This window comes from Psittacula echo, assembly GCF_963264785.1.
Source record: "Psittacula echo genome assembly, chromosome: 3".
NCBI lineage: Eukaryota > Metazoa > Chordata > Aves > Psittaciformes > Psittacidae > Psittacula > Psittacula echo.
Window position 1 is genome coordinate 93,087,972 of NC_137736.1, and position 144,179 is coordinate 93,232,150.

General features: G+C 36.6%; 1 protein-coding gene across 1 annotated transcript; it reads right to left on the bottom strand.

Moving 5' to 3' along the window:
- Window positions 1–12,459: 12,459 nt before the first annotated feature.
- On the bottom strand, window positions 12,460–103,499 carry PCDH17 (protocadherin 17; the record flags this gene model as incomplete). Its single annotated transcript, XM_080613738.1, has 4 exons — window positions 12,460–14,089; window positions 76,273–76,445; window positions 76,627–76,685; window positions 100,881–103,499. The coding sequence occupies 4 exons, from the start codon at window positions 103,497–103,499 to the stop codon at window positions 13,407–13,409; spliced, it is 3,534 nt and encodes a 1,177-aa protein (XP_080469864.1). The 3' UTR covers window positions 12,460–13,406.
- Window positions 103,500–144,179: the final 40,680 nt, after the last annotated feature.

Consider the following 144,179-nt stretch of genomic DNA (forward strand, 5'->3'; position numbering starts at 1 on the left):
AAACTCGATTAGAAAGTTTGGTTTGATTATCTGTTCCTTATTTGCATCACACTGCTGTTTCACTCAGAGCTACCTGACTGGAATGTTTTCACTGCAATCTGAGCACGGAAACTGAAGCTATCGGCAGAATACCAGGCTGCAGGAAGCACGTTTTATGCTGGAACATTCTAGTACATTAATTGCTGCTTTGAAAACCATACTCCAAACATTTTCTTGCTTCATTTCATCTCTTGGTTTTGATGGAAGATGTCCAGAAACAATGTGGTTGAGCTTGAAGATGAGAAATGAGAGATCAAGGAGCTGAAAGGTACCTTATGAGTGGATTAATGCAGTGTCTTAAAGCTCTAGCCTTGAACTACACAAACTTGATGGTGAATTCAACCAGATGAAGGAGAGTGAGAAACAGTAAATTTCTAATGGCTGTAAAAGTCACAGTAAAAGGGAGGATAGTTGTATATTTATTGTCTAAGAACTACACTGAAGACTCTCTTGTGCAATAATAATTAAAAATGTTCAACTAGAGAAGTTAGCTTGAAAAACAAGGAACAAAACCACCTGACCCTTCTGTTCTTAAAAGAAAGCCCATTAGCTGAATGATTGATCTTTTGCTTAACTTTATTTTTTGCTTTTTTCCTTATCATGTAATTTTCCTCTTGGTTTCACTCTCTACATTACATGAAACACCCCAAAGTATTTTTATCCTTTGTATATTTAACCCAAATTAGGGAGTGGTAAGTGGGAGGCTAATTAAAAAGTCCAGTCAGAACGAATTTCACTTTTAGTAAGCTTTTAGCCTTTAATATTCTAGGAGGACAGTCACCAGAAAATAAACTGCTTTGGCAATTTTTTAAATAAAAGAAATATCTGTACAGATTATGCATTAATTTTTAAACCCATATCCATATTTCACTGATTTATAACAACCAAAAAAGTCATAAAAAATTGCAAGAAAAATGGCACCCTTTGCTTCTGAAGTGTTGCAACAAATAATTTTTTTACTGTCACTAACCCTGTCTGTGCATAAGCCCCTTTCTTGAACACTGGAGTCATATATAACATAGATGAGATTGGTAGGTCTAGAAATCTTAATTTATTTATTTTATAAGTGTAATGCTAGCAACCTCCTGTTTTCATTACAGCAATCTAATGCCAGCCATTTCCTGTTTTCATTAGACCATTGTAATACTAGACTCCTACTGTTCTCATTAGTGCAGGACTGTGTAATGGCAACCACCTCATGTTTTCATTATAACAGAACTGTATGGTGCCAGCTGCCACTTATTTTACTTTACAGAATAGCATTTGAGTGTCGTCCATACTCTTTCCAAGAGAATATATACAGAGATGTTAAGGACCTTAGAAGTCTAAGGCCTCTAAGAAGATATTGGGGAACACCTTTCCTATTTCGTTGCTAAAAGAATGATATGGAAATTACACAGAATACACAGAGAAGAGGTTAAAGCCTGGGGTTAAACTGTTGTGGAACACAGTTAAATTCTAGCAACTGCTTTTCTGATCTATAACCTACTTGGGCTTCCAGAAGAATATAAAAAGGTGGTTGTAGTAGTTCAAGATCTGGATTAGACTTGTAGGGAAATCCAAGTTAAATTCCTGGCTCTGGCACATTTTGCCTGCGCAGACTGTAACTTATAAGTTCTTAGTCTTATTACTGCAGCTGTGACTGGTCTGGAGTTAATAAGATTTTCTCAGTCCAAAGCACTAGATTGTTTTGTTTCATTTTGCTTCTGTAATACCTTTGCAATACAAAATATTTCACTACTTATAAGTACTGCTTAAAAGGAAGATGTGACTCCTTCTCTAGGGTCTTCAAATTCTATTGTAATGATATTCAATGGTAGTAAGAACTGTCTGATGACACAAAAATCTTCCATTAAGAGATCTTAAAAATGTAGCTTCTTTGAAAGCTGTAAGGGTTCTGCTGCTAAGATGCAGTTAAATTGTGGTTACACTGCAAAGGATTATGGATATTTTAGTTATTGTAATAGATACTAGAATAACAAAAAAAAACAACAAAGAAACAAAAACCTACAACCCAAACAAACAAACAAAAAACCCCGAAAAAACCCAAACACCTAATTCTAAAAGAAATTAAAGTGTAAGATGTGAAAATATTTTTAGTACAAAGTTTTCTAGTTTTTGCTAAAAGGTTTTCATTCACTTAGGTTTCTACTGATATTGAACTGATATAGATCTCAAAAAAACCCAGTCAATGTCATTGCTTTGTAAAGAGCGTGTAACCTGTATGTGGATGTCCTGCAATATCATTGCAAAAAAATACCTGTTTTACATAAAGGGGCTGTATCTTCAATCTATAATGAATAAATGAGCTGTGTTTTAGTCACGAGGCAGAGCCACCACATCAACTGGCACACATGCATCTGCTGTCTTTATTCTGAAGCCTTGGGAGCTTGAAATGCTCACTATCATGACCAGAAGAAGCACCACAGTGAAGGCCCTTATTCTCTACCTGACCAAAATTATCAGTTCTGCACAGTGACTTTGGTTTTAATTATTTGTGTGATTCCAGCTTGTCATGTTTTATGTGTTGTATGTTTTAATGGTTTGTAGCTTTACTGTAGCTCAGGAGGAAATGAAAGAAGTTCTGTGGACAGATACCATGAAAAATGTTACAGTTACTGGTTGTGGTGGGTTAACTATGACTGGACACCAGGCACCCTTCAAGATGTTTTACCACTCCCCTCCTCAGCAAGACAGGAGGGGAGAAAATAAGACAGAATCACCTCCTCACGGGTCAATATAAAGGCAGTTTAATAAAGCAAAAGCAAAGGACGCACATGGAAACAAAGGAAAACAAAAGATTTATACCCTGCTTCCCATTAGCTGATGTTGTCCAGCCATTTCCAGGGGAGAAAACCTTCAGTGCACATAGAGGTTGCTCAGGAAGACAAACAGAATAACAAATGACCCCACAATCATCCTTGTCCTTTCTCTTAACTTTTATTGCTGAGCAGATGTTATATGAACATCCCTTTGGTCAGTTTGGGTCAGCTCTCCTGTTTATGTATCCTCCCAAGATCTTGGCCAACCCCAGGGTATTGTTAGTAGTGGGGGAATGCTGCAGGGACAGTGTTGATGCTGTGCAAGTGCTGCTCAGCAGTAGTCAAAACATTGGTGTGCTATCAACACCTTTCCTGGGTACCAATACAAGCCACAGCACTATGAGGGCTGCTATGGGGAAAATTAACTCCATCTCAGCCAGATCAAATACACTGGTACTTATATTCATTTCTTTGGAAGAAAACCACTCTTCAGAAGTATTTTTGTTCCATATTTCCTGTCTTGATGGAAAAGTTGTGGTATCAAGAAAAATAAAGTGGTCTTTGTCATTCTCAGATTGCTGTATTATTAACATCACTGAATACAGCAATTGACAGATGTGTATAAGTTTTGTTAAAATGATTAAAAGCTCTGCAAATCATAACCTGTCAGTGTTCCCTGGGAAACAAAGACCTTTCCATCTGTTAGGGGACTCTCTGAATGCAATGTAATGTAATGAGTCACCTTTAAAATGACAGCTGTCACCCGTAGAATTTGAGCCTTGAAGAGTGCAAAAATATAATGAAATGCATATAAACCTCAATCAAAAATATCCTCAATTTGTTATTATTTTGATCACCTCACTGTAGGCAGGGTGTATAATACTGTAATTTGTAATCTTGTAATCTGGATTAGATTCAAATCAGCAGGAAGATAGTTATGTTTTGCAATGTTACAGTTTGATGAGCCACTATATGCCTGCATATATCCTTGCACATTCTCTGTCGCAGTCTTCACAATGAATAAAATTTTATGAGTATAGTGGCATGTGATAGCAGCACATTTGAAAATTGCTTCTTGGAGCTGTAGAAACCCAATAAAAAGGAAACTGAGGGGTGTAACTGAGAAATGTGGGGGGATTGGTGCACTTCTGGTTCACCTGCAAAGATGGTATACCTGTACTACCTTCCCCTTCAATATTTAAGTTGTTTTAGTAACAGTAACTGATTTGTCACTCCTTTGTTTGTACCACTGTTTTGCCTTGCTGATGCGTTATCTGAACTAAGGCAGGTGGAGTAATAACATTTTCTGTGAAATAAAATGCAAATTCTACTATGCAAATGGACCATTAAGAACTGAATTAGATTAAGCAGTGGCGGTAAATCAGCAATTATGCTGCTTTGCTTTTTTCTTTTCTCTTTAAATAGCAAGATTCCAGCACAAATAAAATCCAACAAGTCTGCAACACATGTTGTATATAGTCATGCTATTCGCCTCTAGAAGAGAAACCTAAGGTTTTCTAAGATGTGCTTTACTGAATCTAGTACACATTTTACCACTGCTTTGATGCAGTCTTTAGAGCTAAGGATGCTGAGCAAAGTGCTTTAAGTCAGCTGGCAACACAGTGTATTAATTACAGCTCATAATAGCTTCCATTTTTACGTAATTGTTGCATAGTTGTGCATATTATGCCAATTCCTTAGTCTGGACAGGTGATTGTGATTAATATTTATGCTGCTGGTAAAAATGAACATGCTTTTAACTTCTTTGATGTTGAAGACTTTCTGGGTTATTTCAAAAATGAAACAAAAATAGTAATTAAAGAAATACCCAAACTGAGAAACAGATAGTTTTTCAAATACAATTCTGATTCTTCTCTGACTTCTAAAACGGATTCTGTGCTAACCAACACACGCTCTGAACAAGGATTGGTCTTTCTAAAGACTATTCTTCAAGGCTTGGAAATATGGAATAGTAAATGCTAGTATGCCTTACAAATATTCAGGATGAAGGAAATAAAGAAAGTGAATGAGGAGAGCTGGCATTCACTTAAAGGAACCTATAGGAGTCAAGATCTGGCAGCAGCACCTGGTGGCTCCTTACACTTGAGTGTTGTCATTGCCCATAGAAGCTTGAATTTCTTCCAGGCAAGAGGTGATGTGAACAGCACCTTAGACTACAGGAATTACCAGTTATCAGCAGAGCTGTCTCAGGTTTACATTCTTGATCTCACAGTAAGCTTGGCAAATCTCCATGAAAGCTTTTTCAACAAGAGCGCTTGATTCAGACATCCTTCAATTGTTCCTACTTCTTCTACCGCCACAGTAATATGGTGGTTCCCTGACATTTCTCCTATTTTAAAGGAACAAGAAGTAATAAGAACTGAAAGTCTGCCTAAAGTGTCATATTTCTTTTGCTCCTCTATCTTTACTCCTGCCTCCAGCCACAATAACTTTTGCAGCTGCAGTAGTTTTAAGATTTACAGTCCAGAAAAAAATATTAATAAGTGTTACAGAATGGATCTTTTAAAAAAGGTTATTTCTATGAAACTCAAAACACTGAATGCACTTATCAACATAATGCAGGCTTTGCCTGGGTTTCTAGATCACCCATTCCTCTCTCCTATTTTAGTCCACTGGAGCATGTGTGTTTAGAAAAGAATGGTGTTGGATTTCTAGTCATCAACTATAAATTATAATCAACTATAAATGTGTTATTCAAATGAGTTGTGGAAGAAAAGGTGTCCACGAACAAGGTTATATTTGTAATTTGTCCTGTGTTTTTTTTTTGTTGAGGTTTTTTTGTGGTTCAGTTTTGGTTTTATTTTTTTTCCCCTTTGGGATTCTGGAGGCTACTTCTTAAAGACTGCTACTTTCTCAAAAGGTAAGTGTTCTTTTCCTTTTAAAGGATTATTGTGTCTTACTTTGACATGTACAAAAAGATTAAGTCAAGTAAACAAATTCACTTTTTTATCCATATTGAATCCGTAAACAAGTCAACTAAACAGACTCCTCCAAGGTCGAATTGGAGCACTGAGTGGCAGATACCAGGGAGCTTGTTTTACTTACTCACACTGGTGCATGGAGGTGCAAAAGTTATTATGGAAACATAATTACTAACCTCTGGAGTCTCTTCCAGAAGAATATATCACATAAGAAGTCTGGATTCTGGACAATGCCCATATTCTGAAGCTTTTCACTACTATAGACTTTGAATGGAGGCAAAGCCTCAATGCTTTTAAGAAGCTTATCTTATAGTCAAATATAAAGGCTTATTAATGGTTGCTAATCTCTATTCTAAATCTCTTATAACACAATGGAACCATAACATTATTAAAATAGTTTCACATTTATTCTTTTCTGCTGTATTTACTATATTCACTTGGTATTATATAAATCCTCATTTTTACAGCAGTGGCTTATATTCTTTTTTTTTCTCAGTTTAGAATGAGACACAAGGGAATAAAAAATCATTCCTATAGCAAATACAGCACAAAGGGTATTCCCAGTAAATACAATTTCATTTCTACTCCAAGACAGACCCTTAACATGTACTTATAATGAAATAAATTGTTATGAATCCTATTATAGTTAGAAGATATTTAACACATTAACTAGTTATCTAGAATATACTTATCAGATTGTATCTCATAATGTGTTTACAAAAAAAAAAAAGAATTTTCACAAAAAAGAAAACAGCCTGATTTATAGCTAGTTTACCAAGTGTGATACACCTTTCAACAGGATCTCTCACTGAACTCACAAGAATGAATAAATAATTTGTTCATAAGAAGATAAGTGTTTTAATTGGAAAATAGTACTTTAATATGATCAAATTTTAAAACAAGTAATTTTAAGAAACAAATGTAAGGCTTATCTACGAATATTTTTTTAAAATTACATTGCATTAAGATTGAAACATCTTTGAAGACAGATGAAGAGTCTGCTCTAAATCCTCTACATAGATAAATTTTCAATGTGAAGTATTTCAAAATGGACATACAAAAAGGAAGGAGTGGTGACTAATAAAAGGGGCACTTGCAGAAATCATTATAACCTCCAGCATCATAAAAGATGCATACTGTAAAAGGTTTAAAAAAATAGATGCATGGAACATTTTCCTAAAGACAGTAATAACAGAAATAAATGTCATTTTTCTGATGGCCAGGCAGCTATGATGTTCCTATTTTAATGCTGATGCCAGCACAGTGATCCATTTTTCATCACTCTTAAAACATGCTACTGAGAAGAGTTTTGTATGTGACTGTCTTCAGAATGACAGAAAATTTGCAGCTATTACAAAATGCAAATTTGTTAAGGAATATTTCTTCTTGCAAACATATCACAAGTATATTTTCTCTACTGCACTAGCAATCAACTGATTTTCAGATGCCATTTCAGTGTTGGTTTTAACTATGAAAATGTTGACGATAATCTAGCTCTCTGGTAGTAGTTTAGTAAGTTCACTTTAATAATATTTCCAGAGAGTATTCAACCCTCTGGAATAACTGGAAGAATTGTTTCTGAAAAAATATATTTTCAGAAATGGAATATTAATTATTTTTAATTATTTTAATTATTCCATTTTCTCAGTACATAAAAATCTAAATCTGTTGTTCAACATCCTATGTTTCAAGCCATGTCTATACACTTGTTTCTTTGCAAGTTAAGTTGCAGAATGTTTATGAACGTTTTAGAGTTCTGTCCCAATAAAAGTTATTACCTGCAGCCCAAAGAACCTAAAGGAAGGTAGCACATCAGAACATTATTTTCATTTATAAATATATATGTATACATATTTAAAAATAATTGGTCTCCCAATCAAAGAAAAAATGTTCTCCCAAAACTTGGACTAAATGTTTTTGTGAGCTAGGCACTATCAAGAGCTATCAGCAATAAATAAACCAAGATACTGTGCTCTCTTCCCTGAGTCATAACATATGCATTAAGGAATATATATATCAGAAAATTCTTAGATGGCTCATTAATTCCCTGATCTATTTCTGCATGCACTACTGATACTAAGGTGACCTTTCACAAATCAAGCTAAACATACAGCAGAGAGGTGTCCCTTCTTTCTACTGAGAAAATTTCATTTTTAGGGAAAACATTACTAACTGAAGAAACAATCTTTCAGCTGCTTTCAAGTCTTAGACTCAATAAAGGATAAGGATAGATTATTTATCCCATGAGTGAAGGCCCTGAAGCAGTTATATGTGGTTGGCTTAAAGGAGATCTAAGAATCTCTGTTTGACACACTGGTCACTTTCCAAATGAGAAATCAATGACTGTATTCTGAGTAAAGAAATGTCAGGTTGGTTTATGACTTATTCTACATATACTGTGGATCCAGCCAAGCTCTGAATTACACACAGTTGAAAACAGTAAGAGCAACATCCTGTGTTCAGAGAGGCCTGCAGCAGCTTCACATTCTGGCAAGACTCTTTGCAGACAGTGGCTTGCTAGATTTTGGAATTCAGCCTGTAGGAAAACAAATATATGTAGTAAGGGAAGAAAACCATGAGGGGGTTCAGTGCTGAGGATAGCCAGCTAATTAGATGCAGGCTGATTCTGTTTCTGGCAAAGAAACTTGCCAAAACATGCAATGGGTAAAAGGTAATTTTGCCTGCATAACTAACACATATCTTTATTATTTATATTGTATTCTGAACAAACTAAAATTCTATTTAACCACGAAAACCAATGCCTATTTACTTAAATATTGGTAAAGAATGCCACAAATAAAAAAAATCCCAAACCTCCAAAAAAAAACCCCAAATAATCTGGTGTGGAGACTTTACACAATTTTGTATGTTATTAATACAATCATATGGGAACAGACAGAAGGAGCCACATATTCTGACAGCTTGATCATGATGTTCAAAAAAACAAAAAAAAAAAAAAAAGAGGTTAACAAGAATGTTAAATTAAATATTCTATGATTCTATGAAAAAAAAAAAGAAGTTAACAAAAATGTTAAATTATAAAAGCAAAAGAGACAAAACCACCAGACATAGAAAATAGTCATATTTTTCCTAGCATTTAGTCACATTGTTTACAGCAATAAAAGAAAATATTTACCTTTATTGCTCAGGCTCTTAAGAAAGACGCGTTTAAGCAAACACACATATGCACAAACAAAAAAAACCCTAACCCTTTACATTCTTCACATTTTTATCTCCACCTCTATATTCAAGCAGTGTTCTGATCTTTCATGTTGGGCTGATAGTCTTTGAGAACATACACTCTCATTTGTAACTTTTTTGGTGAACTCACACCAGTGTACTAAACCAGACTATTCTTTATTTAGCTCCATGTTTCTATGAACAAATAACAACCTGTAGGGATTCAGCACATCAGCTGCTTAAAAGATAAACCTACCCAGCTTGATGAAAACTCTTTGCCACCTTCCTGTTGAGAGAAAATGGTTACACATTTCTAATAAATGAAGCAGGAACTGTCATTTTTTGGCAAACTGATAACTAGCTGTAACAGCCACTTTGCCACAAGTTGCTTTTCCAAAGTAATTACCATCAGGCTCCCTGTGGTATGCAGTTTTTAACACATTTCTTCTGTGTTAATGAATGCAAAAGCAGGCAACGCCACTATTAGTAATTGCTTTTTATTCGTAGTCCTCATTTTCCAGATAGGTCACATTAAACACAGCCATTAAACAATAGTGGTTGATATAATCCATACAATGTATGCTGCTTTTGTTTGGGGTTTTTTGTGTCATTCACCGGTCATTGGTGCAACTTTGAGCCATATGGGGAGACAGCGGCTGATAAATGAGAATGCCAACTTGTATCACAATTGGGCCAGAGAAGGCAAAACCTGAATCAGGTTTCATTCAATTACACTTCAAATCAACAAATCTTGATAGCCAAAACTCCCATTTAAATTGATACAATAATAATAAATGCCTGACGTCAAAAGAAAATAATTAGACAATAATAAGTGGTCATATACTATCCTCAGCTTCAGACTCCTCCTTGATCTCAGGAATTTTCCTTCCATTGGACAGCAAGCGGATTGAAAGCTTGTTTGAATGATGTATCTTGCTCCGCTATAAACAGTGTTTGACTTCTAGGTGTAATTTGAACTGGGAAGCCTATATTTTCAAGCGGCAAATCACATTTCAGGAGAATCTCTTTCTTGATAAACATGCTAAAGAAAAAAACCCCAACAACAAAAAAACAGAACAAAACAACAAAACAAGCAAACAAACAAAACCCATACAGAAAAAAAAGCCTGATTTGGAGTCCTGATTTGATTGGCCAGTTGTTACAGGAGCTCCCAGTTTCCCAGTTGCTGACTTTCATTAATAATAGAAAAACAGAATACCTTATTTGCTATTCACAGTGTACAGCACAATTTTATTAGTTACTTGCCTCCTATAACTCTGCCATTATCTTTATAATCATGTGGCAGATATTTTCTTTTATTCTTATAAAACATGTATGTAAGGAATGAGAGCAACAGCTCATAAACTTTGTCTTTCATTGCTGCCTCTTTCTCCAGTGATGATAGTAGAGACACCAGGAAGAAAACATACTTTCTTAATTCTTTTGTGTGTATTCCTTCCTGCACACACACAATCATGTTAATTTAGACTGAACCAGCAAAACTCACACTGCATAAGCTCTGCTGTTTATTGGCTTGTTACATATCCATTCTAAATCATGAAAAAGATTTCTTAATCTGGGATATCCTTATTGGAAGAAGGATGCCAGAGATCTACAGCACAAGGCAGTTGTCAGCCAAATTAAATAAAAGCAAGATTTCCTAAACTCTTCTATAAAGCTGTGAGTCATGAACTCTGAATTACCTTAGAGTGGTGAATAAATAATCACTACTAAATACAGATAATGTGTTAAACAGCTAAAGCTAGTAAATCACTAGTGACAGAGAGCCTTAAGGTAAATTCCTCTTACATTGGCACAGCCCTTTCTCAGAATATTGTGGGTTTATGTCTTCAGAAACATACAATGAATTGTACAATTGGTTACTCAGTGTTAAAATCATTTATAAAATACACAAATTTCCATCACTTGACTTCATTTACATACTGGCTTAGATTTTGCTGACTAACGGATTTCACTGGCAGAGCTAAAGACTTGGTGCACAGACACAGAAGTGATGGGCACCATGGAAATACGTATAAGAGACTAATAAACAATAAGAAATCTTCTCCACTATGGAATTTCAAGCTATCAAGCTATCAAGCAAAACCAATCTCTTGTCTCCAGGCCAAAAAAAGAAAAGAATATATAACACAGACAACACTACATTTTAGATACATAAATTGTCCAAAACATGGAGAGTAGCTTGATAAAACATGTACAATATCTTTTTTTTTTTCATACGTAATTGTAGCCTTTTTTTTTTTTAACAGGAGGAGCTAATAGCAAAGTGTCAGAATGGTTATCTCCCAAAGACAATTCATTGTAGGACTGACTAGCTAAAATCACCATTTAACAGCAATCCCATCATCAAAACAGGCTGTTGGGTCAGCTTTTTTCTTGAACTGATAAAAGCTATGGCTTTGTGGGATTTGAGATTGCCAACATCTTATATATGTTTGTAAAGTAATATTACATTTAATAAACCAAATACACCATTTTAAAACCATGCACCAGAGTGGTATTTCCAACAGAGTATCTGAAGTATATAAGGGACAAATCCTGAGATAAACATTATATTCTTTTGTTGCTTCTTGTTCTGTGCAAGTTCATTTTAAATGTGGGTTATTTTAAAACTTTCATCTGAAAGCAATTCTTAATTTTTCAAATGCACTAAAAACATCCTTAAAAAACAATAATAAAAAGTAGAAACTATATCCCAAGTTATTCTGCAAATACTTTTCAGGATGAATGAAAATCAGTCAATGAAAATGAAAAAACCCCACCCCTTCCTCCCTTTCCCCCCAAAAAATAAGCAGTGTATATCTAGAACTGCAGTAAGAAGTTGCACATTACAAAGAAACAGATAAAATCCTGCTCATGGCACATTGGTATTAATGTTTTTCATCTCTCTGACCTTAATACCAAAACTTTGAAAATGGTGGCATCTCTTAGAAGTCAATCAAATATGCTTCATTAAAGACGCTGACTGCGTGTTTGTTTGGAAAAAAACAAAACAAAACAAAACAAGGAAGTTCCAGATGTTGGTTCAAGTGTAATTTTTGTTATTAAACATGGGTTTGCAATAGAAGCTTCTACAAGGACTTGCACATAACAATGACTGATGGATGTATTTGTAGGCCATTCAGTTAGCTCCATCAGCTCACTCAAACACATTTTGAACAGATTATGCACTGCAGTACTTCGTAGACCATACATTAAACAAGAGACTTTGCTCTGAGGCTCTGCTTCCCACAATCCATGGGGAAAAGGAAGCAGGAAAAAACAAAACTCATAGAGTTCGACAGCTACTGAGGCAACACTTGCCATTTACAATATAAGCCCAAATATTTTTGCAACACAACTATATATTAATTTAATAAAATACACAATATAGCTCTTATACACTCAACAATTTGGCTCATATGCACTGAATCTGCAATAAATCAATAAAAATATGTCATTTGATGTAAACACACTGAATCTTCTTACATTTGCACATTTAAATGATCATGTGATTTTTGTGGTTGTCTAAGACATTTTCACTTTCCTGAGCTATTTTAGTGTCCACAAATGAATAAAAAAAATGTTAATAATGTTAATTTATTTTGTGTATTACCCTTAAACACAAGTTGGGTTTTTTTCAAACTTTATTTTACTTTAGTTTTTTTAAAACTTACTGCTAGCTATTTATAGTTTTGTTGGACACTAAAATGCTGAATAGATATTAAAATCTTTTTTTTTCTTTTTTATCAAGTGAATTAGCCTATGTGTGTGCAGGACAAGATGGACTATATCATTTTACAATTTCTCTTAATATGATATGAGGTGTTTTACTAATGATCAGGATATGTTTTGTTGGATAATGATCTGGAATGGGTTTTTTTGTTTTCTTGTTCTTTTTTTTTAATTTTTTTTTTTTTTTTTTATATATATATTTTTGTGGCAGGTAACTTTGTACATAAATGTTTACCACAAATGAATGTTAATGTTTGGTGTCACTTGGACTACTACAAGAACTCATTTTAGGACTTTCAGTAGAAGTCTGTGGTGACTGCTGGAAATCCACCACAGATCTGAATTATTCAACCCTGTTTTTCTTGGGGTTTATACGTAAACAGTAAAATCAGCATCAGCTATTGAGGACAGTCTTATAATATTAGACGTATTTCCATTCCATCTTTCTCATACCTTCCTATTAGATTGTCAAAATGGCACCGTCTTTCCTTCTTTCATTTTGTTCTTAGTGTACTTGACTTTGTCCTAATGAAAGTTTGGACAAAACGAAACCAGCGTTATCTATCAAAAAGAAAGAGCAGTGAAAAGAACATACTTGTGGGCACTTCAGATGTTCAATAAAAGCCTTAAAGCAGCATTGGTCTTCCTTCATTCCTGTAAATCTGTTACAACCAGGGGATTTACTTAATGATTTACTTTTAATCAGCAGAAGTGGAATACAACTGCCAGCCTGTTCTTATTTTTCCCCTCACTTTCTGACGGCCACAGGGTCGCTTCCCCGACAATCCTGCAAAAGCTTGTCTATTTCTCTCACAACTTCCTCGGCATCCACCGACTCTCTGCCTAGATCCCGGGCTGAACGATCTAACTGCTCCAGAACAGAGTCCATCTCACTCGAATCTCGGCTCACTCGGGAATGCATATCTGCAAAGGCCCTAGCCATCTGATCTGATGCAATGAAGGGAGTGTCTTTTGACTGTTTACTAGGTGAAAGATACTGACTGTCAGTTGACAAGTACTGGCTGCTTGGTTCAGCCAAGGCTCCTGATTTCACTTCACTACCATCCAGTGGTCCTTTTGTTGAGGTGCAAGGCTCAATGCATGTCTTGTTTGGGCTGCTCGATGCTGAGGGAACCTCCTGAAGCAGAGGACTCAGGGCACGTTTGGCTTTTAAGTAAGGTTTAACATTGGCAATGAGAATAGTGTGCTCTCTCTTGTCTTTCCCAAAGGTACAAAAAGTCTTCTTCCCGGTGGGATTCACAGTTTCGTATGTCTCAGTCTCAACATTAGCTTCAACTGTGGGTACAAAGAGATTTGTGCGATAATCTGCATTCTCAGCCTGACTAGCTGCAGGGAACTGTGGCATCCAACACCTGTCAGAATGACCAAGCACTCTGCATTCATCTGTGCAGTTAACACATTCTTCTTGCTCTGTAAAACAAAGAAGAAAGGGAAAAAAGTCTAATTATAAGTGATTTTTTAAAAAATAATGTATAGTCTATGATCAACATATTATGGGCTTACTTGACATCTGGTTTCTTAATTATGGTGAAAAAAGAAGAAGCTATAATTAAAATATTTCAGAAAGATTGTATAAGCCTGCTAGTTAAGACAATATATTTATTTAACTCTGTTCTGTATGTATTAAAGCATTCACACAGCACAATGGAAGTATAAAAGGGTCATTAGAGAATCATTCTCAGTGGAACTGAGCTTCATCTGTAAACTAATCTGCTGTAGAAATCTGTTAGACTTTGTTCTGTGAAACTCATCATAGAAATGAGTGAACAGTACATAAGGAACTCAAAAGGCATCATCAGGATTAATTTTTCAAATCAAATAACTGAGCAATGACTGCTTTTCTGGAAATACAAACACTTCATAAAATCGGCAAGCTGGCTTTTCATTTTTGTCACCTCCATTTAGTTTATAATTGTTACATTGTGTGACAGTCACAAAATAAAAAGGTTTTCTTGAAAAGCGTACTTTTCCTGCTGAGAGCAGAGAACTAGAGTTTTCCATCAGTATGCATTAAGTATAAGCTTGTCAAAAAGTGCATATTGCAATTTTATTAGACAAGCAAATGGATCATGTAATCAGTTTTCCCCTTTTTTGTTTTGTTGCAGGTAAGTGAAAATGGATTTGTTCAATACATACAATTTGGAAGAATGACAAACTATGACATATTATTTGAACTGATAATATTTTCAAGTAGGATTTCTATATTCTTATTTCTTTCAAAGAATATAGATAAGTAACATTTTTTTATTCGCTATATTTTTAGATCATAAATTTTGATACTTCCTGTTTTACAATTCAAAGAAAACTTTTGTTTCAAAAACTTTATCTTGCCTGTCATTTTATATTAATAAAATATATTTGGGCCACCATTTACCATTTTACAATTGTATACATGACTCCAACCCAATGTCAGGGATAAAAAAAAATTACAGAAATACCCCTTCAATCAGTTTTTTTTTTTTTTTTAGAAAAACACAACTCTGATCCAAATTGCTTTCTTTTTCTTCTTCTCAGTATCACACACAGTATCACACAGTATGTTAGAGATTGGAAGGGACCTCAAAAGATCATCTAGTCCAATTCCCCTGCCGGAGCAGGAATACCTAGATAAGCTTACACAGGAATGTGTCCAGGCGGGTTTTGAATGTCTCCAGAGAAGGAGACTCCACAACCCCCCTGGGCAGCCTGTTCCAGTGTTCCGTCGCCCTCACTGAGAAGAAGTTTCTTCTCAAGTGCTCTCTATTCAATACTGATAGAATAAATGCTTTTATCATCTCTATGTCTCAATTTGTTATACACTGGCCTTTAGTTGTTAAGTATTTTTTTCCACAAAATGTGGGTTCAAATATTCATTTTATTTGAGGAATTTAGAATTTACAGAATGGCTGGAATTCCAGTTGGACAAAAAACCTGAATATACCTTTAAATGTAAACATGAAACACACACAGAGACATGCCCCACAGGTCTTCAGAAAGGCAGAACAAACTTGTTGACCCAAAGATACAAAAAGTTTAAATGATCATCATCTTTCTAAATTAGAAAATAAATTTCTAGTAACCTGATCATATCATCACCAGATACTTAAGAGTTGCTCTGCAGAATTCTGAAACAGAAGAAACACCAAAGGTGATCTATGAGAACCCGATAGTGCGAACAGTTTTAACTGTTCTAAAAAGACATGAATAAATGTGACTTAAATTTAAATAAAAGTGTGTTATGTCATGATAAACAGTTAAGTAGACAGGCTGAGAAAGTTGGTGCTGTTCAGCCTGGAAAAGAGAAGGCCTCGTGGGGACTTCATAGCAGCCTTCCAGTATCTGAAGGAGGCTGTCGTGGTTTAAGCCCAGGCCGTAAATCAGAACCACGCAGTCCATTTCACCCCCCCACCTTTCTTCCCTCCACTTCTGGAGGGACGGGGAGGAGAATCAAAAGAATGCAACTCCCATGGGTTGAGATAAGAACAGTTTAATAACTAAGGTATAACACAAATCACTACTGCTACCACCAATAATAATAATGATAAAGGAAATAACAAGGAAGAGAATACAACTGCTCACCAACTGGTACCTCACCCCCACCCCGCAGCATTCTAGCCCTTCTGGGAACTCTCAGTTCTACATCCTGGGCATGACGTGCTGTGGTATGGAATACCTCTTTGGCTAGTTTGGGTCAGGTGTCCTGTCTCCGCTTCATCCTGGCTTCTCCTCCTCCCTGGCAGAGCATGAGACTCACAAAGTCCTTGGTCAGGGTGAACATTCTGACCAGCAACTGAAAACATCGGTTTTATCAGTATTATTCCCAGGCCGAAAGTCAAAACCACAGCGCTGCACCAGCTACTAAGAAGAAGAAAAACTTACTGCTGCTGCTGAACCCAGGACAGAGGCCTATATGGATGCTGGGGAGGGACTCTTCATCAGGGACTGTAGTGTTAGGACAGGGGTAACAGGTTCAAACTTAAACAGGGGAAGTTAAGGTTAGATATAAGGAAGAAGTTCTTTACTGTGAGAGTGGTGAGGCACTGGAACAGGTTTCCTAAAGAAGTGGTAAATGCTCCATCCCTGGCGGTTTTTAAGGGCAGGTTGGACAGAGCCTTGGGTGGCATGGTTTAGTGGGAGGTGTCCCTGCCCATGGCAGGATGTCTGGAACTAGATGATCTTAAGGTCCTTTCCAACCCTAACTATTCTATGATACTATGAATCTATGATTCTAAGTCAGGGTGAGATAATTTAATTAGCGATAGTTCAGTGAAAAAGTATCATTCAGTATACGCGCTCCTTACTTTGAGTTTAAAATCTAAGATTGGTATAAACCCTAAAAAATTATTAAAAGCAAGACAGAATGAAGTACAGTGTGAGGAGAATACAGAGTGATTTTTGGGGAAAAGAATGTAGCAGAAAGGCTTTAAATAGAAAATTCATACAGGTGAGTCAGCCTCACCTCTGAGCCTGATCATGGAACAAATCTTCCTGGAGATATATCAAAACATATGGAAGACAAGGAGGTAATTAGAGACAGCCAACACAGCTTCACCAAGGGCAGATTGTGTCTGACTAATCTAGTGACCTTTTATGATACAATGACTACATCAGTGGAAAAGTGAAGAGCTACGGATGTCATCTACCTGGAGTTTTGTAAGGCTTTTGATGAGGTCCTGTAAAATATTGTTGCTGCTAAATTGGAAAGATACAGGTTTCATGAATGGACTATTAGATAGATAAGGAACTTGCTGGATGGCCACTCGCTAAGAGTTGTAGCCTATGGATCAATGTCAAGTGGAAACCAGTAATGAATTGTGTCACTCAAGGATCCACACTGGGACAGCATTGTTTAATACCTTCATCAATGACACGACTATGAGATTGACTGCACCATCAGCAAGTTTGCTGATGGCACCAATCTGTGTGGTGCATTTGACATGCTGGAGACAAGGGATGCCATTGAAGGGACCTTGACAGACTTGAGAGGTGGGCTAGTGCAAACCTCATGGAGTTCAACAAGACCAAGTGCAAGGTCCTGCATGTGAGTTGGGGAAATCACCAGTATCAATACAGACTGGGGGATGAATGGATTGAGAGCAGCTTGCGAAGAAGGACGTGATGGTACTGGTGAATGAGTAATTTGACATGATCTGGCAATGTGCACTCATAGCCCAGAAAGTCAATTGTATCCTGGACTGCATAAACTGTAAGAGGGTAACCTTAGATTGTACATGAGGAAGAAACTCTTTAATATGAGGGTGGTGAGACACTGGAACAGGTTTCCTAGGAAAGTTATGGATGTCCAATAGTTAGAAGATTTCAAAGCCAGGTTGGATGAGGCTTCAAACAACCTGGTCTAGTGAAAGTTACTCCTGCACATAGCGGAGGTGTTGGACTAGATGGTCTTTCAAGGTCCCTTCCAACCCAAGCCATTTTATGATTCTACAACCTCCAAGGAAAAGTAAGCTGCATGTTGTTTTTAGCGTACAATAAAAAATAAGAATTATTGTAATGAAAAGCAGGAGTAAAAAACTAACCTCATCCCAGGGACTGTACGGGGAAGAGTTTAAGGAAGAGATTTAAGTTTGTGGTGTTTGATTTTACTTCATTTGAATAAGATAGCATTGGTATGCATAGCCATAGTGACAACATATGTGGTGACAATTGCTTAATGAAAGGGGAGACATACAAATAAAGGACATTGCTATACACCTCATTCCACCCATTAGTTCACCTTCACTAAAGTTCTCTGTGTCTAGTTTTCCACAGCTTCTACATCATTAAACAGCTGCTGCTTAAAAAAAGCCAAGTGAAACTGCTACTTTCCCTCTCTCTCTGTCTCTCTCGAAAAAGGAAAACATAAAACTCAAAAAACCCAAAACAAATCAACATATTTTTAAAGCCAAATGGGGCAAACACATTGGAAAGAAAGGTCCCAAGATTTAGCACTGGCTGGGCAATAGTTATACTAGCAAGGTTTGATTACATTTTTATCAGAGAAATCCAACAGAAATAAACAAAAAAATGCCCCAAGCCCAACCCTTTCAATGTTAGAATCTTAGAATCATAGAATAGTTAGGGTTGGAAAGGACCTTGAGATCATCTAGTTCCAAACCTCCTGCCATGGGCAGAGACACCTCCCACTAAACCATGTCATCCAAGGCCTCATCCAGCCTGGCCTTGAACACCACCAAGGATGGAGCATTCACAACCTCCCTGGGCAACCCATTCCAGTGCCTCAACACCCTCTCAGTAAAGAACTTCTTCCTTATATCCAATCTAAACTTTCCCTGTTTACGTTTGAACCCGTTACCCCTTGTCCTGTCACTACAGTCCCTGATGAAGAGTCACTCCCCAGCATCCTTGTCGGCCCCCTTCAGATACTGGAAGGCTGCTATGAGGTCTCCATGCAGACTTCTCTTCTCCAGGATAAACAGCCCCAACTTTCTCAGCCTGTCTTCATACGGGAGGTGCTCCAGTCCCCTGATCATCTTCGTGGCCCTCCTCTGGACTTGTTCCAACAGTTCCATGTCCTTTTTATGTTGAGGACACCAGAACTGCACACAGTACTCCAAGTGAGGTCTCATGAGAGCAGAGTAGAGTGGCAGGATCACCTCCTTCGACCTGCTGGTCATGCTCCTTTTAATGCAGCCCAGGATATGGTTGGCTTTCTGGGCTGCGAGCGCACACTGAAACCGGCTCATGTTCATTTTCTCATCGACCAACACCCCCAAGTCCTTCTCTGCAGGGCTGCTCTGAATCTCTTCTCTGCCCAACCTATAGCTGTGCCTGGGATTGCTGGGACCCAGGTTAGGACCTTGCACTTGGCATGGTTAAACTTCATAAGGTTGGCATCAGCCCACCTCACAAGCATGTCGAGGTCCCTCTGGATGGCATCCCTTCCCTCCGGTGTATCAACCAAACCACACAGCTTGGTGTCATCGGCAAACTTGCTGAGGGCACACTCAATCCCACTGTCCATGTCACTGACAAAGATGTTGAACAAGACCGCTCCCAACACCGATCCCTGAGGGACACCACTCGTTACTGGTCTCCAGACGGACATCGAGCCATTGAACACAACTCTTTGTGTGCAGCCATCCAGCCAGTTCTTTATCCACTGAGTGGTTCACCCATCAAATTGATGTCTCTCCAATTTAGAGACAAGGATGTCATGTGGGACAGTGTTGAAGGCTTTGCACAAGTCCAGGTAGGTGATGTCAACTGCTCTGCCCCTGTCCATCAGTTTCGTAGCCCCATCCTAGAAGGCCACCAAATTGGTCAGGCAGGATTTCCCCTTAGTGAAGCCACGCTGGCTGTCACCAGGCACCTTGTTGTTTTTCATGTGCCTTAGCATGCCTTCCAGGAGAATCTGCTCCAAGAGTTTGCCAGGCACGGAGGTGAGACTGACTGGTCTGTAATTCCCCGGATCATCCATTTTCCTCTTCTTGAAAATGGGGGTTATATTTCCCTTTTTCCAGTCATCGGGAACTTCACCTGACTGCCATGATTTTTCAAATATGATGGCCAGTGGCTTAGCAACTTCATTCGCCAGCTCCTTCAGGACCCACAGATGGATTTCGTCAGGTCCCATGGACTTGTGTACGTTTAGGTTTTTAAGATGGTCTCGAACCAGATCCTCTCCTACAGTGGGCCTAGGGTCTTCATTCTCACAGTCCCTGCGTTCGCCTTCCAAGACTTGGGTGGTGTGGTCAGAGCCTTTGCCAGTGAAGACTGAGGCAAGGAAGTCATTAAGAACCTCAGCCTTCTCCAAATCCAGGGTAGCCAGTTCTCCCAATATCTTCCGAAGGGGGCCTACGTTGTCCCTAGTCTGTCTTATACTCACTGCGTACCTATAGAATCCCTTCCTGTTATCCTTAACATCCCTAGGCAAGTTCAATTCTAATTGGGCCTTAGCCTTCCTCACCTGGTCCCTAGCTTCCCAGACAACATCCCTGTATTCTTCCCAGGCCACCTGTCCTTGCTTCCACCTTCTATAAGCCTCTTTTTTCCTTTGAATTTTACTGAGCAGCTCCTTATCCATCCAAGGAGGTCTCCTGGCCCTCCTGCTGCACTTCCTTCTAGTTGGGATGCAACATTCCTGAGCTTGGAGCAGGTGATCCTTGAATAACAACCAAGAGTCTTGGGCCTCCCTGCCCTCTAGGGCTGTTTCCCATGGAACCTTACTAAGCAGATTCCTGAAGAGGCCAAAGTCTGCTCTCTTGAAATTCAGGGCAGTGAGCTTGCTGCACGCTCTTCTCACTGTCCCAAGGATCTCTAGCGGTTATGTTTGGGATTTTTCTCTAATCATATCTAAAATAATTTCTCTCTTATATAGAATTTATGACAATGCTAAGTAAAAGTTTTCTGTTTCTTTTAAAGATTTCTCTAAACAATTACAAGTATTCCAGTTAACATTTGTTTTGTAAACTTAACTATCCTTTCTATAAATTCTATAAATAACTTTGGTGCCCTTTTAACAAAAGATGGAAATAAAAACCTGCTGCATGTTAGCTACCATAAAATGCTCAGAATTGCACTATCAATGGACCAGCACTTCTCTCTGCTTCTCTCTCTCTTTTCAATCATTCTATCAAATCCTTTCTTTCTCAGACCAAAAAAAAAATTACTTCTTTTAAACCTTTCTAACCATATTCAATGTTTCAAGAAATCATAGTGTTTTGAAAGACCAACAATGGACAAACTGAGAAGATTTCAATACAGTACAGTGTATTTCATTAAGCTATAAAAAAACTATCTGTAGAAGGGAAACCCTTCATCCCTCTCAGGCAGTAGTTCTGCTTAATTTAAAATACATTAAATAAATATTCGTATATGTGCATAATATTTATCTGCTATTTACATTGATAACATATATATATGCATATGAAATATGCAACTGGGAAATTCTATTTCAACACTGTTTCTTATTTTAAAATGTGACTGAATTTTATTTTAAAAAAACCTGAACTGATATTGAAATTAACAAACTTAAGATTAAAAGTAAAGATCAAAGAAGTTCTTAGCCACTGCAAATAACTTAACTACACTAGGTATTCAGTGCTGTGCCAAAACCTATCATTTGAGACTTTCAAGACTGATTAGGTTAATTTCTTTTTAACCAAGTTATGTTCTAAGATTTTAAATTGTTAGCTCTCATGCATGCTACATACACAAACATTGGGCATGAGGATAACTCTTACACAGATTTTATATTATTAATTACTGCCAATAAAAATACAAAGTTTGCAGGCAATCTCTAAGTAAAAGAGATATACATCATACAGCACAAATATGTTATATATCTTGCAAGCCGTACCTTCCTTCCCTTTCTTATTTCCTGTATCTGCTGAAGTAGTTTTTATACTTGCATTCATACTCACACTATCGACTAACTTTCCATTTCTGCTCCCTGGGCATCCTAGCAGTGACTGAATTAAATATGAAGTGAAAAAAAGAAGAAGAAACAAATACTGAATGACCTTGAAAAAAAAAAACCACCTGCATTGCATGAGCTTTGGTGCTCTAGTCTTGAAAATCTGTATTTCTTCACTCTCTTATGTCACATCATAGGAAACAGATTTTGAGTATTGATTATCATACATTATAAGCTGCCCACCTCACCATTAGCCTGTAATTTTGACTGCTGCAGATAGCAGACAGTGAAGAAAATCGAACAGGCACTTCTGTACTAGCAGCAGAAACTATAAACATGAAGTGAACTATCACCACCAAGGGTCAAATTAGTATACATGAGAAAATAGAATCAATTTAAAGGGAAATATATAAATGTATATATATATATGTGAAATAGGTCATACACTGTGTTGTACAGCAAGATGTGCTGGTAGAGTGATATGCACCATTGGTCTTTATCTCTACACTTGTCTCCCTCCTGTTGAAAATAAACCTTCAACAGCGCAAGTGTGTACAATAAACAGAGCAGCCTAGAGGTTTTCCTGACTCTCTGGAGCTTTAAGGCTAAACAGTCCAAAGTGCTTTATGCACTTAGGGGAGAACATACACTAAAATAGAATTGTTAAATTATCAGCTGTAGAAAGAAAAGGAAACAAGCTATCTGGAAAAAACTGTCACCTAGATAAGAAAGGTATACTGGATAGAAATTTAAGGTGGTGTAGGATGACAGTTATGCTGGCAACATAAAATGAAGCGTAAGGTATGTATTTTGGTGCATCAAAAGATGCTTCTTATGTATTTATTCTATATTACCAGAGCAGCTATATTTAACTTCTGCTTTCTGTAGCAAGCTTAAAGCAAAATATACTTTTTTTGTCCTATTAATTCATAAATATTGTGAACAGAATTAATTATGGGTAATAATTTCACTCTAAATATATTGTACTAGGAAGTTAATTAATTAATGCTTTAGATAGCTGGCTCCTTTCAGTGGCTAAAACTGAAATATCTTAGTTCGATGCACTAATTATATGAAATTTGCATAATGATAACAAAGAAGAAACTCAAGATTTTTTTTTTCTTAATAGTGATTCAAAAGAGCCAAACAGAATTAATAAATACTTTTTTTTTTTTTTTTTAATTTAGCTGGACTCTAATTATCTAAATCACACATACACACACAAAGGAGATAAGCAAATGAGAAGTAAAAATTCCATGTACAGAAAACATCAGTATACAAACATTTTCATTAAATACTTCATTTAGTGTGTTTATAAGGTTAAGAACCTTATACTCTGTATCAAAGTATTCTATATAATGTAATAGTAAATGTCCAGTTTTGTGTATAGGGGAAATCAGACATTAAATATATGTAAGTGTTCATATTTGGTTTTTTCTATATGTATATATGTATATATGTATGCACATATATTTAAAATCTGATTTCCCTTATATGCAAGACTGAACACATACCTTGATATAGACCTGGACCTAGACATTTACAATTATATTCCTCCCCAAACCTGTAAATGATGTTATCAAGTTGTATTTGAAGTTAAACAAGACAAACAGAGTTCAGATCATTATAGTTTATAAGATCTGACCTGGTAAATGGTAGTTCAAGTGCATTCTTTTCCACAAATTTTGTACTCACAAAATATTAAAAACATGTAGCTTTGTATTGCCATATGTCCACCAATGAAGGCTAAATAAGAATATGGCTAGGTAAGTATATTACCAACTTTCACTTTTAACCTGTCAGTAGCTTTTGTTATTTTTTTGTTTTTCTAGGAAATGCTAGCCTGTGTTTCAGGTATCTTGCTTATTTAACTCTTTTTTTTTTTTTTTTTTTTCCCTCTTTCAATGCCTAGGTTCTACTGTCATATAAATACTGACATATAAATACTGTCATATAAATACCTCCTGCCCTTTTCCCTCCTTCTTTCTATAAATATGGAAACTAAAAAATAAACATAAATTGTCAGGAGCGGCTGGTTGGCTGACACATTTGACTGGAATGGCTATCAACTAACAGCTACAAATTAAAAACACACTGGAGGACCCATTCCAAAATGTATGCCTTCATTTTTTTAAAAAATGCAATTTCACATTGCTGATATGATCTACAGTAACTCTTGAAATGCTCTGCTATTCATTGCATTAGAGGGTGAACAGTAATGCATGTGTTTGCTGATCCTATTTTCACATTACAAAGAAAACGATTTGTCTTTAAATAAATGCATGGAGTTCACACTGCTTCCCTAGGAGATTTATTCATTTCAACCTTGATGTTGTGCATTTGTCTTCATTATTGAAAATATTTCCATTTAGGATATACTCAGTAATAAAACAACATGTAAAATCCTCTGTAGCTTATATTTCTCTAGTCCAACCACAAACACTATTTAAAAACTAAATAAATTAATCAGTACTTGCTTTAGACTAGTAAAATAAAGCATGCTTTGCATATTTTTATTCCTTGAATAGACACAAAAGAGCTGTATTTTCTGTACATATGTATAAACAGATGTACAATAAATGGCATCTAATGTCTAATAGAGAATATAAATCTGGTTTTCAGAACTTCAGTAACTCCTGTGATAGACCAGAAAACCACCCAGAATTGATATGAAATGGTGTCTTACTTTTTTCACTTGAGACAGGCAATCACCTTTGTTAAAGAAATGAAAAGACTATGAGAAGGTATTTATTACAGGAGAAAAATAATGGGCTGACTTGCAATGTCCTAAACACTGGGGCTATATGACACTTCTGATGAGAACAATCAGCTAAAGTACTACTGCTGTGGTTGGATTCCTGTTTAATTACAATTGATTTTGACATAAATGAGCAGAGCTAAACAAATACTTCTATACACATGCTTGCTGTTATTAAACAGAGCTGTCTCCAATCTGAGTATTTATATTGGCTTGTCTGTTTAAAGGCTCTTTTCAGTTAGGCAATACAATTATGTAGCTCAGATTAGCAAAATGACTGGCAGTAAAATGAGAATGCCACTTTTTTAAACCTCTTGGATCTTGTGGTCTTTTCCTGATATTGTAACTACAAGATTCTGAGGTCTATAATCCTTACATAGTTTCCCCATTGTTGGTGGTTTTTCGCTTGTTTACTTGTTTTCTGGACACAGGATAAAAAGAATATATTTTTATATTGATAAGACAAAAAACACTTTAAAAGCAATAAAAAAATTATGGTGGGCCTGTGGATTTAATACGTTCACACTTGTCCCAAGCCATAAATATTGGACAAATATTTCAGAATTACATGGAGCATTACAAAACATTTAATATTTTTCTTACACAAGTATGTTTTAAATTCATGCTTGAAATTTAATGGCAATCACACTTTTTTTTTAATTTAAACACAGCATAAGAGCAAGAAAACATTTATTTTACCTGAAAATTTTCCATCCTCACAGCGGGCTGGTCCACAGATCCCAACAATGGGTCTTTGGCCTCTGCCTTGCTGTTCTGGAGGCAAATCAGACCTGTGAGTCACAGACAGGAATAGGCTGTGCTTCCAAATTTCGCAACAATTTCAGAACTTCCACAGCAGAAAAACAATTTCTATCTATCTGTGGCCCAGGCACAGCTCACAGTCCTTAAAAATTTTCACTGTGCTTCTCCAAGGTACAAACATAGAATTTTATAGTTGGCAGTGAACTGAAGATGTCTGACTAGTAAAAAGGGTGTCTCATTTCTTCCTATCAGAGGAGAAAGAGGAGAAGCACATCTGGTTTTGGTTTCCAACATTTGCTTGTAAGTCAGACTGTCACCTACTCTAATTTGCAGTAAAAAGACCATATGACAGTCATGAAAAGATATTTTGGGCTCTCCTGCATCCCACCATGAAAAATTCTTTGTAGCCTGAGGCTGCAGAGAGGAAACGTACAAGTGCCACTCCTGCACTTAGCTGGGAAGCTACAGGGAAACTTTAGTAACACGACAAATTCAGAGTTTTAATCAGTAAATCTTTGTTGTAGAGCCCAAAAGCTGTTTCCTGGAAAAGAAGAGAAATAAAACTACAGTAATTAACAGAAGAGAACAAGCTTGTGGTATGTTAGAAAGAACATTTTTAATATAACATATTTTCCTACTCTTGATCAAGGCAGCTCCACAGATTTAACAGCGGGATCTTTTTTTCAGCACTGCTGCCTAAAGTTGCAGTGATTCTTAAATCTGAAACCTAACTTAATTTGTGTAATCATTTGCAACATCTGCATGATGTTCACATTATTTTTGCTAACTTTATTGGGAGATATTCATAATTATAATATCAAAACTACAAAATTATTAATTTCCATACCTAAATTGAAATATTTGGTAAATACTAATACCGTGCATTGTATTGTGCCAATGTTTAGGAATCTAGCTATTAACTACATCCACCATGAGACATCCTATGCAAATAACAATAGATTGTACAGTTAGAGACAAGAGGTAACAGTGATTATGACTAGCAAAAGCAATGAATGAGAAGGAAAGACAGCATTAATGAATCTATAATCATGCTGTTGACATTTCCTGAAGATACCAGTATAAAAGCTCCATAATTTAAAGGAGCTATCCCCATCTGTCACACCGTCAAGCCACCAATGATTAGCTGCATATTACACCACCGAGCCTTCCTCACCATTTGCCAATTATCTCAGTAGACAAATCTTCAATTAGAAGGCACAAAGCTTTTTGCTTTGTAAGCTTGTCTCATATTTGAATATGACAACTTGTTTACAGACACTGACTGATGAGGGTGCCACTGAGGAGAGAGACATGACAGGCTTCTGAAGAAATCTGTTTCCACAGACTTTTGATGGCTCTGTTTACATCATGACTATAGGTAGACTCTCTCCAGTGGAAGTCTGTCAGGTTCTGCATAGAAGCATGATTTTGTCCAAAACAGAACTAATGCAGTGAAGCTTTTTAAATTATATCTGTTTTCCTTTACAAAGTCTCACAAAAAAATGACTAAAGGCTGTATGGATGCTGGACCATTCAAAATCTGACCACTTCAGCGAAAGAGTTTTCTCCACATTCTTGCCAGTATGCCTGAATTTACATTCAAAATCTCCTTTACCAAACATAATGAGACAATGTCTGTCTTATACTGATAGGTGGAAAAGTCCCCTGGGTACCATTCTCTGCTTCAAAAAGTTGATGTCATATATGGGTTATATACTTCAGACTTCATAGGAGGTACAATGCATACAATGCAAAGAAGAACACTTTTGTGGTGCTGCTCTCAGAAAAAAAACCCTGAAGTTCTCCAGGAAAATACACCAGATTCTTGGTATTTTTCCACTGAGCTATTTTCTTGCAAAAGTAAACCAATTTTACTTATCCCTTAATATTGTACTACTGTGTTTATACCAAGCTACTGCTTTTTTACAGAATTAAAATTTGTGTCAAAGTGCTTCATTTTGAATGCCTGAAGGAACACACTGCTTCCTAAGGAATTCTCACTTGGACATACAGATACAGAAAAGAAGCAAGTTATTTATCCTAGGAAAAAAAGTTATCTCAGAGCTTCAAAGATTCTCCCCTATGCTAAGTAACATATTCATCATTGTTTGATTAGATTGTGCCCTAGACTATTATTTAGCAGATTGCTGATGTTGTGTTTTATTACCACCTTCAAAAGAGATCTGCAGAATGGGATTACCATTATGCCAATTTATGAAGCAGCCACATTCCCTTAGGAATTTGATCTTCATAATGCTATTCTACTTAGCTTTCTGCCTAGATAGCACTCCAATCAGATCAATCAGAAAAAATAACTAAAGATGCTTTCTTCAAATCTCTCTAAATATTACTAATTTTGCAGAAGGAATTGTACATGTAAACAGATTTAGTACCATATTTTGAGGTTTTCATGAACTGTAAGTGAATTTCTGAGAGACATTGAAGATGACTTGGGGTATTCACATCTTCCTTTCCCCAGATTCTTCATCAAGAGCCTTAAGCTTCAGATCACTTTCTTACATTTCAAGGATCAAGGAGATTATAAATAGTAACAAGATTAATACAGAAAATCTCTTCCAATAGTTACTTTTATTTGTAGCAGCTGAGCTGCTTCAACTGAGAGTCACCTTTTTACTTGTCATCTTTGCATTTGTTATAGTTTCAACTTATGTGTTGATGTCAAGAGTACTATGATGTGACAAAACATATGCAGAAGAATTTGTGAACTATTTCCAAAGATGTTGTCGTTGTGTTTTCATTAGTTTCACTAATATCTTCACTTTCTAAGCCTGCTATCTTAGAGGCCGTGTTCTTGTCTTGAGCAACCCCTCATCTAGGCCATGTTCTTACAAAAAGCCTATTTCAGTCCTGGAGGTAGACTTGAAGACTAGTTACAAATTTCATCACCAAGTAAGATGCAAACAGGGTAATTTCTGTTAGCTGTGCCTTTAGTTTACTTATCCAAACATTAGATAAACTAAGCACTGTTCAGGTAAAACAAGTAAAAATGCAACTGCTACCTTTAAAACTGCTGAAGGATTCAGAAATATGTCAGTCAGCGTCAATCTATTAACTTCCTTTAAGAAAATCTTTAAAGTACTACAACCCTAGAAATGGGGCAGTCATGCTATAAAATGCAGTAAAACTTATTCTAGACATGGATCATGCTCAGGTTTTTTTGTGATATTTAGAGACCTTTTAATTACTGGAACTTATAACTATATTTACTTGATTTAGAATTTCATTACTTGATTTTAATATGTCCCCCTCCTCCCAGCCCTTTAGTCCAATCGGAAAAAAAGTTATTACTGGCCTGAATTCTTAGTATCACAGATAATGAGAAGCAGAGAAAACTGACCCTTCCTCCCCAAAATGTCTACTACATGTTTTTTGTAAAACAGCTTCTAGGTTTCCTAATAAAAATGTAGCTTTGACTTGTTTTTCTTTAGGAAAGAGTTGAGTAATTCCAAAGGAGACAAAAGTCATGTGTGAAACACCATATCCAAAAGCAAAGCTCAGTGTGGCCTTGAACAAATTCTGTAAGGAGTCGAAGGTAAGAAAAAATCATCTCATGGGGAAAAAAAGAATCAACCCCTTTTTTTTTTTTTTAAGTTCATTTGTTACAGCACACATATGGTATGTATCCCACTTCCCAGGTATCTAAGAAACAGTCTATCAGAGCTCTAAACTTATTTGTAAACTCTCAAGTGACTCTCTGCATTTCCAGCTAAAGATGGATACAAGGCAGCTAATTTGCTACCACCAAGGGAAAATGTTATAACATAAAAACATTCCCTCCCCGTTAGCTTCAAAACTGTTGAGTGCCTAGGGAGCCTGACTATTTGCAGAGTTGATACTATGCATATGCTTCCTCTCTAACTGCTACATGCATCTGTGTCTCTGTGTTAAACAGACTTAATTGTCCCTAGTATTACTATGTAAAAACCCCTCTAACCTAGATTGTTAATGCAATAGAAATAAATGAAAGGATATATGTAATTTTTGTAGATCTATTTTTGCATTATTGGCAAGATATGCAAGGAGCTCTGTACTACAGCTATCAGCAAAATATTTTAACTCTGCCTTCTGAATAACTTTAAATAGAGATTACGTTTTTTTCCTAGCATGATATTTGGCACCTTGTGAAGCCTTTTAATCAAAGTGGTCGTTTTAGCTAGAATTTTTTTTCCATTTATTCTCCTTTTTTCACTTTCTTGATCATCGATCCTCCTTCTTTATCCACATCAGACTTCAGAGCATTTAATCATTTGCCAGACATAGCTGGAATGATTCTGAAGATATATATATTTATTTTTTTTTTAGGTGATATTAAGGGGATTTTACATGTTAGTACATTATTCAGCTCAGTGTTGCCAGGAAAGTCAAGACACAGGCAAAGCACTTGATTTCAGATTTCACTATGTTTTTAAAAGATCAAAGAGCATGGCAAATCTTGTTCTTTGGTTGGGCAGACAATGCAGAACAGCAATACTCTAAAAGACTGAGGTAGCTGCATAGAACTAATATTAAAATGAAGGCTTTTTGAAGTTGTTTTAACCTTTATGTCAATGTTCATCTCAAAACCCCCAGCAAAGTAAAAAAAAAAAAAAAAAAAAAGAAAGCTTCTTATTGGGAAAACACACAGAAATGTATTCTTCCTGTAAAGTAAGGTAAAAAAAGAGCTGGTGATTTGATATCTGACATCATTCATGATAGCAAAAAATGAAATATGCTCAAGGTGCTTCTTTTACTAAGATTTACTTTGAGCAAAAATATGAAGCACAGTCTTTCGTAAAGCAACTGTACCTTCCTAAGTCTGTTTAAGATTCAGGGAAAAGGTATTGTTACAGCTGAAGTCTTCTGAAAAGACTGATTTCCTCCTACCACATGCACTAAGTCCTAGACAGCAGGAAGACAGGCCACAGTTTTTTCACCTCTCCTGTTTAAGCTATATTATCAAGCAACAGGTAAGCAAACCAGAGAGAGCTTCCATCTAATCTGCAATTTAAGGGAGAGTTCTGGTCATTCAATGGACTGAAAAAAAACAAACCACAGGAAGTAGACTCAGTTGCAGAATATTAGTTTCCTCAGATGCCTAGAAGCAGCTATAAGAAAGAGTAATTTCATTCAAGAAACAGAGGTACCCACATAATCTAATTTTGACAATTAAAATTAAGCTAGAATTCTTATGCTGTCTCTAGAGACAATGGATAAGGATGGATTCAAAGAATCATTCAGAATGTCAGTGACAGGCCTGCAGATCTAAAACCCTCCACAGATAGGCCGACTTATTCTCACTAAATATGCATTGAGTTGATGTCCTGAAGTTATCTACTTCTGTGTTAGAGATATATACCCTTTTGGGGGTATATATCTTTCTGGCTGTTCCTTTTTAGCTAATTTCCCTATTATTTCCTATAAAGCTATTAGTTTAAGTTTTTAAGCACTCAGAAAATAGTCAAGTGTGATTCTAAGGGCCCAGTATTCCCTAATTTAATGTAGATGGACCTTAAGTGTGTAACTCAGCATCATGAGACCTCTTTACCAAGAAGTGCTCATAATGCACATTGTGCTCCCATTGGTCAGAAAATTGTCCCTTTACAGACTAATAACTTACTTCTTACATGCACATATAGCTTCTGGGATTTCCACAGAATATTCATTCAGCATTTAGTCAGATCAATATTCCTGGTATTTTCCCACTGAGCTATTTTCTTGCAAAAGTAAATCAATTTTACTTACCTCTTAATATTGTACTACTGTGTTTATACCAAGCTACTGCTTTTCTACAGAATTAAGTTCTGTGTCAAAAAGTGCTCCATTTTGAATGCCTGAAGGAACACATTTGTATCTGCTACTCTTCGTTGAGTCAAACTGTACCTGATTCACTCCCTTCTTACAGCTGTAGCTCTGGCTCCAAATGAATGTTTGTCATAACTATAGCAAGGAGTTGTTTGCTGATGTATATATAAATGCTGCCACCTTAACAGAAGCAGTATGTTTGACTTGGTGTAAAGTGCTTTTATTTTATTTTATTTTATTTATTTTATTTTATTTGTTTTATTTTTATTTTATTATTTCCAGAAATTTAGCAAAAGAGATTCAGATCAGCTAATCAACTATACTTTGTCTACAGAGCAAGTTGGCACCTTAGGTATGACCAGAATGTCATCCTAGCTTCTGCTGGAATTTAGAGGCAGAGGCAAATGAGAGCCAACATCTTTCTTGCCAACTATTCTGTCTGGCCATACCTTGCTTTTGCAGCCCAGGCTGTGCTGGCTCGCAGATCTGAATCCTAAGTACAGCAGAGTAATGGATACTTTGCAAAGAAGCTACATTCCAATTTTCACTTTTAGCTGCAGTTCAAACCTACATACCTTCTGCAAATATTACCAAAGCATACCTTTAGCTTTCGCTTAGCTAGGGAAATAAAAAAAGGGGAGTGTCATGAATCATACCTCATATTTCTGTACCAGATTTTTCAGACCTACCTGTCTGTCCTGAAAGTACATAACTGCTAACCTTGGATTCTGGAGTCAGCCTCTAGGTTTTCTGAGATGCCCAAAACTGAATCATAATATGTCCTTTTCCAAGGACAAAATAAAATTTATTGGCAGAGAACAGCACAGCACACCTGGAATTTCCACTAGTCACTGATTCTATTCTCAGAAAAAATTCTGATCTGAAAAATTTTATTTGAAAGCTTTGAGTAAGACTGAGCTCTTCCATTCATTAAGTCTGTGGCTTTCAACATCAACACAAATGCTCCTTCTTTAAATAAACACAGTTTAAATTTGGCATGCACTTTTTGATTTGTTGGATCAGTATTTCTCAGAGAGTCAGAATGTGATGATAAACAACTGTCAACTTTATCGATAAAAATCAATCACAGTCCTCTGGAAAGCTGACACATTTATTTGACAGTTAATTTTTCCTTAAAAATAATCAAGTGGAAAACCAATGATGGTAATCCTATAGAATATATCTGGATTATCAAGGGTTCCTGTGATATATTACCACAGCTAAATTTAGCCACTACAGCCTACTGGTCTACATGATATACAAATAAATTCAACTGCAGCTTGATGTTACAAACTGCCTTCAACATTTTTATCTGCAGTTCATTGAACCTACATAATTTCAAGAAGTATTTCAGAGGCATTACTACACAGGCTAATATTCACAACAACAACGCTGGGATAAAACGTAAGGTAGATATTTTCAGGTTTAGCTCATTCTTTTTTCAGTAGAAAAACAACTAAGGGCTATTGAAAATAATCATTAAAATTATATGAAAATATATAAAAATAGCATGGGAAAATAAAGGGCAATTCTTTCATAGGTTAACCACTGACTAAAAAGGAGTTACTATGTAAGTCTGATTTTCAAGTCAAAGAACGAAAAGAAATCGTATGTTAAATCTAGATGTTTATGTAGAATGCCTTCCCTAAAATTTCCTTAGACTAATTAATTATAAATTAAACTGTTTGCAAATCTTCTCTGAAAAAATCATATCTGAAGTAATACATCTATTTTGCTCACTGTGAAGATCTGTTTTATGAAACAATCAGCAAATACTATTCTTGAATATAATTGCCTACTTAATTTCAAACAAGAAATCAAAGTGGAGTAAAGATACAGAATAAAGCATTTCACACAGACAGGCATATGTATATTTCTGACACTTTTCAATTTCTACCTTTGGAAAGGAAAACACAGATGCTCCTATAAGCTTTCAGTGTCCCAGTCAGCCTGCTCTAACTATGATGACAACAAGTCTCTGATGACATGGATGAATATATCTAAACCTCAAGTCTTCCTTCTAGCAAAACTGCAGCTCAGTACAGAAGGTCAATGACAATCTGCTTATTAAAGCCAAGTGTTTGTAAGTAGCAAGCAGCAGTTTCTTGTTAGGATTTGTCTGTCTGGTTTCCTATCTGATTTATGCAGGGCCATGAATCTATTTACCATTCTAAATCCTGTTGTTCATCTTTTGCATGTGGCACATTCTTTATTCCTTTCCTAGAGGCAGACAAACGGAACTGGCATTATATTTAGCACTCTTGAAAGATACTGTCAGTGCAGATCCCCTCCTGCTTATTATCCAGCAGTGTCTGCCAGTAGGATTTGGGAATCCCAAACAACAGTGTTGAAAGGGAAGGGTTAAATTCAGCTTGTTTAATGGCACTCTCTCTTCCTTGGATCATTCAGCGTATTCATGGAATCTGTTCCATGGAGGGACCTAAGGCTGTCAATTAAAATAAATTAGGTGGACAGCCATCAGAGTGAATGAGGTCATTGTCATGGTCTGAAGTAACTTTATTAATGGTGAGAAGATATGTTGATACAGACAGTTCTTTTAATCTGCTCCAAAGGCCCACATGTTGCTTGCAAAAAGTTGTGTTTGAGAGGTATAATCTCTAGAGCTAAGCTTCCTGAGAAGAGATCATATTAAGAGAAACCTGCTGGGGTACTCGATTTAACATTAAAGTGAATTTATCAGCTACTCCCAACTTTTTGAGAGACCAATTGAATAATCAAAGGCTGCAATGGAGAATGTAAAGCCTTCTGAGAATGAATCTGTAATATACAGAAAATCCTTAATTTGTGCCATGTGATTATCTTAAAACCTAGTAATAGCCTGGATGCTAAAATATACCTGAATTTAAGATTTCTTTTGCATGTCTAAAGCCAATCCCTACCCATCAAATTTATGGGAAATGTCAAGTGTTTGGGACAGGAAAATGACAAATTTATGTAAGACATCTTATTTATTCTGTGTCCTTTTTTCAGCATCTTCAGGTGTTCTGAGTACTCAGTAGGGTAAGTTGTATCAAACTTGTTATTCAGCTGTTTACAGTATTTATTTTAATCTTTCACTTTTTTTTTTTTTCGGTTTTCAGAAAGAACATACAATTTCCTTCATTTTTGGTGGGAACACACATGATTAAAATAAAACATGAATGCATCATCTTCTTGAATTAGGTCATTTAATAGTGACAGAAAAGCTGCTATTAATGCAGAAATTAATTTCATTTATGAAAATCCAGCCTTGCCCAAAATTTTACAAGATAAGTATCTGACAATTTATTTTTATTTTTTTATTGTGTGTCTTTGACTTACATATAGATTTGCAATTGTAGAACAGATCCTGGCAAAAAAGATCAGTGAATTGGGAGCATGTGAGTCTGGCAAAGTTACAGGACAAAGGCAATTTATTATATCCCCCTGATATGGAGTTAGAGATCACCTTCATATACATACATTGTGAACATAAATGTTCACAATGATACTGGTGAATCTGTATTATAGAGACAAAATTGCGCCTAAAATGCATACACTTTAAATTGAAAGTATGAGAGTAAAGCTTGCAAGACTTGCATGACAGAACAAAATATACAAGACCAGCTTTGACCCTGTAAGCCTCCTATGCTGAAGTCGAGTGCAGTGACAAGCTGGAGGTGTTCACTGCATGAAGAGGTGAAAAGAGGTGATTGTAAGAAATGTGAAGTCAATTCTGTACCATAATGTATTCATCCTAGAGCGCAAGGACATGTGTTACAATGTCTTCTCTTAACAAGCAGTTTTAGAGATACCGAGGTAAAAGCATGTAAAGAATCACAAATAAAGTATAATTCAACAAGATGCTATAAAGCATTAGAAAGAACATGTATTGTAATCTTACTCTGTCATAGAAGTGTATTCTGTCCCTAGAACACAAATGGTGATAATTGCAAGTAATTAATAATTATACCAAGAGCCATCTGCTTCTCTCTCATGCACAGAGCAAAATCAATAGTATTCCCAAAACATGCTAGTGGTGTTTACATTTCCCCATTCTCTTATGTAGACCTCTCAGAGGCATGCAGAAACCATTGCTCAGTGAAGTGGACCTGGAAGCAGATCAGGAGAAGCTGAGGAGCTATTAGTTTTCTCTAATTTATTCTTCAAAATAGAAATCGGCTGTTTAAAGAATAAGAGAAGGGAAACAAAATGTCAACTCCCCCCCCCCCCCCCCCGCATTAAATGCATGTATAGTCTTCTAGTATTTGCAAATCAAATGTCTTTCCAGTCCCTCAACAGCCTCAGAAATCAGATTGCCTGTCTCTGATTTTTGAGTGTTGTTTCACTGATAAATCCATCTTCTTACTTTCCATCTGCCACCAAAGGAAATGTAAACTTTTTGAAAACTCTGAACAGTTTTGCATATTCACTGGCATTCCATCATCTTTTTTCCACTAATATTTTTAGGTTGTGGTAGATTTGTCCTCCTTCAGCTTCTCCGCAGCGCTGTTAGTCTCCCTGGGCAGAAACTAGACCTGTTTCTGTTGCACTGTCTACAAAGTTGCTAACATGTTAACAATAACACATAGTTCCATGAGCAGTGGAACTAATTAAAGCTTATTTTCTGTAATTTTTTTGTATTATTATTGACTAACATGTCTTGGAAGACACAGTCTGCTTGAAGCTTTCTCAGTAACTAAGGCACTGTGAATGACTTTCTTCAGTGAAGAGTCTTCAGTGTCTAATAATCTATGACATTAGTTTTTCACTTATATTGGGCACTTATATACTCCATTATAGCTGTCTATATCCACAAAATTTGTGGAAATTTTGTTTTGAGGCCTGTGGCTTTGGATAGATACTGTTTCAGAAGTTACAGGTAATAGGTGAAACAGACAGACACAGACTGCAATTTCATGCAGTTATTTCTAAAAAATCCCAGAAAATTTATCTTTTTCATAACTATTGTTAAAAATTATCTCCCTACATAGAATTTGCTTTTCTCTTTCTCAAATATATGGAAGACAGGTAGGAGATCATGTATGCTGCCAGAAGATACTTATGGACTCGTTTTTTCAAATATCACTTGCTCGCAAAATATATGCAAAATATATTTAAATGACTTCTTGTTGAGAAGCAGATTACCCTGATTAAAGACATTCACTAGTGTTTCCACATTGATTCTGACACTGGACTAACTCAGACACTTCCACTCAGCATGCAATACTGCTTTGTGCTGTCCACACAGACAGGTACATGTATTTACTCCTAAGGAATACGTTGGAACATAGCCCGAAATTCTGACACTTGCATGCCTCCAAGGAGGTGTCCATATGCCAAATAGGTGTCTAACTTCCCATTATAGTACACTGAGACCTACTTAAAGGACTCAATACCATGCACACACTACTGTAGATATTTGCAGTTGATCTGAATCCAATTGCTAATTGGGTGTATGAACGTGGACTAAAATTGCACTCCAAATGTCTAAATATAGATGTAGGTTACCATCTTACGCAGAAGTACTGGAACATACTTGGTTCCCTACCCTAAATACAGTCTTCTATAATAAGACACTTTGCACAGAATTTTGGCAGTGATTACAAGCAGGGCTGCAGAACTGATATCTAATTGGATTATTTTTGTTACTGTGTTAAGAAAGTCCTATTCTGATTAATCAGTCTTGATAGAAAAATGTGCTATTTATTTCACAGCAGTTTTTGAGAAAGTGTTCTGAAATTTCTTGGAAGATATGCTCCAGCTTGTTGTGCCCAGCTGTGTTACATCACACACCACCACACTTACACATGATTAATGAAAACCTTATCATCTGATACTAGCCAAGAAAGAACTAATTTAACTTGCTTATATTCCCACCCCTTCCATAAGGAAAAAGATTTCATAGTGCTACTTTAAAAAAGTTGAGCAGATTAGCTTCTGTACTGTCACACTTGGAGCAAAGGACAAGAAAGTAGAAGTTGCAGGAAGTCATAGGACAAAATTAACCACAAGAGGACAACATATTTCTATCAGATAAAAATGTGAAGACTGGGGAGAAGGGAGGGAAAAGCCAAAGCAGTGGAAATAATTTTGCTGAGAACTGTTTCACAAAATCAGAATTGCAAGTTTAGGCTTACCACTCTCCAGCATGAACGAAGTTATAAACCTTCAACCAACAACAATTATCACTTATTTGGATACAGTTTAAAGCAGTTTTTGAGAAAGTGTTCTGAAATTTTTTGGAAGGTATTTAAGTAGCATCCAAGATCAGCTCAAACAAGGAAAGAAAATTTATTAATATAAACTTTCACGTCAACAAACTTTAACCTACCAAGCTTAAGCATGCCTGGAAGTGTTCAAGGCCAGGTTGGATAAGGTTTTGAGAAACCTGGTTTAGTGGAAGGTGTCCCTGCCAGTGGCAGGGGGTTTGGAACTAGGTGATCTTTAAGGTTCTTTCCAAACCAAACCATTCTACGTTTCTATGATTCTGTGATTTTCTACCTGAGTAGAAAAAAAAATCTTTTAAATAGAACATTTATCAATAGGTTATTCTGAAGAATTCAAAGCACACAAAATTTTGTAAGTATGTACATAATACGTGTTGGCAAATATGCAGAAAGAATGTCTGTTATATATCTGCTTTCCTAAAATGCAAAATCATATTAAAACCAAAAATATCAGTGATTATAAAAAAATCCCAGTCTACCTTCTAAAACAGTTTCATTTCCTCACTAATTCAGAAATCTCTTCAAGCTTAACTTAATTTATAATTTAGTTGTGGTTGTGCTCAGCTGTACTAGGTGTGACTATGTTTGCTTGCCTTTTTTCCCATTAAACTGGTACTAAGCAAAACTGGAAGAAAAATAAAGTTATGTAACACAAAAGAAATAGGCTCTAAACCAGAATGCATTTTTACATGGAGATTGTTTTACCAGTATCAGTTCCTTCATAAATATATAGCAAAATTACACCACTTACTTCCATAACCTAAAACCAAGAATTAGTTTTGCTTTGGGGGGGGGTGGGGTGGAGGGGGGTGGTGGAATTTGATGAATTTTAACAGATGTCCAAAATGGACTCTAGCTAACTCTAACCTAACTGAAGCTGTTCCACACCTCCGGGGTTTTATTCAAAAGGAGGTGAGCTGAAATAGAAACAGTGGGAATTTTTAATCCTACACATATCTAGAGTATCTCCTTTTAGAAATACGTGCGTGTATCTGTAGTGATGGGCAGGAGAAACACCTTCTGAAAGTATGTTTGCTTTCATGAAATATAAACCATTACAAAATTTATGAAAACCAACATATTACTTAATAATTGATTTAATTTTCTTTTTTTATTCTTCAGTCTTTTGTTTCTCATCTTGTTTTTCTTTCTGTTTGTGTTTCTCTTCCTCTGTTCCTCCTTCAAAACATGTAACGGTGCTCTTTTGCTAGCTGACTTACAGTTTTGTGAAGTGTTTTTTTTCCACTTTTTCATTGAATAAAAATATCCAGAACTAAAAATAAGCCATAAAATTAATCTCTAAAGCTAAACAAAACCTGTATTGTTACTAGCTTTGGTTATTTTAACTTGCGTATTGCAATTAGTTCTGGGTTTTTTCCTCATGAAGTACAGATTTAATAAACTTATTATTGAATACTGGCTGCAGTTACATGACACCAAGCGAGACATGGAGTAAGTCACATGCACTTACACAGGCAAAAAACAGAAATAATGTTTCAAGATTTATATTTTTGGTCAGGTATAGAATTTCTCACAATATGGACAGGCAGATTATAAATGAAAATTTTTTTCATTCTCAGCTGAAATCTGCGTCTTGTGGTGAGGCAGGTAATAATGAGACAAAGTATTTCATGCTTTAACAAAAACTACCTTTTCAATAAATTTACACTAGATAGTAATGAGGTATATTGTGCAATGTTTAATCTGCTCTAAAAAAAAAAAAGTGAGAAGTAATTCTTCTGTCTGGCTCTCGGGTATTAAGTCCATACATCTTTTATTTTGACAGTTCAGCTTCAGGCTATAAAATAAAAGAACCTGTTCTACATCTACTATTTAAAACAAGGGCAGAAAAACTAAACCTCCATCAATCTGCTGTCTTTGTTTTATGGCTTATCTATGGCAAAAAAATGAATCATAAGAAAGATTTGTTCTGATTCCAAAGACAGATCCATCAACCTGCTGGTATCTGTGAACCGTGCTTTTCTATAGTGATTGGTGGTAATGATGCAGTTGCAGTATTAAACATACTATAATGCTGAGGTACTGCTATTCACTTGCAATTACAGTAAGGATCTATAATAGGAATGTATCTAGAAAATGTGCATGCATACACCATGCACTGAAGTAATATGGGCTCATATTGCTTCAAAAAACACATCAAGTTTTTTCCACATCTATACCTCATCAAAATGGCACACTTTCTTTTAGAAGCTCTATCAGGACTAAAACAAATAGAATAATACAGTGATATAATTTTGAATATTTTTTTTGGAGGAAATTTCAGTCCAAATCCTCTGAATACAAGATGCATACAAATATGCAATTTCTTCATCAAGTTACTTTTAGGCTCTTCAAGAAATAACAGAGTCTGTTGAGTTGTGAGCTGTGACTTTTCAAGCTGTGACTTTTCAAAAAGCGTATCTTACACAGCTTTATAATCTCACATGTAAATTTTGGATCACAAGCGAAGACAAATAGCAGATGAAGTATTTGTTCACCTGTAAGAAGCAGTTCAACAGACTGAAGTCTACTTGTGATGGTATGTAGGGTGAGGATAACAGGAAAGCAAAGTCAGGAATGTTTGAAAAATAGAATATTTTGAGGTAACAAGAAGAAAACTAAAACTTTGGGGAAAGGGTTTATTTCACTGATGAATCCTTCCCCAAAATGGTCCCTGATTTTATCTTAACCTGGGGAATAACCATCTCTGAAAAAGCAGGGTTGCAGTTGCATTAAAGCATGTTTTTTTTAGTCAAGGGTGACCATATTCAGGAATAACTCCCATTGAGATAAATAATCTACTCAGGGTAAAAGGGAGTACACAGTGTAGTGATGATGCAAATTATTTATTCTAGCACCTCTGTAAGTAGCTTCAGCTACTGACAGCAATTTCATAATGCATTCAAACCCAGTGACAGAAAATATCACTTAAGTGGAAAAAAAGATTGAGACACTTAAAAAATGATAGTTCATTTTAAAGCATGACACAACTGTGAGAAAAAGGAACAGAAAACCACACAAGTATAGTTTAGTTGCATACATTCCATAAAGATTGTGAAAAATGTATCTTGCATGGGTTATATGGATATTTGCAAAGCATGAAATAAACAGCTAATTACATAAGCTATCAAAAACTTCACATAGAAAGAGCTTATAGGGTTTATGACCTGATATGGTATTCATTTAATCTAATTTATGAAAGTGCTTGAGGAAACATTCAGCTGCTTTTTGAAAGACTGATTTGGGGATTATTGGAGCTGTATAATTGTTCAACTGATCAGATTTAAAATAAAAACATTTAGTTTTACATTAATCTTCCAGAAATGGGCGATGATTTTGAGAAATAGATTACTGTCTAAAAGTCTTGCCAAAAAAATATTTAGCTGAGAACAACCACAGCTATCTTTTTTTTAATTCTAATTTTCTTATTTTCAGTCTTTATTCAACATCTGTTCTTTCTCCCCTCTTTTGTAACATAACTATGCAGAAATCCAGCAGAAAACAGGTTGAGCATTTAATAACAGGCAGCTTAAATATTTTTTCACACTGGTGCCCTGCAGAAGTTTCTTCTTTTTCTTTTTTTTTTTTTTTTTTTACTTTGGCTTTTAATTTAATTGGTGTGTGTTTCTTTCCTGATCTTAAAGTATGCTATCAGAACATATGGAAGCACCTGAAAATAAGTCTTGGAAATGCACATGTTAATAAGATCCTTATTATGATAGATAGCACATTTAAGAGGAGAGAGGGAAATTAAAAATTTGTCCAGTTAAAGCAGAAGGAATTTGATTGAGATATATAGTCTCCCAACACACTCACTCCAGGAAGACTTCTGGATATTTTAAAGATATTCTGTATAAAGGCTGACAATCTTTCAGTACACATCTATATATATGTTTTCTCTAAAATAAGTTCACTTTTCTATATTTGACATAAACTCATTGCACATCTCAAAAGTAATCGTGGCTCCATGATAAATACTCCTCATTTTGCAGTACTTAATTTTAGTAATTATCACTTGACATTTAGCCTAAGGGATGTGGAAAAATGTTATACTGACAGATGTTCAAAAGGTCTACTTAAATACGAGTTCCTCCATGTAGAAACTGGTACAACATGCTGTTTTCCCTGGAATTTCTAGAATTTGCTGATTAAGATAAATTAAGGTCTTAATTCATCTCGAAAAAAAAAAAAATGTAAAGAATTCAGTCTTAACTGAGATAAAAGTACTAAAGGTTGCTAAAAAAAGAAAGTAAAAAAAAGAAAGATGAAAATTACAGAAGACAATACTATGAAGAAATAAAATGGATTTCATTTTATGTGATACATGTAAACAGACAAAACACAGTAACTGTAATTGAATGTACAACCTATTGTAATTAGAGGATTCTATTTTCAGGTTCAAATAAACACCTTAACTAGAATTATTCCTCCAATGTTAAATTGTTTTATAAAAGATGAATCCAAACCAGCCTTATAAGAGTGCACATTTTCCCTTTATATACATTTAGCAATGTATAACTCCTCATGTTTGCATTCTGAGGACTAAAAAATTTGGTTACGGTTTTGGATTTTCTTTTCGTATTCTCACTGGTTTATTTTTATACTGTTGCTATTTGAGGCCACTACTGTGTATTTTCCATATTTACTGGAGCACCTCCCGTATGGAGACAGGCTGAGAAAGTTGGGGCTGTTCAGCCTGGAGAAGAGAAGGCTGCGTGGAGACCTCATAGCAGCCTTCCAGTATCTGAAGGGGGCCTACAAGGATGCTGGGGAGGGACTCTTCATCAGGAACTGTAGTGACAGGACAAGGGGTAATGGGTTCAGACTTAAACAGGGGAAGTTTAGATTGGATCTAAGGAAGAAATTCTTTACTGAGAGGGTGGTGAGGCACTGGAATGGGTTGCCCAGGGAGGCTGTGTATGCTCCACCCTTGGCGGTGTTCAAGGCCAGGTTGGATGAGGCCTTGGGTGACATGGTTTAGTGTGGGGTGTCCCTGCCCATGGCAGGGGTGTTGGAACTAGATGATCTCAAGGTCCTTTCCAACCCTAACTATTCAATGATTCTATGATTCTATATTTTCTGTCAGAGTTGTGTAAAAAAATTTTGATTTTAATAATTTTTCAGCCTGCTAGCTGCATGACATTTTTACATTTATGTGGAGTTTCACTCATATATTTCTTATATTATAGATGGACAAGATAGTACCTTTATTAGACACCACATAATCTGATAGCTCCTGCTGACCAAAAAATACTATCTGCTTTCATTTTTCTCACAAGAGATGATGAATAGTTAAAAATTAACAAAGAAGACATTTAAATTACTAGTTTAGCCATAAAACATTTGTTCTTTAAAATGGCCACAAGACTGCAGCTTCTAACCTGCAGATTTTAAAGTAAAAGAGAAATTAAGCCATTGCAGTACTGAAGTTTGACACAGATTAATAAAATAATTTTTCTCAACTAAATATGAATTTCAAGAAAAAGTCTGAAAGATTAATATCTTTTCTTTGGGCAAAATTATATGTAGGATAGTTATATATTATAAGATTATTTCATTTTCCTTCATTCTTCCGAAAGATGTCATTTCCCTTGCAGGCAAAAAGTTAAAAGTGATTTTCAAATTAAAAAAAAAAAAAAAAACAACAACAAGCCAACAACAGAAAAAAAACCAAAACCTAACCAGACCCAAACTCCAATTTAAAATCCCCCTTTGTGATAAAGTAAGGAAAGCATTTGTTTTATTTTTAAAGAGTATCTAATGCTAGAAACTTCTTTAATAATGAAATATTACACAGATAGCTTTTGTAATGTGCCCAGTCAAGTTACCCATAAATATGTGCATACATAACAAAAAATTTCTTTTGTAATGCAAAATTGTATGTTTTGAAAGATATTTCCATGGAGTAGTTCTTCAGCATATGCTTGAAAGGGTTCAATTTTTAAATTATCGAAGTTGCAGAAAACTCTTTTTGTTTCACACTGCCCTCACCTCCTTCCAGCAAAGGAATCAAAGCAGAAGAGGCAGTTTGGAGCAGGCTGGAAATGCTAAAGAGTGTGAGAAGAAACTGAAAAATACCCTGCATCTGCCTGCCATGTAGTGTGTTGCTACTTACTGTGCACACATGTGTGCCTAGAAAATTGGTATTCTTGGAATTGATCCAGCCAGATTGCAGTTTAGAGTGACACTTATTAGATTATGAAGGGGAATGGAGGGAGAGAAAGGAGGAGGGGGGAGAGAGAGATGGAAAGAGAGAAGAAAAGGGGAGGTAAGGGGAAAAGTGAAAAAGAAAAAGAAAAAGAAAAAGAAAAAGAAAAAGAAAAAGAAAAAGAAAAAGAAAAAGAAAAAGAAAAAAAAGAAAAAGAAAAAGAAAAAGAAAAAAAGAAAAAGAAAAAGAAAAAAAGAAAAAAAAAAGAGAAAAGTACCACAGTATCTTCAGTATAAAGACAAAAAGATCTTTCATATGAGATTGATAGAACTGTGTTATGGCTTACAGTAGAATTTTTCTGCACATCATATACATTATAAGAACAATAAGGTAATGTAATACTGCATTGTTGCACTCAAATTAGATCCTTCTTGGTTAACATAACCTATTCCAAGCATAATACAACCTTCTTCAGTTTCAGCATTTACTGACAGCAGGTCTCCTAAATAGATTACTTCAGTAAGTTACTACAATGATTTAATTTGAAGTTTTATGATATTGGGCCGACTCTTCACTAATATCCACAGAATCATGACTTCAAGACACCACAACAATATGAATTCATGACATTAGGAAGAGCAATACCTGATACTACTACTGGCAGTGGATGTCCACTTGTTAAACTCTTTGCACATGTGTTAGGGTAATTCTGGTGAACGAATTTTATGTAAAACCAATTTTTCTTAGATTTAAAGTACAAGAGCAGAGAACAATTATTTCTTGTTAGAAGAAGAAAATTCAAGACTGTTTTTCCTACTTCTCACCAAAACAAGAGATTTAGTAATTGCTGTTTAGTAATGTTTCATGTACAGCAGTAAAGATATGATTACTATATATACAAAACACCACTTCAACTTCCTACCAGTACATAATAGCTGTCAGAAGAAAGTAATGTCTTCATATCTTTGGAGAGGGAAATTTTCCTGGCTTTAAAATATGCTATTTATAAAGTTGACAAGCCTCAATTAAACACAAATATTTTTTAGTTTCTTCTTCCATTTGCCAGTCTGCTCTATACTGATCTTGCAGTAGCCTCTCACTAGAGGCCTCTAAAAAAAAGATTTCCATCTTCTTTTCTTGGATACCAACATGATGTGCACTGACAGATTGCTCCTGAATTATCTTCAAAGCCTTTTTTTCCTTTATTTTCTGATTTCATTTCAATTCTTTTCTATGTTCAATATTTGTGTTGTTCTACATATTGTGATAATTTTCTTCTTCCTCATGAGATCTGATTTGTATTCTTATATCTGGATTTCATCACCTCAGTATTTTCTGACATTGTTCTCAGGAAAAGTTTTTATCTAGTATCTGCTGCTTGAATCTATAGCCTTGTAAATACACAATTCCATGAAAGTCTGCATCTATGATGTGAATATTTTAAAATATGTATTTATTAAGAACAAATTATTCAGTTATGACCCTCTAAAATAGTACTGCCTGTTTACAGATCTTTTTTTAAAGAAACGAAAAAGGAGTTGACTAATATGTTGTTTATAATGGAATGGAAAAATCCTGGGGTTTGTACATTTTGAAATAAATATAGTCAGAGTCTAGGATTATCCTTGCCTTCTTGCTTGAGCCATTTCATTGCAGGATGTCTTGCCCTGACCTTTGGTCTTCTTTGTCGAGAGAGAGAATATTAACCTACAAATGACCATACCAAGAACTTCTGTTAAAAACATAGTTAATATTCAGAAGGCTTACTAGACTGTTGTATATACTTCAGCAATAAGTGCAAGCTGTGTGTCTACCAAAAGTCCTAAAATTCAGTACAGCTATCCACCATAAAAGAAGATCATACCTTAAGAAAACGGTGATCAAAAAAATCTAAATTACGCCCTTTGCATATTAGGAAGACAAACAATGACAAATGGAAGGTGGCTCGTACTGATCCTAACTAGTCAAATAAGTAACCTTGCCTTTCTTTGCAAAACCAGTGTTGTAATAAATGATATGAGATTCACCAACTGTAACAAACCAACAATCGCAATACAGTCATCTACATCCTAAGCAAGCTCAGGTAGGTGTTAATTAACAAAAAACTCTAAGCAAGTTTAACATTCTTAAAAATTCAGTCTGGACTTGGGTCACAGCATAGACCTGACAGTACACTGACGGTTGATCTAAAAAGAAAAATAAGACCTCACGATTCTTATACTCACATATCTTTGCATTATTTAATACTGTCAACCCAGAGTTCTGTCTAGCTTGTAGGGAGAATATGCTATACTTTTTGTTAGAAATGAGCTGAAGACCTATTTTCTATAAATCAGACCAGCAATTGTGGTGAATATTCACTAGTTCAGCAGTGCAAATGATCCTAAATAACTCATAGAAGTATTGTGAAGTTCTCACAACTGTACTATAGTCTCCTGGGCTTGAAATTGTACCACTATAAAGAATAAAATAAATGGTGTTCTGGGAAGGCTACATTGCTAAGATATGTAAACTAAGAACTTATACTTCTTATGATCCCTACCTACTCAAATGGAAAAAGAGAGGCTCTTTCAGAGGGAAATTCAGTTTGCATTCTTAATATACAGACTAAAATATTTTTGGACTACACTCCCTCTTTTTTGGCTACCAAAAATGAGAAAGAGTTGTTAACTTCATGAAGTTCAACAAGAGCAAGTGCAAGGTCCTGTACCTGGGCTGAGAAATTCCCTGTTTCAGTACAGGCTGGAAGATGAATATATTGAGAGTAGCCCTGCAGAGAAGGATTTGGGGATACTGGTGGATGAAAAATTGGTTGTGAGCTCTCAATGTGCGCTGGCACCCCGGAAAACCAACCTTACCTTTGGCTGTCTAGAAAGAAACGTGACCAGCAGGTCAAAATGAAGTGATTCTGCCCCTCTATTCTACTCTTGTGAAACCCCACCTGGAGTACTGTGCTCAGCTCTGGGGCCCTCAGCAGAAGACATGAGCCTGTTAGAGAGGGTCTAGAGAAGGGAGAAAAAAAAATGGTCAGAGGGCTGGGACACCTCTCCCATGAAGACAGAATGAGAGAGTTGGGATTGTTCAGCCTGGAGAAGAGAAGGCTCCAGGGAGACCTTACTGCAGCTTATCAATATATAGAGAGAGGGCTAGAAGAAAGATGGAGACACGTTTTTACCTGGGCTGTAGTGAAGAAAAAGAGCCAATGCTTTTAAAGTGAATGAAGGTAGGTTTAGATTAGATATAAGGGAGAAATATTTTAGGATGAGGGTAGTAAGTCCCTGCCTTTGGTAGGGGGGTTGGGCTAGATGATCTTTAAAGGTCCTTTCCAGTGAAAAGCACTCCATGATTCTATGATTATGTAAATCATGTATCTTTTGTGTTGTTTGTTTGTGGGAGACAGCTTATGAATAATATTTTCCCTTTTTTCCTATTTGGCTACAAAACTGGCTCAGCCAAGCAGAAAGTGATCTGCCCTTGCTCAGGTCTTCACTTCTCATATGAAATGTCATATATCTCAGCATTTCATAGTTCAACCAGAATTATAAATTTCAACTAGGATTGGAGTCCTCTGGGACAGAAGCTACCAAAAATGCAGTAATTAAAAGTTGAGGCATTCAGCTGTTTTTTCCTTCTGGAAAGAAAATGAGAAACCTTAAGTCAAGAGCTTAATACACCACTGGGAGGTACTCAGATACTGCTGTGATGAGTATCAACAGAACGAATAGGAACATCTAATACAAAATAAAAGCAATATGGGAAAGTGTTTATTTTCAGAGAACTACCTTCTCTTTTCATGATAACTTGGCAGCATATGTGCAAGAAGTGCACACATATTTATAATCCTATATTTTTCACTGATGACTGTGATCTCCTTTTTGTGCTATGCTCATTTGATGAGCCTGATTTTTTTCAGAGATACGTGCTTGTCATATCCAAATTGAAAATATAGCTGAGAGGCCTGGATGCTTTTAAGTTACTACATTTTGCTGGAACAACACAAGAATACTAATCATAAGCATGAAATAACTAACATGAACAAAACTAGCAACAACCCATCCTGCTTGTTGGTAGCAGACTGGAATGAGTGCAGCGTAAAGATTAATGTATATAATATAAACAATGAGGTAGATCAGAGAGTGCAGCTGTTAACACTTTTTTTCCTGCTGGACTCTTGTTTTCAAGAGCAAATTAAAAATAATCTGAAAAAAAAAAAATTAAAATGTTAGGACAGGAAGGATTTGGGGCCATTAACCTTGACAGAGCTCTCTTTGCCCTAAGCAATCTTTGTGCTTTCATAATATGAGCCACCAATGTTCATTTAGAGTCTGAGAGGAAAATACAATTGTATTTTGCTCAGGGACTAGTACTCATGTTTTGTTAAATGTACCCATTTAGTCACTGACATTGACTTGCTTTCCTGATGCAGCTTTAAGAGAAAGTGCAATTATTCAAACACAAAACTCCATGTATTTTTCTTTTTTGTTCATGTGTTGCAGTAATTTAGGCTGTGTCCAGGATGATCATGTAATCACCTTCAAATGTATTGCCCTAATCTTACAGAGAACAGAGAACAACCGAGAAGTTGCCAACTTAGATTTCTAAAAAAATAAAATCACATAGCCGTAAACAAGGACAAAACAGTATTAAAAATCTTACTAAAAATAAAAAATAAGATTAGAAGCAATGTTTATGCTCAGGCAGAATGTCATGGTTTAACCCCAGCCAGCAACTAAGCACCACATAGCCTTTGCTCACTCCTCCTCTCCCAGCAGGAGGAGGGAGAGAACAGGAAGAGCGAAAGAATAGTAATAGCTATAATAGGAGTATTGGAACATATAAAACAGGTGATGCACAGCGTGGTTGCTGAGCAATTGCCAGTTCTCAAGCAGTAGCCTGAAGCCGCTTTTCCCCCCCAGTTCCAGTTTACATACTGAGCATCGTATGATACGGAATATCTCTTTGGACAGTCCTGACTGTGTTCCTTCGCAGCTTTTTGTGCCACTCTAGCATTCTCGCTGGCAGGGCATGAGAAGCAGGGCATGAGTATAAACACTACTTAACAACAAGTGGAACACTGATGTGTTATCAACATTATTCTCATACTAAATCCAGAATGCAGCACTGTACCAGCTACTGGGAAGAAAATCCACTGTAACCCAGACGAAACTGACAGGGAGTCAAAATAGTAGAATGAGATTAGCCAGAAGAAAAGAACAAGGAAAACAGTGTGGGAGAAAGTGGTGAAAAGATTAAAAAGACAAGCCTTATGCAAAATAGGAAAAAAGCTAATTATAAGATCAGAGATAGAAGCAATATAGCATAACTAAGAGATTATAAAAGGAAAAAATCAAATACCAAGGTGAAAAACAGTGTGTGACTAACAAGAATGATATAAATTACTAAATAAGAAAGATAAAAAAGGTGATAGTCCAGGAAAAAATATGCAAGAATACCAAAACACATGAAACAGATGGAATGTTAAAAGTAATATGCTGGGGGAGAAATGCAACGTAATGATTGGATCAGAGGTGTGTGGTAGAAGTCATAAGAGTGTTAGGAAGAATTATTAAGAGTAGTAATAATGATGATGAAGACGATTGAACTGATTTGTTTTAAAAAGAAATGTCAGGAAATAAGTACTGTTACAATGGAAATGAAATTAAATTCACAAAAAAACCAATCTGAGCCACTTGAAAATACCACTAATATCTGTGCAATCTGGCTAAATGTATACTTCCTAATGCATATTTTAGTGCCCATCATCAGTACATAAAGTATTACACAGAAATGTATGCATAATAATAAAAGCCTAAGCCATTCAGCTGTATCACAAATAATAATTATCTGGGACACTAAAAGATCATGGCAAAAGCTAATCTAATAAGTCTTCCATTACCCTTTAATACTTTAAAACTGTGATGTGAGCTAAACAGTTGTCAAAATTGAGTTCTGTTTACACTGAGCTGAGTATCAGTGAAATAAACAAAGATATCTGCTGAGCTCTAATTACAAAAACAAATTGTTTTCTCTGAAAACATTCGTTCACTTTGCTCCTGCCCCACCATCAGACTTTATGCTTATCGGAGGCACAAAGGCAGATGAAAGATCATATGCCATTTGTTGAGCAGATAAGAATTGTAAGAGAGTGGACATAATAGAAAGACCCCAACAGATAACTCTGATTAGCTGCTGCCTTGCAGGGATGAGGTCACAGACAGCACAGTGACTACTTTATACCAGATATTGTATTTCATTTTAACTCAGCTAATGGCATACTCTCTTCTCTCTAAAGTGCAGTGGCTAAAGTGTGGTCTACCAGATAAGTGCAATCCATGGATATTCTCCTTCTGAGAGGAGGCACAGACAGCAGAGGTCATGCAGAGAGTTGCAAGGGGATCTGTGGTCTGCTCAAGATCATATGGACAGCAATTCTCATAGGAAGTATACATATCCCATATGTAAAATCTGCAGTTGTATACACTCCACCTTATGCAAATATGATCTAGCATAAAATAAATATTTGTGGAAAGTTGACTTCATACAGATTCAGGTACTAGATTATTAATAAACTTGCATCAAGTTTATTAATCTGAACTGAGTTCAGATATTATGTTCTGAAGTACCGCTCCTATGAACGTCCAACATGAAAAGAAGTAGGATAGCTCACTGCTTATCATGTCTTCTAAGATATTATTCATTCCTAGTGGGGAAAGATTGATGTTATTTTTTTTGCAGTGATAAAGTCTTACATTGATAGGAACTTTTATGTCCACCTCCCCACTTCCCAATCCTCTTGCCAATATATTTCTTCTATCACAATCAAAGATTAGTTAGTGTCTGGCACCAATATAGATGTTCATTGCTGAATATAAAATGCCGACTGCATATTACAGCCATGGTTGCCTGTACCATCACTTCTCTGTAGATTTGTAATTTGTTTCTTGAAAGAAGTGTGATTACAATGCAACTGAATATAACATAGTTTCTCAGCAGGTATCACTGAGGTGAGAATAGCCCATCACAGTCAGACTGTAAAAATTTGTTTTACACAAGCCAGTCTCTGCTTGTTCACTGTCAGAGACAATACATTTTGCATCATCACTTACGTTGTTTTCCTTATCTGGCATGATAGTTACAATCTGGATTTCTCAGCTCTGTGCCCCAGGGACTAAAACTATCAAAGTACAAGCAAAGCAAATAGGCTAATAAAAATGCAGTACCAACTCATCTCATGAACATAACCAGACTCACCTTTGATTTCCAACATGCTCACAGCCCTATCTAGGACAGCTGCTAAATTACTACTTTAAAACACTGAAAGCCAGCATGGGAAAGCTCTCATTTTATGAATAACTGGTACCTTACACACACAGCCTAACTTGGGTAAGAACACTGATTCATTATAACTAGTACACAGTTTTGCACTTAGAATTCTAATTAAAAAAAAAAAAAAAAAAAAAAAAACAACTTACTGAGAAACTTTATTATGATGTCAAAGCATACTGTTCTTTTGACTAATGAGTTACAAAAGCAAAAATTAAAAAAAAGGCAATTAAATTTACTTGATTTCAACTTCATACAAAACTACACCAGATCTAAAAATTTAAAGCGCATTTAAAGCAAATGGAATGGGTCATTAACAGCTTATTGAAGATGCCAGTCAACTGGAGATCTAAGAATTTTAACATGTAAGTATGGGCAGTCCTCATGCCTGATTTTTTTTTCTCTTTCTACTTAGGAGAAAATTTCAGTCTGGTACCCCTATTGAAACTAAAAATTCCTCCCAGTGTATATTTCCATTTAACATTCCTTCATAACATATATTCTCTAATACTAGAGAAGCTAACAAACCTTGTGCTCTGGAAGTGGAATGTCTACTTTCTTTATCTAGACTAATTAAATAAAAATACTATTAGAACCTTGGGATTTTAACACATTTGACTAGGTACATTGTATCTGCACTTATATTTTGTTTGCAAAATCTGATTGCTATAGATGTTGGAACCTTTAAGATTCTTTTAAATTTGTCTGCAGTATTAGTCTGAACTTTCTGTTGAGAAATGAATTATTTTATAGTAGGCATTCATGGTTTGCAAGAAAAAAACATTATTGTTTGATCTCCTTATATTTATCCAATCTAAGATGGGACAGCATAAAGTCATTACTTTAAACAGAAGTAAAAACTGAACAGAAATCTGCACCATTTGCTCAGTGAAGAATGATGAAAGTAGACATTTGCTCGGGTAGTTACCAGCAAATTGGGACTTGAAATCTGATTAGGCCTGTAGTACAAACATAAAACAGTAAATACTGAATAATAGTGTATTTTTTAAGTTGCTATTTGTAAATAATGTTTATAATTAAAATGTCTCATTTAAAATATAATGTAGTGTTAATTTGTTCAGTTTAAGAGTCTGATGTCTCATATCTTGCACAATGATAGTTTCCATTTGCTGTAATTCTGCTTTGGCAATTTTAAAATCTGAACTACTGCTTAAACTTTAAGATCTACATTTTTTGCATTCTCAGAAAGGACATTCAAATACACACAAAAAATAGTTTGACATGATATGTGTAACTCCAATAACCTATGTAAATTGCAACAGGTTAAAGTGACTGTCCACTTCTTCATTAGATCAAAAATAAGACTTTTACCCAGAGGTGTAAAAAATCCCACAAAACCTCCATCTTTTTTGTTTTGCTTTAAGCGACTTGCAGTGTTCCTGACATTTCAGGCTAGCAAACATCATTAGAAAATACCTAGTTCTGACAGAAGCAAGCTTCCCCTTTTTTCAAGCTGTGGTTGCACCATATGTAAAGCTAAGACAGACTAGTATTGCCTTGCATCCACTCTGACTGCATTTGTATCCTGTTTTAATATTACTGTGAGTAGGTTCAAGTGGCTGAAAGACCAGAAAAGAAAAAATAGTTTTCTGTCCGTTCACCTTCCTGAACTAGATTGCTGCAGGATGACATGAGCCCTGTCTTCAAAATCCCCAGCTGGAGAAAGGGAAACATACCATGTGGATGGAGCCATAACTGTCTAACTGATAGAAGTCAGTTAAAATTGTGAAAATAACCTTTTAACAATGGAGGCACTATGATGGACCGTGTGCTCATCAGGAGCTAACACCTACCATGGACAGTCATTCACATTTTTACCTCTCAGTTTAATGTTAAAAGTTTCCTCCTTGTTTTAAAAAACTAATGCCTTCCTAGGATTTGTCCTTCTTACACAATACTGGCTTCCCTTGCAAAAGAAAGCTGGTCACAGAAGAGATTTCTACAATATGAATTCTTCACAACAGGAACATGAGTTTCATTGCACAGCTTCTTTACAAAGGTGTCACAAATTCTAAAGGGTAAAAAATATATGAGTCAAAGTCCTCCAGCTGAAGAAGGATGTGATGAAGGAAGAAAAAGAACATTCTTAATGTCTGCATGTTAGGAATGTCTTATGTTTTCTCAAATTGTATACTGTACAAAGTCTCAAGATCTCATTGAACTCACAGAGAAAGGAACTGCAATCCATCGTTTTCACCTCAATAAATACTGTCTTATTTTAGAAAAGCTGGATTAGATGACAACCATCAGTGTGGTAATCTCTTCCTGCTCATTCTATTATAGTTACCATTATGTAGAAATCAGAGTCAGAAATGGAAGCATAATATGTCCATAGCAGGAAACTTAGTTGTTTACAAGGACAAGCTACCACAACCTATCATACCAACAATTAGTATTTTCCACTGGTTCTCAATTTACTTTCAATACCAGTTCAAGAACCTGGCCGTAATATTTAAGGCTTGGCTGAGCAAGATGCATCCAAGACTAATTCTCTGTTCACTGCACAATGAGACAGCTGTGTCCCTCTAGGCCGCACTTGCAAGTTTGAAGCTCTCAAGACTAAAAATAAAATGTTCTCAGTTGATGGCTGCCATTTGCTGGAAATAACACATCACAGGAAATAAACAGGGGTTCCAGTCAAATTCTCATACACTGAGGAAGTAATCAAAGCCAAGAATAATAACTAAAGTAAACAAAACCAGAAGCTAAACAGCAGCAACTAAAACCTGCCACATCTTTAAGCTAAGGGTTGGAAAGCTGAGCTTGTCAGTAACACCTCCACACGGGTACATCAAACTTGCATGGTGTGGACCTAGTAGGGTGCATATATTGGTTCCCCATCCACATACCTGATTCTTATTCTTCTAATGGCAATCAGAATGCAATAAGATAAAAATTAATTTAACAGAAGTTAAAGTCAGGATCCTGGATTGGATTTAGTCCCAGTAAGCCATTGAGCACAAGTAACTCTCACAGTTTGGTCTTGTCAACGTCTAAATGGTTGAGGTTGTTGGTTCTCTCAGGCTGTTATAAGAGCCACATGGAAATGTGATTAAGGAGTATGTAAGGTCTGAATACTATGGGCATTAGCATATTGTACTTGACAAAATGAATGTGCTATATCTTTGTGTTTTTGTTACAGATAGGACTAACATTTTTTACATCCTCACACATTTTACAAGGAAACAGGCATAACTTTCTTTACCATCATATAACTCTACTGTCAATTTTTATTTATTATTTGCCCAAACTTACTCTCCTTATACACTCTTCTTACAAAATAGCTGGAAGAGCTACTTTGGAATCAAAAACATTTTTGCTGGATAGAACAAATGGCAGGATATGCTTGAAGGTTACGCGGCTAGCATTCACCACCAAGAATAAAGCATATAATGCTAATTCTCAGCATGCATCAAGGTGGAATTCAAGCTCAGCTAAACAGAGTTGCAGGTACCCTTGTCTAGCTTTGAGCTCTTCAGCCTGACAGTGCAGTGTACCATAGCTTTACATTCAGTCTTGTTTTGCACTTTTCAGTATGGAAATCCTGAATACAACATGAATGGCATTGCTCGTTTGAATCAGCAAGCAAACTATTAGCCTGACATGACTGGGTCAAATATTCCACAAGTTTCAGGTTTTATTGTAATCTCTTTGTAAAACATAAATGGAAAGATGTTTGCTTTTCCTAAGGTTCCAGAAGAACTAATTTAAAATAAATATAAGAAAAAAGTTGAGAAAACTCAGATAAACTGAGAGACTCCTACCCTTGTCTAAGACGACATGAGCTACATTCTGCGAGGCTCAAAATGTTGGTTCTTTCTCTATTGGATTCTTCGTCATTAGTAAATGTAAAAATGCCACGTCAGAAAACTAGATATCATGTAACTGCCCTACCTATAATGTCCATGCAGCTAAAATTACAGTGGGGGCACCTTTGGACTGGACCACCTATCATTCTGCTAGGCTGTTTCAGACATGTTTCAGATGTCAGCATTGTTAAGAATCACAGTGAATTGTCAGGAATAAGAGGGGATGTGATCCCTCTTATTAGGATAATGTTCTTCATGATTTTTACTTTAGACCTTCACAAAACTGTTGTGTGAAAAAGAGCCTTGGTAAAAAGAGACTATAAGAATGTCTATGGCCAGACCATGGAGCTCAGTTCTGGGATCAGAGAACATTTGCGGTCAGAGTGCCTATGGTTTTTTTCCACAAAGTAAGTTTTTGAGGGTGTTACCTGGCAGAATCTGAGCAATGGTGAATAAAGATGGATTACCAATATGCTTCCTTCATGTCTTCTGACTCTCCCTTTACTGGACCTAGCCATGAAGCTGCAGCAAATTCCATGAAGCAATGGCAGCCTAATGAGGGGCTATAACAATGCAAAAAGATCCCACCACAGTCCATAAAGCAGAAGTGGTATTGCTTTGAAGGAAAACCTCCACAGTGTGCTGGTGAACACCATAGCAAAGAAGGTCCCATATACTTCTGTCTAAGGCTACAGGAAAACACTCTGGATAAATTAATCCTTATCAATTAAAGAAGTGTATTTAAAGAAATTTGTTCAATCTCATTAAACCACCATGTGGGTATTCTTATATTCTTACTGCTACACTCTTATTTTTTTACCTTATTATTATTCTAATTCCTATTCAAAACTAAGATACTCCTGATTCACTTTACCCTCATTCACTTTGGGACTGATTTAAGCTCAGTCAAAGTAACTGTATTTTAAGCCCAAGAAAAGATATCTTTACAGTGATTTAAAGTGATTTGACTAATCCACCTGTAATGTTAACTTGGACAAATTTCCATAGCTGCTCCAGTGTAGAAAAAAAAATAAAAACATTAAGATGTGTGCTAAAATGAGACAAATAGTAATAACAATGGATGTTTGCGTTCCTGAATGGAATTCTGCAACAGTAACTTGTGAAAGATCTCTACAAGAAAGATCTTTACAAGAGTGAAGAAAATCAAAATGGTGACAGGCCTAAAACAGACATTTGGCAAATTTTGTAACAGAGGAATAATAAAAATATTATTAAAGTTTTAAAAATAGTTTAAAAATATTGTAAAAATATTTTTAAAATATTATTCAATATTATTCAATAATAAATATGAATCTTTCAAATTCATTATTACTAACATAACAAACAAAAATGGACATTGCCACTACATGAACTTAAAAAAAAATTATTCCTATTCGTCGTAACTACCAAGAAGTGTGAGAATAAAAATCAGAAGGAGCTGATTTGTTCAACATCTTTGTCGGTGACAGTGGGATTGAGTGCACCCTCAGCAAGTTTGCCGATGACATCAAGCTGTGTGGTTCAGTTGATGCACTGGAGGGAAGGGATGTCATCCAGAGGGACCTTGACACACTTGTGTGGTGGGCTGATGCCAACCTTATGAAGTTTAACCATGCCAAATGCAAGGTCCTACACCTGGGTCCCAGCAATCCCAGGCACAGCTATAGGTTGAGCAGAGAAGAGATTCAGAGTAGCCCTGCAGAGAAGGACTTGGGGGTGTTGGTCGATGAAAAAATGAACATAAGCTGGCTTCAGTGTGCGCTCGCAGCCCAGAAAGCCAACCGTATCCTGGGCTGCATCAAAAGGAGCGTGACCAGCAGGTCGAAGGAAGAGATCCTGCCTCTCTACTCTCGTGAGACCTCACTTGGAGTATTGTGTGCAGTTCTGGTGTCCTCAACATAAAAAAGACATGGAAGTGTTGGAACAAGTCCAGAGGAGGGCCACGAGGATGATGAGGGGACTGGAGCACCTCCCGTATGGAGACAGGCTGAGAAAGTTGGGGCTGTTCAGCCTGGAGAAGAGAAGGCTGCGTGGAGACTTCATAGCAGCCTTCCAGTATCTGAAAGGGGCCTACAGGGATGCTGGGGAGGGACTATTCATCAGGGACTGTAGTGACAGGACAAGGGGTAACGGGTTCAAACTTAAACAGGGGAAGTTTGGATTGGATATAAGGAAGAAATTCTTTACTGAGAGGGTGGTGAGGCAGTGGAATGGGTTGCCCAGGGAGGTTGTGAATGCTCCATCCTTGGCGGTGTTCAAGGCCAGGTTGGATGAGGCCTTGGGTGGCATGGTTTAGTGTGGGGTGTCCCTGCTCATGGCAGGGGTGTTGGAACTAGATGATCTTAAGGTCTTTTCTATCTAACCCTAACTATTCTATGATTCTATGATAACAGGAAATTGGTGGCAGTCATTGGAAACTACCAATATAATTTTGTGTTCGTTTCTTTTTTTCCTGAAAAAGTAATCAAAACACTGCATTTTTTTTTTTTGAACATTAGTAACAGGTATAACTCTAAAATCTCTCTTTCATAAAAATTTATTTTGTGGAAGATAAAATTCAAGATGAAAATCAGACAGTTATGGCTCTCTTCATAATTGGTTTAGAACGAATACGTCTTTGATTGGATTTTTTCTCTTTCCATTACAGCCTAAGAAAGACTTGAAATGACATAACATTCCTGCAACATTTCCATATTTCTGAAGAGATTGTTTCTATTTTTTTATTTTAGATGCTAAAACTCTTTTACTTTTGGGGGTTGAAAATTGACTTAGATAAGAGGAAGGTATATTTTAGTTAGTAATCAAATAGATGTTTGTAATTAATGGCACACATCCAAGAAGGCTAGGCATCATGAAAGCCAGCACAGAAAAAAAGTTGGTGAAATTTGAATTGGTTATAATAATGTTTTTAAATTAAAAAGGAGTGACAGGTATAGAAACACACATAGTCTCAGATAACTTGTCAACTAGACTGAAGTCACAAACTGTACACTCACAAAGGGAAAAAAAATAGAGTAAAATTTAACCATATTTGGAGAGGGAATAGCAAAGAAAAACTTCAGCAAATAAAATGCCAATTGAGCACGGCATATAAAAGTTGGTATGCAGACCAAACCCAAATATTTACTTGATTCTATACATTTCTTAAGTCTAATAAATAAGAACTGCAGCATCTGGTTCTAAGTGAAGAATGTGATGTAACAAATACCTCACAGAAGCGGTAGAAAGAAAACAACCAGTGGAAACCAATGTAATTATAATGCAAAGGTACAAGTTATACAGGAATGAAGTACATTACACTTAAAACACTAGTCGAAGAGTTCACAAGAGGATAAATGTTCCTTACTTGATTTACTTTTTAGCATTCAACAGGCCACAATGAAAATTTAATTATCTACATGCTACACTCTGATGCCGGTCATAAAGCACTCAAATTCAGTGTCTCTTTGTAGAAAAGAAGAAGGAAAAACAAGTTACTACAGTAATATTTAACTTAAAAAAATGGGAACTACCTGAACATGGCAAAGCTTTTTACAAGGAAATTGAAAAGGACAACTAAAAGACTTGCAGATAACACGACAGACTGCTTAAAGATACTGTATTAGGATTTCAGAGTAACTGTATACCACCCTTCAAAAATACTTTTAAAGGATGGAAAAATAGCCAGCATGGTGAAACAGCAGAGTCAAGGAGGTCATTAGAAGTAAAAGGATACTCTTAAAAGAGTGAGAATTGTGTGCAAATAGAAATAGAAAAAATGCATAAAGTTACAATATCATACAGAAGGATGGAAAAGGTTTTGAAGACAATTTGCTTATGACATAGCAAGTAATGAGGAGAATTTTACAAAAAATTAGAAAAACATAAAGCCTTCCAGAGGATCAGTGGGTCCGTGGGGCTGACAGAAAATCAGCATATAATCCAACACTGAAACAAGATAAGGTCACAAGTACCTACGCCTCACAACAAAAAACAATAAAAAGGAAAAAAAGCTTTGAAAAGCAGGAGCCTAGGAAGATCCTTGCAATGTATTTTGAGGCTATAAATGAGTCATAAAAACTGCCTGCAACTAAAAAATTAATAGACTAAATTTTAGAGAAAATGGCTAAAATGACTTCTAACAAATCAGCAGAAGATATGGAACCCAAATATCAAACTGGAGTGTTTTAACATTGTCACTTAAATAGCTTTGGTACCCAACAAATATGAGTAGTAAAAACTGAGAGTGATTGTGAAGAGCTTAAGCTAGATGTTGCACTGTTGAATGACTACAATAAAATGGCACCTGAGATTCCATGTCAACAAATGCAGATAACGTACATGATGAAAACCAACCCTCAATACGCAAACTGTGGACTCTAAATCAGATCTTTTTTATTATTCTGGACAGTTAAATGAAAATGTGAACTCACAGTTCACCAAGAGATCAGTTAGAATAAGAAGAAATCTTGGAAAAGGGATTGAGATTAGAACCCAAAATATTACTCTGTTTAAATCCGCAGCTGCTGTCTCTAGACTGCTGAATTCAGTTCTGCTCATGACATATTCAAAAGAGTAGAAAAGAACTGAAAAGATAAAAAAGGGCAGCAAAGATGATCAAAGTTATGAAAAGAGAAGAGATTAAATAGACTAAGATTTTTTAGCTTAGAGAAAACACATCAAAGGGAAAATATGAAAATATTTTTGAATTGTGATTGTCACTGAGCAGACTAATAGGAAACACTTATTTACTGTTTCTCTTAGAGCAAGAACTAGGCACCACAATGAAATTATCAGGTGGCTGGTTTAATTAACAGTATGTTTATACACATACACATACATACGGGGGTGTTGGTTGATGACAAACTAAACACGAGCCTGCAGTGTGTGCTCGTAGCCCAGAAAGCCAACCGTATCTTGGGCTGCATCAAGAGGAGCGTGACCAGCAGGTTGAAGGAGGTGATCCTGCCCCTCTACTCTGCTCTCGTGAGACCTCACTTGCAGTATTGTGTACAGTTCTGGTATTCTCTACAGAAAAAGGACATGGAACTGTTGGAACAAGTCCAGAGGAGGGCCACAAGGATGATGAGGGGACTGGAGCACCTCCCGTATGAAGACAGGCTGAGAAAGTTGGGGCTGTTGAGCCTGGAGAAGAGAAGGCTGAGTGGAGACCTCACAGCAGCCTTCCAGTATCTGAAAGCGGCCTACAAGGATGCTGGGGATGGACTATTCATCAGGGACTGTAGTGACAGGACAAGGGGTAACGGGTTCAAACTTAAACAGGGGAAGTTTAGATTGGATATAAGGAAGAAGTCCTTTACTGTGAGGGTGGTGAGGCAGTGGAATGGGTTGCCCAGGGAAGTTGTGAATGCTCCATCGCTGACGGTGTTCAAGGCCAGGTTGGATGAGGCCTTGGGTGACATGGTTCAGTGTGGGGTGTCTCTGCCCATGGCAGGAGGGTTGGAACTAGATGATCTTTGGGTTGGTCCTTTCCAACCCTAAATATTTTATGATTCTATGTTTCTATATGTTTGTTCAAACAATATGTTTGTATACCTGCCTAAATAAGTTGTAAAGATCATCATGCAGATGCCAAGGGTCCGTACCACAATTAGATAAATTCATGGAACAAACATCCACCCAGGTTTGATAGAAAAATGTCTTTTTTTATTTTCTTGCATTCTTTTTTTAGACCCTTAATTGCACAGGGGTGTAATTGTCCTAAAGTCTTTGTGTTGGAGTGACAGGAAATTCCACAAGGTGACTCAGAAATTGCGTCTAGGTGGATGATTGAATTACCTTCAACTTGTATAAGTGAAGGGCACACATACAGTACAGGTGCCCTGGAGTGCATGATGCATTTTAGTTTGTTACCTTACAGTAACTTCCACTTCTCAACCACTACTAGACAGGGTTGTTTTCATATTATTTTAAATTCCTACAGATTAATATCTTACATACTTAAGAAAAAGTTTGAATCAGTGTGGTAGCTGCTGAATCAGTGCTTGCACTGCACGTTCCCAGCAATTTTTATTACTCTTGCTTTTATATCCATTATTCTGAATGTCAGGGAGGTATTTTTAAGTACTAGCTTAGTTCAGTTTAATAAAAGATATTAAAATATCTGCACCAGAATAATTAAAAGAATTCCTTATTAAGAATTTAGTTTCATAAAATCAAATGCACAGGTAGCTAACTTGCATGACTGCTCCACACAAGATACATTTTACAGGAGCAACATTTTATAGTCTATGCTAGAATAGTAATATAGAAAAAGACAGATGGGGCCAGGATTATGAAAAATCACAGAAAGAACACCATTAAAAAATTCAAATGTCTAGTAGAAAATTTGGCTACCCTTTCAATATTTTTTTAGTATGAACACTAATACTACTAAACTATTGTTTTATGATGAACTTCCTTCCTTTTCAAAATCTGATCTTTGTTAGCAACAGAATAACCATAATAGTTAATTCTTATATTTATTAGAACAAAATTTTCTGATGATTTTCTATGAAAGGAAATAAAAAACTTAGTTAACTTTCAAAAAGCTGAGAGCTCTAAAGCTCAAATCAGAAACAATGTTAAGAAACTAAATTGGTCATCATTTCCTCTATTGATTCATAATGGTTCAAGACAACTTTTATGTTGTGAGATATGAAAAGCTGCATAAAGCTAGAAATTAAAGAAATTTTGATACTCCTTCCAGTAAGGCACACTTTCACCTTCTCATTCTGTAAACTAGGGAAACTTAGAATACTTTTGTGAACTGTAAATTTAACTGTGAATAGGAAAGCACAAATTAGTACAATAGAATCTTAATTCAAATTACATTTCTAATAATTTCTGAGATAGAAATTTACAGGCATTAAAAACTGTCTACTTAAGGGTTTCACAAAAATCTTGTTATTTTCAATTATGAAACAAGTGGGGTTTGGATGGGGTCAGTTTGTGGTTTTGGGGTTTTTTTTAATAAATATATTCTCCATTTTCTCTGAAAAAGTACTTGTTTTGTTTTTTAAAAGTAATGTTGTGGATAATTAAAAATGAAAATAAACCATCAGAAGAAAGTGTGGATGATTTTCTGGCAAAGAACAGCCACATACCCAGATCAGCAAGTGCCTACATGGAGTTCGACATGAACCAAGGAACAACAAAAGGTGAAGGAGGATGGGAGCGAGGCACTGGGAGTAAGAATCCCAGCAAGATAAGAAGGAGCTGGAATTTACTGAGTTGCTAAATTGAGGACTGTTGGAAAACTTTGAAGGTCAGGTTCTCACACCTGTGTTTAACCAATTATATGTTAGTTGTTAAGGGCCTCACAGATATGTATCCAATCACAATGTGCCAAGTTAGTGAAAACAACTTTAAGAAATAGTATATAAAGAGTTAGTTTTCTAGAATAAATGGCTTTTTCTGATCACATTGATCTCCGACTGAGTCCATTCCACGACAAGAAAGTAATCAAATTTCCCAAAATAAACTGACAATCTTGGGGGGGAGAGGGGGGAAAATCCAGATGAAATGTTTGCTCCCCTACTTATCTATCAGTTAACAACGTAGAAAAAGCAAACACAAAAGCAAAAGACAGTCAAAAATATGTGACTGCTGTACAACATGTAAGATTTACTCTTTGAGAGAATTCCAAGGGGTATTTTCAGAGTTAAATGGTTGTTATTAGAGTTACTCTGAACATGAGAAGGTAACTAATGCATTCTTAATCCCATTCAATTTGCCAGAAATGCAGTTCAATCTTTATCTGTGTGATCCTTGTAAGAAAGCAGACTATGTTCAGTACTAATAACACTGATGCTGAATAGCATCAAGACCAGGTCTATATCATGAAGTATGGCTGTCAAAGCTATGTTATGTAGAAGTGTGGGAAAAAAAAAATTACAGACATAGTTCACACAGCTATTTGGCAGAAAACTCTGACATTCACATAGTTACATGAATATATATTTTGTTTAGTTTATCTCATTTAGGGACACAGTGCAGAAAGGTTAGAAGGAGATCTCTTTGTGCCGGCATGTACTTCTCCAGCAGCTGGCTCTGGCAATGGAGTTAAAATGAGAGTGGCAGGTATATTCCTGCAGATAAACATCATCTTACCACTAATAATGGCACATACCACAGTGAGTCTGATACAACAGGATAGACTTGAACTATCTTAAATAAATATTTACTTAGTTTAATAGGATTTTTAATGTATGTTTATGAAATGCCAGTTGATTCTTCAATGTATTTGCCAGGGATTAACAGCTAATTCCAGAATCCATTGCTATTTAATGAACATAAAAAACTGTCTTAAATGTAATACAAAGTTAAGTAAAATAAGGTCATGAATTACTTCAGCTCACAAAATGATAAAAAAATACTGAAGATTAACACTATGTAAGGTAAAGATAACTTACATGGAGGTTAATCTTTAATATGTTTTTATTCATCCCTTGGTATTTCATTTACTTAAATTATAATATTTCAAGTGGTCAGATAAATATGTTAAATTATTTTTATTTTAAGTAGAAGTCCATGTAATCTAAGACCATCCATTTTCTTTAGTCATTTCAGAAAAGCTTTTCAGCACGTAAGGCTTCTTAGAAGCCAAAGAGGAGGTTGATCTCACATTCTAATTTTAAACCTCCAACACACTCTTCTTTGCTGTGTCTGGCACCAGCAATTTGGCCATAAAAACAAAAGAATAGCCAAATAGATGAATATTTAAGCAAGCATCAGAAACTATGAGCCTTTTACAGACACCCACTTTTGTGAGGGAAGAAACAGTTCCCAAATGCAAATACATGGAAGAGGAAACAATAGTTGTGCAAACAGAAATCATATTTCTCACATGGAAGAGACAGTCACCACCTCCACATTCTAACTGATGAGACGGGAAAATTTGGTGAATAATTAACGATATTGCCTCCAGACTAAACTTGGGCTTCAACCGTTAGCACCTATAACATGAATAAGAAGCATGGAAGCCAAAAAGTTGGAATAAACAGTGGCCAGCATGCAAAATGCTGGTTCCTGAAAAACCACTGAACTGCAGTTTGTCTTTCATAACTTTAGATATGTACAATTATTGAATGGCATATGAGTTAGTCGTCTTTACTGACAGTAGAGCGGAATGAACGTCTGATGGCATGATTCATCTAAAATAGGTCAAATGAATCATGCTTCAGAAGTACCTACTGCTATCCTCATTAATTCTAAAGTTCTTGTCAACTAAGTAACTGTAAAGAATCAGAGTAACTAGCTCAGAGGTAGGTAAAATGGAAGGTGAAATGGCAGGGAAAAGATTCTTGAGAAATTGTGTCTGTTCTTCAACCGGATTGAAAATATTGAGGTTTGGGATGTTAAGCTTTCTTTTCCATTTCTTGAAGTTTAGGTCTTCGTTTTCCAGCTTCCTTGTGCTTTAGCTTTAATCTATTTTGGAAAGGTAAATTCACTTTAAATGAAAATGCCGTAAACTTGACTGTCCTGGATTTCATTAAAATTATGACAAATATTTTTAGCTGTTTTGAACTTGTCAATTTTTTTTGGTTTTTACTGTTTTTGTTATATTTTGCAGAGTACTGTGTTCACATATCTTGCCAGTAAACTGACCAAAGGGCACTAAATCCCTAAGTAAAAATATAATTATATTTTGAGGAAATATTTTATTTTTGTTTAGCTACAAAATCTTATGCAAAAGAATGATGCTACCTGACACTGGATTAAAAATAAAAAGTTATGTTTGATAATTAGTAATAATAAGTAAATATCATACTGTGTTGATTCAAAACAGGCAAGGTGGTACAGCTTTCTTGACTCTGATGAATCTTCATTGCAAAACTGCAAGCACCTGTCTGGCATGGAATGCATTCCAGTTTAACATTATTTAATTGCAGTTAGTCTCTAGGGAAAATACAAATTTTCATCACTTTTGGGCAGTGAATTAAATTCAACAAAAGCATACTACCTATAATGGAAGGACAATTTCTCATTTTTAAAGAAATCTGAGTGTTTGATTACTTGCTTTTTTATCCCCTCTACGTTACATGTTATCTTCCCACACCTTAAACTTCTAAGCTGTTTTTTTTTATATCTTTGTTCTTCCTGTAACTCTTTCTTTCTCTGTCTTTACATAATTCTGCATATCAGAAAAATAATCAAGTTTGCAATAAAAAAAGCAGCTGTATGGCATTTATCTTTCAAATGTGCTTGTAAAAAGTCTTCTTTTTAATAAACAATTAACCAGTTACTGTTGTCATGTATACCTGCGAGAAGCTACAGACTACTACTAAATTTAGAATAATTTGTAATTCTACTGATATTTAAATCCATGACTTTAAAGAATTTAAAGAAATCTATAGGTTTTAAAGAGAAAAGAAATTTTCAGGCTCTAAATAGTAGCTTATTTTGTCTTGTTTAAAGGGTTTGCACATCTCCTGAGATCACAGAAAATAATAGTAAATTAGTGGTGAAGTAAGATTTTTAAAAAACAAGAGGAAGGCGGGTTCCTAATTTTTACTGATTGTCTAACTGCTGAGACTCTTTTCTTGTGCTAAAATGCTAACAACCTAAATATTTCTTCTATTCTCCATCTACTAAGAAAAAATGTGAACGTACACAAAATAAACCACCTAAAATAAAAATAAAGGAATACAAATAAACATTTATAATAAAGAATTAATAAATAGACTGCATGTAACAAAAAAAATGGATGTTATCAATAATTGCATGTAAAGTAAAAGTATCCATAGGCAAAATTCACAATTTTTAAAACTATATACCAATAACTAGACTTAAACAATAAATATCATGAAGCCAGGACATTAGAGATAAGTTTTATTTTGGAAGTCCTAACTAGCTAAATTCTGTTCTGTTATCTTGAAATAACTATGCAATGATAACTAAAATAATTTTTACTACATGCTTCAAAGTTTTTGATGCTTCTGTTCAAAATTTACATTTTTATTATTGTGGGTTTTATTGTTTGAAATTTGTAATAAATGTTAAATGGAAGTGTCCTGAGTTAATTTATAGTACTTTCTTTAGGGACAGTTATAAGCTGTCGTATATTTTATCATGTGAACATTTTACTATGTGTAATTCCAACCAAATAAAACTTTTGAGAATGTCCTTTGTTTCTTATAAGACTGAATACCAAAGAAAAGATATTTTATGCTATTACATGATATTTTCAGTGATTTAAGATTATACAGTAACAGCTTTACATGATCTTTTTAAATTTTTATGGCCTAATTCAGTAGCTTGCTTTGCCTACTCAGCAGTACACTTGAGAGGCAAAAAGCAGCCACAGCACAATGGTAAATTACAGTGGGTTTAAAGTTTTACTCAGCAGTGGCCGTAGCATTCAATGTAACTTTCTTTCTCCATTGCTCTCCCCTCCATGCACTTCCCCTCAAAAACACCTGCCTTTCCTATCCAGCCGAGTATCATTGGGTCATAAAGCTTTGGACTGAGAAAAGAGAGAAAAGCACTTGACATAACTCAGGTTTCAACTTTCTGTGTTTTATAATATAAACACAAATCTTCTTATACTGTGTTTTAGTCAAACTGTTTAGCCAATCATTTTAATCAAAATGTTTGACTTTTTTTGAAATAGCCTATGGGTGAATACTTAGTCAATAAAAGAAATCAGGGTGAGAATTTGACAGAAATTGATTTCTTAGAATATCTTGTGGTTTTTTTCATAGAGAAAAATATTGGTCCTTTTTAGGACACATTGTCAGAGACACATAATATGATTTCCAAAATTAAATGTGCAATACTTCTACTGTAAGTAAAATATTCTCATAAGAGAGATGTGAAGTCGGTGCTTTCTGAAATTATTATAAAGGTGCAATATGAATTTTTTATGCTTAAGGAAAAAAAGAAGAAAGTTATTTCTTCTTTGAATTAAAATTTTGACTAAATGTACAGACCTACAGCAACTTTATGTGAACTTTCCTTAAAAATGAGAAATACCATAGGCACAAGGGATAGAATCCTCACTTGAAATCAAACTAGTGAAGTAGAAAAGAAATACTAAACATAATCACATACTAAACACATACTAAACCTGATCACACACATGAAGTGTAGGCCTGCATATTCAGCAGTGCAGAAAGATGTGCTTCCCTAGGCTGTACAAATTACAGATGTATCGCAAAAGTCTGTTCACAGGGTCAGAACAGACACTACTCCACTACCATGTTCCTGGTGTTATTGGTCTGTATGTTTGCCTCAGAGCTTGGAAGACTGTCCAGGATGTGTAACTGCCTAGAGATCTGGTTAATGTGCAACCTAAATTGCACTTTTTATGTAGGAGCTGCATTCATCTGTTCAAGCAAAAATTAGGCCAGATATAGTAAAATATTATATGAAGAATTTAACTAAAACTCTGCAAAAGACTTGATAGGCTACCCTCTAAAAATCCAAGGTGAGCATCCCTGTAGTATTTAAGTAGACACTGCAATTATATTGTTATATATAAAATATTATAGATAAATGTACATTATATGTAGAGTACGATACGTTATTAACTATATGTTAAAAATTTTAACTATATATTAACTCTATATTTTTAAATACTGTTTTTCATCTGTTAACTATATTTCAGATTGACAGCTTTTGCCTCAGAATTAATATACTTCCCCAAACAAGCTTTATGGTGAAAATACAGTGCTTTATGCAAAAAATTTGTGAATTATTTTCACATTTTCAGTTTTAAAACAAGCATAAAATATTTTAAAACTTTAAATTTTAAATACTATTAAGGTGTACATTTATGCATATTAAGAAATTAAATTTTCAGGGATATCAGCTAATGATATCTTATTTCTGTATTAAGAAATTAAATTTTCAGGGACATCAGCTAATGATATCTTATTTCTGTATTTATGGATATGCATGTGTACATATATAAGCACACATACACTATACACACATATACAGTATTAATAATATTAAAGGAAATAATAAAAGATGAATCATTTTTTATATTAATCACAGGAACATCCCCATTGAATTTATATGGGACAGTGTATGTATAAAAAGCTGGAAGAATATGTCCTTAAATTTAGAAAATACATCTATTTGTCTTAAATAAAGAATTTTTTTTTTCTATGTCAGAGTATGACCTGGTTATACTGGACATATGCTCCTCTCCATTTCATGCTGCAGAGGGGAGCAGATGGAATTAAATATAGCTTGGCACGCAGCACAGGGGTAGCCATGGAGCAGTATTTTTCAGAATCATGCAGGCACTACAAGCTCCATATACATTAGACATGTAACACAAAAAAGGGCATGTCACCTTCAGGAAAGGATAGTAGTCAGGGAACATCTGTTATACATGCAGTGTTCCCCGTAGAAAGAACTGAAACATGATGAAATATGCATCAAAAGTTCCCTATGCACTGAGGTACATTAAGTCACTTTCAAACCATATGAAGCCCACTTGGGGAAGGGAGGTTATTTGAGTGCAGCAGCTGGAATAGGAGAAAGCAGCAGCAGGGAATAGAAAACAGCTGTTCTGCCACTCTGGAAATCTGGAAATCAGGATGGGCAGCAGATGCACACAGGCTGGTACATGGCATTCATGTATCACTGATGTACAGAAACTAGACAAAGTTTCACAAAGAGGTAATTAGTTAATCATGCTTCCAGCAATGTTTCAGCAAAGTCCATGTTAAATGCTAAGTACTAGTATATTATTTCAGGGATTCTTGCTGTGAAGCACTGTACAATCCAAGTTCCCTGCAATTCTCTAACATGATGAACTCTTCCCATAGAAGATGTTCACAGAGAAAAGGCTGCAGAACAAGTCAATGAAATGTTCCCTTTCAGTATGTTTTACTCAGGACTGGAAAGTATATTGCATCCTCACATTTAATGATGGCATCATAAAAAGCAGGGCTAGAAAAGATCTTCTGGCTCTGGGTAGGTTAAAGTAAATCTAGGTTATCACTGAAAATATGTTTTTAACCTGTTTTAAAAAACTCCAGGCAAGGATATTCTTTAACTTACATGAGTAGTCTGCTTCCATGCCTGGCTATCTTTATAGCAAAGTTCTCCCTCATACATAACTTAAATAGCTCTCTCAGAAATTAAACGAAAAAAGAAAAAAGAAAAAGCAATCACCATCTTATTTATAGCAACTTCATATGCACAAAGATTTTTATAATGTTTCACCCCAGTCTTTGTTCATTTAAACAAACACAAATGCTAAACAAACACTTCTTTTAAATTTCACGTACAGGCCATGTTTCATAAACCTCTATTTTTTGCTGTTACTCTACCTTGTTGTTGATTTTTAATTTGTCCAGATATTCCTTAAAAATATGCCTATAAACTGAGTATGGTGGCTGTGTCTCTAATTAAAGTGTTCTGCAATCTTGGCCCAAATTAAATTATACCACTTTCCACCCTCTGGAAAACAAGTCATAGGAGAAAAGTAGTACGCACACATAATAGCCAGGAAAATGACAGACTGGATTACTATATACAGAAATCACAAGATACTCTTTGTTCCAGAAGAACAAAATACTATTATTATTATTCGAAAAGAAGAATTGCTGAATGGAGCAATTAGCTCCTGTTTCTTATTTAAGACTTCTCTATTGTCTTCCCCAACTGGACATAAAACTATTTATAAATACAGTTGAAGTTCAGGTTTCCAATTATTACTTTACAGTAACTCCATCTGCAGAATATTCCTTCATTTTTGTAACAAGAATGTGACTGGAATATGCAATGAGATTGTTTTAAAACTTGACTACTGTCACTGTTTATCATATCTCTATCTTCTGCTGACTCAGTAAGAGGAAACACAATCATATAAAGGTGATTTAAAATAAGAAAGAGAGATGTATTTATTTTAATTGTCTCCTTTATATAATTGAATAAACATATACACACTTATATATGCATGGATTTTAAACTATAATTCTGTGTAAGCTTAATCGAAAGAAAACTGTAAGTGTACCATGTAAGAACGTTTTCAGACTAAGAGGTAGGAATAGCCTCTCCACTCATTGTTTCGATGATATTAAGTATTTACCCAATATATGAATATATGTTCTAAAATTTTCATTAACAAAAGTAAGCACAGGCAGAGAACATCCATTTACCACCCAGAGAAATGCATAAAGCCTGAAACAATGAAAACTATCTGGTTTATGATTTTCTTGTTTCAAAAGTTGATCTTTCTATGCCCCCACTTTTCTTTCAATTTGCAAAAAAGAATCTGAAAAGGAGAAATGTTAGCTGAAGATAATGATTTTGACATAGAAGGACCTCATCTTACTGAGAACTGCAAATGCTTCTCTTGCTCTTCCGGTGGGAATAAAGCAAAAAGATAACATGGATTCTAGGCCTTCCAAGAACAAAATGCAGTACAATAACCATGCTCAGGCCCAGGAAAGGCGGTGTCAAAACAGTACAGAAAGGAATCAATGAGATTTAAACTACTGATGAGGGAGGGATATTTTGCTTTCTTGCCTTTAAAGTCAAGCATGAAGAAATGAGCACTAACAACTACAGTACCCAAATATTAGAATTTGCAGTCATATCTGAGATACGAGATATGGCAACAGACGTGTGATCTGGAAGTCCATGTTATGCATTAACTTGAAAATAAGATCATCAAAGAAAACTCTTCTGAAATTTATTAATACTTTTATTGGTACAGTCTCGGACTTTTAAGGTGTTAGTAATCATATATCTAAATTGATTTGATGGTGAGACTTCCAAAGAAAACAAAATAGAGAGCAAAAATATATACAGTTTTCAACCACTGAATAAATTTACAATAAGAAAATAAGTAGAAAAAGTGGGGGAAGAAATTAAATTACCTGAAAAATGTAGCATAACACACCAAATGCTGCATAGAATGGCTATAAATGACTCTGCAGAATGGGTATAATTTCTTGTGTCACAGTGACATGTACAGATGCAGACAGTTCTTTATGCATGTTTTGAAAGTCAGAAAGTCAGTTATAAATATTTCTGCTCTAATTTGTGGCTAAACATATTAATTAAATGTTTTGTATGCTATTCACAAAACTTCACTGCTACCAGTTACATGATGATAATCATCTGCCAGATGCTGAAACATGCACCTGATTAAAAACCTGGTTTGGCAGAACTCAGCTCCAGTTGAAAAGCAGGATAATAGGCAATAACAGGCGGCAATAATAGGCTAAGATACTCTGATGCAAAGTGTATTCACTGTCACTTCAGCTGCCAGAATGTTTGCACTGCTTTTCTATTTTATATCAATGAAGGCAGATAAGTGAGTAGATGAGGCATTAAGCTAATCTGTCCTTTCTCTGTTCTGATTCCACTTCACTTCCTTTTCTGACTTTTTCTAGGACAAACACCTGCTTCCTTAACTTCTTTCTTCACCTGGATAGCCTTACTTGAAATCCAAAGCTGCTCATATACACATAAGAGCACACTACAAAGGTCAGCTATGCATGGGAACACTCTCATCTCTAGTGAGGAAGCATCAAACTAACCGGACTCTGCTTCTAAATACACCTGATTATCATTCAACCTGAGGTCACGCAGTGTCAATCACAAATCTAGTCTCAGTATTTAAATAACTGAAATGTGAAAAGTGAACCTAAATTACCTGGTAGACTAGTAGAGAGTCTAAAAACTTAAACCCAGAGATAAATCCAACATAACTGCAACAGAGGGAAAAAGAAATCTTTAATACTCTGACTGCATAAAAATTGGAAGATACAAGAGTTGCTTGCATTTTGTCATACTAAGAAAAGGAAAGAGACTCTCAATACAATTATGTTGCTTGTATAGCTTGCCTGGATAAAAATTAGTCAGATGAAAGTAAAGAATGGGTATTGAATGCATGTCCTGACATACAACAGAAAGTCAGCATATTACCTGACCGTGTTAAGGGTAAGCAAGTTGAAAGGGACAATATTGCTGGACATAAAGAATTTTAGGTGACGTCAGAACAAGTACTGCAGTCTGACAGCTGTTCACATTCTGTGCACAGAAAGAATGTGATAGTAGATGTTCTGTTCAGGGAAAAAAAAACTACAGGAGGAAGCAATGTTGAAAATATTTCACAGGTTGTGTCAGCTCTGGGGGGACTCCCAGCTTCTGTCAATTTCTCAGTGGAGGCTTTCACCAGCTTTGAGAACTTTAAAAATAAATATTTCTCCACAATCTTCTTTTTCCATTATCTCATTAAGCTGATGTACTCATAAAAGAGCCCTTCATCCCCAGTGGCATGGAAAGCACTGGGGATGATGTCAGACAGTAGAAATTTGTTTGATGAACTTTCTGCACTTATCGGTCTAGACTGATTCTCACTCAGTTAAACAGAATGGATTTTAATTATGCTACAGACTCAAGAAAGATTATGGCAAGAAAATCATTGTATGGGTCAGAAAAAATCTTTTTAAAAAACTCTGATAATTTTGCTCTGCTGCAGATAGATAATGCAGGATACTTGATTTCAGTGGTCATTCTTGATTAGAAATTGAGAATATAAATGTACAAGTTACCACAGACCCATTCTGTCTCCATGTTCAGTGGACACTCAAGGGTTGACAATATCCATAAAGATTCTATAACACTGATACAGCTTTTATGCCTAAGACTGCTGCATACAGGACTGCGTCACAACTAATGCAAATGTATTTTTGTTGTGATGATAAAGAAAGAAGTATTATATTTTTAAGTTATATTTTTATCTCTGGAGGAGTCTCTAACATCACTGCTGAAGGCTTTCCTTTTACCTTTCCTCCAAGGAAGTGTCTCCAGTTTTCATTTATTCTTGGCATCTATGCTACTATTAACAAGGCAGCAGCACCTATAGAAATCCCCCTTCTATGGGACGCAGGTGTGAACAGCAATCAAATGTGTGAAAGAAAGATGTAATGCACAGTGATAAAGCTAAAACTCAACAATACAGCTACTGAATTTGAAGATGCTTAATCCCTTAGATATTTTTTTGCAATGACATGAAAAGGAAAAAGTCCTGGAAAAATCTAACAAAGACAATGATTTATGAGTAACTAAAAAAAAAAAAAAAAAAAATCCATACCTTTATATCATTTTACTGATTATAAGGTAAACATATCTAGGATTCACTAAGAAAAGTATAGAATGTACATATTGCTATTGTACTCCTTCCTTGTAGATATCATTTATGATATCATTTTCAGCTTTGGACAACTTTTAAAGAAATGCAGATTATTGTCATGCTTAAACTGTAACAAACAAAAAATTATTTTGTTATTTAAATATAAAATATGAATAATACATGACACTTCAGGTGAAACAAATGGGTAACTTGACAGATGTATTCAAAACTATTAATTCTTGTAAGATGTCTAAGTAGGGTGATTTCAAACTGTCTTAACTAGTGATAGGGTGTAAGGTCTCAGCAGCAGAAGTGAAAAAAGAGAGGTAAACAGAATAAAGTATCTAAAATCATTCTGCTGAAAGAGTAGCAGGCGTATGGAACAAGCTGTTTAGTAAGACAGCTGATTCAGATAGCATAAGTAAGCTTAAGAGACAGCTAGATGTTTTTATGCAGAAAGTGGCTGGGAATTCACACTAAGAGGATATATGGTTCAGATAACTAAAATGGAACATACTTATTTTAACTCAAAAATTACTATCCTGATAAATTTTAGAAGATTGGGGTTTTCCCTCCTTTCTGTCCATTAAGGCCAAGTGATGAGCTTTTGTAAGCACTTCATAATACGTAATTTGCATTTTCTTTCCCGTTTGTGTAAACATTTACAATCACCACCAGACAGAACTTGTTACCTGGAGATATTTTCCTTGAAATCAAATGTTTTAATAGTGAAATTACTGAGGTTTTATCATATCTTGCTTTCACTAGTTTAAAGCAAATTGTATCCGTAACAACAGTGTTTGGAATTACATACAGAGGATGTCAAACTCAAACTTAACTAATTTTTAAATTCAGAATCTCAAGATCCTGATTTCATGGCTCATTTTCCAAAAAATGCCAGAAGATTTAATAATTAATACTGTTCTAATAGCAGAAGTTAAACTATTTTAAATATCTTTAAACAGCAATAATCAAGACTGAAACTCTGCCACAAAATAGTGAATTGCCATTCCTGTGTACAGCCCAGAATGATGACAAAACCACAGCTTCTGATACTGCTTCAGGCACTGCCAGAGACCACTGTTTCTAGCGAGCTGTCCATCTCCTTTTCCTGGAAAACACTTCTTCTCTGCAGAAAATGCAATTCTTTTTTTAATCCTAATCACTTATACTGCATTTCTCACCCACCTTAAACTTGGCTTATGAGTAGAGAAAGCAGTTTTGTTAATAATCTTTCAAAAGAGAAAAGTTACTTTGGGCTGAGAACCCTAAGCATACTAAGCTCAATGACAGGTGATCATTGATTTCATTGGGAACACCACATTGCACCACATTTGTTACTCCAATGTTCTGTAACCCCATAAGGTGCTCTCTACAGGTTGTTTTCTTAATAGCCAATGATTTCATTACAGCACACTTGAGTTGGAAGAGCTCATACAAGTAAACAAATGGACGTTACTGCCATTTGTAATTATATTATGGAAAAAAAAAAAAAATAAAAAAAGAAGTAGTTCATCTCTCAAGCCTCATTCTCTCTTTTTTTTTTTCTCATCACGGAAATTCACATAAACACCTGCTGCAGCAGTTCAGTGGCTGACGAAACTTAACATATGTTTAATAAGAATATGAGTAATTCATATTAGTTGTTTTGTGATGAATAAGGCCTTTCATCTAGATATAGATAAGTGCAAACCTGCATATAACTCTTTGAATTATAATGAAAATAAGCAACATGATTGGCTTAATCTGCTTACTAAATTTTTTTATATTTTTGACAGGAACTGGACTTGATGGTGTTGGAGAAAGTGCAATATTATGAACTCAACCACACAGTCCTCTTAAAAAAAAAAAAAAAAAAAAAAAAACAAAAAAACCCAAAAACCAACAAACCAAATAAATAGAAAATCCAGAGACTTCGTCTTTTTCTTACACAAAACTGAAAAAAAAAAATAGACAGACACTCAAACAACTTCTTAAAAAAAAAAAAAAAGAAGTCAAGTACTGCATCTTTACACAGATCAATGTCCAATTATAAGTAGAGAGTTGCTGTGGCAAAAAGTCACTGAAATATAATCTTTCTGGCATTTATCACTTGGAAAATAAGGTCATATATGAGGTCAACCTTCAAAAGCATACACAAAAAATTATACTGCAGCATTCTAAGTACAGCAAAAATTATATTGCAATCTCAACATGATCAGAAAAATTAAGTTAAACATATATTTATAGCATGACTGTACTACAGATCAGACTAGTTAAGAGGCAAAAAAACCTATGTCCAATTAATCAACAAGTCATAAAAATCCTATATTTCTGCTAAATTATAAATATAACTTCTTATTATTTTAATATTAATTAAATTATTTATCTTTTAATTGCTTTAACACCGAATCATCTTCCCCACAAATAACTAAAATAGCAGTAGACATACAATACATGCAAAATTAATTCAGTGGTGTGCTTCTTAATTGCTTACAGCCTAGAAACAAAACACAGACAAACACAGAATTGGAGTACTCAGTTTGTCTGGTGTTTTCAGAAAAATAAGTGTCTCTTTTGAAATAAAAGACCTCATAATTAGATAAAAAACATCTGGAAAAAAAAATTACTTAGACACAGAGTCTGAGGAAATAAACATGCTTTTTTGTCAGAATGAATGATTTCAGAGAGTGCTGTCATTATCCTGATATAAGTCATTTGAGCTGTTCACAGACACTCATGTTTATTACTTTCACAGGATGTGAATGAAAATGTACAGAAAATCAGACTATATTATTTTACACGTCACACTATTATTAATTGTGAAATCAACATTACAAATAGTAAAATACATCCATGAAATGAAAACAACTTCTGAACCATTTTTACTCATCTGATATTCCGAGCCTCTTTTCCTCTTCTCCAGACTCTGTGAGGAATGTAAATAACTGTCATCTTTTTTTTGTCGTTTTTTTTTTTTGCAGTCACACCTAGTTTGAATTTCCAAATCACACTTTAGCAGAAGGACTGTGTATAACATATCACAGGCAATGCCAGTAGAGATAAAGTATATTCTAATCATTTTAGAAAAGTACTAATTTTTTTTCCTCTTTTTTTTTTTTTCTAATGTACTTTGGATACTTGCAGTTTCATTTCATGTTCATTCTGAAAGATACTGAGAGTTCTTTGCTTTGGGCTACCTACGAGATTTACTTTTTTTTTTTTTCCTGATAGTATTATCAGTGGCCTATTCCTTGATAAACTACAACTGCAATACTAATAGGTTTATAATGACAGCTTAAACTTTATGCTTTTGTAAGCATTGGAGGCTTCACTCACCTTGTTCAAGTGGCTGGCTTTTAGTTGAAGTAGTTTTCATCTTGAGTGCCTCCCTAACAGACATGTCACAGCAGGAGCCTTTGTTAGTGTCTTGGTCACTGTCAGCCTGATCACTGTCCCCATGCCCGCTGTCCCTCAAGCTGGCTCTTTCTGGATCCTTGAACGTGGAGCTACTGAAATATACATTTAAAAAAAAAAAAAAAAAAAAAAAGAAAGAAAAATAAAAGAAAAAAGAAAAAAGAGAGAGAGATATAGTTGTATTTACTTGTTCTGAGTTGAATTGTACTCTCTGGCAAAGCAATTTTGACAAGAATGCAAATGGGGAAGCCGAGAAAGTTATTTAATAGGCCTTACCTTTGAACAAACTGCTGCCTGCTGCCCATGTAATTGGGCTCTGCGGGAAAATTGTCTGTCTGTGAAAGAGAAGGAAAAAAATACGTATAGTTGTACACTGGACAAATCTCCTGCAGAGCAACAAGATTTCCTAGAGGAGAAATGATTAATAATTCAAAAATTCCCTTAATCTTCAGATTTGTACAATTTAATTAGATTGGAAAAGGCTGGCATGTAATTATGTGCTCAGAACAATTAAATGATTCCGGTCCACAAATTACCTGCTAAAGTAAACAATGAGGCTCCAACAAGTGGCATTCTCTATTAGTAACTTGACAGATGACACTGTTTATGTTTTTTCATTAGTTAGATATTAAGACTGATGGTTATTGAAAAATGAGAGAAAAAATTACTTTTGCATATTACAAAAGTGAATTATTCAATAATTCTAATTTTTAATCATAATTACATCATCTAATGGGATTCAGAACCCTTTACTGCTGTGATACAATTTCATATATTGCTATATTACTCTTGAATTTAAAAAAAAAAAGAAAAATCAAGAAAATTTACAGTTGGTTAGCTGTGGTTTTTAAAAATGCTACTGGAAAAGTGCATGCATGAAAATATTTAGATTTTCTCTCTTTAATTTTCATCAGTATTAATAGCTTTATCAGAATAATGAGAACCACACATGCAGACAAAAATATTAAATGATAGTTGCAGATAAGTAGTTTTTAAAAGAAGATATTTTCATTAAGTCTATCATGAGTGTATTTTTAGCAACATGAGCTAAGTAGCTGTAGAAGCAGAAGTATTTCTGTAAGTATTTACAGCATCCAGACCAACATGGAGTCCTGCCAAAGGGATCTGAATTCCCCTTGTATCATCAGCTGAAGTTCTTTGGGAGGAAGAGAGACTGCATCTTTCACAAAACTCTACATACTGTACATTCACACACGTCACTTCTTGCAGCTGACCTAGTGACAGAGCTTCTACTGTTTTCTGCATCACTTCATGTCACATCACCCTTCTTTGCAGCAGCTATGAGTCTTGCAACAGCATCTAGCATATCAGTATCAGTAACACAGGCATTTAATGAAGCAAAAGGCCCAAGGTAAGGTTTAATGTTACACAAGTGTTTCTACTGGTCTCTCAGATATTTGGTTTTCCGTGCCACTCTTCATTCCCCCTTTTTTTTTTTTTTTTTTTTTTTTCAGCTTTTTTTTTGTTTTATAGGTTAGGTGGTAACCAGAAATATTTGCTGTTTCTTGTATGGTTGTATTCTTGGAGCTTGGAAAAGAAGCATGAAGTTACATCTGGAATTTAACAGTCATTGCTGTTTGCAACAAAAAATACATAGTCACTTGCCAGTCTCAACGTACATGTGAAACAAATGTTCTCATGTGCATGGATACCTTGTTTGATTTAAGAAAGGGACAGAAGATAAATAATTATCTTCTCTTCAGCATGTATAAGGTCAATTAATAGTGTACTTTCTTGTTCCTAATTAAACTTTTGGTTCAAGAATTAGGATTGTAACACAAACTGTGGTCATATTTTAAAGTTGTTTCTAATTTAACATATGGAGTATATACATTTTTGTAATGACATCATATATGTCATTACAAAAAATAATCTGATGCTTTATCATTGAATTATCTTTTATGATAAACAGTACACCAGAATCAGGTTTTGCTCATCTGTTTACAGTGTATAACATAAAGCACCTATACCTATAATTCTAAATAATTTTTTTTCATATCAAAATTGCACATAACTTGGAAATCCTAATTTGGGTGTCTGAGTTCAACTAGAGACTTGTTCTTTAGCAGCATTATCGAAAGATTGGCATATGAAAGTTCTTAAATACTGCCTGAGGAATCAAACAATATGCCATATTAGAGAAAGAGAATTCTGAAGATCTGGGATATCAAACTCGTCAGTGTTGTGTCACTGCTTTTCCAAGACAGTGTTTCAGAAGCTGATGATTTCAGCTACAGGTATCCAAATTTTTTAAAATCTGGCCACTTCAATTAACAGTGCAGTTTAATGCTTTGGGCTCAAGACCAGACAAGATCCTGGTCTTAGTGTAGGCAATTAGAATAAAAGCTTGTCTTAACTTTTAACACATGTTTCAAGTTATAAAAACAAGTATTTGAAACAACAACAACAAAAAAACCAAATCAAAACAACAGAAAAAAGGAGAAAATGAAGGCATAAAAGTATTTCAGCATTCTTATATGTAATCTTTTAAATGTAGCACATGATATTTCGGAAGCAGCCTGAATACTTCTGTTTATTCTTTTCTTGTGACAAAATGTAAGACAACATCTCTCTTGTGTGCAGCGAATCTACCTCATGTATATACACATATAATCATCATGACACTCACAGAGCCCAGTACTTCTCAACACAAATAAACCTTTATAATTGCAGAACTCACGTCTGTTTTCTAGATCTAATATCTCAAATAGATGCCTACGAAAACTGACCTTATGCTTTTACTTATGTAAGACGCCTGCCTCTTCCTAAACACAGCTGCTACTAGAATCAACATTTCCATTTTTCATGTAATGGTAAGGCAAAATGCCTGCTATGAACTTCCTTTTCATAAATTCTATTCTATTGGAAAAGTCAGACTTTTGCCCTGGAATTAATTGTAGCACCTCCTTAAAGATGCTGCTAAGAACTTGTCTAAAAGTTGGACCACAGTAAGAACTGGTCATAATTTTTGTTTCTGTATTTTCATAGTAAAAAAAAAAACCAACAAAAAAGCATTTTGCACACCCTGGACTAGCCAAGTCATAAATTTTGAAAATAGAAATGATGACGACATCTTAGCTGTCATCCTATAAATGAGAGCTGCTTCTGAGAAATTCAGTATTTATGGTAATCATTAATGACCTTTAACTTGATACTAGTTTGACCAATTTCCTTCATATTGTACTTTGCAACAATACAAAAAGTTGGGCTCCATGTTACAGTGGGTTCACTGCTGCAAAAGAACAAATGTAAATACTTGATAACTATATACAGTAACTACATACAACCACAGGGCTCAACTGAATGCTTTTCCTTTTGCTCTCAAAGCACTAAACCTTCTCTTACGAACTATGGAAGTATGATGTTGTAACAGTATACTCCAAAATACAGGCAGCATGTTATTATCTATACAAAAATTGGGATAATAAGAAACACTTAATTTTAAGGCTAGGCAGTTTAGAAGAATCTTAGAAGGGCAAGCCTCACAACGGCTTACAGAGGGATGAATGTCTAACTCCCTTAAACACTTTTTTTTTAATCCCATTTGAAGTGAGAGGTCATATACTTAAAATTTTTACACCTTAACATCTATGGAAGTGACATTACACGTTCCAGCTCATGCATTAATCATACCTCTTTACACTGCATAGCAGTAACTCTAAGAAATGAGTGCTACTTTAAGAATCTATCAACAGCAAATAAACCCTCTCTTCTCCTCCAGGTATACAGCCCCTTCTAGGAAATCAAAACCACTGTGCTCTCTATTTGCCTCCAGTTTTAAAGTAGGTTTCAGTTCACCTGCTGGCAACAATCTAAAATTTAGTCACATATCCCAAGACAATTAGCTAAGATAACTCTATAATTCAACCCATTTTGGGCATTGAGTTTTAGGTACACACTGTTCCTGGAAATTACTTTCACCAAAAACTATTGGAAAATCTAAATGACCAGAGAGATGTTCAGTGTAACAGCTAAAGCTTAGTAAGATGCATCATATCAGAAGTGATTTACATAGAATTAAAATATCCTAATAAATAACCAAAAATTACTCAAATTCCAGCACTGGTAATGTCCTGAAGAACAAAATTAAGCAAGCACCATCCTCACCCTCCTTCAAGAAATGCTCCAGAAACGATCTAGCTCTAAGAATAATGGATTTAAACATCAAAGACATGTTTTCTCTCTGCAATTCAAGGCTGAGGGCTGGAGTATAAATTAGGTCACCTGCTACTAAAACAGAAGCTTTTCAGTAGGAAGAAAACATACTAGGACAAAAGGTCTCTACAGCTGAGGCAAAAGTAAAACTGTCCACTGCCCTGGTTAGACAATAGAGAATTAAAGTCTGTGATGTCATTCACATATGTCCATAGCTCCAATAGAGAAGAGCTCCCGGTATTATGGTTCATTTTCACAGATTAATGGAACCAGTCTCTCCAGTGAGCGTATGTTGTTAAACCATTCAACAGATATACTTTTTAGCAGTTGCTACAGTGGCTACTTAAAAATACTTTCTTCCATCTATCTGTCCTTATACATGACCATAGCATAAATATGAATGTTTAGGAACACTGCCATTACTGTGATGTTGCAGAAAAAATCCTGAGGAATTCTGTACATAGTTTTAGTACAGCTTTCTCAGAAAGATGAATCTCCTAAAAAATGTAATTTTGAAAGAGATCAGAATGCATATAAACCTTTTAAAATCTGCCAAAATTTAAAAAAGAAAGTACCTTACAGTTTGATCATGTTACCTTTTTTGTCAGAAAGTTGAACAGAAAAAATGTTAAAGGACAGGCAAATTAAATCTGTGCAAATTACACTTTTACTGGTATGGAGTTTCAGATGTGACAATATGATTGATTTAGTCTAATAATGTAACTTGGAAAATTATTTACTGGCTAGTGTTTGCATATACAACTTGTAGAACATCCTTCAAGTGCTATCATCAACTGTCTATAAAACCATTCATTCTATTACATGTGTTAGAGCTTGCACAGGGGCCTAGATAATTTACAATTTTTGCTAAGTATTCCCTTCATATGGTGAATTTGAAATACTGAATTTTATAAATTTGAAATAGAGACATTCAGAAGTTTGAAAGTCAACTGTTAAGGTTCTACTAATTAATTATAGAATGGATATGATTTCCAAAAGTGTTATTTAGAAAAAAGGAAAATGAAAAACTAAGGCAAAAAACCCAGAGTACCAGAAACAAATTCCTCGCAGGATCTATTAACCTTATATATTCTCTTAAGAGAAAAAAATATAAAATATGTGAAAATAACATTTTGAACCAGCCTCAGAAAAGCATTATGCAATGAATTATGGGGAGTATTTTTAGCAGTGGGATATGTTAATCTCTTTTCCTTTTTCTTTTTCCATAAATTCGTGTTCACAAAGTGTTTGTGTTTACTTCTGCTGAAATGCTTTGGTATTTTTATAAATGAAAAGGAATCCCACTGTGTATTTGCACACATACATTTTTTTAAAAAAAAAGAAAAAAATATCAGGATTAAAATTACAGCCCCATATTAAACAGATTTTAGGCATTCTACTACTGCTTAGTAAGACAACAGTAGAGGACTTGATAGGGTTTCTGCTTTGGAGAAGTCATATAAAAAGCAGGCTGGTTATTAAAACTTAGAGTTTTTTAACTACTTCCTTTTTCTCTTTTTAATCAAAAATTTTGTTACACCACAATTCTGGAGCTTTCTACTACTCTTTGGTGTTTTTTATACTGTTTGAATAAAATGAGAGAAAATAAAAGAAAAAGTTTTCAATTTGACACATCAGTCTCTTAAAAAAATATAATTAAAAAAACCAAAATCAACATAACTGAAAAGATGAAAAAAGTAAGATAGAATAAGATGGGGAGAGAGAGAGAGAAATGTAATACTTAAGTGTTCTTGACAAATTATGCCCAGATATAATTGTCATATTAGAGAAAGATGCATTTTAAATTATAAAAAAAGTCAGACATTAATCAGATTTATGAGTACTAGATTACTAGAATATTCATAATTTTTTTCTCAGAATTGCAAGAACAAGTATCACATTTTGAGAAATGATTCAATGCAACTCCATTTTAGGAGGTGTTCATACATGGAACTATAATAAAGCAAAATGTCTCTGCTGACTTTAATTATTTTTAATTAAAAATTAAATGCAAAAATCAAATGAAACATCTCTCCCCTTTGCCAGACTGCCATTTACTATCTAGCTCAAGCATCTTCTGTGTCTTTTCTTGAAAACCTTAATTCCAAGTAGTCTGCCTTCCCCCATGAAACAAAAATCTTATATAATAGCAATCACTTCTGAAGGCAAAAGAACTCTATTTTGCCAAATCTAGTTTTGAAAGAAAAGACAATTGCCTTTATTTTGTTAGGAACAGTTTGTCAATATGGTACAGTTTTTCACAAAAACTCCTCAGTATAAGACTGCCAGTGAGTGTATATACTTAGCCTGAAACAGCAGTTTTTCATTGCACAAGACTTACTTCATTAAGAAATTTCGTTAGCCCAATAGCAAACAAACCCACAAAAAACAACCAACCAAAAAAAAAAAAAACCAAAAAAAACCCCACACCCCCCAAAAATGGGCATAAACTTCTAATAAGTTATTTTACCTTTTTGAAAGACAAAATTAAATAAGCTGTATTAACAAATCCTGTCCTAATATGTGTTCTCCACTTCTATTGATAATAAGTGACAGGTACATGTTTGGGAAGTTTCACAGTTTCTGCAAAATGCGTATTTTGATGTTAAAAGACCTGCAGTGTGTTTATGTGAATTTCTGACATATGTAACATTCTTCAAAAGCACACTAAAAACACAGGGCAACAAAAGCAGTCAGATACACAAGGCAGTATCATTCACCAGGCTGCTGTACTCTTTACTGGAGGGTGTTGGTGGCTCATGTTTTCTCTTTCTCTTGACTGAGAAAAACAAAACTGTGAGCAAAACTGAAAAAGGTCTTCGGCTATTCAGTCAAATGATCTGAGTGACTTCTGAAAAGTGAAGCTCTGGGAACGGAGACTGCCATCCTTTCCTGTAAGTGAAGGAGTACAGATTCTCACGATGATAAATGCCTAGTCCATGTACTATCTTCTCTTAGCAAGTACCATAGTTGTTACCAAAACAAATTGTCATTCATTTATTGCTTAAGCTTTCACGCTAAGGTATTCTAGGTATTTCAGTTGTTTGTACCACTGGCTTAATTAAAACAATTATTTCTTAAACTTTTAAAAGAGTTTACTCTTCAATGCGAAAGACACAAAAGAAGCTTAGACTGAAGGGATGTAATACAGTGCAAGTATTAGAATGCACAGGGCCCCATGGAGCTTCTTCTCACCTGATGGCTGCACCAAGCCTGAAGACTGAAGCAACTAAAAAGGTCACCATAGAAGTATATATTTTTAAGTGACCCTGGTAAAAAAGTAGAATTAAAAGACACTCAGAAGAAGGGATGGGACCAGACCTGATCAAATTTTCTGATACAAAATATTGAAGTACTTCAGGAACTAGTTTGCCTCTGTTGTTGGGGAACTCATCTTAATAAAAACCCTCAACTCCTCTGCCAGAGCAGATGTGTTTATGGACAAACTTGTCTCTGGGGACTAGGAAAATGTGTGGAAGCTGAAACCAAAAACTTTTTCTACTGAGAGGGTAATCAAGAAGGTTTTCTGGACCAAACTCAGATTGCTGTTTGCTTCACAATTGTTTCAGTTTTCTGAGCCTCATTTTATTTTGCACTCAAGAAACAAGAAATTTAAGTATCTAATGAAATTAACATGATCTGGGAAGAGAATGTGAAAAGTTGTCAAATGGGACTGGGAAAAAATAACTGCAATATGAGTTCTTCAGATGAACTACTTTTTGGAGAAGGTGCAAGATTAAAACTTAGAAAGTGGTGCCAAATATTACACCACAGAAAGAGCTAGAGCTGAAAGTACAATAGTTCTGCTTCTGCTATCATAACATCAATAAATAAACATAATGAAATTCATGACACATTATTGCATTGCTCTGTATTGCCTTTATTCATTTAAAAATGATAAACACTTAAAATAATTCACAACTTGTCAAATGCCAGTGAGCATTATGAACAGTTAGACTGGTGCTTTAAGAGGCATTTGTGAAGATGTTGCAAGAGAGCTTGATACAACTTATATCAAAGTAAAGATGGAAGTATGGGAAAACAGAATAACTACTTCACCTGAATCTGCTAGTGCAGTTGCATCCAATATATTTACACTGTTCGCCAATGATAGGTACTTACTGAAGCTACTCAGTCAATAGAAAACATATTAAGAACCTTCTGAAAGAGCTTCCCTGTCAATTAGGTTGCAGATACGTTCTATCGCTCCAGTTTTCCTGTCAATTTAATATACTGGATCATACTAACAGTACCGGCTTGTCAATAAGGAAAATCCAAATCCTATTAATGGAGTTATACTGCCAATATAATCGGCTTCCTATTTATCGAGCTCCCCAGTATATGGGAAAGCTGTGAAATGGGATTATAAGGTTAGGTTACATACATCTGTCTCTATATTACATAAACATTTCAGGAATTGTATCCTATTCTGTAAAGAAACACCTGTAATAACTTTTTTCCATTACATAAACTTCAGATGACAGAATAGTATAATTGTTTACCATTGCTGAGAAAACATTAAATCACCCTAATTTATCACATTGTTTCCTGCTTGCTCTAAGTAATGCTGTAATTTTATAGGACAGTCTACTTGCGTGCCACACATATAAAACTAAGTAAGAGATGTATGCACTGCACCCCACCCGCACAAGACAATATCTGTTCCGAAAAATAAAAGGAAAGAGATAAAACACATTTTAGAAACAAAATATTAAGGATTCCTCAGTTTCGTAATGTGCTGCGTAATCTTGGTGGAATTGAAGCTTGTAAGTATAATACTAGTGTAACAGAAACCCCTGGAAATAATTAATAAGAGGTAGTAGCTCGTGCATAAAAAAATAGTAGAAGTTCAGCAAGTCTTCTATTTAATAAAAGCCTTAATGAAGTTGAACATTAGTTGCTTTTAACCATATTCAATATTAAATAACTACTTTGACTGGATTAGCAGAATATACAACAGACCATTAAACCTGATTATATTACCAAAAAAAAAAAAAAAAAAAAAAGTAATTGCATTAAAATGTACTGGGCATTCCCTTATCAAATTAACTCCCTAGGTCTAACATGAAAATATGGATTAAAAAAAAACCCCACCATGATCCAAAATAAAAGTTAAAGGTCAATGAATCAAGTTACCAATTATATTTTCTGGTAACAGATGGGTGCAATGAAACCTAATGATTGAATTTGAAATGCTTTAATGTACCTTTTATCTATGGTTCCCACCATGTTGAGTCTACCTTAGTATTCCTAACAAATATTATATTTACTGCATAACAGGCTCAACTAAAATTAGTTAACTAGAGTGAAATCTCCACATATCACAGAATCTAGGTTATTCTAAGAATACCATCCCATAAATGCAAAATAACAATACTTCTGGAAGTGTATCTTTGATAGTATTTGTAGGGTTTTATTTATTTTTCATTCCCATCTCTATGTTTAATGTGAAGTCTAGAAATAAAGACATTAAAATTAGAGGGAAACTTTAAAAAAAGTGCCTTGAAATTTAAGAAGATAATCAAAGTATTTGTTATAATTTCAATACTGGTTTTCTCCCCTTGTGTTTCTCCCCTTCTACCATTTTTTTCTGTAGGAAAACAACCTTTTCTTTCTTTCTTTTATGCACACAGATTCTACAATGCAATTGTTATCTCCTGGCATTTTATTTTTAATTTTGAGACATATCTGAAAGCTCTTACTCATCAGGAATTCCCAGTGAAATCAAAAACATAAGTTTTGTAGAATTTGTCCTATTCTTACCACTGCTTTTTTCCTAAGAGCAACACAGCACAAATGTTTTCTGAACAGGAAAGCTTATAAACACAGCAGTACTATATGGTGGAGAAGGAGATCAAATTGTGGCCTTTAACACTGACAAACTGTTTTGTACTCATAATATTTAGCAAGGGGAAACAGAGACACTGGGTATTTTAAAACTGTTAAGTTTGTGTTAACACCTCTCCACTACATTTACCTTCCTCTGTCCAACCCCTACTCTCACTAAAGGCAACAATAAAACTCCCACAAGCCATGACCTGAGGTCTGCTGAAATCAATGGATGTTTTCAAATTGGTTTCAATAGCCTTTGGATCGGTCTGCTTACTTCAATTAAGGGATAAGCAAGTCTTTTCATAGTGTGCTACATTCCCACAGATACATATGTTGTATGCTGAAGAAAGATGCATACAAACAGATTTGTAATGTCAGTGACAGGGAAAGGTGTTTAGACAGGCAGCAAACATTTTATGTGGCACAAGACTCCAGGTCTACGTTTCTTTAATACAGAGTGAAAAAAATTAGCATCAAAGATAGAGCAGGACTTGGTTCTGAAGACACACTGCCTGCACAGAAAACACTTAAAGAGGAACACTGAAGCTTTCTTCCTAGGTGACAGTCAGAACAGGGGTAAATCTAGATCACCTCCTTTCTTTTAAATCTGTAATCTCATCCCCTTTTCTTCCTACTGAAAAACAATGATTGCTTTAAAGACCTTAGGAACTAGGAAGAATATTACAGATGTTAAAACTTACATGATTACCTTCTGTCTAATTTCTTACTTAGGTCATGCAACTCTTTATTTCAACATTTTGTTAAAAATCCCCAACAAGGTATTCTATAAACATTTTGAGACACGATGCAAAGCCCTGTTTTCACATATATACCTTGGCATAATTATTTCCTCTTAGCATTAGAAAAAGACACACCAGAAAATATGCTGCCAAAATAATGGCTGAATTTATGACAGAATAGTAGATCATCAAACTTTACAACCTCACGTGCCTGTGCAAGGAGATTTTTAACTGTAAAATGGTGATGAGTTGATTTATTATTTGTGACATAGGATAAATAATTTAGGCTTGCACAAATATAACAAGAGGTTCTGTCCCTAAACATATTTTAAAGCCATAACAGTCATGCGTCTATGATTAGGCACCTCATAAAAAGGAAAGTTTGATCAAATACACCACGGATATAGTAGCAGTGGTCAAGTAGGTTTGGACAGAAAAAAATAAGGCCTTTCTGCTATACGGCTTTGTATACCCGTTCACAGCTCTGTCACTTCAGTGTTAACTGACTGCAATGTCTTCATACAGGACTTTGTAAGTTGATTCGGAATAAGCAAAAAAAAAGTTACCTTTCTCAATGGGATCACCTCATCTAGACCATAACACCCACTTATCTAAGGATCGCAACAGGTAATCTATAAACTCATAGATATTTAAAGGCTGACTTCGACCTGTAAATTCTTAAAAGCCTGGGTAAAAAAGTTCTGGATTACCTTTTTCATTACAGCTTGCCATATAGAGATTCTGAAATCAGATTTTGCTGTTAAAATGAAGAAGATGCACATAAGAAATGTTCTCTGCAAAGATTCCAGGATTATGAAAAGTCTCCATTCTGTTCCAAATCAGTAATGGTTTGTCAACATCTAGGACACTGCTGCAAGTTTCACCAGGGATAGAGAGACTGAACATGAATGCTAATATTTGACTGAGGGGTTAGTTACAATACAGTGATTAAATTATGGATTTTCTCTGTATCTAATTAGAAGGATGCTCACCCAGCTTGTGAGTACCTTTTTCAAAGTGGAATACATGGAGTGGCAACTGAAGGATGTATATATATATCTTATTTTTTTAGTTTTTATTTTTTAGTCATGATCTTTCAAAGAAAATACTTAACACAGCCTTCTCTAAATAATGTCCGCATCACAGAATTCCCCAAGCCAGCGTTTGGAAGCAGTGTGGGGAAATCTCTTTCAAAATTGGAAAAGAAATGAAAATACGACAGGTACAGTGCAAGAAATTCCAAATAAAAACTCATGCAAGGGCAGGGGGGGAAATAACTTTTAAAGACTGTTCACACTGCTCTTCCTGAATATTCAAACTGGATAATTGTAATACAGACTAATGCTGCTCCCTGCAGGTGGATCAGGCGCCCTCATGAAGCCACACCAACATCCAAGTTCACTGGAATTCAACATGGAGTTAGGGGCTTAGCTGATGAAAGTGATCTCTGGGAGTGGAGCATTTACATGCAATTATTCTACACATATGCCCTCAAAAATTGTTTTCATGTAGAAAAGCCCATTAAGAAATGAATTAAATTATTTCTATGGAATTTAATTTACATAATTTCAGGACCATCTTAACTTACTGGTGTTTGTTTCTAAATAAACACACCATTATATCACTGGGAATAAAACAAAAGCCATAAAATACTAAGGGATTGTGTATGGTCTTTGGTTCACATGCAACTACGTTAACTTCACCATAAAATCCTAGGACTGAGTAAACTTGATTTTTTTGGGTTTGTTTAAATCTTCTCCGGCATAGAGTAATAAAACACAAAATGCTATTCCAAAATATGCTAAGATTAAGATCCAACTCATTCATTTTCCATTAAAACAGGATTAGGATCTTACTCCTAGGACTTTGTACTATCAAACTTCAATGCTTTCCAAAGAAATGGTATAGAGTCCTATTCCTTTATAATAAGGCAGCTGCTTTAACCTGAACTACAGCAATAAACAGCACCAATATAATGATAATCCAAGCTACCAGCAACCTTGAGAATGTTCAGGGAAAAGACAAATACTGGCAGGAATTAATCTGCCATTTTCACACATCTGCCCAAGGGGGGTATTGTAATTGCAAAAATTTACTCTTAGACTGCTGAGACTCATAGCAATTATGTTTCTTTTTTAATAGAAATAGCCACAGGTAGTAATAAATTGGGTTTTGAGATGGGGAACTGGGCATGCATTCTAACCCAAATTGCGATGTAATTGTCTTTATTATAAAATACTATAGAAAACCTATGGCTCAAAATTTAAATCAGAAGAAAACCTTTCCTTTATTTAAAGTCTTCTCAAACAGCTGTTCTATATGTATGCCTATTTCTTCATTCACTGGTATTAGCAAGACCAGTATGACTTCAAGTATTTTATCCAAAGACCTTCGCTGGTGCTAACCAAAATCCCTGAATGTTACTTTTGCTTAATAGAAAAAGTTTTCTCTTGCTTTATTTTCATTCAAGTAAGGTAGACTAACAAGTAGGACAAAATCTGTAAATCCAGATACTTTTTTCTGAGGTTTCTTTGCCAGGGGATGAAGAAAAGAGTGCGTGTGGTCTATATATATTTTAAATTAACTGACATGAAAGTGTTCTCCAAAATTCTGGAACTCATTTGAAACAAATGAACACAGGAAAGCACTAAATATTAGTTATTTCATGCTTGAAGGAATTATTATTTCATTACTGTCACATTTTTACAATAATGAGACATATACTGTTGAGAAATACCAAATACAATCATGGCCAATAAATAAAAAATAATCCAAATATATCCAGTTAATTCTGCCCTTTGCAATACAATATCCTGTTAAACCTGGTAAGAAGCTACAGGTGGTTTAAACAGGAAAAAATACATTTACAGATTTAGACAAAACGAAGACTATGCATTAAAAAAAATAACATAAATATTTTTGTTTCCCCTCTTTTTCACCCAGTGGCTACAAAGCTGACTGATGTGGCTACAAGTCCTTGCCCTTGAGCTACAAAATGCAAATTATTTTAAGTTTTTTAATACCTAAAACACTGATGCAAGCAATTGAGTGCTGATTATTTTCATGTTTCACATGAGACAACTTCTATCTCCTTTTCATCATTACTCTCAATCCTGAAATCTGAAAACAGGATACACAGTTTTAAGCAAGAGATGTAGCTTTCACCATGAAGTGGAAAATAAGATCCTTCTTTACCTATACTCTTGCCTTGGGAAAAAAATGGCAACAATATTTGTCTCTAAAGTTTATGCTTTCTAGATTGCTGCAAAAGGTGTGTATTGACAGTATCTTCCAAAACACTGTTACACAGCTACCTACAGATCATACACAATACAAGGGGGAAAAAAAAAAAAAAAAAAAAAAAAGATGCAGATTGGTTGTTAATAATGCCTTTTATCCATCTAGATACTTCTTTTGGTTGTATGCTGCTCTCTTATCTATTTATCTCAACATAGGTATTCATACACACACATTGCCTGACTTATAGTCTAGAAATACAGTTTCTACTGCTTCATGGCTTCCATTTTTAAAAGGCTCTTAAATTTATTATTTCCCAAGCACTCTAAATTCCACTGTTTTCTTATTGTTATTTGATCCACTGACATGATGAAGAGATCAGAAAAGAACAAACTTGGAACTTTATAGCTGTGGCTGGATAATCTTGCTCATGATTATCAAAGCAGAATTGTTTTCATGATCTTAAAATCTGCATATCAAATTACACATGTCTATGTTAAAAAGCAAAAATTCCAAATATTCAGACATCAAGACTATCTCAATAGATTACTAGAGAATGCAGTTGGAGGCTAAGTGAAATGAACAGCTTTTGTAGCTTTGCCATGTTTGTAAAGCAAAGGAGAGAAGAAACAGGGAGCAGTTCAGCTACCCAGACTAACAGATTCTGGGCTGAATTCTGCACGTGCTTACGCTCATTGGCAACTCCACTCCTGTAAGTGATCCATTTAATTCAATGGCTCTATTGACCTAAATTAAAATATTCAGTGAATGAGTGTTCTAAGGATCATGCCTAAAAAGATATAATACTAATGCAATTATACATATATAAGATTTCACAGGCCTCAAAATTACTTACACATGGATTAAGAACATGACCCTGCCCTTTCTAGATTTGTGGAAAAACAGTCTTTTCCTCAGTACTGGTAGGAACAAAGCCTAAGTGCTGCATCTGAGGTGCATTACCAAAACAACACTTTTTTTTTTGTCACCTTTAAAATTTTACAGAATTCAAATATTTTCATTAAGACTTAATGAAAATTTGTTTAACCTATTTCAGCTCACTTTTTTTTTTTTTTTTTTTTGTAACTGAGCTGTAGCTAAACGATCTTAACCATAAGTGGTTGCTTAGCAATCAGCAAAGAATGGGACAGAAATGTAGTAAGTAAAGAAACTGACTGACATGTTCTGTGTTTGAATTATGGCATTCATTAAAAACAACAGAATAACACCAACAGAAGTTTAAAACAAAATTCTATTAATAAAAGAATACATATAACTGTCTTTAGGAACAAATTATGCATTTAAAAGCTAACAATTGTGATTCACATTGCTCTCCATAAAAAATCCTTTAGTTATTATTAAAATTACATTAAAATCCTTCAAATTCTGATTAAGCCATTATTTACCTTTTGTTTTTAATGCAATTGTCAAGTGTGCTTCCAATGATTTTAAAAACAGTATATATCTACAAAGCAAGCAAGAGTTTATACCTTTGAAGACTGAAATTGATTTTTAATGCACCAGCTTTCAAACACTACAAAGGCTGCTCTCTGCTGATAAAGACAGTAAACAAGAAATTGTCCTTTAAATGTCCCCTTTAATGTTTTTCTTTAATTAAAAACCAATCAAAACACATTGCAACACTAAAATATTTAAAAATAAGACATTAAAAATGTTTAAGGTTTTAGACACACAAAGCATTCAAACTAGAATGAAAACTTAAGGTGTTACTTTTGTTTACTTGTGTTAGTTTAGACTTTCTTTGCAGTGTAAACATTGTTAATCAAAAAAAATGAAAACACTTAAAAGTAGTTTACCACTGAACACAGCTATTTTTATTGAATAGAAATGTTAAAAATATGATGAAATGGAACTAGACATTATAGAAGTACTGAAGTAAAATACTTTTTTAATGTTTAGATTATTTTAATATATTCCTTTCCTCTAATCAAACCAAAGCCTATTTATGTAGATTAGTTACATCTACAGTCTCATTTATCCAACCTGTATTTATCCTTTGATCACAAAGCTTGTTAACTTAAATGGTCTTTTATTGTTATGATTCGTTTTCCCATAATTATGCAGTTCAACTCTTTGATTTTTTTTTTAATAAATATATGCAAACGCACCAATCATATTCAGCAGTGTTATGCTGGATGCTCAATGAACTGTAAGAGCCATTTCAATGCAATAAAACTACCTGGAAGTGTTCCAGGGCAAGGACTGCAAATACTAGTAATCATAGTGTCACTAGAACTAGTACAGGCAAATACAAGCGTGCTGCACATATATCAATAGACGATCTGAAACACTGCCTGAAACTAATTTCACATGCCTATCACTGCAAGAACTTACAATGCATCGATCAGAGGTCCCACCCACACAGCTGAAATTATGCATTTCTATCTGTAACAAGGCTTTTCCTTTCCACTTCACAGAGTCCTCCTTTGGTGTGCCGTGGAGACTGCAGCATGCAGCCACCCAGCAGGGGATAAGATGCAATTAGAAACTTTTCCATTGCATGTAAAAGTATTTTATGAACTGACATAACTCGTATCTGATACAAACATCACAAAGCCAGTAGACAGGTCCATGGCTAAAAGAAAATGCTGTTCATTTGAAGGATTTTACTTGTCTAGATCACTTATAGCATATTAAATTAAAAATGGATCAGCATGAGACTGATTGTCTTGAGGGGTGAATAAAGGAAATATCCCCTTATTGCAAAAAAGTGAGATGCAAATTGATCTTTGTGCTGTCCGTCTGTACAAGTAACACTAACAATTGGCTGAAACCATGCAGTTATATCTTTACATGTAGAGAGACTCTTCAATTTTGAAGACATATCAACAGATGAAAAAATGAGATATCTTCCCATCTCAAGCAAGTGAATTGCTCTTCTACTACCCTTTCTGCACAGGTAACACCACTAACTAGTGGAAACAATTCAGTAGAAGAAAGAGATGGTTCTTGTGTGACCTTAATAAACAGGAATAGTATCAGCAGCTTTTGGGATTTAGCTAGAAAATATGTGACTGCTCAAGGGGGTTATTTAGAGCACTGCCTCATACCCTAATTACAGGGACATTCACATGAATTTTCTTGTTCTCAAAAGTAGTACTTCATATTGTGTATTTTATCTAAAATGCTTAATAATTTATATATATTTCTTTTTCTTTCTCATAGGATTTACAGTAATTAATCCAGAATCTTCTTCTGTTAGAAAAATAAATAAAGAAATAAAATAAAATGCCTACAGCAGTCTAAAAACAGAGGTTGCACTAAAAATACCATGACAAATATATTACTAGGGCTTAAAACGAACCCTGGCTAAGATTTATGGCAGGCTCTACACTACTCCATTTCATGTCATCATATCAGTAAAAGCAGCAACTAGTTAATCTCCTTCTTGCCCCCTTAAAATCATAACAAATGAAACACTTAAGCTCCAAGAACTTTTCCCCAGAATCATTTTGTCACTCTCTTCCTAATATCTTTATACTTTTTTTCTTTTTAGGTAAAGCCTGCAGTCCCTTCAGAGTTCTTCTTGTTTCCTATATTTTGAATCTTTTAGCATTAATTTCACCACTTCTTCTTTTACAGCCAAAGTAGAAATACAGTTGAGAGTTTAAAGCTCTCAGACTGTCTGCTGCAAAAATTTGCCCCAACTGCCCTACTCTGACCTTTTGAAATCAAAGGATTGCTTCTATACTTATAAAGACAAAAACAGAGCTGTGTTTCTGCTCTGGTCAACAAATCATGGTTTAAGTTATTTTTACAGAAAATTCTTACCTGTTGGAAAATATTAGTACTAGTGTCAAAACGTCTTTTCTTTATACGTGCAGGCACTTATCAGTCTTGAAGAAGAAATTAGTGAAAAAGAATAAAAAAGTCAAGAAAAAAAAAAAACAAACCAACAACAAAAAACCAACAAACATTTGAAAACAAAATCCCCAACTGTTTCACAGCCAAATGTTGTGACTTGGAAAAAATATAATATTTAATGACATTTTTGCCTCGTTAGAGAAACCAGGTGATATCTATGCTTTCTTAATATCAAGTGATATTTGCTACAATTTTACACATACCTAGTTATAATTCTCCTTGTAACAATATTTGCTGAATTTTAAGGATAATATTATATTATGCGAATTCTCAAAAATATAGGAAAATATGTGAAAATGTGTGTTCATCAATACGTTCAATAGACTCTTTAATTTCTTCTTTTAGCTGTACACCAATTATACTAGGTTAACAGTTGGTCTTGAAGATCTTAAAGGTCTTTTCCAAACTAGGATCCTATGATTCTACATTACAGTTCACATGACAGTTATAAAATCTTCTAAATTCCATTTTCTTTAATTGCTTATGAAGAAGCTGTAAGAAAATATCACAAAAAGTTGAAATCTGAAAAAAAAGGACACAATCATACTATTCTTAGCTACACTCTGCAAGGCTGTTAGTCACAACTTACTCTTGAAGCACTGGAAACATCGATGAAGTCAAAATTATGCTGTTGACCAAAATATGAGTAAGAACAGGCCTTCATCAATGTGACAGGTAAGGAACAGAAAGCTGGCCAAATCTATTGTTAAAAGATAATTCTTTAAAGGATCAATCATCAAAATTGCACTGGTAATCACAAATTTGTGCTGATTTTCCCATTTAAAATTAGATAGCAGCAGCGAGCACCAAGGTGAGGAAAGCTCAGTCAACATTAAGAGCCATTGAGAGCTGTGATCCAGCAAATCCTGAATGACTTGCTTCATGTCTTTCATTGTAACTGCACTAAATTTCTTCCACTCTAACATTTTATAAACCAGCAAGTTTTATGGAGACATTATTATTCTTAATTTATTGGTTAATGAGAATTTCTTTTCTGGCAATATAATTTTCTTCCTCATAATATCGATGTTCTACTTCAGACTCTTAAGTTGTCTTTTTCTCTATTATATTTATTGTTCTATATTACAGCAATTTATCTTGGAAAGTTCTTTAGATCTCATTTGGACCTATATATCAGGAAGGACCATTTTGAAATACTATTGTTATAAACAGTATTGGCAAAAAGCTCAAGATCAAGACCAGAGCAAATGCAACACAAACCAGGAGCCCAATTCTGCTTCCTCAGCCTTTATCTGCAGCCAGGGGGTATGCCATAGTGAACCGTATGTTGCCAGACCTGGACCTAAAATGTATGTACTTTGTGTCACTGTACTATGTAGCCTATCTTCATGAAAATATAGGAAAGATCCTGTCCTGAAATTCTTAGTCAGCTGACCCTGGTATTGACTGCACTGAAGAAGCAAAACTAAAGCTACAGAACACAAAATCAAACTAGCTTCAGACTGTGTTTTCACAATGCAAACATTCACAGGAGTTATTTTGCAAGACATCTAACCTTGTAAAACACTGTAAAAACTATTGTAATGCACCTTAGTCAGGTAGTTCTAAAGTTTCATCTGATGACAACTTAGTGTCCTTAAATAAGCCGTTGTGAAATTTGAGGAATTAGAAAGTACAAACCTGCAAACTTGCAAATGTGTAGGACTGCCCCAGTGTTGTTTTGGTGTAAAATGTTAACTTCTACTAGCTTTAGTGAGGGAGAATAGTATTCCTTATTTGCAGCAGAAGATATAAAAACAAAATAATGAATACCTCTTTTTTCAGATAGGAATTTACATCACTGAGAATGAATGCATCTTCTGTGAGGAAAGCTGCTGCTCCTTATACTGCAGCAGCTGCAGACTTCTTTTTGCAATCTTGAAATTTCTGAGCTGAAGTTTCTCAAAGTAAAGCATGGAATAGTATATCTAAAGACAGAACAGCACTAATGTAGGTTATGCTTTTTATTTCCTCTGAAGACTCTATCTTCTTAGGTACTACTAAACACCTAGCAATGAAGCTGGATTAGAACTTGACAATAATCTGTTCACATACGATAAACATCAGGTGCCTGAAGTATTAAGAATGGTATGTACTTTATCTTAAAATGCTGCAGGACTGTGTAGTACAGCAGCTACAGCAGTTCCCAGCTTGAGAGATTCTTGCAACACAGTCTTTTTTTTTTTTTCCAGCTGTGGTTTAGCAAAATCTGTGACCTCCATTTTCTTTATTCATGCCTGTCTCATTCCTGATATATTTGCAAACTTCTCCAAGTTGCACCACAAGTATAATAAGTAATCTGTAGGATGACCAACACTACTTGCATATGTAGTTTTCTACATTGCAGTAATTTCACTTTGAGGAACCTGTTTCCAGACCCTATCTGTTTAAAGAAACTGTTTCCCTTTGTCCATCCATTCTTTTATCTACTGGAAACCTGAAAGAAGAAATTTCAACTTGTTCACCCAGGTAAACGTGACCTTTTTGGTAGGAGAGATATGAACATATACGCTTATTTTAGTATATGATGTTTCTTTTTCTAATGTCTGCTCCTCAAAATAAAGAAAAATTCTGTTTCTATTAGTCAGGTGAGTAGGTCAGCTTGATTTTCTCACTAGAATGAGATGAACAGAGTTTACCAGTAGTCTTTATGGTCTAGAGTAAACAGAAATCTTCCTTCAACCGTGAAGACATGCCATCTACTCACACTTTCCTCTTTTTCCACCCCCAAAAAAATTTAATAGTTTGGACCGTAAGTGATCTAAAGGTCACATAGAATTTTGAATCTGGCAATGACAATTGTATAGCACTGGCCTATATTTAAATATTTTTAACAAACTTGTGTTTGAAAGCACTGTTTCCAAAGTATGCTTAGAATATGATTGCTGAAGTTAAAAGCAATAAAACATGCCAAAAGTGTAGCTGTTCTAACTTCCCAGTACATTACTAAACACTGTTCTTCATACACATCCACCTCATGTGAGCATCAAATCACAAACGGTCTCTTTTCAGAGACCTTAAGCACTTGCAAGTCTCTTATGCCAGTAAAAACTGAAAGTACACAGCAACCTTGGCTGTCCATTCAAAATTTTAATTTTATGCATGCATAAATTACTTCAATTTTGTGGTACTGAAGAAGTTCATTGATACACATAGTAGCATGTAACCATGGCATATAGCTGGATGCTACAAAGTAATGAGTAAACACACAAGTTGTTAAACTGTGTGACTAATGCGCAAGGTAAGTCACCTAAAGAGAGGCAAGATTACGCCTCTCTCATATATATCTTGCAGTATTTTATTCAGCTGCTGGTCATTCTGGGTCAGTCTGAAACCCATAGTCACTAAATAACACTTTACTCCGCAGGTATTGATTGATACGAAATGGGCTATCTGTAGAATAAAATACTATTCATGAGAAATAAGGGAATCATACAGCCTATTGACTTTACTAGCTTTTACTAGTATGCAAAGCAAAAAAAATGTTTATGCATTCCTAGTAGGAGTGAGAAAATTTAGATCTTACTGAGAAAGAAATTATTTATTTGGTTTTAAATATTTATAGACCTAACGGGATATACTAAGTAATAATAATATAATATTTAGCATGTGTATATATATACACACACATAGATATATATGTACATATATATATAAACATAAAGTTTTAATAACAGGCTCCTGCTAGAAAATTCTGCCATTAAAGACTTGCTGAGAAAATGAGTGAAGAAAAGCAGTTCCAGCGTATGAATTATATAATGTGAGATTATCGTAGTTCAGTAATATATCTGGAAACACCAAAGTGAATATTCACTAGAGAACACTTACACAATTACTTACCTTTCCTTTACTGAGGTAAGGAAGAAAACTGCTTTTCTGAACTGACTGATGAAAGGAGATGATAAAGCAGTTGTTTGGATTCCATACCTTTTTTCCACTGGCTATGCTTTGATTCCTAACTGTGCAATTTAGTTTTCCAGACACAGGTTTCCTGGAGTGATTAAGGATATAGTAGATCCAGAGAGAGGACTGATCCTTTACTATTTCTCTCTAAATGTGCAGTTTGAATTTTACATGAGACAGAAGTAGAGGGCCAGCCACAAAACAATGTCTACATTCTAAATGCAAATTGTATATGAAATTTACTCTAGGGATGTGGAGATGGAGCATACAGAAGGTATTTTAGTAATGAAAAATCATAGTGAAGAGGATCAGATTTTTCCATCGAACCACTTTAAGTCTGGGTTTTCCTAAATAGAAAGCAACTACTCTGTTTCATACTGTGTATTTGTTTTTTCAATACAACTACAAAATACAGTATCAATAATTATGCTTGAATAGGTTGTTGACTAGAGAAAAATTACTCCTAATCTATTGTCTGGACCACCTCAACATTCAAAACACTGTGTAGATATTCAGGGAAAGTGAAAACAGTATCAGATATACCAGTGTGTGATGTGAGGAGCTGCTGTTAATATTTTCCACAGTTGTCAAAACGAAAACTCTTATAGAAACCACAACACACCTTTTTAATGGAGGAAATTCCTCTTTTAGCTTTATATAGATCTCAGGAAAAAAAAAAAAAATCATGATTGATATTATAAAGTGAGCACTGTAAAAAAAAGGAATCATATTTTCCATAGGGATTTTACACTACAGTTGAATCTTTACTACTCAGTAGCATCAATACATGAATTAGCTGCTTTATATAGACATTACATAGTTGTAGGAAAGTATAGTTTTCTGGGGTTTAGTAACTATTACACTTATCAATAGGAAAAAAATGTGGGGTTTGGGGTTTTTTTAGCATTCTGACAACTCCATTTTACAGTAAAAATGTTGACATTACTTTAACAAGTGTCATTGAAAATTATTTGTTTTTTAAAGCATGAATTATAAATTAAATTATTTCTGGCTGTGCCCTAACTTAAACTCTTTCCTGAACTGTCACTTTTTATTAAAATCAATTTCAGATTCTAAGTATTGCTCCACTCACTTAATTGATAGCAACACAAATTCATGATAGGCATAAAATGAAATTGTTTCTGTGACACAACTCAATAGTAGATTGAGGATTAGTTCACAATGACCTTGTGCAACCTTTTTTTCTGGGTTTGTTTTTTTTTTTTTCATTTTTTTCACAGTTATAAATATTTAATTTGCAGGCCATTAGTTACTGGAATTTTGGTTATTTAACCTGCCAATTACCAATGGCCACTTCTGTTTAGTTTAAAACAGTAGGAGCAACAGCTGGCAGCTAGAACATTCAGTGCTCACAGACCACAGGGTATGATAACTCCAAGGAATTATGAATTTTCTTTTGGTACATCAAGTGTCTACAGTGCAACTTCTTTTCCACTAGCTGCATACATGAAATGAGTCTGTGTCACTTCTGATACACTCAGCTCAGTCCCTTATGACTCAGAACAGCATATTAGAAGAACCACAGGATAAAACAGATCTGACATTTCAAATATATTTAATAGCCATTATCCAGAGCCTGCTTTCAATCCAAATGTTAAAAATCACTTTGGAACATATCTGTAGTATTTGAACATTAAGCTGCATTAATCATGAAGCAATACTTTAAATTTAATCAACTGAAGCCAAATTCTGCCCTCACCTTCACTCTGCATGTTCGCTGCTCTGGAATACATCTTCTGAGTTTGAACTTTAAACTACCTACTAAAAATTAAGTCATTCTTTAATTAGCACCCTATATAAAATGGTCCAAATTCTGCCATTTTTCACATTCGCAAAAGTCGGTAGAGGACAGTGTGGACATAACTGGCAGCAGAATGCAGCCCAGCTGCAATTTCTAAATGAGATTTGGTAGGAGACAGAGCATGTAAGTCTTTCACTATAAGGCAATCTTCAATATTGACTCAGGCTACTGGAAATCTGACTAGCTGTTTTGATGGTTTATGACAGCATGTGAGTTCTGCTAACATTTGGGGGTAGGAGGGAATCACCACATACATCTTCTTTCTATTTGACTAAGCAGAATTTTCCATGATTAAGGTTTGGTTGTTTATGGGGAGAGGAGGAGGCAACGAAGCCCAAATGATACTGTTCTGTGTCAAATAAAATATATTTAGGGATCTATATTATAAAGAAAGAATTTTTTTTTAAATTAAAAACATACATCTTGGAAAGATAGCTCATATTTACATAGAGGATTGCAGGGCTATAATACATTGTTGCAATAGATGTCCTCAGTGCGTAGAGTTTCTCCCACATCCTGTTAGTTACTGCAGGTAATATGACTGCTCCAGAAACACTGTCCCCCTTCTCCACCTCAAAACAAAGTGAAGTGAAACCTGTGGAAGTGCCACCTTTGTCTGACAGTCTTCTAGGAAAACACCCCAGCATGCCCCAAGTGTATTAACCACCTGCCTACACTTTCACTTGCCTCTCTTTTGCACTGTGTGACTGTTTCAGTGGGCATTTACTTGTCAATCCCATGGGAAAGAACAGTTAGACAACAGAACCACCAAACCCACCAGACGTGGTCTGTTTCCACTTTCATTAAGTCCACCTCTCTTTAGTGACTTATGTTAGTCCCTTTAGTGGTGTCTTAAAGCAGATTTCACTGCAGAGAAAAGGCAAAGTTAAACCAGTGCCTAAAGTGAGGTCCAGGGTATTCTAAAAGTCTCCTACCTGAATTATGGACATCCGGCTCGGGGGAGCCTCGCTGGCGTTAGTCCCTTGCCCTGTGAAGCTGGTGTGGCAGCCCACATGTCCCTGGGGTACAGTCAGGTTGCTGGAGGCGGGCTTCAGGTACATCACCTCAGACCTGGGAGAGCTGAGGGGCAAGCGGGTCTGGTAGTCAAAGTACATGGGTGAGGTGGCCAGGGATGGGCTGCTCACCACATTCATGACATTGAGGGGGCCCCGGCTGTCCTCACCCTCACTGGGCACCAGCATAATGTCATTCTTGCTGATCTTCTTCTTCTTGCCCTTGCCCCCTCCGCTGCCTCCTCCTCCCCCGCCACTGCCTCCCCCTCCTCCCAGCTGAGGGTGGCTATACTCGGCAATGCGACAATTATAGGTGCGGATCTCCTTGTTCTCTCGCTTGCACTTCACAGCAATAGTGATCATGGCAGCCAGCAAGATGATGGACACGGTGCTCAGTGTCACGATCAGGGGCAACGACAAATCCCAGTGTGGTCGCCGATGTTGCTCACCATTCACCTGTGGCTCGCCAGCCTCTGGCAAGGGCCCAGCCAAGGCCCTGACAATGAGCTTAGCCACTGCAGAGAGGCTAGGCTTGCCATGGTCACTGACTTTTACCACCAGTTCAGCAACAGGGCTGAGTTCTTCCCAGTAGGGGTGCAAGGTGCGTATCTCACCACTAGTGGGGTCCATCTCAAAGAGGTGTTCCTCATTGCCTTCCACAATCTCGTATGTGAGGCGCCCACTCTCCCCAAAGTCACTGTCCAGGGCACGGACTGTGCCCACAGGATAGCCCACTCCAGCATTGCGAGGGACCTGCAGTTCAGCAGTGTCATTGATGAGGGCGGGCAAGACGATGAGGGGTGCATTGTCATTGACATCAAGCACAGTGACGCGCACCGTGGCGTTGCTTTCGCGGTGGGGTGAACCCGAGTCTTTGGCCAGCACACGAAACTCAAAGTGCTTTGTCTGCTCATAGTTGAAGCTTCTCAGGGCATAGATAGCACCATTGGTGGGGTTGACGGAGACATAGGTGTAGATAGAGACATCTCCTACATGCCCCGGCAGAATGGAGTAAGAAACTGTCCCATTTTGGCCCAGGTCAGGGTCCTGAGCCAAGACAGAGCCCAGATACTCTCCAGGAATGTTGTTCTCAGGGACCTGTAACACATAGAGGTTCTTACTGAAGCGGGGTGGATTGTCATTCTCATCAAGGATCCGGACAGAAAATGACTTGGTGGAGTTGAGAGGGGGGTTGCCCCCATCACGTGCCACAATGGTCACATTGTACTCATCTTGTGCCTCACGGTCCAGGGGCCGGTCAGTGACAACAGTGTAGAAGTTGTCATAGTTCTCCTCGAGGGTAAAAGGGACAGCTCCTGGCCCACCGCCACCACCCAGTACTCGGCACTGGAGCTGCCCATTCTTGCCTGAGTCTTTGTCAGTGACCCGCACCAGGGCAATGACAGTGCCCGGTGGGGCAGCCTCACTCAGTGCTCCCTGGCGAACAGAGACAAAGCCAATGGTGGGTGCATTGTCATTGCGGTCAATGAGGCGGACGGTGACCTTGCAGTGAGCAGGGATGGGATTGGGCCCCAGGTCCCGAGCCTGGACGTCGATCTCAATGAGGCCACTTTCCTCATAGTCCAGGTTACCCTTGACACGGATGAGGCCGCTCTGTGGGTCGATGCTAAACAGGTCGCGGACACGCTCAGGTGCGTAGCCACTGAAAGAGTATAGTACCTCTCCGTTGGTACCCTCGTCGGCATCGGTGGCATTAAGGTCAATGACAGCAGTGCCCAGTGGTGCATTCTCAGGCAGCTCTACCACATAGGATGCTGCCTCAAAGATGGGGCTGTTGTCATTGGAGTCAATGAGGCGCACATTGATCTGCACTGTGCCCGAGCGTGGTGGGTCACCGCCGTCCAACGCCGTCAGCACCAGGGTGTGGTGGCTCTGCTCCTCACGATCTAATGGCTTCTGGATGACCAGCTCTGGAAACTTTGTGCCATCACCTCGGGACTTCACATCAAGGGAGAAGAGACCGTAGTCATCACGGGTGAGCAGGTAGGTGCGCAGCCCATTGTCTCCAGCGTCCGGGTCGTGGGCACTGGTGAGAGGGAAGCGGGTGCCTGGTGCAGCATTTTCTGAGATGTCCATGTCCACTTGGTCAGAGGGAAACGCTGGTGCGTTGTCGTTCAGGTCCTGGATCTCCACCTTGATCATGCAGATCTCCTGGTCGTTGGCGAACACCTCGAGGGAGAGCTGGCACTTGGTGCTGCGCCGGCACAGCGCCTCGCGGTCGATGCGCTGCTTGGTGTAGAGCAGCCCGCTCTCCCCGTCCACGTCCAGGAGGTGCGGGGCTGAGTTTTCCAACACCCGGAAGGTGGACTTGGGGCCTCGGCCGCTGGGGCCGCCGCCGGGAGCGCCGCGCTCCGAAGGCAGCATCCCTCCCCCCGCCGAGCCCGCCGCCAGTCGCGCATCGCGGCCGATGTTCCCGATGACCGTGCCGGCTCCTTGCTCCTCCGGCACCGAGTAGTTCAGGTTCTTCAGCGACAGGGCGGGAGCCCAGCAGAGGAAGAAGCAACAAATGGAAAGGTACATCCCCGAGAAGGGGTGGGGGTGGCAGCAGCTGCAGCGGCGACCAGGGTTGTTCCCGTCTTCTCTGTCTCCTGCTCTGGGTTTGTTCTTCCTCCTCCTTCTCCGTCGTCTCTTTTTTTTTTTTTTTTTTTTTCTCCTTTTCTCTCCCCACCCCTATATTTTAAGTTCCTGAACCTGTTGCTCTAAAGCATCTGCAGAGACACAGGATGAGAGGCAGCAAATAGACCATGTAGCTCAGAGGGAGGGAGCAATCGGGAGGGGAGGGGGAAGCGGGGGGCAGCCGCTTCGGCAGCGTTTCAGCTAGCGCTTGCCGTGCTCTGGAGTCCCCTCGCAGTCACTTTGGCTGTCCGACTTCGGCAGTGGGAGTATTGCAAAAAATCAGAAAATTTGCAAAAGATCTTCTCCTCCTGGCAGATGAAGCGTTTCCCGATCCTTGAATCCCCGGCAGATGTACAAAGGGTAATAAAAATAATAACAATAATAAAAAATCGGCGGCAGTGGCTGTTTTTCTAAAAAACGATCAAAAAGATTGTGTTTTTTTTTTTTTAATATGTGTATTTATATATACATAGGAAATGGGGGCTGGCCACAGGTCTGTGAGCAGGGATAGAAAAGCTTATTTGCTACTCATTGCCTGTGATGCTGTTGGTGGAGTGGAGGGGTGGGAGAGAGACAGAAAGGGGGAAAAAAAAAAAGTCTCAGCTTGCTGTTGAAGCCCTCTTCGTGTGCAGTGAGAGGCAGTGAAATGTTTGATTGCACCGAGGGGTTGTTGGTTTTCAGGGAATGTTTTGCTGCATTTAGAGATCTAATCTTGCATTGCTTGCGGCGGAGAGCTGCATCTCGCTGCCACCGGTATTTCCCCCTCCCTCTCTGTCTCGTACACCCTCACTGTTTCCCTCCCGAATCAGAAGGCGAGGGAAGGAGGATTGCAGGGCAAGAGGGGAAACAAAACAGGAAAAAAAAAAAAAAAAAACCCAAAACAAAACACACCACCAAAAAAACGGGCAGAAACTAGTGTCCTGATTTGTAGTTGCCTTTCTCACCTTCTACTACCAGCCTCCCACTCTTCCTTTTGCGGGATAAAAAATAGTAAACTCATCATCTGACCGTCATCACTAGCAGGGTAAATATATGTTTTGATAGAAATCAGAGGCCGTGCTCAATCAGAAGCACACTTGGGTTTCTTTAAGACAGGCCAGTAGCCGCCGCCACCACCACATCCTTTCTCTCCGGGTGTCTATGCGTGTGTGCGGATGCGTATCTGAGGAGCTGCACTTTTCTCGATGCAGTTTAATTCCAGTTTGCTTTTCTCTCCAGCCGAGAGGAAAGCAACAGGCAACCCATAGCTGGACGCATAGATTAAAAAAAAAAAAAAAAAAAAAAAAAAAAAAAAGAGCAAAAACAAAAACCAACCCGGAGAGAGACAGAAAGGAAGGGGGGAGGGGGAGAGAGAAGCCAACACACACACAGACACACACTCTCCTAGTCTCTCGCTAAAAGGGAAACAGTCTCCGTATTCACAGGGCTGCGCTATCAAGTGCCTCTTTTCTTTCTATTCAGTATCTCCTTCCAATGACGCTGCCGCCTATTCCTCTTCATTTAGGGGAGGGGAGAAGAGGAGGGAAAACAATCCTGGCGCTGAATAAAGTGGGAGACCTTTTAATGAACTAATTCGCTTATATTGAAAGCTATGCAGTTCCGCGATTGGTGTGAAGCATATTTTGCAGTCTTTTCAAGCTTTTATAGTCTCCCTGAGCATCTTGATAGAAGTGGGGAAAAGCGGCGGCAGTGCCAGATGCATCCCCCTCTCCCTTCGATACGACGTATGGGCAAATACTGGACAAGGGCAACTGAATTATATCTCAGGTTCTTTTAACAACCAGAAATAAACGAATGGCATATCCAGAAATGCAGGTGTTTGTATCTGCTGGATGAGTCAGATCCAGCGAAACAAATCACATTCACTATCGCCTCATGTTCCTCCCTTCACAGATATTAGTTGCAGCTTCTTCCTAATGCTTCTCTGACTCACTCTATAGACAGGAGGAAAAAAAAAATATAATAAACAGATTTATCTTTTGAAGGAGGGGAGGGAGGAAAAGAAAAATAGAGGGTGAGGGGGGTGTCGGATCCAGCTACACTTTTACTATACCTCTTTCTCCGCGAGATTGAGGATCAGGAAAACAAGGCTGTTATCCACTCACTGGCACAGAGGCGCGTCTGTCTCTTGCTTTGCTGAGTGTTTTTAACCACCTTTCCTCAGTGTTATGTGTGAAATAAATCAGAAATCTTTCATATTAAAAGAAAAAAAAAAAAAAAACAACAAAAAAACCCACATAGGTTCCCAATACATAGCTCACAGATCTAGTTCCGAGTCTCAGTTCTGAACTGTTTGGGGTTTTTTTCTCCTTTATTTGAGTCCGGACCCAAAGTACACAGTTAATTCTGCAACCTCTGGTAGAGAGGCTTTCAAAAGAAAAAGAAGAAAAGGAGCTATTCTTCTTTGCCTCATTGGTGGGTGGCTCCCTCCGAACAGCCGGTCACCAGTCTTAGCCAGGCAGCACACGGAGCCAACGCCGATCCCCAGCAAACCAGATCCATTGCACCAGCCGCCCACAGGGAAGCGGAGAATTCGGCGAAAATTCAACAGTTGGAGCCGCTCTCCCCCCTCCTCGCCTCCCTCACTGCAGCACCGCCGGGCCCGCTGCGCCGCGCTCGCCCAGCGCCGCTCGCCGACTGCCTCTATTCACCTCACGCCGCTGCTTAAACATTGATACGGATTCCCCGCCAACCAATAGGCGACGGCGGCGGCGACAGGCCCGCCAATGGCAGGAGGCGGGAGGGCGGCGGGGCGGGGCCGCGGCGGGCGCTGAGTGTCATTGATTAGCTCGGTTCGGTGGAGACGCGCAGTGTGTGCAAGGCTCGGGCGGGCGGGCGGGCGGGTTGGTTGCGGTGGTGTCTGGTAGCCTCGCACCGCAGCGCCGCGCCCTCGGCACTCTCCACCCCACGCTGTCTGTTTATTTATTTATATATTCCCACCCCGTTTATTTATTTTTAAGACATATCAATAAGTCGTCCGCAATGGCGGGTGAGAAAGGAGGGGGGACGCGGCACCTCCGCACTGCTCCGAAGCACTGCGCGGCGTCGACCCAGCGCACTTCTTCGACGCCCCAGAGATGCATAGACGAAGGAAGCAGAGGGGGACCAGGGACTTGTGGATGGGGAACCCCCTCGCCGGCGCCGACCAAGCGCACCCGCTCACCGCCCCAGAGGTGCATAGGCGAAGGGAGTAGAGGAGGACGGGGGACTTGTGGATGGGGAACCCCTTCGCCATCCCCACTCCGGCCCTGCGGGAGCCGCCCCGAGCATGTCTCGCCCTCCCCGAGGGGCAGGTCCTGGCACGGGAACATCCCTGGGCCGTAGTGCAGGGACACAGCCGGCGGGCACGGCGGCAGCCCCGCGGTGTTGGGCTCGGGGCCGCAGCAGTGCTCACTTCCCCTCCCTTACTCCTCTCCTCTTTTCCCCGCCCGCCCCAGCCGTGGCGGGAGGCTCTCGGTCAGTAGCGGCTGATGGAGGGGGAGTTGGGAGGGAACGACTGATGCTGGCAAGGTGGGTGGTCGGATTGCCGGAGCGCCGGTCTCGACCCGTGAGTACAGAAAAGAAGCTGCCGTTTGTGAGCTGTGAGTGACGAGCGTGTAAGTAGCATGAATCATCCAGGAGGAAAAAAAAAAAAAAAAAAAGAAGTACTTGGGGGTGTGTGTGGAAATCAACTCAGGAGCAATTATATGATGCTTTATTACTTTAGGAGGTGCTCTTAAAAGATTCACTTAAGGAAGCCTTGCTCCGTAGGATAACCTGCAGCCCTGTCCGAGTTACTATGTCAGTAAATGTCATTTGACTTGGAGAAAGTCTTACAAGTGTATACATTCAAATAAGTATTCTTCCTAGACCCTTCTTCCCGTCCTGAAGACCTGTTTGTAGCCTTGAAATGGATAGTTTGCCGTACAGAACGTGTCTGCTGGAAACCATTATAAAACTAACGCTGTGTTAAAATGCTGTATATAAATAAAGCATACATACATTAGTGGCAGCATAAAATCACTACTCTCAGACGTGCCAACTTTCTGTGTGAGAGCGACAGACAGACGAAATAAAGGATATGTTTACAAAATGGGCTTTGCTTCCTGAATGAGGATTGGCTGATGGAAATCTGCGTGTTCGGCTAAGTCACTTATCTGGAGAAGTCCCCTATAAAAGCAGCACAATTTTAAAAATGTAACACAACCCACAGTAAGCCCCGAAGCTCTCAGGAGATCTGGTTTCAGTGTAACTGGAGCCCTGTGCTTTCCTTCCCTTATTCCGTAGCCTATGCCAAACCTTCAGGATGTTCAGAGGTTTTTCGATGCAATTTCTGCTAATTGGGTAGAAAAAAATAATGGTCATTGCAATTATGTCCTGGCTCCCTCTAGCGTGCTAGAGGTACTGCTGCACTTGGGGTATATCCTCTGTGTGTGTGTGGTGTGTTCGGGTGTGTGTGGCGTGTTCGGGTGTGTGCGCATACACTAACCCCAGTTTCTGAGGCAGCGGGTGAGCATCAGCAGGATAAAACGATAATTTCATTATTACAGTGGCAAATACTATGTAATGTATTTCTGACAATGTTGTTCCTGGCTTACTTATGTTTAAAAAAGTCACAAAACTCGAGATGAATTTGACTTTATTTTTTTTTAAGTCTGATATCTCCATCACTTTTTTCTCCAGACCCATGAATGCCTTTCTTTTTTTATATGACTCAGCATTACACAATAAATACTCTGACTCCACAATGAAATCAATACATTTGAGGGCACTCTGCAGCTTGTAAAACAAGTATTCTGGACTCTGAATTAAGTAGAAAACTATATAACCCTTTAACCAAGTAACTAGAGGTTTTGCTTGTAAAATCTGCTTCTCTTAATTTTTTTTTTTTTTTTTTTTTTTTTTTTTTTTTTTTTTTTTTTTTTTTGTCAAACATCTTGCAGCTTACAGCATCTCATTGCTACCAACGACATGCATGGAATACTTGGAAGAAAAATAAAATCTGCATCACTAGCAGTAGATCTTCAAACTTCTGACTGACTACCAGGAATCACAAATGAAACACCTCCAGCCACACAGGTCACTGTGGGGTTCAGTGCTCACTTCAACAGAGTTACTTTTTAATACTTATTTCGGGTATGGCTGATTATTAGCAATTTCTGATGGTTTATTGGAAATCATATCATCTTGACATCTGTAAAAATTGTGGCTTTTAAACTCAATAGAGACTTAGGTGTCTAATTGGAAAAAGTCTCATAAAAAATTGTGCCTGCATATGAATATATGCCTCTGCCAGGCTGATGTTTGTTACATCAGACAGTTTATAACAACAAAATGGCATTTATTGATTTTAATCCACCTGTGCAAGTAATGAATATTTTATTTGTTCGATAATTTTACCATATATCTAAAATACTTTTAATGTCAAATTTGTAGCTATATTTGAGAGCTTAGACTGGCATCATAATTTTCTATACATTCATCAGGAAATAGCTGTATTTTTCACATAGAGAAGTCAGAAATAAAATGTGTGAAGGCAATGCCAATGAGTTGCAATAATACCTATGTGCTGCGTCAGGTCGTTGTGTATTGAATTTAAAGTGTATATTTATTTGGTGTCAGAAAAAGAAAAGAAACAAACTTAAAATTTTAAAATGCTTATTAACAGCTTGGTGAGAAAGCTATACTGTGGAGAGGTTAATACATAGGCAAAATGCAAATCCTTAGTGACTGGAATGCACATATAGAAGGCTTATAGTATCTGACAGATCAAGAAAATACACTGTATAAGAGAAGCTCAACAAAGCAGCAAAGTCCAGTATAACAACCTTTACAATAACTTATATATGGAAGGGATAAATTATGCTTTGTAAAACTACTTTTCAATGCTTGAAATGTTTGTTTATTGGAAGCTGTAGTTTGACATCAACCAAAATAACAGTTAGTAATGGGACACATCTCAAAACCAGCTTCTTAAAAATGTTGATTAGTCATGAACATAATAAAGCAGTATTCAGAATTTTCTCGGAAAGTGTGCATAACAAAATCTAGTAGTTTATTATTTTATCCTCAGCAAAGACAGGTAAACCTTTCTACTTTCAAAAAAAAAAAAAAAGGAAATAAATCAAAAATATCCTCAATCAGAACTGCTGAAATTAAAATCATAGTCTCAACATGGAGGGTACTTAAGCATTGTACAAAAGTCTCAGAACAAATATCCCTAAACAAATAAAAGGAAATAGGAAGGCAAGGAAAAGATCAATATAGTTAAATGTCAAGGTTCAATATTTAAGTTATTTGAGCCTAAAACATATCATTGGGAAAGCCCAAATCCAATCATCTTGAAAACAATAGAAAGAAGTAAAATTAGAAAGGCCAAGGAGGGAATTTGAGGAACAAAGAGACCATATATAAGAGAATGAATTACCTGCTATAAGACAAACATATGCTTTGCCAATATGAGGAAGCTATGGCAGAACTGGCGGGCCTATTAGTTGGCCAGCTATAAAAGAAAAAGTATTTCGGAGAAATTAAATTTCAGTACCCTAGCATTCTTAGCAAATGAAGACATTTCCTCAGGTCAACTTTTTTTCGTAACAAAGATAAGATGTGGGTGTGTACTCATGTGCCAATAGTGAAATTCTTAAAAAGCAAAAAGCATCTAACTAAATGGTAGTCATCAAGAGTTCTTACAGAATCTGAAAATGAGCTAAATGAACTGTTAAAAATATGCAGCCATTAAGATCAGTTACTATGTGTGAAGATTAAAAGGTACAAAATATGTTTGTCTTTTGGAAAGACTAAAAGGGTGATCAAGAAATAATGATATGGCAAGCTTTACTTTTCCCAGTAGTATAAAAATCAGTTAAAATGACAATTAAAAATAGAAATTATATAGCATCTAGAGAAAGGTAAGATAAGTACTGTCCAGAAACTCAATGAAATCAAGAGAAACCTTTCCACTGTTTTGATTCATCCCATAATAACAAAGTAGCAGAACTTACGTAGATTAAAAGGACATTTCTTCTGTTTAGTAGTATTGTTTCAAAGTAGCAACAGAACAATAGATAAAATTACTTTTATTGCTTTGTGTGTAAGAAGTTTTATATCAATGTAATTGTGAGTCCACACTAGCAAGACACGTAGAAGAGAGGTTTGTTGCTGAGAAAGGGAATATGAAATAATAGTGCAGTAGTTATAGGCAGGAGAGGGTAGGTGTCTGCCGATGGTGTTAGTGGACTAATTGAGAGGTGGGGCCAAGAAGAGAGAGAAATAGTAAAAGGATGCTGGAGTGGGACATAGAGCTATTTAAAAAGACTTAAGGGAAAGGGCATTAGCAAGTAGGAGCTAAGCCTGAGATTGTCACTGAAAGAATTGATACCTACAGCTTCTATCTAACTGGGAAGTATTTCATTTGCAGTTTTACCTGTGTCATTTTGGAAACAAACAAATGAACACACACATTAAGCTTACAGAAGGAGAGACTTGTTAGGTTACAGATAAGTGGCTTAGGACTTGGATTCTCATGCCTCTTTTCAGGCATGTTATCTAATGACTGTTTAGCACAAAATACAGAAACATGACTTTTTTTAAAGTCATTTTAATGAAAACAGGGTACATTGAGATTAAACCCAGCATGCTTCAAGCAGACTAAGTGGAAGTTTCATTAATTATTAAAAAAAAAAAAAAAAACCTAAAAAAAAAAAGGGCAATTTATTTAAGAACAATCAATCTAATGAAAACGAGTTTCCTACAGGTGTGCCTTTAATTTTCCCACAACCACCACTACCAGCTCCCTCCAGTGATGTTCACCCTGCAGATGTGAGAGGCTGGCTGAGAGGGCTAGACAGCAGCTGCCTGGAAAGGTGCAACGCCTACTTTTCCTTCTCTCATTTAAGGTATCAATTTTATCTCCTACACATACCCACCACTGTAATAAAATTCAAACTGCAATCACCTTTGAAATGTCTATCCTATTTGCAAATTTGATTGAAATTGTCCATTAGGTCACGAAGTTACTGGGCAGAATGATGGAAGGACACCGAGTCCCTTGGGTAATGGTCAAGGGGGCTGCATGTTTGCTTACATAGCCTCCTTTAAAAACCTACGACATTAAACATTTTAGCTATTTAATTATACCATGACCCTAAATCTGGAGGTAAGATTTGACACAGTAATGTGATCATATGATATGGCTTGGCATGTTGTCATAGTCCATGCACTGATATTACTAGTGATACAGAAATATAGTGTGTGTATATAAACGTTAGGTTTTGCAACATAAAGTAGAAACTATTTTAATTTTTAAATAAAGGATATTCTCTGAAACATTAAGAAACTTTTCTGAAGCAACTATTACATGGATTTTTCTTAAACCTTGCAAGTTTGGTTTTCTTGCTTAAACCCTATAAAGATCAGTAATACGTTTTGCTTCACTGAATGATGATGTACTTTACTGATTAAAATCTGTTTTCTGGATTATTTGTGACAAGTTTGTTAAAGATTAGAGCACATATACACTATATTATTAAAATTAATTAAATATTTATTTAGGATTTTATAAACAACATTGAAATTTATTAAATACTTGATTTAGTAGATGACGTTTAATTTGTCTGCAGTTATTGTAAGTTAATGTCTCCTATGCCTTTTAAAGATTACATAGCAGGAGAGGTGTTTGTCTTCTTCCTCCCTGGGTTAGTTTGCAGTCTGGAAAGTGGGGAGATTGTGTCTTCCCTATGAATGCACAAGTGAAGAAACTTACAGAAGCACAGGATAAAAAAGGAGAAGGAGAGAAGAGAAGAAAAAACAAAAAAAGACAAGAGTGAGCAGAAACTCCAGAAAGCTCTGAGAAAAGCAGGGAAAAGAACTGCTGTTAAAGTCTCAAATAGGAAAGAAAGCAAACGTTCCCTTGGGCTTGAGAAGGGGTCTGTAGTCCTCTGCAAACCTGCAGAGCTGCTAGACTGATAACATACAGGGACAAGCAGACCTGCCATCTCACAGCAGAGTGAGATGGGGACGTTCACCTACACCTATTCTATTCTCTCTCACTTTGGGTGTTTAATGAAGCCTTGTTTTGGAGTATAATCTGATTTTGGGGTTTAAAAGTTCTCTGGGAAAGCTGGTAGTGCTCACTTCAAGGAAAAGGTAGAAACAGATCCAGCTCAAAGACCTGGCCAGTGACATGCATTGTACAGACAGAAGTACTGGTAGAGTACTGATAGAGGACAAAGTTGGAGAAGCCAAAATTAAAGTCACATTTCAAGAAGAACATAGTTGATGATATGAAAGGTCAAAGAAAATGGGGGGCCTGACGAAAGTCTTGACAAATGTATTTCATGAGAGCACATTAAGGGCAAAAGCATGTGCTTTCTTACATCTGTAAGAAAGATGCTCTATCAAGTAGATTTTAAGGTTATGGTCAGTAAGTTTAAGTGTGGAATTAATCTTTTTCCTTCTTTTCATTAAAAAAAACAACCGAACAGAAAGGCAAACAAACAAGATTACTGACCCAACAGAGTCTGAAGAAGCTGCGGATATTTCTCATGTTTCCTTATGTAGGAATGTTGCTAATAACACTAAGAAATAATAATAATCATTATTATTAATTCATAGAAAATTCAGTACAGTGTGTGACTGGACTTCCTTTAAGAAGAAAATAACTGCACATTCTAAGTTACAATATTATTGAGATAATGATAATATTGTACTTGAGTCAAGTTGAATCTCCAGCTAGCACAGCAAACTCAATGTTTTTTAACTGGAAAATCACAAGTTTCCCACATTTCACACCCTCAAGCGGCAGAAGGTTTGAGTCACTTATACAAAACATTTTCCCAAATTTTAATCATTAGGGTATTGCTTTTTATGGAATGGTAAATTTTTATTGTTCACTCTTTTCTAGTATTTCTGTATTACACTTGCGCCAGAGCTAATATTTACTGGCAGTAGCCAAGAAATTGTGGTAGAGTTCAGTGCACCACTTCTTCCTCTCAAGGTACTAATCTAGAGGTAGAAGGTTGTAACATCAGTCAGACAGGTCAGCAATTTGCTTATGAAAGCAAGACCAATGTCTCAGTGGAAATTTGGAGCTGGTGCCTCACCTTGAAGTAGCACCAGGAAACAGAGGACTGAGGAAGGCTTAAAAAGAATTTAGCTGAAAAATGCTACGAATTCCTGAGCTGAAGAAATTCACCTTCATCTTACAGCTACTCCCTAAGTGGGATGAAGATATTATGGTCTTAGAAACTTCTGTTTTCCAAGTGCAGTATTTAGTTTCCTGAAGAGAATAAGACTGAAGTATAAGTGCATAGTAATCTGTGTGTATAAATTTGCAGGAGATAAAGTTTCTATTGGAAACACACCCCCCCCACACCCCACCCCCCCAAAAAAAAAAAAAAAAAAATTAAGCCAGCTTTCTGATTGTCAGTTGTTTCCATATTTTTGTCACTTTAGTTTCAGTTTTTCTAACTTAGCATTTTGCATCCACTGACAAGATTGTGAACCCTCCCTAGGGTTTATGAAATTTCTTATACGTTGCATACTAAAGATTCTACAAGCTAAATTTGCCTGTTATGCAACCCTTTTGTTTCCAAAGTATTCTCTTATTCACTTATGCAGTTAGTAGCTCTACTTGAAACATGACTGATTGCAACACTGTAAACAATTCTGTTGCTAAATCTCACAGAGAAATGGAATTCCATTTACTTTCTCCTAGCTGCAATTTCATAAGATTAGAAGGAATGAAAAACCTCCCCACCAAAGCAAAACAACAGATAATGAAACTGTCTCTACTTTCCACCCTGAAAGTCTAGGGACAAAATTAATGATAATAAAAAAAAATGTATTGAGTCAACTGGCATATATTTATGGTTGCCTTTTAAAAGGAAGCAGCACCTTTAGACTTTCTGCAGTAGAAAGCAGAAAACCTTTTTGCTAGTTTATACATCTATTTTAATCCAACCATTCAGTTTTGTATCTGCTAACCCTTTTCATTTGTATACTCCTATGTGAGCTCCAACATAAACAAGACTCGTAAACAGCAGACTATAGATAAGCTTTCAAAATGTTATGTGACATTTTACCCACATATCTGTCAAGTAAAAGGTTAGAATCTTCACTTTTAAAGAAAAACATACCAATTAGTAGCAAGACTGTCTAGAGCACGAGGTTTTCAAAGTTTGACACGTCTGTAGATGCAACACAACCCTTTTTTTTTTTTTTTTTTTTTTGTATAAAGTTCTTTTTCATTTTTTGATAGGGAATGAGGATCCAGGGAGGTCCCAACTGACAAGTTTTCAAGTGCTCACAGGAATTACAAAATGTTCTTTGCCAGATGTGTCCAGTATAGCTGCAACTGGATAACAGAGTAGCAGGTGATTGCTTCACCTTGTTTGCATACCAAACTGAGGCCTCAGTACTGGTTTCAGTGGTGCAATCTCCGAGCAGGGTTGTCAAATGCTTTTATCCCCAGTGTGCAGGAAAATAAGGAAGACTTGAGGGCTTCCTTCCTGGCATGGGCTAGTGGGACTGCAGATCACAGCACAAGATGGAGAGTAATGACAGCAGCCTGCTCGGGGCCACCCGTCCCTGTCCTGGTGGGGCACTGATAGCCAGTGCTCAGGGACATGCAGGGCTTTGGCTTCATCCCCTCATAATAATGATCATCTGAGATAAACTGACCTGACAGTTGGCTGCCAGCATGGTGCAGTAGGAGTTTGTGTCCCCCTTAGAGCCAGGGGCAAGCAAGAGAGGAAATTATGTTTCTAGTCATAATTCCCTTCTCTGTTTGCTCCTGGGATGGCGCTGCTATGCATCCTCCTTTCTGCAGGCAAACTGTTGTCTTACAGTCTTGTCGTAAGTGATTAGTCAGAACCCAGTGCTAAAAAAACCCGAGAACCAAATGTAATAACCAAGGTACAAAATTAACATTTAAAAAAATCCTATAACCTGCTGCAAAAACAAAAACAGATCCTAAAAATAAGAGATGAAGTATGGTATCCTCGAGACCACTGAAAATGCTCAGTCTATAACATAAGTCTTTAACATAAAGTTCTATCTTTATGAAAGACATTTTAAACAGGCTTGACTTTTTAAAATTGCAAATTATTCATGTTCTGGAAATTAGGTCGTGTAATCTTACTGGTGGGTACATAAAATCACTTGTTACTATGAAAATCTTTTTAAAAAAGCAGATACTGTTGGATTACCTACGTAAAAAAATGAAGAAAGAAACAGGAAAGAAAAAAATCTGTGCAAAAATAAATCCTCGTTAGTATATCTATTGTTAATTTTTATCTCTTAGATACCAAAATATTTTTCAGTTTTATGCGGGAAAATGTATTCATGGCTGCTGCCCTGAGGAGTTTATAGTGTCAATAAATTAACATAAATGAATTGCTACAATTATCTGTTTTATAATAATATTATGAATTGTTAGAGATAACATCTGAATTGCAAATAAATCACTACAAAATATATGTTGCAGACAGTTTTTATCTAATGTGTACAGTCATTAATATATAAATGGCTAATTTCTGCCATTTGCCTGTTCCACTATATGTGTCCACTGCAGTGTGTAAAGGGGAGTGTGGTGTATTTAGATGGGTAATATTTTAAATTAAGATTTGGTTTACACTACAGGTATTTAACTTGGATGTAATGAGTCAGTTACATTACTAAAACAGGATAGTTATTTTAAATGTATTTATTCAGATGTAGGGAATATACAACTGATTTTTGCCCTTTTTCTTTACTTCTCTGTCTCTTAATAACTAGTTCCTGTTTAATGTGTGGTAACTCCTATTAAACCTCACTTAAATGTTTTTTGAAGGACTGCTATTTAAAGTTTTACAGAAGAAGTAAAATTAATTTTTAAAATAACTACTTAATTTACATTCCAAATTAAGGGCATGTAAACATCTCTGGGCACGAGAACATGCCATTTCTTTATGGTGAAAGATGACCCAGCATCAGTTATATCCTCATTTCTGTAATGGCAAGGCCATACACCCTTATTGCATGGGAAACTCCAGCTGACAGGGTGCTGCAGTGAAACTCCTCCGTAACACTGGCTGCCACCTGATGTGTGAGAGCACAAAGCTTGTCTCAAGGTGTATCAGTCCAGTTCAATATCTCACTGTTATCTGAAGTTGCTTAATGATTTAGGGTATCAAAAAGGCCAAGTACTTTGTAAAGACTGTTGCTGACTATTTCTCTTTTTTATCCCAGTAGAACAGTCTGCCATAAATATAGTTTATCCAGAGAGGGACTGACACTTTCGGCAGACAGACCTGATACAGTGGAATGAAATTCCATGAGAAACAATGACCATTTTACACCTCAGCAAGTTTCCAGTTTAGATGCAAGGCTTTTCTCTTTACTTAGCTTGCTTTACTGGAAGTATATAGCAAAATTTATATCTAGGTAATTTTAATTTATTAAGGTAAAACAGCTCACGCTTTTCTCTTTGAAGTAAGTAAGGCAGAACAAAATTAGAATAGAATAATTTGTACTGCTTGCTACACTAATATAAGATGTTCTCATACTACAATGACAAATGTCTATCAAAAACCTGTATATTGGAGAAGATCACATATGACCAAAAGAAAGATAAAATCAATGCTAATATGTGGTGTCAGGGACCTAAGCTGTATGAAATACATTAGGTCACCAAAATGACTGAATTCAGACATTACTGAGTTCTTATTACAAGACATAATCATATAGAAAACTGCTGAAGAAGTGCACTTGAAATTGCTTTGCTATTTTCTTCTCTAAGAAAACGTGGAGTTCCTCATCATTGTCTCTGATCTTTAAAGGCTGTAGTAATGTTAGTATAGCATTCACATCTTCAGCAGGCATAAATTGTCTCTAAGGCATTAGGCTGTAATCCTGATTCTGCTATCACGTAGAACTTTACCAAGTAGCTACTTGTTGATTTTAACTAGTAAAGGCTCATCAAAGCACAGCCAGATTTAAGCCTTCAGCTACATGATCATCTTGTTATCATTTGGCTTGTGTTATGCAAAAATCAAAGAAGTTCCTGAGCAACTGGAGTTATAGAGAAACACATTTAATCAATTAATGAGCTTTGAATGACAACTTTCTTCTTGATTTTTTTTGTTTGGTTGTTTTTTTAACCAATGAGTGAGGAGAATTCTAAGTTTTAGCTTATGATTATCCTTCAATGTTTCATATAGCAAGCTCTTCTGCATAACAACTTTATGGGAAAGAGGTCACAAACAGGGGCCACTGCTTATTGTCTTGTAGTAAACATCAATTGTCTCAAACGACTGGTTACAGTACACTGGGAATTGGGACCAAAACTCTGCAAAGCCAGTTATCATACAGTGAATAAAAGAAAAATTGTAAAAATTCACAGGAGGATTTTGAAAGACCTCAAAGAGACCTATGTTGTCTGTCTCAAAAAGTTTAAAATAAGACTTATTACAAAGTTACAGCTGACGGACCCATCAATACGTCCCTAAATGTCCACCTACACAAGGTGTATCACTTTTACTGAGGAACTAAAGCTCATTTGCAGATTAATATTTAATCTCTTCATTCTGTTTGGTAAAAATCTTTCAGCATGCTCATTTAGAGTTGAAGCTGTGAATGTTCTCTGGCATGTTCTAATACGCATGTTCTTCTTCCAGTCAGTGAACCGAAAAGAAAATCTACAATAGTGTTCACACCTGATGCATAAATGAAACAAAAATGGTTCAAAACCCAGAGTTAGACAAATACTAATACTTTGGGGGACTTTCTGTTGTGTATGACTAGCATGAATTTAAAATTATTAAACCACTTCATAATCAGCTATATTATAACCAAGGCCTAACTCTTACCTTACTGAATACAAGAACAAATTCTCATTGGGTTTAAGAGGCCTTTTCTGGTATTAAGCATATTTATGCAATTAATTAGGAAGCAAAAGCTGATAAAAACATGTGCTTTTTCCCTGCTGTAGGGCAAATAGCAGGTATCACACAGTATGTTAGAGATTGGAAGGGACCTCAAAAGATCATCTAGTCCAATTCCCCTGCCAGAGCAGGAATACCTAGATAAGGTTACACAGGAATGTGTCCAGGCGGGTTTTGAATGTCTTCAGAGAAGGAGACTCCACAACCTCCCTGGGCAGCCTGTTCCAGTGTTCTGTCACCCTCACTGAGAAGAAGTTTCTTCTCAAGTTTAAGTGGAACCTCTTGTGTTCCAGTTTATACCCATTACCCCTTGTCCTATCATTGTTTGCCACTGAGAAGAGCCTGGCTCCATCCTCGTGACACTCCCCCTTTATATATTTATATACACTAATAAGGTCACCCCGCAGTCTCCTCTTCTCCAAACTATAGAGACCCAGCTCCCTCAGTCTTTCCTCATAAGGGAGATGCTCCACTCCCTGAATCATCTTAGTTGCCCTGCGCTGGACTCTCTCCAGCAGGTCCCTGTCCTTCTTGAACTGAGGGGCCCAGAACTGGACACAATATTCCAGATGCGGTCTCACCAGGGCAGAGTAGAGGGGAAGGAGGACCTCTCTCGACCTATTGACCACCCCCCTTCTAATACACCCCAGGATGCCATTGGCCTTCCTGGCCACAAGGGCACAGCGCTGGCTCATGGTCATCCTGCCATCCACTAGGACCCCCAGGTCCCTCTCCCCTACACTGCTCTCTAACAGGTCGTTCCCCAACCTATACTGGAACCTCGGGTTGTTCCTGCCCAGATGCAGGACTCTACACTTTCCCTTGTTATATTTCATCAAGTTATTCCCTGCCCAACTCTCCAGCCTGTCCAGGTCCCGCTGGATGGCAGCACAGCCTTCTGGCGTGTCAGCCACTCCTCCCAGCTTAGTGTCATCAGCAAACTTGCTGATAGTACACTCAATTCCCTCATCTAAGTCATTGATGAATATATTAAATAATACTGGTCCCAACAAGGTGTCAAGACTAACAGTGATGCAGCTAACATTTGTAATGTATCAGGACAATTATTTGGAATATTGGTCTAGTGTGAGGCATCCTTGCGAATGGCAGGGGGATTGGAACTATATGATCTTAAGGTCCTTTCCAACCCTAACCATTCTGTAGTTCTGAAATCAGATAGAATTTTGCCACTGATTGCCATGGCAGCAAAAGCACAGACTATTACACTGAATATATTTAATTTTAATATAGGTAAGCACAACAATTATTTAGTTTGCAACCAGTAATTTAAAAGATTTCTACCATACCAGCCAAAGTAAAACTACTCCAGCAAAAGTTAATATAAATTATTTAAAATTAAATATGCAAATATAGTTGCTGCCTCACTAAAATGTTGCTCTGATTTGGTTCAGAGACACACTGAAAAAGAAAATGTAATCTGTTCTAGTGGGTTTTTTAATTTTTTTTTATAACATACTTTAAAATACTTACGCTTACAACTAGCATTGACTCACTAGCACCACGAAGTGGAGAGTAGAGTCTCTGGTGTATTTTCACTGGGACCAGTGCAACCATGCATTACATTAAAGAACCGTGATTGAATTTAACAAGATGTGTTTTAATTGTTGATGTGAATGTTTCTAGCATTGTTGCCATATTTCAAAGAAAGAATAATAAGCAAACTGCTATCAACATTGTTAAAGCAGATAGATGAAGAGTTGGCTTGCATTATAGTCTACATCTCCAGATGTGTGGAGTGTATGTCATGCATTATGTGAAAGCATATTTGAATGTAGGCAGGTAGTGATCATCATAACATGTTGAGCTCTCAAGCAGATTAATTTGTGTATCACTTTACAACAGCATATTTTTTCTCTTTTGCTTTTTTTATTACTTTGATAAATTGGTGAAAGAGATTGTTTTCCCACAGTAACATCAAACACAGAAATTTTTAGTGGATTTTTTTTCTCACTTAACTCATCTACATGTTACAGTTTAAGAAGCAATCTGCTAATTAATCAAGTTAATTACATATCCAGATGCAAACCTTGTGTGGCCAGGCTTTTTTTTTTTTTTTTTTCTTAGTGTTATTTCTTCTGTTAATCCTTGTCATAGCTAAGCTAAAAGAAATGGATCATGCACCACATTTTCTTAAAAAGAGTTACTGATTTGCTGCTACAAGTTTTTGCTTCCATTTCCCACTTCTTCTGTCAATAAAACTGAAAACAGTTGCCCTTAGATACTTCTGATACTATAATATCTTGAGTGGTAAAGATTTATAGGCATTAATTTATCTGTCAATAAATTATAGAATCTCATTGCCTAATAGCTGAATTATGGGAAAGATTTGTATGATAAACAAGTTTAAATGCCCCTTGCCTGAGGAAAGTCCTAAGAATAAAAGGTTCTCTTGTGCCTGTGGGTATTTTACTTTCCCAAAATTTTATTTTACTTTTTTGGGGGGGAAAGAGGAAAGAGATCAAACTCCTTCCATAAACTTTTCCCCAGTATTTTTTATCGATATAAGCCTTGCCTATGATTTCTTCCCATGATTCACTTTCTTATTTTTTTTTTTTTGTTTTACAGATTTAGGTGTACCTGCCTTTTATGCCACAGGAGATGTTTGGTTGAAAGACAGCATATTTATTTCAGAATTAACTATGGCTTAAGCCTCTTTTGAGAAAGCCACAGAACTTACAGCATGCTGGCAGGGGTCTTGTCTTAATGAGAATCAAAAGTATGCTTTAGTCCATGATAAAGTCCAAGCTGTGGTTTAAATATGTATAAGCTGGTTGTGGTCAGCCTGCAAAGGAAAGGCAATACTCTGGTGAGGGATTTAAATTTGTCAAATATATCTGACTCACACATAGTAACCACTATTCTTTATCCTTTACTTGGGTAAAAATCTGGAGGAAAAGAGAATTGGAGACATTTCTATTGTTTACTTAGTCCAAGTATATTTAAATGCTACTTTGTATTTTTATTTACAGTGTGGGGCAAGATAATAAAGTAAATTTAATAATTTTTATTTCTTTAACGTCATTGTTACACCTGCAACTTCACAAATGTCTTGTGTTTTCAAAAACAAAACCGTTGCCCCAAAGCACACATAACCAAATTTACACAGAATGCATAAAGAGACCTGAAAGTGGAAAATGAGGTTGTTGGGGAGGATAGAGCAGGGAGGATATTTTAGGCACTGAAACCAGTTTTGGGAATAGAAATAGGAAGTCATGCATGAGATATGGATACACACAGTAGGCAGGACTGTATCTGAGCTTGGAAAGAGCAAGGACTTGGTCCAGTGGTAGGTTAAAGCAGATTCTTGCAAAGCCTTGAAATTGCAGAGGAGAAATTTGACCTTGTAGTATAATGAGATGGAAAACCACCTGAGAGACTGAGACATGACTTGACATGATCAGTGGTGAACAAGAAAGATAACCTTGTCCACAGTGTTTGGAGTGGACTGAAGAAGGGAGATTAAAGGGAAGAAGGTTACAGTGGCTGAGAGGTCACAGAGGATGAAAAATAATGAAGGTGTGAAACGGACGAAATAAAGATGAACACTTGAAGGTACTGTGGATGAAGAAAGAATATTATTTGGCCAAGTAACAGAAATTTGGACATTTAGAAGTTGATGATGTTTTAAAAAAAAAAAAGTATTCAAGGCTTCTGCTGTGTTAATTTACTATTCTATGGGAATGCTGCATGCAACTTGCTGTAGTAAAAGTCACAAAGCTGTCTAGATCATCTCTATCTTTATCTGTCTCTACACATTCACATGTATTGGTAATTACACTTTGAACGTAGAGCAGCAATATGGAAATCAGGTGATGCGTTTATTGTGCTGACTGCTGCTGATTGGCCCTGTGATCCTGGGCAAGTTACAGTTTCTCCGTCTGTTAAACTGTGAAAGCAGTTTGCATTCTTTCTTTGTACATTGATAGATGAAAAAGGATAGATACAGTTCAGTAGACTTAGAATTCTCTGTAGATCTTGGTTAGAAGACGCCCTGGGCAATTGGACCATCAGTCATAAACACCTTTACAACCACCACGGGTTTGTGACTGTCTCTTTATAGTGGCAGCATACCAGTTCCAGATACCAGAGTGGGTCCAGATGTGCTTGGGGTTGCAAGAAAGTTGAAAATGACTGTGCTGTGCCCAAGCAGCTAGTTTTGATTGGAGGTGTCCAGCTGTGTCTGAAGCCATCATTACAAAAAAATATTTGCAGACGCACTTCCACTTCACCTACCAGTTGGCTTGGAGGATTATATATGGCTTTGAAATATGTGCTATCAAAACCAATGGTGGTATTCTTCCCTGAGAAAACTTCATTTGACATGCCAAAGAACTTTTTAAAATATTGGTAAAACAAGACATAAAGCAGACAAGATACTTGCTGGGAATTTCAGCTGGGAGTACCAGTATGTTTGGAATGTCACAATTCTAGTTCAGAAAAACTACAAACAAGAGATCTCATGTCATAGAAGAGAAAAAAAAAAAAAAAAAAAAAAAAATATATATATATATATCTGGTAGATTAGCCATATAAGCCTAGCAAGCAAGAGCACCTGAGCAGTAAACATAGACAAAATAGTGACTATAATTTTTGCTAAATCACAGAGTTAGACTCTGCACAGATGAGCAAAAAAAAAGAAAAAGAAAGGGTGGAAGCTGGTGAAGAATATTTCCTCTGTGGCATTCTTGCCTTAACAGTCTTCTTTACTGTGCTAGTGCTGAAGCTAAAATCCTAAAAGGATGAGAAAGAGGGGGGAGGTCCTTCACTGTATCACTGAAGGTGGTTATTGCCAGAAGTTTTTCCCCAGCTGAAATTCTGAATTTGTCAGAATTCCTCTGGAGGTAATTTCTGTGGCTTATTCCTTCTGGTTTTGTTCCTGTAAGCTATGGTATAGAAACCTGCTTGCAATGGCTGCTGTGCAGATTAATCAATATTTAGGAAAAAAAATAATAATAGCATTTAAAAAATTAACTGCACATTAAAAGACTGACCATGAAAAGACATGACCAATAAATCACATGGTTTGTGTTTACTATAGTAAAGCATGTTTTTGAAAAATAACAGAAAAAAGTTCTTAGAAAGCAGAAAATTCTTAGAGGGATAAATTCAAGGCAAGATCTTTCCAGGGCAGTAAAGGAATACATAATACAGGAAAAAAAAAAAAAAAAAAAAAAAAAAAAAAAAAAAAAAAAAAAAAAAAAAAATCTGTTGAATATTTAAGATACACTTTTAAACTTTCTAAATTAAATTGTTGCCATTTGTTGCTGAGACAATTAGCAGGTGTCAGTTAGAAGACACAAGAGATTATGCACCCAATTACTTTTTCTTTTCAGACAACAGTTCGCAGTCACAAGAATGTGTGAGGAGGTTTAATCAAAGATTAAAACTTTTTAATTAAATAGGGCTGTATGTGACTAGTCATTTGTCATTAATTACTGTTTTAGTTGGATTCCTTTTGATTTATAAAACGCCTTGAGCATTACAAAAATTATGTCACATCATAGAAACTGCTGATTATTAAACCAAAAAGTTTTCTTCATCAGCCCATCACTCTTGAAAAGAAACATAATTTCAAAACTGAAACGGCTGTCTTAGAGAAGGAGACTAGTGAGTTTCAAAAACAAAATAGCAAATGGCATTTCAACTGACTCCACTTAGACAGGACAGTCTGAAAGCACTTCATTGTAATGATTGATAAGGTCTTCTGTCAATGCTCAGCAAAACTTTCAAGGGGCTAAACAGCTGGCATGAGGTTCATTTAGAGTTTTAACTAGTTGACTACCCTTTGGGGTGTCTTTAAAGCTAACTAGCATCACTGATATTAATAGAGGACATCGATCAAAATGAAATGCTGTAGCAGAAACTGATCTGAGACTTCAAGTAATATTTTGTCAGCTTACAAGGAGGAGGATAAATGTTAACAGTGTCCTTGTGTGATAGCTTTAAATTCAAGTCCGATAATGGCATCAGTGTTTGTGAGTAATTCTTTTGTGATTTTTTCTTTTTCATACGCTCTACTTATTCAGGATAAAGTGGGAATAGCGACAATGAAAATCCTTATCTGAATAGCCTGCAGGAAGAAAAGGTAAAAAAAAAAAAACAGAAAAAAAAAAAAAAAAAGAGAAAGATATAAAGGGAGCAGGAATAATTCTTTAAACACACACTCACAGTCATTGTACTTTTTGTGGTGAATTTTTAGAGAGTTGAGCATGGGACACACATCTGTCTGAAGGTGAATTAAGAAAACAAAATCTGTCCCTAACCAGTGCTAAAGTGCATGTACCTGCAGCTTCTCTTTAAGCCTACCTAAATTGTGCTCTGTGCCAAGTTACTGGGTCTCTCTGCCACAGAGCTTGCTTCAGGGGATCACAGGATGCCTGGCACTCATGGTGAGCAAAGAATAGCTCATGGGAAAAGTTTGGGAATGTTGAGCTAGTGATAGTCAGATTACCAGCAATGCTAACTACAAATCTGGACCCTGTTTTACCACTGTCTGATCATACTAGTAAATTTTAAATCATCAAGGCAATTAAAAGCCTGTTTCGCACCCCAAATTAACAAAGTGCATTGTACTGAGAGTGTTCTGTGGGCAGAAGTGTTGACATAGTAGAAAGAAATAATATGACTTGGAATTGGCTAATGTCCACAGATTGATACCTGATTTACATTCAAGTCAGCTGCTATGGGTTATCAGCACAGGCGGTTAATCTGCAGTTTGAATAATAGTTAAACAGAGTAAAGTTACTTGATGGAAAACTGAAGTCCAGTTTCCATCTTGGATTGAAACTCAACAGACTTGGGTTCATTTCTGTGACAGTTGTCCCATGTGACTGCAAAAAAAAGTCATTCAATTTCTCTGTAATTCAATTTCCTAACTATAGAAAGATGTCGTTAACTTTCTACTTCATTTAGTGACAGTAAGACTTTGAAAAAAAAAGTTATCTGTTACCAGCGTTGGTGAGGTGCCTGGAACAAACAGATTCTCCTAAGTACTGCTTTTATTTCTAGCATAAATTGTATTTATGCCTATTTTTCTAGTTTAGCCTCCAGCCTGCTACAGTCTGAAAATCACTATGGAAACTGTGGCAGTAAATGTGGTATTTAGCAACCAGCCTTCATACCGTGTCTAGGTTAAATCTTTTCCTAAAAAGATCTAAGTCAGAGTGTATTTCCTATAGGATTGCAGCCTCTCCTGAAATGGAAGAAGAGTTCACTCCATTCATATAGAAAGTTTCTATTTAAAGTAAAAAAACCTACCAATTGTGTGTGAAGGCAAGCATTGTAGGAATCTTTAGTTCTAGGATGAATGGAAATAGGTATTTATTATTGAGGAGATACTGCTTTTCAAGGAAAAAAAAATAACAATGAGGAGAAACACGAAATTATCATAGCATTTGGTATTCATTGCATCAGTTTTTTCCCAAAGAAAGCCTATCAGTTAAAATGATGAATTTTAACCTTTAAAAATTCTTCTAGAGAACATTCAATTTATATTCTTCAGGCACTTTGCTACTTGTTCACCATACTAATGCAAAATTATTGTTTTTGTAATATTTATAAAGGTCTAGTTACAAGTTTTCAAGGACATATTTCACATTTTTTTCGATTCTAAACCTTTTAGTATAAGCTAAGATAGAATGGAACAACAAATGTAACATATGGCACAGTTATATACTTCAATACATTAATATTTAAATACAGTATTATATATTGGATACAAGTCTGGTGGTCAGTAGGAAATACAAAGGTCATGTTATCACAGAGTACAGAAAGCTTGAAGAGATGAATACCAATGGATAAATATTTCTGCATTGAATCTTTTCTTTTTTTTCCTTAGTTTGCTCCTATGAGATCCAGTAATGTCCATAAGAAATCAATGGGTTCAAACTCGCTTTATGAAACCGATCTCACAAATGTTGCTGGCAGTACTGAATTTGAATAAAAACCCCCAAACTAATTGTCCTGGGTTCAGCAGTAGCAGTCATTTTGCTCCTCCTTAGTAGCTGGTACAGTGCTGTGTTTTTGACTTTCAGCCTGGGAACACCGCTGATAACACCAATGTTTTTAGTTGCTGCTCAGTAATGTTTACTCTGACCGAGGACTTTCTGAGTCTCATGCTCTGCCAGGGAGGAGGGGAAGCCAGGAGGAAACAGAGAAAGGACACCTGACCCAAACTAGCCAAAGAGGTATTCCATACCACAGCATGTCATGCCCACTATATAAACTGGGGGGAGTTACCCAGGAGGGCTAGATCACTGCTTGGGTTGGGCTGGGTATCGGTCGGCAGGTGGTGAGCAGTTGTATTCTCTTCCCTTGTTATTTCCCTTATCATTATTATTATTGGTGGTAACAGTAGTGGTTTTGTGTTATACCTTAGTTACTGGACTGTTCTTATCTCAACCTGTAGGAGTTATATTCTTTCGATTCTCCTCCCCATTCCTCTAGGAGCTGGTGGAGGAAAGTGGGGGAGTGAGAGAGCGGCTGTGTGGTTCTGAGTTACTGGCTGGTCTTAAACCATGACACTAACAAGCAAAACAAAAGAATCTGAATATAGGTTCAAATTTGAGCTTTATTAATTTATGTCTCAAAATATTTCTGTAGCCATGATGTCAGTTTTTCTTTAGGCAAAGTAGACTCCTGGACATAATTCTTCAGAAAGCAGCAGTGCTACAATTGAATATTGCAGCTTTTGACTACTGCCCCAGTGTTGCAGGGTTCAGTGCTATGCTTACTTTGCAGTTTAAGGGTGTGTTGGGCTGATAGACCTGGGATACAAAACTGCCAGCACACTGAACAAGGAGATGGTGAACAAAAGTGTCATGAGAAATGGGATTACCCAGATGTTTACTTGCCAGCTGTAAAGATCACTTGCTTAAGGTAAGGTTCACAACTGTAAATCATTCCAAGAATTTTCTTCTTCTTTTTTTTTTTTTTTCTTAATTTAAAATCTTTTATCTTACTGTTCAAAATAATGTTTATGTTCCTTCAAAATGAGTGTGCCATGTAGATACCTATGGGAGTTTGGACCTTTTCTGGAGAGCATTTGAGCAAACACAGAAATAGGAAGTTCTGGGGATTGCCAAGGGTGAAAGGAGTAGGAGGCAGTGACAGGTACAGCAATAAATTGGGATCCTGCAGGCCCTGGACAAACTGAAAGCCTTGTTAGAGGCTTCAGAGATGACAGAAGTAAGGTCCCTACTAACTACAGAGGTCTGTGCCATTTGCTCCAACTGGGAAGCTGCCAGGTTGAGTAGAATAAAGTGTAGAAGCAAGACCCTGCCTTTAAGATAATGGAGGAACTGGAGTAGGGAGAAATGGTTTATAAATTGACTAACTAATTGCTTATTTATTTGTCTGTCCTATGCTGAGGTTGTTTGGTTGTTGGTTTGTTTTTTTCGTTTTTTTTTTTTTTTTTTTTTTTTTTAAAAAAAAAAAAAAAGCTCTCCTAGTTGAAAGACTGTTAAAGCCTTGGTTTTCTGTGTTTTCATTCTGCTTCAGAGAGGTCACTCTAGGGAAAAGATCTAGACTGATCCACCTGAAAGATTTGACTGATTTGGAGTCCTGCCAATGCTCTTGTAGATATTCCAGTATAGCAGAAATACTCATAATTTAAGATTTTGCTGTGGAGTACGCTGAGTAACGTCTGCTCTACAGATTTTGAATCTAGACACCTACTAATTTAATGCTGTCAGAAGTCTCACGTTAATATGCATGGCTTCTGGCAACAGCTTAGTTATAGTGGGAATATTACTGGTGGAAATGTTAGTCACCTCCTAAGTGATATCAGAAATTTGCAAATGTCACTGGTACAAAGCCTTCGTATGTAGATAGATACTTAAAGCAGTAGTTGTAGCCTCAGGACAAGCTCCAAAGGCAAAGCTTATGTGCTAGTGTAGATTATTTGCTGTATCCCAGCAACTGAATTTTGCTGAATTATGCACCTAAGAACAGAATATTCAATGCTAGAGTACCAAGTACTGGAGTACAGGGAGATTTCAGGATCAATCAACTAGAAATTATGAAAATAGGTGTCTAAACACCTTTTCTCTTCCAATTTGAGAACCTAACTCTGAGAAACAATTAGCTGCCTTGATGAGGCTAGATCTGATTTAGGAGTGCCTTTCACACAGTAGCTTGATGGTTACAGCAACTGCCAAAGAAGCTGAAGATATGGAATAAAATATATTTCTCTCTTTTCATAAGGCACTTCACTGAGAAGAACCAGATTTGCATTCTGGTCCGTCCTCTTGCTGTCACCATAAATTTTTTATCTGGCAGTTTAGTGTAAACTGGGTAGGGAAGCCAGTGCCCTGTTTCACCTGCCATGATTACTTCAAGTACTGTGCTATATTGTTCCACAGCTGCTGTATGTGAATGTGGAATTACTGCTCAGCACCCACCTTTTGAATTTACTCCAAGCTCTTCTGAAGAAAAAGTTTAAGTATGTCCTCAGTTCTTTCATAAAGTTAGTCTGTATTGCATTTGAGAATCTGACTTAGAATGAACAGTGGTTGATTTGACAATCAATCATTTAAATAATTTTTTTAAAAAGTTAATGTGTATTTTTTCTACATTTCATTATTGTGCAGTGGGAAAAAAACAAAAAAAACAAAACAAAACAAAAAAAACCTACCTGTGAAAATGACCAAAGTGCACAGATCCATTTTAAGCCTAGCCAACACAGGAAATATTCTATATCTGTAAGTAGGTAGCCAGCATTTTATTCATCCACATTAGCAATGAACAAACAAATAAAATAAAATTTCCCCTGCAGAAATAAAAAAAGTTCTCAGTTTGACAGAGGGGATGTAACTGTAAGACGGTAACATTGAGCATAGTGATTTTCTATTGCATTTATCTCAAGCAAAAGCACAGTGATATTTAAACAAGATAGTAATTATATGAAAGATGTCAAATAAAAACCATTCAAAATTCAAATTTATATAAGATTCTGTTAAAAGAAAGAGATATGTTAGTTCTCCTAACTTATATAAGTAGCTAACACAAATCCAAAGGCCATTCTTTTTCAAGATGTCATAAGAGTTGTGGGTGTAACTGGTTTATCTTTGGTAAAAATGGAGAATTCTTAGATGCAGATTTTCTTTGATGTCTCTCATTACATGTCAAAGTCAGTACACAGTAAGTCACTTTATCTCTAGGGAGATTTTTCAGCCTGTATTTTTGCCAGTCTTTAATTATTGACTTGATGGCTGAAGAATACCTTTTAATGCCTTATATGGTCTACATGGAAGACAGATTGCTTGAATTAATGGTTTCACTACACACATTCACAACTATTGCACTACACTGCATCTTAATGTAGAGATACATTCTAATCCCTAAGTCTTCCATCAAACTATTTCAAGTATTGTTCATGGGCTGCTACAGGTTTTGGATCTTTTCTTAAAAAAAAAGAGAAAAAAGGTTACTTTTTTGCTTTCTTAAAGCTGCTAAGTTGGTGTCAGTTACAACTGAATAAACAGGATATCTCAGTGACATCCAGGCAGTTATATATCAGAGCTGCCACCTGTTTGCACATCTGAAGAATACTTTTTCTTTAAGACAATCCCTACTGTAATTTGAATCATTGTCTGATAACATCTGAAAATATTTCTGTAAATAAAATCAAAAAAGGTTTATTCCTTAGAGAAAAGTTTTGTGTTAGAATGAAAAATATTATGATCCAGGAACATTATTGATGGCAATTTATTGGTATTCCACTGATGACCTTGGCATAAATGTCATGAACTACAGAGCACTGGGAGGGATCACAAGTTCAGTAGAAGATCATGCATAAATGTAGTTTAGAAGGAGAATGAAATGTGTCAAGTGCAGTATCATCTTAGAGAGCAACAAACTCAGAGCTAAATCATATGGGAGTGAAAAAAAAAATTAAGAGCTAGCTGTAACAGTCTATCAAGGAACAACACTCCCTCATGAAGCAGCTCCCTCAAAAGGCAATTACAACCTTAGCACGTATCAAGTAAAATTACTTCAGCAGAAACAGTAGAAACAGAGAAATACTAATATCTCCATACAAGGAACTCTTTGAAATTTTAGTTTGTATTGAAATCTTCCAAGCTGCTAAAAATATTCTTCTATTCTAAGAAGTGCATTTCTTAGGGTACCTTTTTCTGAGAAGAAGATGACATGGAGTCTTGGGAGACATGTCAGACAAAACATTTTGGGTCTGGTCCATTTCTATCCCTTTGATTCTAAGGGGATTTTGCCAGAATTAGACAATATCTTCTCCAAAGTTCCTGCTCGTATGAAAAAGACCGGAATTCTTGCTCAATTAGTGAGATTAGATATGAAGGAGTTGATGCCTTACAATGGAGTAATTAATAAACATAAAGGCACACATGTAAACCTTCTACAGTGTTGAAATAGAAATATCAACATTCAAATTTAGATTAGTTTGAAGGCAACACCACTGAATTTATTTTGATGACATTATTCATTTACACCATCTGAGAGAAAAGGTATTTGGAGAGATTGTGGGGGAGAAGGTGCTAACAAATGGGAAGTTTTAAGACCATCCTGTCTCTGGGATAGTAAAAAGTTTTGTCTTCTGTTCCTTTTGAAGTAGAATTTCACATGGAAATACCACTGGAATTCCTCCATCAGTCTAAGAGAACTAGGAGGATAAACATTTTATTAGAAGATTGTTGAAGACAATTAAAAACCACAGACCTTGTGCTGGAGTCAAAGAGATGATAAGAGAATCACTGATATAAATTATCAGTATCCTCCACTGCTTTCTAGCTGCTGGCACAAATAATTTTTTTTTAAATAAGCATATATATGTCAGTTACACGTAGAAGACAGCCACCAAGAATGAACAGAAATAGTGTTTTAGAACTTATGTCATTGTTTATTTATCTCTTTTCTCCTGTTTCTCAGACCAGAAAATCTTTGTAGGTCATCTAATGAGTAAACAAAGGACTCAGGCAAAAATACCTGGTGTGAAAATTAATTAACAAATTACAGATCTCACTTTTAATTTGTAAACAAAAGACCTGGAGTCAAAAAGAGCTAGTATGATAATTTCAACAATGAAGATGCATATAGTAGGAGTGACATCTTCCACCCGCATGCCCTTGTCAGTCTTAATGTATTTAGAATATGGCATAATTCAGAGCTCTGTAATAATATTTTTCTCCAATCGGTTTCTAGTCTGTCTAGCATCTAGCCAGTATCAAGAGGTTTGGAAGTACAGTAATGCATGAGATGAGTCATTTGCCGCTGAGATCTTGGAAGCAAGATTAGTCATTAACACATGTACTATTGGCAGTCTGAACTGTTCCTGTATCACTACCCAGAACTCTAGGAAACGGGAACTCTCACCTTGCCTAGCACAAACTTCGCTGCTCCCTGCAAACTCACTGCAGCATTCCTCACAAGACAGAATAAATTGTGCTTGCTTGGCAGAGCAAAGCCTTCAGGCCAGCACATTCTCAGTGACTCAGAGAAACCTTTGGAGTCCTCTTGCCAAAAACATTTTATCTTTTCTTTAGAGACAGGGGACTTTCACTCTTGTGAAGAGGTCTTATTGTTCACCAATTTTGGCTAACAAGGTCCATGAAGGGAGAGTGTTGCAAAGAAGCGTAGCCTGTAGCCAAGTGGACAAGCAATAAAACTCATCTTATTCCTACCCCAGTAGCTGTTAACACTAGTAAAAGTTAGGCAGACACCTGCCCTAAGTGATTTTTGTAATATTATGTTTCATGCAAGCAATAGAGGATTGCTACAAAAGTTGGAAATTACTTTCACTGCTAACATGTATTGCTCCTATTTCATTTCTAAAAACATGTGCCATTTTATGTTTTTTTCTGCTGGCATTTCTTTCACTTTCATCTCTTTTCTATCACATTTTTTTGTAGACTTTGTTTCTCCCTTCTTCTCAGAATTAAAATGACACAAACTATTCCAGAGGAGGCCAGGTTAAGTGATCATTAGAAATACTGTAAAGAGATATTTTCAATTAAGAAAGTAAACATTCTTCAGCTTTGAAATTATGTGAACATATATATACTAACAATGCATTGTCAAATACTGAATAGAGTAAAATAAAATTGAATAAAAGAAACATTTTGTTTGGGCTCAAATGGTGTGATCTTTAAGACATTATTTTAGTTTATTTTTTATGTTCTAAAGTAGTTGAATACTTTATTTCACAAACATTAACATAAAACTGTTATTGGAAATTACTAATTATCTATTCTGATAACCACATGGGGCCTTAATTAAAAATTGTAATCATTGCAAAATATACATGCATATAATGAAAAAACAATTCAAATATGGTATCAGATAACTGGATTTTATTACTTAAGCTAAAGGAAATACATTTTTCTAAAAAAATGCTCAGAAAGCATTATAGTTCTTGATGTTGCAGTTGCTTTCTTCTATCCAGCAGTGAAAACAATAATTATTATCTGTTCTTCATGTTCTTAGGGCTGGCATTGATATTTGTTTGCATGAAGAATGCAGCCATGCAAAAGCAGAGTAGCACTTTAGACAAAGACAGACTGCCAAAGTCTCTGGTGAGAGACTTGCCAAAAAAACACTAACAGTAGGGTGTCTCTACTAGCTTGCTATCGAAGTGCATATAGGTCCTGCTCTTAAGTATAATCACCTGCTACTGAATAGAACTATTCATTGAGGATGAGGAAACTACTAAAATGCAGTCTCAAGACTTTCAAAATTGCTAAGTTGCCAATGCTCTCATTTTCTCACAAGTCCCCTGATGCTTGGTTAACCTGTGCCTAGTGCCATGTTAACACTACCACCCAGCCTTGGAACTGGAGTCAACTTACAGCTAACCAGCTGAAAATTGGGCTAGGGTGCCATATGAATCTTTACATCTGTCTATGGAACCATGTCCTCAGTCTTCCAATGTATGTGGGAGAGGGGGAAAGTCTTCAGGGAAAATTGGAAAATTCAGTCCTGCTTATGCTGTCATCCTTTTTTATTTTACGTGAGACAAGGTTAATTGAGCTCAAGAATGAAAATGGCATGGTGAACTCAGATATATGTCACTCAGCTGAGAGTAAGTAGCTAGTTCCCATGAATAAATTCTTGCTCTGATGTGAAAGAATTCAGATTAAAAGAGTGAGATGCTGGTTTTGAGAACTTACACACCTTGGGGGAATAAGCACCGAAGGGAATGAGTTTAAAAAATGGTGATAAATTGCACTCTCTGTCTTTTGAACTGTAGGCTGGCATTTAAACCATTTGTTCAGTAAGCAGATTTTCAAATATTGAAGCAATTGATGTTTCCTGTTCACCCATAGAGCAGTGGCCCTAATCACCAAGCTCTGTGACCTCCTGAGACATGGTGAGGAGAGCTATTGATAAATGTTGTCTTTTCTCTTGCAGTTAAGCCATTATATCCAGAAAAGTCAAGTGACCATAGAAAGGGTTTTCCAACTGTCCTTTGAGTGGGACAGAAATTACATTCTTGCTCTATCTCAGAATAGATGAGTATTTCCTATGGTATTTAGTTACAAAGACAATAGTCCGAAGAGTAAAGACCAGAAAAATATATCAGTTTTACCTCTTTCCTACTAAATGCCACAATAGCTAGGACACAGTCAGTCTTAAACTTCCTATGTCTTCTAATACTATGACTCCAGCTTCATAGAAGTCCCACCTCAGCGGATGGGTGGAACATGTCATTTCCTGTGGCTGCTGTTAAGGTTATGGCCAATGCTCTTTCAGGGCTGTTAACAGAACTCCAGCTTCTGTGAAGAAGATCTCTGAGCATTAAGCAGATGTGAAAAAACACATAGAAATATTTTCAGATTTTTCTAGAGAAGTAAATAGACCACTGACTTATATCCTCCGATCAAAGCTGAAATTTATCTGGGCAATGGGCCTTTGTCTTCAGTAGCCAGGTCTGAACAAGTATGACCACCTGCAGCAGTAACAAACTTTAAGCCGCACAGGAAGGCATTTTATAGATTTAGGAATTGTAAGGACTAGGCACTGCAGAAAAGAGATAACCTAGATAATGGTCTGGGTTGTAGTCAAGTTTGGGCTTCTAAATCCCAATTTAGACTAATCTTAAGTGATCCCTATATTCTTTTAGTTTCATAGTAGGCCTAAAGCTTATATTGATCTGGCCCATAAGGTCTTCTTGAATCTAGTTTATGATATTAGGCCCTCAAAAGACTTTTTTCCTTTGAGTTCTGAACAGATTTCTCCCACCTCCGACTCTCCAAAGTGTTTCTGTGTGGAAAACATCTGTGATGATTTGTATATTTTTGTAGTAATCCCCTAATTCATTAGAAGCAGCATCTCCATTCAGAGGACTGTTGACACTGTCCCATATGGCATCCTTGTCTCTAAATTGGAGAGACATCGATTTGATAGATGGACCAGTTGGTAGATAAAGAACTGGCTGGATGACCGCACACAAAGAGTTGTGGTCAATGGCTCCATGTCCAGCTGGAGACCAGTAACGACTGGTGTCCCTCAGAGATCAGTGTTGGGACCGGTCTTGTTCAACATCTTTGTCGGTGACATGGACAGTGGGATTGAGTGCACCCTCAGCAAGTTTGCCGATGACACCAATCTGTGTAGTGCGGTTGATATGCTGGAGGAAGGAATGCCATCCAGAGGGACCTCGACATGCTTGTGAGGTGGGCTGATGCCAACCTTATGAAGTTTAACCATGCCAAGTGCAAGGTCCTACACCTGGGTGGGAGCAATCCCAGGCACAGCTACAGGTTGGGCAGAGAAGAGATTCAGAGCAGCCCTGCAGAGAAGGACTTGGGGGTGTTGGTCGATGAGAAAATGAACATGAGTCAGCTTCAGTGTGCACTTGTAGCCCAGAAAGCCAACCGTATCCTGGTTTGCATCAAAAGGAGCGTGACCAGCAGGTCGAAGGAGGTGATCCTGCCCCTCTACTCTGCTCTCCTGAGACCTCACTTGGAGTATTGTGTACAGTTCTGGTGTCCTCAACAGAAAAAGAACATGGAACTATTGGAACAAGTGCAGAGGAGGGCCACAAGGAAGATCAGGGGACTGGAGCACCTCCCATATGAAGATAGGCTGAGAAAGTTGGGGCTGTTCAGCCTGGAGAAGAGAAGGCTGCGTGGAGACATCACAGCAGCCTTCCAGTATCTGAAGGGGGTTTATAAGGATGCTGGGGATGGACTCTTCATTAGGGACTGTAATGACAGGACAAGGGGTAATGGGTTCAAACTTAAACAGGGGAAGTTTGGATTGGATATAAGGAGGAACTTCTTTACTGTGAGGGTGGTGAGGCACTGGAATGGGTTGCCCAGGGAAGTTGTGAATGCTCCATCCTTGGCAGTGTTCAAGGCCAGGTTGGACGAAGACTTGGGTGACATGATTTAGTGTGAGGTGTCCCTGCCCATGGCAGGGGGGTTGGAACTAGATGATCTTAAGGTCCTTTCCAACCCTAACTATTCTATGATTCTATGACTGTTATGTAAATATATGTCTGTAAATATATGTGCATAAATCTAGGGAAGTTAACTTTTAAAAGGGACAGACACTTTGGGTTTTAGAAGAATTTATATTTGTAATGTTGATTCTGGCTGTGATAAATAAATGTCTGAAATGCAGTGGAAAACGGAGAAATCGAGACCCTGATCCTGCGCTGAATTCTGAGTGGGCAGGAGATGAAGGATCAGGACCCTCAAATCTGAACTTTAAAGGGCTGATTTTTTTATTCTTCAATGTTCAAATGGACTGCTTAAAAAAACCTATAAATGCTTCACCTAGACAGCAGGGCACCATTTCAGGAACTGATTGCCCTTTATAGTGCTGACAATAAAATAGGAAAATACCTCAAGGGAGAAGGAGCAGAGTCTTATGACTTTCCCATTGAACTCAATGTGAAACTGTCAATTTCCTGCCCCCACTTTACAGGATGCGCCAGTTTTCAGTGGCCATTGCGTCATGCTCCTACGTCTCTTTCAAGGAAATCTGAAATAAGGAGGCTTGTCACAGTGGAAAACCAGAGAAAATCATGGCAGAAATCTGAGTTTTACTACAATATTTTTTTCCTATATGCAAAAGAATATATATCTTTCCTTTATATTTGCTTCATTCTCTCCCAGGATTTATCACACAGAAGTAATATTCCTTTGATTAATATGTCCTGTTCTCAAGTGTGAAAATACACTTGCCATACATAGAAGTGAGCATATCTGTTTAAGAGATTTTTAAGATCTTTTTAATTCAAAGTTCTTTTTAAAGAATCTCTGAAACAAAACTCAGGGAGAACAAATCAGGCTCACACATTCTCCTTTCCTGCATCAGAGTCAAGAAACCAATAAACATCCCCCTCCTCCCCATATTGAAACTCTTGCGTGAAACTTCCAGCAGTCTGTGGTAGCAGAGAGCACCTGTGTGGATAACGTGAAGCGATAAGGGAGTATGTTAAACAAGGGCAGAGGGAATTGGGGAGAGATGCAGGAGACACAGAGCTAATTGAAGCAAAGCATTTTATTAATCTAGAGTGCTGTCTCCAGGCATGCCTGAAATCTAAATAATGATACTGAACTTCAAAAGCCTTATTCTCCATTCCTTGTGCACTCACTACTCCTTGTTTAAGTTAATGGAACCTCTAAGTATATAAGAACGCAGACTCATACTGCGAATAAGCTGTAAGAATCAATTAGCAATAAAATCTTATACTGCTAACAAACAAACAAACAAACAAAAAAACCCACCAAAAATCCCCAAACAAAACAAACCACACCTTTATCTGGTCAATTCTTTCCTGTCTATTAGTAGCATAAGTAGTTTGAACATCAAGGTATGTGATTTTGACTCTCTGGAGAGCCATCTAAAAGCATGGATCTCCTTTGAGACTTTATTGTTTTCCAAATTATTTATTCTGCTGATCTATTCTGCTGCTGTTGGACACTGTGTGTACAAGGCACATCAAGGACTGTGTAGAGCCTGACTACAAAGTTGTGCAGCTTTTCAGGTGGGCTTTGGGATTTGGCTTGTGCGGTTTAAAACTCTTCTGTTGTTTCAGTGCCTTTGCATATTGAATTATGTTAATTTCAGTAAGTAAACAATTACTTTATGGTTTCATTGTGCTATGAAGCTTAAGGTATTCTGAAAGTGATCATTATTAATTATAATGCATAATATTGATATTTTGTCTTTATTTTTTAAAAGGCAAAGAACCATTTAATGTGTTCCTTGAAGGAGTCAACTTTCACGGAGGCTCAGAACTCAGTTCTTCATCTGTCCCTTCAAAGTGTGCACATGAGGATGTCATTTACTGAGACGGGACACAGCAGGAAATACTGTTGCACAAAAAGCCCAGTCGTTGTTACCTTCAGAACCCCAAATCCAAGAAATTTTTCATTTTTTGCCTTCCTTTAACAGTATCATCAAAATGTACATCCTACCACTCAGGTCTCTCTGAAAGAGTGGAGAAAATGTTCTTATCTAATGTCATGTGTAATTTCATGTGTTAGGTAGGATATTATCACTGAATATGCTATGTGAGAGATTGAGGCTACTAACTGTATTTCTCAATTGCATTTAAATATTAAAATTCACATGAAAGTTTTTGGGTTCATTTAGATTTTAAAATTTCCATGTAGATTATTTTCTAAACTTTTTCTGTTATTAAAGAAGCTTAGTTAGCCTGCTGAGGTTGGCTTAAAACATTATTAATAATTGGCTGGTTGATATTTTTTAATAAGAAAAGTGTTTCATGGAGGAATGGGAGTTCATCCAAAGCAATGGAATTTGTGCAAAATTTTTATTTTAATTAAACAGCTTAGATTTCATGGTCACAGCGTACAGCATGAGAAAGCTTGTCTCAAGACTTATTTGCTTTGTTTAATAACTAATCAATATTACAACAAAATTTGGTTTTTATATGAATTAATGTATTGGGTGTCTGTGGCAAGGTGTTGACAGAGGGAGTTGCAGGGTGATCTCTGTGAGAAGGAGCTGGGGCTGGTCTGTGCCGGACACAACTGATTCCAGCTGGCTCAAATCAAACCACCGTAGAGCCTGGCTGAGCCCCGCAGACAAGAGGTGACACTTCGGGCAAAATGCACTTAAAAAAGGGTAAAAGATCATCTGCATGAGAGAAGAGTGAGACTATGTGAGAGAAACATCTCTGCAGACACCCAGGTCAGTGAAGAAGGAAGGGAGGAGGTACTCCAGTCACAGGAGCAGAGTCCCTGCAGCCAGTGGTGCATACCATGGTGAGGCAGCTGTGCCCTTGCAGCCCATGGAGGACTACAGTGGAGCAAATATCCACCTGCAGCCCATGGAGGACCCCATGCTGGAGGAGGGGGATGTGCTCTGGAGGAACTGCGGCCCATGGAGAGCCTGTGCTGGAGAGAGGGAAAAGTGTGAGGTGGAAGGAGCGGCAGACAGGAGCTGTTATGGACTGACCACAGCTTCCCCCTTGCCCATCCTCCTGCACTGTTCAGCAAGGGAAGAAGGTAGAGGAGGAAGGAAGGAAGCAGTGAAGTTGAGCCTGGGGAAAAAGGGATTGGAGAGAGGGAGTTTAGTTTTGGTTTTGTTTCTGACTGTCCTGCTCTATTTTTAAGTAGCAATAAATTAAATTAATCTTCCACAGGTTAGGTCTACTTTGTCTGTGATGATAGCTGGTGAATGGCTTCCTTGTTTTCATCTTGACCCACAGGCTTATTTTCTCCCTGCTGAGGAGGTGAAGTGGGAGAGCAGCTGGGTGAGCACCTGGAAGCCAGCATAGGTCAACCCACCACAAGGAAACTTCACATTTTTGTCTAAAAAAACCTGGGGGATATGTACCATTGATGTGAGGAATAGTAACGGACTAAGGAAAGAGTTAAGAGTTTTCTTCAAACTATACATTGTCTTAACTTAGAATGGCAAACAGGTATGTTCTTGTTCCTGTCAGTTAAGCTATAACCCAGAATAGAATAGGTAGCCGAAACACATTTTTTAAAATCAGAGACCCTTTTCCCTCAAGAAGATGAATGTCTAACAGGAATTTGTTTTAACTAGTTTCTATAAGACTTGAGGTTGCCAGCTGGGGAAACTGTGCCAAGGGTGAAAAGTGCACCATGAAGAAGACTGCTTGCTTCATCTTGAAGACCCCTGCCCATGACCATCAAAGGGCAGTGCGCAAGCGTCAAAAGGGAGGAGACTTATGATAATGAGTACCTAAACTAATTGTAATATCCCTGCCGAACTTTCGGGAACCTAATGAATATGTATGTTTGTGTATAATAAATATCCAGCTTGTTGAGCTCTCGATGTGTGAGTTAGGAAGAGAGATCCCCCTCGCATCCAGTGCCACAATAAACATACCTGCTTTATAATTCTCTGTGACTTATGAAATTCTGTTTTGTAAATCAACATGAAAATTTCTGCAGAAATTTTTCATGAGTTCTAATCAAACTCGAGTTTTGTTCTTTACTTAAAGAAAATTCTTTCTCCAAATGTTGTCATCAAAGTTAAAAGCTAAATCAACAATTTATTTTTTTTTCCCCTTAATGCCTTTTCTGCAGTGTTCCTAAACATCTTGTTATGCAGTTACCCATGTGCCTGCATTGGGGGTTTAGCTTTGGTTTCAGACTTCTGTTGACTCCTTCAAGTCAAAGGGCATAGAATCACCTTTCCAGTCTTCTAATTTCAATGGTCTTTCCATGTGCCATTTCAAAGGCTGAATTTTTTTTGGAAATTCTCTTCTATTTTCTCTCTGTTTTCAGAGATTAAAGAGCAACTACTATTTCACCAACCTGACTCTCCTTAGTGTAAAACACACTGGAAAGATATTAGAAACTACTTCTTCACCAAATGCTCTTCTCTGCACACTTTTTTCTCAAGGGAGATGAGAAAAATAAAAAATAGGTTGCGCAGAGTACAGATTCAGAGCAGCCCTGTGGAGAAGGACTTGGGGGTGTTGGTCGATGAGAAAATGAACATGAGCCGGCTTCAGTGTGCCCTTGCAGCCCAGAAAGCCAACCGTATCCTGGGCTGCATCAAAAGGAGCGTGACCAGCAGGTCGAAGGAGGTGATCCTGCCCCTCTACTCTGCTCTCCTGAGACCTCACTTGGAGTATTGTGTACAGTTCTGGTGTCCTCAACAGAAAAAGGACACGGAACTGATGGAACAAGTGCACAGGAGGGCCACAAGGATGATCAGGGAACTGGAGCACCTCCCGTATGAAGACAGGCTGAGAAAGTTGGGGCTGTTCAGCCTGGAGAAGAGAAGGCTGCGTGGAGACATCACAGCAGCCTTCCAGTATCTGAAGGGGGCCTACAAGGATGCTGGGGAGGGACTATTCATCAGGGACTGTAGTGACAGGACAAGGGGTAACAGGTTAAAGCTTAAACAGGGGAAGTTTAGATTGGATCTAAGGAAGAAATTCTTTACTGTGAGGGTAGTGAGGCACTGAAATGGGTTGCCCAGGGAAGTTGTGAATGCTCCATCCTTGGCAGTGTTCAAGACCAGGTTGGACAGAGCCTTGTGTGGCATGGTTTAGTGTGAGGTGTCCCTGCCCATGGCAGGGAGGTTGGAACTAGATGATCTTCAGGTCCTTTCCAACCCTAACTATTCTATGATTCTATTCTATGAGTAGGAAGCTGCTAATGCTAAGTTTCTGAAAGATTTTTTTATGCAAAATGTCGTACAGCAGAATTTGTTAGCTGGAAGTAGAATCCAGAGAGATTACAAGAACCCCCCCAAAATGGGTATATTATTTTAGTAGCACAGTTCACATTGGTGTGGTTAATGCCTTTTGGCTACAACCTGATCAAGCATTATTAAGTAGTAATGAATATAATTTGCACACGTAAATAATTCCATGAAGCTGAGTTCATTTCAGTGGATGAAGTTTTACTCATGCTTATGTCTCTGCTCCAACTGAATCTTATTTAATAAAAAATACACCTCTTCTTTATCTAAAGGTAATTTCAGCACAGCTAATAGGCACTTATTGTTATCAGGTGGTGGAAAAATGGGAAGGAGGAAGGGAACAAATCATTACAGGATAACCTACACAGAACACAGAAGGAATACCAGCAGGGGTGAGACGGAGCTAATGCCACAAACGGAAGTAATGAATGCATCCAAAGCATTTTGGCAACACTGATGTATTCTCAGGCTATGGACAAATGACAATGCAGACAGAAGTTCTTGTGAGAGTAAGTTGGAGAAGATTGTATGCTGAGAAAGAAGCTCCACCAGGGAAGAGTTGCCTGTGGCAGATGAAATGCATGTGCAGAAAGTGGTACATTGAAGAAACATAGTTAAGGTCAGCAGTGGGATTTTCTCTAAAAGGTGTTTGGAGTTTTCGTGTGCAGCAATGGGTTACCAAAATGGAGGGCAAGTCTGCTTAAGTATGGTGCTGGTGAATAGAGTTGTGTGAGATTTTCACCAGACTGGAAAATTCTTGTGACATCTTTGTAGGCCAGTGAGAATTGCAAATACATTCAACACTGTTATTAGGCTGAAAAATGCACTGCAGGAAAATAAAAATAATAGCCAGCATATAACACAGTTCATTCATTGAAATTCCTCTGGCTTTGCTAATGTTTGCTTAATGTGTGCTAGAACAGTAGATTTCCTTGTACAGTAACCATTACGTCAATTATGAGACATAATAGAAAGTCACTAAAAGATTTTTTAATAATATTTTCATGTCAGTATTTAGGTATATAAAGAAGTGATGCTTTTACAGTTATTTTTTGCACATCAGACTAAATTACAATAAGAAGATAACTAATTAAAGCTGCGTGACAGTCTGTTGATTTTGCTGTGCATTTTTTCTATTAGTTTTCCTCATTGAGTTCTGGCCCAGATCTTTTCTTTCACAGATTACCAGGTGGAAGCAATGGTTTGCTTGGGGAAAGCAGGAAGAAGCTAGATAGCAAAACCAGGGAAGGTCTTTAAATGCATTCAGTGGTATATAGGTGCCTTAGTTAATATTCACAATTCTTGAAATCCCTGCAAAGCTGCTTCTCCGGGTTGTTTTAGCTGGAGATGAGCATACTCTGGCTGTCCGGCACTGAACGTATTGACACTGAGGCCATGGCTGAATTTGCTTGTGATTGTAGTTTTGATCCAGAAGCAAGAAGTTTTTCATACAAAATCCTTTTACAATCTCAGTCAAGAAGAGAGAAAATTGCAGTATACCCTAGTACCAGCCTGGGTAAATTGACGTGTGCATAGTGTTCTCCAGTTATTCCCCAATTAGTACTGACAGTGAGATACAAACATTGTGTCTGGAACTGTGGGACTTCTCAACCCACAGCTAAATGTCTTAGACACTTGGACACAGAACCATATTCTAGCCTAAAATATTCTTGGAATATATGGAATATTTGGAAAAACGAAGAATGAATCTTTTCAGAAAGTGTATTAAAGCATCCATATTAGAGAATTTGGTAAGAATCTGTATTAGAGAATTTTGTTCTATTTTCTTCTGTTCTAGCTTCTAAACTTGTAAATTATTTAATTTAATATTCAGGTTTTGTGACATATAATTTTTTAAATTATTTCTGAATTATGCAAAGTTGCTGAGATGAAGACTGCTATAGAAAATATTTATTTGTACATTTTCCCAACTCAGGTCCTGAGACAGAGGAGTTCTGCATTTGTTTAGAACATGTTGAGACCATGTATAACCAAAGAGAATCTGAAACTGTGGAGCTTCTATGAGCTATTTTAATGGTTCACTCTGTCAGCAGTTTGAGCAAACAGCCAGTTTCCCCAGATTTGTTAGATTTCTTTGCACAGAATCTATATACTGTTACAGATGGAGTAACAGGTTCCTAAATCTTTTCACAGTAGATAAGTAGCTCTTTTTAGAAAGATAAAATTGTACTAGCTTGATCTTTTCAGAAGCAGACCAAATTTGCTAGGCTAACTAGCAGCAAATGCTTGAGATTAAATTACTGGGCTTTCTACAACTGGAGATAATGGCAAGATCAATCATGAGTTGAACATGAGAACTAGTTTGAAGTCCTACACATAAACATTGTGAACTGACAAATACTATCACTAAACAGAAACTACACACATGACATCAAGTACTCTTTAAAGAACAGTGTTTCAATTATTTTCTTGTGATATAAAATATATATCAAAAGTCTTTTAAATTATTAATATTTCAGCTTGTTTAAATGTCTTTCCCATTTCTTATTAAAGTTCTTATGAAAAAGGAATTTTATATGATAAAAACATTCGTATTTTTTTTTTATAAAGATTTCATAATTTTAGATGGCTTTTAATTCTAGCTACTGTTGAAATAAAAGTCTAAAAAAACCCCAAACTGTCTGGCTTTTTTTTTTTTGTTTTTGTTTTTTTTTTTTTTCTTCACATCAGAGGTAAATACTTGACTTTCTTCTTGTATGTTTCAGTAATTTTTCCTTTAAAAGCCTTAAGTTACTGACAATTGTCTGTAGTTGAAAAATATGAGCAGAAGCTTTTCCTTTCCTTTGCCTGGTTCCCCTGCACACGAACTTATCCCTGCATGATTTGCTAAAGAAAACTGTATGACTCCATAGATGATTCAATATGACTATTTGTCATACATTGCAGCTAAGTGTTGAACTACTTAATCTAGCTAGTTTTCTTAATGATCAGCAATAGTTTTCATATAATGAAGCCTTTCCCACATCCACGACTACATTGTCTAAATTATGTCTTTTCC